The sequence below is a fragment of the Cryptomeria japonica genome, chromosome 10 (genome assembly GCF_030272615.1).
Source record: "Cryptomeria japonica chromosome 10, Sugi_1.0, whole genome shotgun sequence".
Classification (NCBI taxonomy): Eukaryota; Viridiplantae; Streptophyta; class Pinopsida; order Cupressales; family Cupressaceae; genus Cryptomeria; species Cryptomeria japonica.
In genome coordinates, this window is record NC_081414.1 from 758151908 (window position 1) to 758296086 (window position 144179).

Genomic DNA, 144179 nt, shown 5'->3' on the forward strand with positions numbered 1-144179 from the left:
ATGGCTAAAGTAACCTCTCCAAGCACCTCTCTCTCTCTCAAGCTTTCTATTCTTTTCCATTTCTTCCTTAAGTTTATCTTTAAGTGCCTCAAATGAATCGGTCGCCTCATCCATTGCCTGCTCGGTGGTGAGTGGACCAAGCTCAAAGGTTTCTACATCATATTCTTCTGCAAGGATTTCACCTTCATACTTATCCACTGCTGGTGTAGCTATCTGCAACTTTCTGGACCCTGTCTCATCTCTGATCATCTTGGACATCTTGGTGGCCTTCTTCTTTTCTGTTACTTCTTGAGAATTTCCCACAAGGCTCTCTAAGTCAATTACATTATCTTCATCCTCAATCACAATTACCCTTGTTAGTCTCTCCTTCAACCAATCTGGAATGGCGGACCTTGTCTCTCTAACTTGTATCTCTTTAGGTAATGACTCTTCTTTCCGGAGAGGAGATGTCACTTCATCATTATTCTCATCTTCATGTAGCTCGTTGACTTGGAGAGATTGACTTGATGAACGTTGAGATGCCTGCCTTTCTTCGTGTTTATCATTCCGAACCATTGATTCCATAGATTCCTCCACTTCAAGTGTCCTTTTCTCTTGTCGAGAAGATGTGCCGGATGAGCGATCTCGATTGGCCTCTTGCTTCTTCTTGGATGGTTCCCTCTTCTCAGGTCTTTCTTTCCTCTTCGCACCTCTAGGATGAGGATTGCCTTCACTTACACTTCTGGGATGAGGATTGCCCTCGCTTGTGCTTCTAGGATGAGGATGGCCTTCACTTACGCTTGCTCCTCCTTCTCCTGGCCTTTCCTCCAAAGTAAAAGTCATTGGTATGTTCTGTTCTCTCAACTTTTGATGTTGCACATCAACCCATCTGCGGGTACAGGACAAAACTGGAGCCATCAAAGCCTTCAAGTCCACAACCTCAGGTTCGTTCCAATCTATCTTCACTGCCTTGTCTTCTCTATCATAGGATGACTGGAGATGCCTGCCACTGTCCTAAGCTTGATCGGCCACTCTGTAAACTTTGCATCTCCTGATGAAATCTAAAGGCAATCTGGAATGTATCTTTCTTTTCACTTCTAAATCATCTGAGAGATTCATCCAAAAGTCTTCTACCTGACATTCATGCTTGTACTTTCTACCAACTGTCTCCTCTATATACCCATAAGGATCAAAATTCTCCCTCAAGGAAAAGAATGAAAATGAATATAAGGCCAACTCTCTTTCTGCATCGTCTAAAGTTGGAGCATTAGGACATACCTCAACTGAATTCCCTAGTATGATAGGTACAGGAATTCCATTTCCATGCCTGTGCCTGAATGCCTTCGCATAAGCCGCCAACTGCCTAGTCACCTCAAGTAGTACTATCCTATCTGTCGGATATCTCGGCAACATATAGGGAGGTGAAGGACACCCATGAACTCTAATATATGTAAACTTCTGGAATTGGATAAACCAAGCACCATACCTCTTTACAAGCTCTTGTGCCTCTTGAGATAGCCGATTGTGAATCCCTCCTTGCAGTGTCCTGGTGATGTTCATCGTGAAGGTATCATTGACTAACTTGTAGTTACTTCCTGGTGGATGATGCAAATGAACATAAGAGTCACAAACTCTGACTTCCCCTGGTCCTCTTCCGATCACACCTCTGTGAGGTAGTCCTGCATATTCAAAACTCCTGATCAAGGCATATATGATGTATGAGCTCATGTGGAAGGACTTGGTAGCCTTCAGTCTTCTTAACTGCACGTCCAAGCAATGGCTAATAATTCTAGCCCAATGAATTGTTCCTTTTCCTTGAACTATTATTTGGATGAAATAGAACATCCATTTCTCAAAGTAGAAGGCCTGAGGAGCCCCTGTAACTCGATTGAGCAAAGTTATCATATCTCTGTACTCTTCCTGGAAGTCGATCCTATGTGGTGTGTTGGGAATCTTGCTCAGGCGCGGACGACTTTTGAGTAACCAATTCTTATTAATGATGCTCAAGCAAGTGTCTGGATCATCTTCGTACATGGACCTGGCTCCTTCTAAGCTTTTGTAAATCATATCTCTATGTTCTGGAAGATGAAGAGCCTCACTTATAGCCTCCTCCGAAAGGTAAGCCAAAGTGTTTCCTTCCTTGGACACGATCGATCTTGACTGTGGGTCATAATGGCGGGCACACTCGATCATCAGCTCATGGCACTGGATTGCTGGAGGGAAACCGGCCGCCTTGATGATGCCACTTTCAATTATTCTCTTTGCGACAGGTGATGGTTTTCCAATGTAAGGGACCTCTCGAAACTTCTTCACACTGAAGTTTCCCAAGTTGGTATCTCCAATGTTGCTCCACTTTGACACGATCTTGGTCTCCAATTCTTCATTCCTTTGATCTTCCTTCATGAGAGCTGGACAACTAGTGGATGCTCCTGCCTTTGGGGTCGCCATCTTGACACCTACACAACATTTCATAATAAGTAATATATTTTGCAATTTAAACATTTAGGAAACTTCATGATAAATTGTTGAATTATCATTTCCTAAATTTAACTACGCAATTTTGAAATTCAAAATTTCAACATTTGAACAAGGGAGACCTCGCCATACCTCTTCTTGAGAACTAATTCTAAGAAATGATGCAAAAATTAGGAAAATTCGCTAGGCAAAATGAAGATTGAAGATTCCTTCTAGCAAAAATGCGCTTCCTTTTTAGTCCTCACGTGCATCAACTCCACCACCTTTGGTCTTCAACGCCTTGAGGAAAATTCGCTAGGGAAAAGGTAGATTGAAGTCTTCAAAATGCGCTTCCTTTATCAACTCCACCACTTCTAGCCTTCAACAAAATTCGCTCCAATTTTACTAGATTTCGCACTCCTTCTTTGCTTCTCCAAATCGCACTTGAGTGAATGATTGAATGATGGATTAAAATCGCTCAACACACCTCTCTTATATAGGCGCTCACCATTTCATTATCCATAGGCCGACTTGGTGAAAATAGGCCAAAATAAACAAAATTTAATAAAAGAATAAGGCCGACTTAATTAAAATATTAAAATAATACCCCAAAGCGCTCACCATTTCGAATTTTAATTAATAAAAAATTAATCTTGAATGCCTTTATAATTGAAAATTTTGGTTTTTTATAGCTCAAAATTAATTATTAAATGCTATGCGCTTTTATTAAATGCCCATTTAATTTTTCAAAATATTTCAAGATTTTAGCGAAATTGGCATTTAATGTGATTTGGAGGATGTTGGCGCCTAGGCATGGTAAAAGTATGAATTTGTTAACAACCTCGCTCTGGTCCCTGGGAGAGGGACAGGAGCGCCCTTTCATTTTGGCCTTGTATTTCTTATTTTTACGTTCAAAACCTTACCTTTAGCGTCCAAAATGGCATTTTTGTTTGGAATTTTGAGTTCAATTCATGTGATCTTTGGAAGGAGCTTGCCTTAGAGCATTTTCGCCCTGGTCCCTTAGAGAGGGACAGGAGCAATTTTTGTCTTTGTCCTTGATCCTTGTCTTTCAAATCGCCAATTCAAGTTTGGAGGTAAACAATGATCTTCATTCGTCCCTTCGGTGTATGTTCAACTTGCTTTCTTAAGACAAAATGAGCTCTTCCAAGGATTTTCGCCCTGGTCCTCCAGTGAAGGACAGGAGCGATTTTTACATTTGTGCTTAGGATCGTTGATTCTTGGAGGCGTTTCCTCGTTCATCATCTTTTGAAAGACATTTCTCACCTTGTATCGCCTTGTCTTGGCGTGGCTTTGAAGGAGAATTGTTGGTTTTATGAAAATCGCCCTGGTCCTCCAGTGAAGGACAGGAGCGATTTTTAGTTCATAGCACAAATTCTTAACCACATCAATATCTAATTACCTTCAAGGCATAAAACATCATTCCTTTTTCCATCTTGAGTCTTGGAAACGAAAGTAGCATTCTAAAATATTAGGCTATTAGGCAAATTTGAAGATTCCGCTCTGGTCCCTTGGTGAGGGACAGGAGCGCCCTAGCCATTTTTCATCGAATTTCGTGGTCTTTGCAACTTCATTCTTCCTTGAAGCACTTTAAATATCATTCCAATCTTGTGCCTTGGCCTGGATTCGTCCAAATTCGGAGGGTGAGGCTAGATGATGTGTTTTTCGCCCTGGTCCCTTGGTGAGGGACAGGAGCGCCTTGGCAATTATGAGCACCCTTATGCTTTGCTAACTTCAAAATTATCTTCAATGAATTGATTATGCCTTCCTTGATTCATCTCAAACTTGAAACTCGCTTTTCCCTTGCCAGAAGTTTGTCTTGTGAGAAAATCGCTCTGGTCCCTTGGAGAGGGACAGGAGCATCCTTTGAAAATCGCTCTGGCTCCTTGAGGAGGGATAGGAGCGCCTTTTAGTACCTAGGTTGATTTTCTTCTTTGTGGCCTACTCAAGTTATATTCAACGGACAGAACACACTCTCCTTGACCTCTTCAAATCGTAAAGTCACCCAAATCTTGCAAGGATAATGCAATTTTGGAATTCAAGCTCCGGTCCTTCAGTGAGGGACAAGAGCGCCTTTTGTTCTTAAGGCCAAATCATTACAATTTTTATCTCAAATTTCCTTTGCTGGGGAAGATATCATCCATCATTGTATCCTTGGCGCTTCGACTTGATCAACCAAGGCCAAGAATGACCTAAGTAAACCATTTCGCCTTGGTCCTTCAGTAGAGGACAGGAGCGAATTCACCTTAAACCTTCAAAATTTATCATTTTCGAGTCTTCAAAATCTTCAATTTATGTCCAATTATATCCCCTAGAGACCCTGCACAAAACAATTAAAGGAAGTTAATAACCAATATGCACCAAATAACATTTTCGCCTTGGTCCTTGGGAGAGGGACAGGAGTGATTTCACGTTTACAAGCCAAAATAACCACAATTTAGGTCTTCAATCACTTCACCGAGCAGGGTCAGGTCATCTTCAAGGCCAGGAACCAGTTACCAAGCCTTCAAAAATTTAATCAAAACTTTACCTAGGCAAGAATGTACAATTCCATCAATAAAATGCCTACATTTAGACATAACTTGAATTTGCCCTCAAAATCCTGACTGGACCCATCCTGAGACATACCTGACTTCCTGACAGACTCATCCTATTTCAAAAAAATGCAATCTTCGGGAGGATGCTTAATAATCTTCAAAATTTGACTGGACTCGGCTTGAAAATATCCAAAAGAAACCCCTAGCCCAGACAGACAACTCACTCACTCAAAATCCTAGAAGCAGAGAAAAGAACAGGCAAAACAGAAGCAAAAAGAGGAGGTCCCCATTTTAATGGGGCGATGTGTGAAATGGTCACAACAGGTACCAAGTCTAATTATCTACCAGTTTCTAGATCAGAAAACTTATGATACATTCAGAGGCCAAAGCCCAAAGGGCAAAAACAATCAAATAGCAAAAACCAATGATGTAAATTGACTCAAATACCTTGTATTTATCATCTACTGGAAACAAGAACCTGCTGTTTACTAGTATTCCTACAGTTTTGGATGGTAATCCTTTTATTAAGGTCAAAATGGTCATGCAGTTAATCTGCACACTAAATGCATACCAAAATCAGAACTTCAAAAATTTAAGCACAATGACAATAAAGGTTCAACAACGATAAGTGGTCTGGGATTTTATTCCACCAAGCAACCAGAAAATTGATGCTAAAGGGGAGCTGTATGGATAAACATTTGATTGTTAGCAGAACGCCATAATTGGATCTACGTAGAGTTTCTAAAAATCCAACATAAAGAATTGCCTTGAGCACCGAGCCATTCGAGATTCAAGGAGAATCTTGAACTCTACCAGACACTACTAAAATGTCTCATTTACTATTTCAGAATTCTTGAAAGAAGCATGCATACCAATCCCATGGCCACTTACATGGGGACAAGTAACTATTAACAGTGTTTATTCATAAAAAGAGGACCATTCGATGCAGTTGATCTTACTACTGTTATGAAAGGTCTAAACTTCTGGTACACAGATGTTAGGGATTGTACAGAACAGCTAAGACAAAATATTAATGCAGGCTCACAAAAGCACATCCTACCAACTATATAACAAGGTATACAAACACATTAGATCTTTATACTTGGAAGCAATGGCTAGTTCAACTTCATACCATTCTCTATTTTCACTAAACTCAGAAGCATTATTTCCATCTTTTTATTCATGACAGAATTATCATCCATAATTGGAGCAAGAAGACTTACTTCCTTGCAAAGAGCTTGAACAAAGTTGCATATTCTATTTGCTGTCTCCACCTCTCCACCTGACTAATGGCTAACCTCATGAGCTCTCCTATCAAATCTCCAATCTAAAAAAGCACAATAAATACTAGAGTAAGTCTTCCAACATATATATGAATCCATATACAAGAAGGAAGATGTCTTATACTTACCACCAAAAGATAATCCAGAATGTTGTTCTTGAATTGGTTAGTAGATTAATCACCAAGCATTGAAATCTCATTACTGAGATCTGCAAGGGTCAAAAGTTTCCCACTCTTACAAAATTCAAGTACGGTCACTACTGCATACTCTTGAATCTTTGAAAATTCAACACCACCCAACTAAAAGAACATAAATGGATTGATAAATAAAAAATTTAGAAGATCCCGACATGATGTCTCAAATAGTAACAGTTAACAAAGCCCAGACAAAAAAGATCTTCTAAGCTTCCATGCATCACTGACATTGCCTTGCAAGTTGGCAAGTCGTTAGCAACCCAGTACTACCTACTAACCCCATTCAGATCCTTTTCTGCCTGTTTCAAAACTGTTTCCTTGCCATTGTTACCAATCCTACAAAATTAGCACAGCAATTTGAGAATGTAAAAATTTATATGGTCACAAATGACTATGCCATTTACAGCAGTGGGTTATAATACCAAAGACTGCTACTTCCAGGAATATAATCACATGCCATGAGCATAATAATACTACAGAATATGAGAGAACAACAGCTTTATAGTATGAGGTAGTGTACAGTTAAAATCTTAGTAGAGGGAGGAACTGTAACATTAATGCCCCTAACCCAACATTCATCTAGCTATTTATGAGTTCGTTGACCAAGCAGTTTTTAGTTATGACATAACTATTTAGTAAACTGTACATAACAAAAAAAATTAGTACGCTACCTAAGACAAAAATAAAATAATCACGAACCTGAGTCCACATTTCTTAATGTCAATAAGAACATGATTATCTAATTTTGTCCCTCTAAACAAGTTGGGGTCCTCTACAACATGAAGTTACAGTTGATATTGCTGATTGTGGACATGAAAAGGCCGTTCCACTTGATTTCAACTGCTTCACTTCAACTCTAAGCACGTACAACTCCTCAATGCATTCACTTCACCCTGTGAACAGCCTCTTGCAAACTTCCTTCAATTGATATCTTCTACTCTCCACCATGTTATGCTTGGCACTGAGCCTTCAACAGTGTCAATTATTAATCATAGTCAACAATCTTATTAGCTTGGTTTATAAATGGAGCCTCAACGACCTTTGGAAGGCAAATCACAAATAAAGTAATCCACTGCGATGGATAGTACTGAAATAGACACCCAAATAACACTGAATCACCCTCAACGGCCTCCTAATTACCACATTAGCCTACGGGGACCACTGATAATAGGCTAACCTCTGAAAATAACTAATGCTTATTAAGTTGCAAAAATGGGAACATTACATGTTTCTTCTTCTACATCTTCATATTCAAAAATGACTATCTTTGACATTTCTCTTTTGATAGGTACCTGCATTCTTTTGGTTGATAATCTTGCCATCTTGCTTAAGTCAAATGAATTGTTCAAGTGTGTCCATCTAAAGGTAGATTTCCAAGCTAGGTTATGTTAATTTTGTATCAGACTGTAGCAAAATAATCAGAAGTAACAGAACCAAATCAATGCGCACAATAAACACCAATATACTTTGGGAAAACCTCCCTCTTGGAGGTGAAAAACCCAGCAACTAATCTCAGATCTTCATTAAGCAATAACCAAATGTATCTTTACAATGAGCTTCAACACTTGAAGCAATCAGTAAACTATGCACAGTAATATCTGTTGCCGGGAATAATCATTATCGACGGGTGGTCGCACCCCTTCAGGACGACTAACTAATTGACCACCGTAACTCGTTATTACCGACGACAACATAAACATAATATGACAACATAACATAATGATTATTCCCGGCAACAATATCTTCAACCTAGGGCAAACTGCAATGATGAACTTATCTGCAATACAGATATTGCTGCCAGAAAGATGAAGTTTGCTGATCTTAGGATGATGTTTGCAGCCTTCAAGGATAGTTCGCTGACCTTCAAATGATGACTACTGTCTTTAAGGACAGTTGCTGCACCTAGGGTGAAGTTCGCTGCCCTCAATGGATGATTCACTATCCTTCAAATGGTGTTCGCTGACCTTCCAAAGGTGTTCGCTGTGCTTCCAATAATGTTCTTTGTGCTTCCAATAATGTTCGTTGTGCTTCCAATGATGTTTGCTGTCTTTTGTATATGATTTGCTGATCACAGAGGTAATTCATTGAAGGATACCGAATAGGGATGTAATTGCTGAATGTGTGTCATTACAATGAGGTTGACATTACATATATATGAGACTCTAGCCTTCCAATTTAACTTAGGTCAGCTTTACAATTTAGGCAAATTAATTACAATGCAAAACTGAAATAGCCCCACACGTTATACAAGCAAGATAGGACATGACTAATCCAAACGTGATAGGTGTGCTAGGTCGGTCCTAGAAGGTTTCCGACCTAGCTACATACATCAGCACTCCCTCTTAGCTAGGGAGGAGACCTTCTCAAGATCCGAGATATATGGCTGCTCCCATGAGAAAATGCAAATGAATACAACCACCATGGCTACTCCCATGGAAGATGTTCACCATAGCTACTCCTAGAGGGTAAACAACCACAAGTGCTAAATCATTCACCATGCCTACTCACAGAGGGTGGGTCCACCATACCTACTCACAAAGGGTGGGAAAACACAAGTACATCATGGAATTTCTTCCATGACATCCACCATGCCTACTCGTAGAGGGTGGATCCACCGTGCCTACTCGCAGAGGGTGGAAGATACATCTCAATGTATCACTGATGTTGAGACTCCCTCTCAGGAAGGGCTTCATTCTCCATGACTCTAATCTTGTCCCGAAAATGCATAAACTTCACTTTGGCAAGGGGCTTGGTGAGAATGTCAACCGTCTGCTCCTCAGTGCAGACATATCTCAGCTGAATAGCATTCCTCTGTACCATATCCCTGATGTAGTGGTATTGAATCTCAACATGTTTTGATATGTCATGGAATACTGGATTAACCGAAACTTCACACAACTTTGGTTATCACAATGAATGATAGAAGGCTCCAACGATTGACTGAACAATCCTGCAAGGAGCTTCTAAAGCCACACTGCTTCACGAGATGCCACACAAGCTACAATGTATTCTTCTTCTACAGTACTCAATGCTACTGAAGATTGTTTCCTTCTACACCAGGAAATCATGATGGATCCCAAACTGAAGCAAACTCCAGAAGTGCTCTTGCGATTAGTGACACTTCCTACCCAATCAGAATCTGAGTAACCCTCCAAGTTCGGAGCGATGTTGGAGGAGTACTTTAGTCCATAACCAATTGTGCCACGCAAGTACCCCAAGATATGCTTGGTTGCAACTAGATGTATCTATCTCGGTTCACTCATGAACTGGCTAAGTGCACTCACTGCATAGAAAATATCCGGTCTAGTGTTAACTAGATACATCAAGGATGCAATCAACTACCTATACATGGTAGGATCCACAAGATCTGAACTAGCTGTAGCTTCCCTCAATTTCTTCAAGTTAGTTTCCATCGGAGTAGGCATGGGCTTGCAGTCTAACAATCCAAACCTCTTCAAGATGTCAATGGTGTATTTGCCTTGACTTAGGATGATCTCATTAGGCCTCTGCCATACTTCTAACCCTAGAAAGAAGTGCATGAGTCCTAAGTACATCTCAAATTTTGAAGTCAACTCCTTGCACCTATGAATGAGATGATCTTCCCCTGTGACAAATAGGTCATCAACATATAATACCAGAATCAACATTTCACCATTAAATACCTTGAAGTAGAGGTTTGGATCAGCATCATTCTTGTAGAAGCCCAAACTTGTTAAGTATCTATCAATCCTCTCATACCATGCACGAGGAGCCTGTTTAAGGCCATATAAAGCTTTCTTCAGCTTGCATACATGACATTCCTTCCCATGAATCACAAAACCCTCAGGTTGCTCAATGTAGACCTCTTCCTCAATCACACCATTGAGAAAGGTTGTCTTCACATCCATCTGATGTAGCTTCCATCCCTTAGTTGTTGCAATCGCAATAATGGTCCTGATGGAAGTATATCGAGCAACTGGAGCGAAAGTTTCATCAGAATCTATCCCTTCTTTCTGAGAGAAACCACGAGCCACGACTCTAGCCTTGTATTTCTCAATGCTACCATCAGCTGCATGCTTGATCTTGAATAGCCACTTGGAAGATACAACTAACTTGCCCTTATGTCTCGGCACAATTTCCCAAATATCACTCTTAAGGATGGATTGATATTCTCCATCCATGGCATCTTTCCATACTTGCTGATTTGCGGCTTCCTCAATACTGATAAGCTCACTCTCAATGAGATTACACGTCGAAGCAACAGAACAAGAGAATTTTTGAGGTCTCTTACTTTCTCAAAATGTACCTCTAGGAGCCGTGAACTGTTCTGCCTCCTGCATAGTGTTCCTTGCCCAAAAAGGTCTCTTCCGAGTTATAACAATCTATAGGCCCATCAGTAGGATCCATAGGCTCAATTGGATCATTGTGCATCTTAGGTTCTAAAGGCTCCCTCTAGATCTCAGGATCTAAAGGCTCCCTCTAAATCTCAGGATCATGACCAATATTCATGTCTTGAGGATGAGCTTCATCTTCCACGCATGAACCCTTGGATTTCTTGAATGCAACGTCTTCCTCAAATGTAACATCTTTGTTGACCTTAATGTACCTCTACCCTGGAATGTAGAATCTATAGGCCTTGGAAGATTCGTTGTAGCTCACAAATATTCCTCTCCTGCCAGAAGGTTCCAACTTGGTCCTCTTGTCTTTAGGCACGTGTACATATACTGGACATCCAAAGATCCTCAAGTAATTGATATCAAGCTTGATCCCTGAAAAGGCTTCTTCTGGAGTCATATTCTGCAATATCTAATGAGGGCATTTGTTATGAATGTATATAGCTGTTCTAGAAGCTTCTGCCCATAGAAAAGTTTGAAGATCCTGATCAAGAATCATAGCTTTTGTAGCTTCAACTATAGATCTGTTCTTTTTTTTTGCAACCCCGTTTTGTTGAGGGTTGTAGGGAACACAAAACTCCCTCTTGATCCCTACCTCAATACAAAAATCATGATAGCTACCCGAGGTGTATTCACCTACATTGTCAGACCTTAACACTTTAATTCTTTTCCCAGATAAGTTTTCTACTAAGGCCTTGAACTTTTTGAATCTTCCTAGGACTTCATCAGACTCTTTAAACTTTAAGAAATAAATCCAACTCTTCCTAGAGTAGTCATCTATGAAGGTTACATAATACAAAATCCACTAGGAGATGCTACTGACAAGGTCTGCATAAATCAAAATGCACAAGAGCTAATATTTCTTTTGACCTACTCTCACTACTATCAAATGGACTCTTAGTGTTTTTATCCATAGCACAATCTTTACAAGTATCATTATGAACATGGCTGAGTTTAGGCATACCTTTAACCATCTTCTCTAAAGTTGGAAGAGCCCGGAAGTGAAGATGTCCAAGTCTTCTATGTCACAGCTTGCGTGAACTGGAGGAGTCATGAAGGAGAACCTGGACTGGACGAGTGGAAAGCTTGTACAAGCCCTCATACTGGTTCCCAATCACACGAGCAGATTTGATGCTAGATTTCTTTGGCCATGCGAGAACTCTTCCTTCTGAGAATGCCACTTGATAACCTTTATCCTCCAAGGCTTTGATGGAGATAAGGTTTTGTTGACGTGGCTAAAGTCAACGCAGAATGGAATGTTGAGTATCCTATCCTCTCTTGAAATAAGGAAATCCCTAATGTTGTTTGGTTTGATAATGTGGGCGTGACCTCAATATTTTGGTTGTCAGGTCTTGACTGCAAGATAGCTCAACGGTCGATGTGTTTTGCTGGGAGCACAAGGGGCCTTACATTTTGCAACAAGTTGGTCTGTATCTGATTCTCAAACTAGGAAATAAAAGCAAAAGAGAACGGTTTAGGGATCCTAAGGACAGCAATAAGAATGACTAGTGTAGCGGGTAGACAGATTTCCATAAACAAATTCTTGTTTTTGCCAGACACACCCTCACAACTAGACAAGAATAGTGCAATCTCCAAGGGATGAAGGATTTTCAGATCGGAGACATTCATTTAGGCACCCAATTCTGATGCAGCCTAAGATGAACACCTGTAGTGTCATGCCCAAACTTTTGGGCAAAAACGAAACAACAATTTTTTTTAAAAACATCCTAATAAAACTAAATACGCTATAATAAAGATGCAACAATTAAGTTTTGTCTTAACTATAGTTTAACTCAGGAAATAAAAGAGTTGTTTACTAAAGTTAATTTAATTAACTTAACCATGCATGCGATAATAATTTAATGCGGAAATAATTCTCCTAAAATGTCATTACTACTTTATTAATTTAAACAAATAATCCTTAACTTATTAGCCAAGAGATATTAATAATCTCAAATATTATTCAATTGCTCCTAAGAATAATTAAAATAATGTTAACACTAAGATTATTAAAATCAAATAATCGTTTGAGCAAATGAAATTAATGCGATTAGATTTCTCTATTAAGGTTAACTAAAACAATAATAACAATTCCCCTAAATAATTTATTTCTCGAAATGCCAAGTTTGATGTTTGACTAAAATAATCCCCTATAGCCTAAATATTACAATAGTTTTTTATTAATTCTTATTAATAAAATTTCCCAAAAGAAATTTAACTTATATATATATATATATATATATATATATATATATATATATATATATATATATATATATATATATATATATATATATATATATATATATATATATATATATATATAAACATATAAATAATTGATTTAAAATAAAAGATACATTAAGACTATAAACCCCTTAAAAAAATAATCAAATACCCACATAACTAGAATATACATGTGGTTTACCCTTTTCAAATTTGAAAAGGGTTTCCCCCCATATTTTTTATTTATTATTAAAACTCTTATTTGAAAACCTAACGAAAAATATTATAAGACCTAAACCAATCCATATTTTATTTTCTTAACAAAGCTAACATCTATGCTTCTACATTTAATTTATTTCCTTTCATTTTTTTTACAATATGCTATAAAAAAATAAATAACTATAAAACCTTTTAAAAAATAATCAAATACCCACATAACTAGAATATACATGGGGTTTACCCTTTTCAAATTTGAAAAGGGTTTCCTCCCATATTTTTTATTTATTATTAAAATTCTTATTTGAAAACCTAACTAAAAATATTATAAGACCTAAACCAATCCATACTTTATTTTCTTAACAAAGCTAACATCTATGCTTCTACATTTAATTTATTTCCTTTATTTTTTTTACAATATGCTATAAAGAAATAAATAACTTTCATTTCAAGAAGTAAATACAAATAAATAAAATCTCAAAAAATATAGAAACATACTTCAAATTTTATTTTATTTCTTTCTTGCAAGATCAAAAATCTAACAAAAGATTATATCTTATTTCATGATAAAACATAGTTTAAAGAATACATTTATTTTATCAAGGTAAACTTTACAAATAGGTAGATACCCAACTTAGCCTCTCATTTCTACTAAATGAGGGCTACCAAAATAAATACATTTGTTTTATTACAACTAAATACGAATAACAATAAGATCAACTCCTAGCTTTTCTTTCCTTCCTTTTTCAAGCAAACCTGCAATAAAAGCTTTTAGGTTGTGACCATGGAGGCTCACCTCCCAACCTAGGCTTACTAGAAGCCACCCTTGAGCTTGGAGAACCAAGACCTAAACAGGATACACACAAACAATACACAAAATGAAGGCAAACTACACAATATTCACATTCTCATCCCAAGGCTAAACATCATCACAAATGTGACTTTTAAATGGGGTGAACGTGGACTAAGTACCTTGAGGATTAAACTGCAATAGGAGAAACACGTTGCCATTACAAGGCAACCAAGAACACATCCACAAGTTCCAACTTGTCCCAACCATTCCTTATGATCCCCAAGGCATACAAGACAACAAATCTTCCATAATGACCCTCAATGCATAAACAATCACTATGCAACAAGGGTCACAAAAATTCCTTGAGAATCACTCTCTTCCAAAAAGAGTCTCTCACTCTAAGGCTGTCAAACAACCCTTCACCCCAAGGCTACTCTACCCTCCCAAGGGTGAGTTGGCCCTTGAAAACTCCAAAACATAAATATAACAACTCAACCAAAAACAAAGGGAAGAACACAACATCTTCCTACACAAATAAAAACAATGGGAGAAAAAAAAATGCAAACATACAATCTTTCAAAATTTACAACATACATAGATAGTGATTCAACCAACCTTAAATCTGTCAAAGGGATGCAAAGGATATTTTGTAGTAGAGCTGCCCAAATCCACAACTTCTTCCTTCTCAAGACTTAACCAGAATTTCCTATAGTAAACTTTCAAAAATCTTCAAGATTCTAAGTCTCCAAAGATGGAGAGTGGGTGATTACCATCCTAAGTCTCAAACTCTTCCCTAAGAAGGCTCCTGTCACTCTTTCCAACCTCTTGGATAGAGTGTGAGCTCACATTGGTTGGTCTTCCCAACCTCTTACAGGTTACTAAAACTGGAAATCTTGAAAAAGGGGAAGAGAAAATGGAGAAGAGGGAACTGACACAAGAAGGAAATCCTCCAAGTTGGATTTTCGCTCATCTTGAAAAAACCAATTTTTGAGGTGTCAAATCAGTCACATTGGAGTGGTTACATGTTTAAAAATGCCCCTAACTCATAGATATACCATATGGACCCTTGAAAAAGCCCTAAACTAACCCTAAGAGTCCATTTGACCCCTTAGAAACCCATCTGAAGTTAACCTACGGGTCAAACTTAAGTTGACCCGAGTTAACCTATGGATCAAGCTCTGGTCAAACTCTGGTCAAACTACGGGTCAAACTTGAGTTAACCTAGGAGGAATCTTCCAAGTTGGATTTTCGCTCATCTTGAAAAAACCAATTTTTCAGGTGTCAAATCAATCACATTGGAGTGGTTACATGTTTAAAAATGCCCCTAACTCATAGATATACCATATGGACCTTTGAAAAAGCCCTAAACTAACCCTAGGAGTCCATTTGACCCCTTAGAAACCCATTTGAAGTTAACCTACGAGTCAAACTTAAGTTGACCCGAGTTAACCTATGGATCAAGCTCTGGTCAAACTCTGGTCAAACTACGAGTCAAACTTGAGTTGACCCGAGTTGATCAAGCTCTAGTCAAACTTGAGTTGACTTGAGTTAACCTATGGATCAAGCTCTGGTTAACTTAGTTTGACCCGTAGGTTACCTTCAGGTGGGTTTCTAAGGGGTCAAATGGACTCCTAGGGTTAGTTTAGGGGCTTTTCCTAAGATCCATATGGTATACCTATGAGTTAGAGGCATTTTTAAGCATGTAACCACTCCAATGTGACTGATTTGACACCTCAAGAATTGGTTTTCCCAAGATGAGCGAAAATCCAACTTGGAGAATTCCTCGTAGGTTAGATAACCTTCCCTTCTTGTGTTAGTTCCCTCTTCCCCATTTTCTCTTCCCCTTTTTCAAGATTTCCAGTATTAGTAACCTGTAAGAGGTTGAGAAAACCAACCAATGTGAGCTCACACTCTATCCAAGAGGTTGGAAAGAGTGACAGGAGCCTTCTTAGGGAAGGGTTTGAGACTTAGGATGGTAATCACCCACTCTCCATCTTTGGAGACTTAGAATCTTGAATTTTTTTTGAAAGTTTAGTATAGGAAATTTTGGTTAAGTCTTGAGAAGGAAGAAGTTGTGGATTTGGACAACTCTACTACAAACTATCCTTTGCATCCCTTTGGCAGATTCAAAGTTGGTTGAATCACTATCTATGTATGTTGTAAATTTTGAAAGATTGTATGTTTGCATTTGTTTTCTCCCATTGTTGTTTTTATTTGTGTAGGAAGATGTTGTGTTTTTCCCTTTGTTTTTGGTTGAGTTGTTATATTTATGTTTGGGGAGTTTTCAAGGCCAAACTCACCCTTGGGAGGGTAGAGTGGCCTTGGGGTGAAGGGTTGTTTGACAGCCTTAGAGTGAGAGGCTCTTTTTGGAAGAGAGTGATTCTCAAGGTATTTTTGTGACCCTTGCTGCATAGTGATTGTTTATGCATTGGGGGTCATAAGGGGAGATTTGTTGGCTTGTATGTCTTGGGGGTCATAAGGAATGGTTGAGACAAGTTTGGAACTTGTGGATGTGTTCTTGGTTGCCTTGTAATGGCAATGTATTTCTCCTATTGCAATTTTCTCTTCAAGGTACTTAGTCCACCTTCACCCCATTTAAAAGTCACATTTGTGATGATGTATAGCCTTCGGATGGGAATGTGAATGTTCTGTAGTTTGTCTTGCTTTTGTACATAGCTTGTGTGTATCCCCTTTAGGTTTTGGTTCTCCAAGCTCGGGGGTGGCTTCTAGTCAGCCTAGGTTGGGAGGTGAGTCTCCATGGTTACAACCTAAAAGCTTTTATTGCAGGTTTGCTTGGAAAAAGAAGGAAAGAAAAGCTAGGAGTTGATCCTATTGTTATTTGTATTTAGTTGTAATAAGAAAAATATATTTATTTTGGTAGCCCTCATTTAGTAGAAATGAGAGGCTAAGTTGGGTATCTACCTATTTGTATGTATTCTTTAAACTATGTTTTATCATGAAATAAGATATAATCTTTTGTTAGATTTTTGATCTTGCAAGAAAGAAATAAAATAAAATTTGAAGTATGTTTCTATATTTTTTGAGATTTATTTATTTGTATTTACTTCTTGAAATGAAAGTTATTTATTTTTTTATAGCATATTGTAAAAAAAAGAAAAGAAATAAATTAAATGTAGAAGCATAGATGTTAGTTTTGTTAAGAAAATAAAGTATGGATTGGTTTAGGTCTTACAATATTTTTAGTTAGGTTTTCAAATAAGAGTTTTAATAATAAATAAAAAAATATGGGAGGAAACCCTTTTCAAATTTGAAAAGGGTAAACCCCATATATATTTTAGTTATGTGGATATTTGATTATTTTTTTAAGGGGTTTATAGTCCTAATGTATCTTTTATTTTAAATCAATTATTTATATGTTTATATATATTTATATATGCAAATAAACATATATGTTCAAGTTAAATTCCTTTTGGAAATTTTATTCATAAGAATTAATAAAAGACTATTGTAATATTTAACCTATAGGGGATTATTTTAGTCAAACATCAAACTTGGCATTTCGGAAAATAAATTATTTAGGGGAATTGTTATTATTGTTTTAATTAACCTTAATAGAAAAATCTAATTGCATTAATTTCATTTGCTCAAACGATTATTTGAATTTAATAATCTTAATGTTAACATTATTTTAGTTATTCCTAGGAGCAATCAAATAATATTTGAGATTATTAATATCTCTTGGCTAATAAGTGAAGGATTATTTGTTTAAATTAATAAAGTAGTAATGACATTTTTGCAGAATTATTTCCGCATTAAATTATTATCGCATGCATGGTTAAGTTAATTAAATTAACTTTAGTAAACAACTCTTTTATTTCGTGAGTTAAACTATAGTTAAGACAAAACTTAATTGTTACATCTTTATTATAGCATATTTAGTTTTATTAGGATGTTTTAAAAAAAAATTGTTGTTCTGTTTTTGCCCAAAAGTTTGAGCATGACATTTTGGTGCAACCTAAGACGAACACCTGTAGTTGAACTAAGCACAGTAAGGTTCAAACTAACCAAGCACAGTGGCCTACAACCAACAAACCACCAATGATATGAACTAGAAATGCATCAAGTACCCCCCTATATTTTGCCATTAAAATCGCGGAACTCTAATTCTAACTAGTTGAAGGAAACCATACAAATAGAAGAAAACAAAGACAATAAACACCATATTTCAATGTTCATATATTTGCTTTAGCTGTCATTGCAACAATTTCTATAGCATCTCTATGCTATTCCTAAAAGCTAACTTTCTACAAAACTTTAACCTATTCTAACTGCCTAAAAATCTAACCCTTCATAAAAGAAAGGCCTCTGCCTTTTATAGATCTTACCAACTAAATCAGAGGTCAAGATGGGTTGCATCCAATAGCTGCAATCTGTCTTCTAGAACCTTGGCAGCCTTTACCCATGCCTACTCAATTCTTAGTTATCCCCCCAACCACCTTTTCAACTACCTATCACTATTTAGCATTAATTTGGTCAATTTGGTAGTTGGAGATAACTGACCTGTGTCCGAATAACCAAGCACAGTGGCCTACAACCAACAAACCACCAATGATATGAACTAGAAATGAATCAAGTACCACCATATATTTTGCCATTAAAATCACGAAACTCTAATTCTAACTAGTTGAAGGAAACCATGCAAACACAAGAAAACAAAGACAATAAACACCATATTTCAATGTTCATATATTTGCTTTAGCTACCATTGCAACTATTTCTACAGCATCTCTATGCTATTCCTAAAATCTAACTTTCTCCAAAACTCTAACCTATTATAACTGCCTAAAAATCTAACCCTTTATAAAAGAAAGGCCTCTGCCTTTTATAGATCTTACCAACTGAATCAGAGGCCAAGATGGGCTGCATCCAACAGCTGCAATCTGTCTTCTAGAACCTTGGCAGCCTTTACCCATGCCTACTCAATTCTCAGTTATCCCCCCAACCACCTTTTCAACTACCTATCACTATTTGGCATTAATTCAGTCAATTTGGTAGTTGGAGATAACTGGCCTGTGTCCCCTCACTTTGAATTCATTAGACGGGGCCCACAGGTAGCTCTCTTTTTACAATAAACAATTTCAATTTTTTAAACTGAATTTCTGGAATTAAATCCAGTTGTGTATTTTTTTGAGAATGCACATTTTGTAGCACTCTGTGTTCTTTGTCTTCAATCTCGTTTTCCAGTGGTCTAGTGATGGCGCGCTTCCCCGTGCTTTGTCTTGCGCTCTACAATGCGCTCTTGCATCTTTGCTTGGGATTGTCGCTTTGATACTGCGGTTCAGGTTGACGCCTTAGCTCGTTGATTCTGCAAGCACTAAATTTCGATTTGAATTAATCATCTCGCGAAATAAAAATGATTTCAACAAATATTAAATTTAAATTTTAAATGTCCTTTGTTGAAGAAAACCTTGCATCTTAATTTAAAATGTCCTAGCAAAATTCAGCCTTTGAAGGCACTTTGAAAACTGGGCTTCTCACGAAATGCACACCAAAATTTATTATATTTTGATGCCCCCCTAGCCTGACAAAATTCGCAACCTAGAGGAAAATGGGCAATTTAATGATTTGAATGTCTCCCTCTTTGGTTGGTAGATTCAGCCCTTTTAGCTTTGGATTTTTGGCTTACTAAGGCAAATTGCACGACTTTAGTCTTTTATTTTCGGCCTTTTGAAGAAGACGCGCGATTTTCAGGTTCTTGAGGTCGAAATGCGAGCTAATGACTTACCTATGATTCTCGGCTCAATGCGACCTAGACTTTTTCGGCTAAATGAGGGGCTTTTCGCGATTTAGAGCTCTTACTCCATTTTTGGCCTAAATGTTGTTTCTGCGCAAATTTGGTTTTTGAAGACTTTCAGTCAAATGAGGGAATGTGCGATTTTGAACTTAGATGCCCTCCCTCTCTTTTTCGGCTTATGAAGCAACATGAACTTGGGAGAACTTTGCATTTCAGCATTTTAAGCCGATTTTTAGTGGTTTAAGTGTTTTTTGGCCTTAGAGGTCGAATCTGCAAATTTGGGCTTTGCTATGGTTTTCGGCTCATAGAGCCTGTTACCCATTTTTCACTTCTAGTTGAAAAATAGTTTGAGATATGCTTGTTTTTACAAAATGAAACAAGTACGTATTACTTCTGCTATATTGCATTCCAACTGCACTGGAAAAAATGAACTAAAGATTACATTTCAATACTTCTAGTTCATAACAACAAAAGAGAGTGACATCTCATCTTAAAAAAAGGAAATATTTTTATTGAAATTCAAACATGTGTCCCACACAAAGAGCTGTGAGACTAGCTACATACATCAAGTGCAGGAAGGAAATAAATAGACATGTATACATGAGTACAAAAGTAAAGAGAACATGTTGAGAATGGAACCAGTCATTGCCTGAATGACTGGAACGGTTGGAGTAGTCTTAATGTTGCCTTCGTCTTGCTGCTTCGTCCTTGTCTGCATCTGCCTTCCTTCCGATATCTGCAAAGGGGTTAGATATGCAATGAGTTAGAACATTTTGTTCTAAGCAATGGCTGATTACATTCCTAACATGTATACTAACACATGCATGTATATATAGTCGCTACATGCATCAGGTGCATATAATCAGCATCACGGAAGATCTCAAGAAAAGCAAATATCAGATCAAAAGAAATCAAATGCATCTTATTTCTAACTTGTTTGCTTCATGTGTAGGAACAAGAAAAGATAGCGTGTTGTTTGTAAACTTCACAAATAGGTGGGGGTAAATGAGGCTCCCACAAGGGTTGAGCCCAGCTCATATAAAAGCAACAACAATGTCTCATACAATCAAGTTATATCAGAAACTGATGACAGATGAAGAGCAGCAAATACAAGTATACAATCACACAATCAGCCAATAAGCATAATGATAGCCTTCCTCACTCAAAAGATGTATGCAAGGATGTATTTATGCTAAATTTATCTCCATTATACAGTAAATGAGCAGGTTGCTATTATTTTCAAACTAAAGGTAGCAGCAATAATCATGTATGAAGAGTGTGGTTCAACACAAACCTTACAATAAAGATGTAGTCACAATAACATGTATAATGCGATCATAGGTGTAGTTCTAAAGCATTAAGGTGGCATGTTCATTCAAAGGTGTGTTGGGACTTTTCAATCACACTCGAATCTCAATGCAGTCAAGATTGCAATAAGGCAAACCCCAGCCTATGCCATGATAAGATTATCAATCATGAGAAGGTTGCAGAGCAGTCACAAGAGTCCCCAGCGAATCAGATTCAAAGCAGTAAACAAAAAGAACAGCTTTAATGGATAGAGCAATACAACAATTGTAAATTTAAGTTGCAGCAGCTTTCATCAATGAAAAATGCAGTCACACAGCAGTGATAAAGTTGTAATGATCTACCAAACATCAACAAGAGAATGTTGTTACTTACTGCTGCACACAACAGGGCATGTCCACAAGAGATGCAAGGGTTATAAGAGCTTTTCATAAAGACCTTAATGCAACATTCAACATTTTAGACTCAAAGGACAGTAATGGTAATATACAGTCCAAATAGTTTTCATACAAAACAATCAGGGACATTTTCAAAGTCACAAACTCCTATTTGCACCATACACACAAGAAATTCGATGTATCTGTCAAGCATTATCAGGTTAAAGCATCATCAGAGGGTCTTTTAACAGCATGAAGAGGACATGATGGGTGGTTGTTCTAGTTTTAGCCTAGGTTTTAAGAAAAAGAAGGCAGATTTACCATTTATACAAAATTCATTGAGCAACTACAGCCACAACGTGAAAATACATATTATAATACATAGCAATATGCATTTTTTTTAAAAAGAAAAAACCCCACAACCTGCAGAAGGTGTACAATGGCAATATACATCAATGTAAACGTAGTTACAAACTCAAGCACAGGTTCATATCTAGGAGCATTTCGTGCAGATTGAGCAAAGAATCAAAACGTGAGAAATTTGCAATTTTTTTTCCACTTTTCAGTCATTATAATTGTTCCAAGTCAGATTGCTATGCGCGGAGTAGGAAAATATTACCTGTGGCGGTAGGTAACAGCAGCTTTATGTCAAATATATGCCTTCCATAAGGTCCTTGAATCAGAAGAAATGTGAGATGTGTTTGCTATTTGGCACTTTATTTTCCAGAAAATCAAAAGAAACCCCTGCGAAAACCATCCAAAGTGCCTCCAAACCTAAAGCTGGCAGATTTCGCTCAGAAATCAAATATCCGCCCAGCACCGCAGAATCAACAAGAAGGGTGGCCCCCAAAAAGCAGTCAAAGCCGCGAAGGTGAAGCCCAGTTTCGACTTTCACTAAAAATAGAAGTCAATTTTGTCAGATTCAAGGCATGAAGGCAGCCTCAACGCATATCATGAAGAAAATCAGTCATGGCAGCGCCCAAGTCAACTAACAAGAACCTGCTCAGTGTTATCAAGAAGCTGCTAGAAAGAAGTCCGAGAGAATGGCATACCCAACTGAGATTCGCCTTATGGGCAGACAGAATCAGGACCAAGAACGCATTAGGGATTTCGCCTTATTTTCTGGTTTATGGCCAAGACCCAGTCTTCCCCATGCAACTCAGGATCTCGACCCTGAAATTTATTCAGGAATACATGGAAGATACTAATGCTATTCAAGCCCGATTAACACAGTTAATGAATCTAGAAGAGAAGAGAGATCAAGCATTGGAGAAATTCGCAAAACACCAAGGAGTGGTAAAGAGATGGTTCGATCGGCAAGCTAGAGTCAAGGCATTCCAGATCTCAGACCTTGTCTTGTACTGGGATAAAGCACACGAGAAAAGGGGAGAACATGACAAGTTTGATAAGCTTTGGAAGGGCCCTTATCAAATTTCAGAGATTTTGGGAGAAAATGCATTTAGGTTAAAGACTTTAACTGGAGAAGACATCCCATTGCCTGTCAATGGGAGGTATCTCAAACATTATTTCCAGTCCTAGGATGCCCAAGGCCTTCCCTTGTACATAGCTAGTTTAGTTTGCTTTCGTTGTTTCTCGTTTGTTTGCTTTTCTTTCGTTTTGGTTTGCCTTTCGCTTTGTTTTCGGTCTTAGTTTAGGTGTTTTGTCTTAGGTTAGTTGTTTGTCCTGAGGGGTATCCATTTGAAATTGGGTGATGTTGTTATGTAACACTCTGACTTCTCGCTAGGTTGTTGGTTGCATTTGGACAATCATGAGGTCTTTTGGAATTTCAAAGGGGGTTTCTTTTTATAAAGCCTTGAGTCAGGACGTATTTGCAATGAAGCAAGATTAGATTATTGAACTCACGTATTTTTGTCCTCTAGTTATTATATCTTTTCACACTTATAATCTCCGAGTCGTTATGGTTTCCAGGCAAAACTGTGATCGGTGAAAAATCTAAAATCTGACTTCAGCGCCACCGCAATCCTCAAACCCTGGTGAGCTTCACTGCTCACAAGCCAAAAGAATTGACGGAACTGAAAAGCAGTATCAAAAGGAAAAAATGAGAAAATAAAAATGAGAAAAAAGTCAAAAGAAAAGAAAAATGAGCTGACAAAGAGATATCAAATTGGCTAAAAGGGAATTTACGGATAACTCCATCGGGGCTATAGACGCCTGGCTGGCAATGGAGCAATGTTCGTGAGCTTGCGGCGATAACCTAACTGGCAGCGAGGCTCTATCCAGGATGCTTTTGGAGTCCAGATAAACTACGTAGCTTATCGCAGGGGAACTTGGAGAATCATGATTGTCTTGTCAAGGGGAATTAATTCATTTGCACACACATGGGTAACTGTGGACTTGATACTTTGTCTCAATATGATGGTCTCTTCTTGTAAGTATTTCTTAACTCCTGGTTTTGTTAAGGGAGGTTTTCTAAGTTTTCTTCAAGAAAGATTGATTCCCAAATGTTTTCCAACATTTCTCAGTGGTGTCGCCAGATGTTGTGACCATTTCACACATCGCCCCATTGAAATGGGGGCCCCCTCTTTTTTGCTCGGTTTTGCCTGTTTCTCTCTCTGCTTTTAGGGTTTTGAGTAAGTGAGTGAGTCGTCTGGATTAGGGCTAAGCCTTAGGGTTTCCTTTTTGATATTTTCAAGCCGAAATCCAGTCAAATTTTGGAAGATTATTGAGCATCCTCGTGTGAATTGCAATTTTGAAATAGGACGAGTCTGTCAGGATGTCAGGTGTGTCTGTCTAGGTCCAGTCGGAATTTTGGAAAGCAAGTTCAAATTTTGCCTAAGTGTTAGTGATGGAATTGTGCAATTTTGTCCGAGTGAATTTGGACCAAATTTTGGAAAGTTTGATAATTGACCCCTGGCCTTGGAGATGACCTAATAATGCCTTGTGAAGTGACTGAAAGCTTAAATTCTTGATATTTTGACTTTAAGGCCAAATCGCTCCTGTCCCTCTCCCAGGGACCAGGGCGAAATAGCTTACTTGGGGCATTTTTTGGCCTTAATTGATCGAATTGAAGCATCAAGGATGCAATAAGGGATGAAATCAACATAATGGAGCACCCAGACTTAGTCGTTTGCAATGAAAAGTTGAGTTTTGACCTTAAGGACAAAAATCGCTCCTATCCCTCACTGAAGGACCGGAGCTTGTTTCTCAAAGTTGCACTGTCCTTGCAGGGTCAAGACAATTTTTTGACTAGAAGAGATCAAGGAGGACACGTTTTGTCTATTGAATATAATTTGAAGTAATTTGCAAGCAAGGAAATATGCTAAAATGACAAAATCGCTCCTGTCCCTCACTGAAGGACCGGAGCTTGAACACCAAGTTTGCCTTATTCTTGCAGGATTAAATGATTTCGCGATTTGGAAGAGATCAAGGAAGGTACGTTTTGCCTATTGAATATAACTTGAATGGACCCCGAAAGAGAAAATCTACCCAAGAATTCAAGTTCGCTCCTGTCCCTCTGTCAAGGACCAAGGCGAATTTTAAAGATAGCTCCTGTCCCTCTCCAAGGGACCAGAGCGATTTTCTCAAAGGACAAGTTTTGGACCAAGGAAAAGTGAATTTCAAGTTTGAGATGAAAGAAAGGCGACCCAACCAATCCATTGAAGATAATCTTGAAGGTTGGCAATACACAAATGAGCTTACAAATGAAAGTTCGCTCCTGTCCCTCTCCAAGGGACCAGGGCGAAATCTTGGTTATCTAGCCTCTCCCTCCGAATTTGAATGGATCCAAGTCAAGACACGAAGTCAAAATGATGTTTGGAATGCTTTTAAGGAGAACGAAGTTGCAAAAGACCACAGAACTTGCTCAAATTGCCTAAGGCAATTTCAGCAAGGAAAAGTGAATTTCAAGTTTGAGATGAAAGAAAGGCGACCCAACCAATCCATTGAAGATAATCTTGAAGGTTGGCAATACACAAATGAGCTTACAAATGAAAGTTTGCTCCTGTCCCTCTCCAAGGGACCAAGGCGAAATCTTGGTTATCTAGCCTCTCCCTCCGAATTTGAATGGATCCAAGTCAAGACACGAAGTCAAAATGATGTTTGGAATGCTTTTAAGGAGAACGAAGTTGCAAAAGACCACAAAACTTGCTCAAATTGCCTAAGGCGCTCCTGTCCCTCTCCCAGAGACCAGAGCGAACTCTTCAAGTTTGCCTAATTTTAGAGTATTACTATCGTTTGCAAGACTTAAGAAGGAATAAGAAACAACGTTTTTCGCTTTGAAGACAATTTGAAGTTGATATGATCAAGGGTTCGCACAAAGAACAAAATGGCGCTCCTGTCCTTCAGTCAAGGACCAGAGCGATTTCTATGAAATCAAACATCTCCCTCCAGAATCACGCCAAGGCAAGAATTGTGCAAAGTTAGGAGTGCCTTTCAAAGATGATGAACAAGGAATTGACCCCAAGGCTCGGCAAATTTTGACTAAAATGTAAAGTTCGCTCCTGTCCCTCAGTCAGGGACCAGGGCGAAAATCTCCAAAAATCAAGTTTGCTTTGCAAAGGACAAGATTGGCATGCGTAGAACAAACAAGGATGATCATTGCCTACCTCGCAAGTTGATTTGGCGGTTCAAAAGACAAAGACCAAGGAGTAAAAGCAAAAATCGCCCCTGTCCCTCAGTCAGGGACCAGGGCGAAAATGGTCTAAGAGGCATTCATTTCAAAAATTGAATAGATCAAACTCCAAGTTACGAATGAAGATCCCAGTTTGGACGTAAAGGAAGCGACTTTGAACGTGAAAATCAATCCAAGTTGGCTAAGGCGCTCCTGTCCCTCTCCCAGGGACCAGAGCGATGTGGTTAGTATCCCTTATATCTCTCATGTTTTGGCGCCAATGAAATTTTGAAATACATTAAATGCTAAAATTCGATAAACTTTGAAATATTTAATTAAAATGGCATTTAAAAAATAGCGCATAAGGCATTTAATAATTAATTTGGCCTTTTAAAAAATCGAAATTATTAATTACAAAGGTATTTAAATTAATTAATTATTAAATTAAATAAAAGGGAGAGCGCTTGGGGTTATATTTCCATATTTTTATAAAAGTCGGCCTACATTTTATTTAAATTTTATTTATTAATTGCCTTATTTCCAAAAGTCGGCCTACGTGCAATTAAGGAGGTGAGAGCCTATATAAGAGGGGTACTTTCAAGCATTTTAAACCATCATTCAATCATTGTTGCATGCGAATTTCGAAGAGCAATAGAGCGAGCGAATTTTGATCCAAGGAGAGGAGCGAAATTTCCATCCAAGGTGGAGTGCGAACTTTGTTTGTGGTTAGAGTTGGAGCGAATTTTCCCTTAAGACGTTGAAGACCCCAAGGTGGTGAAGTTGATAAAGGAGGCGCGTTGGCTAGGAGAAGCTCACGTTGAAGACTCCAATCTCCATTTTTGCCTAGGCGAATTTCCTAATTTTGCATCTTTTTAGAGTTAGTTCTCAAGAAAGGTATGGCAAGATCTCCATTGTCCAAATTTTGAATTTTGAATCGTCCTAGCCTCAATTTTGAATTTTGAATTTTGAATCTTGAATTCCAAAATTGCATCGTTATATTTAGGAAATGATAATTCAAAGATTTATCATGAGGTTTCCTAAATTCAATCTTTAATCTAGTCTATATTTCTATATTGCAAAATCTATTACTCATTATGAAATGTTGTGTAGGTGTCACGATGGCGACCCCGAAGGCAGGAGCATCTACCAGTCGTCCAGCCCTCATGAAGGAAGATCAAAAGAACGAAGAATTGGAGACCAAGATCGTGTCTAAATGGAGCAACATTGGAGATACTAACTTGGGAAACTTCAGTGTGAAGAAGTTTCGAGAGGTCCCTTACATTGGCAAACCATCACCTGTCGCAAGGAGAATAATTGAAAGTGGCATTATCAAGGCGGTCGGCTTCCCTCCAGCAATCCAGTGCCATGAGTTGATGATCGAGTGTGCTCGCCATTATGATCCACACTCCAGATCGATCGTGTCCAAGGAAGGAAACATTTTGGCTTATCTTTCAGAGGAGGCTATCAGTGAAGCTCTTCACCTGCCAGAACATAAAGATATGATTTATAAAAGCTTAGAAGGAGCCAGGTCCATGTACGAAGATGATCCAGACACTTGCTTGAGCATCATCAACAAGAATTGGTTACTCAAGAGTCGTCCTCGCCTGAGCAAGATTCCGAACACACCACATAGGATCGACTTCCAGGAGGAGTATAGAGATTTGATAACATTACTCAACCGAGTTACAGGGGCTCCTCAAGCCTTCTATTTTGAGAAATGGATGTTCTACTTCATCCAAGTGATAGTTCAAGGAAAAGGAACAATTCATTGGGCTAGAATGATTAGCCATTGCTTGGACGTGCAGTTAAGAAGACTGAAGGCTACCAAGTCTTTCTACATGAGTTCATACATCATATATGCCTTGATCAGGAGTTTTGAATATGCAGGACTGCCTCACAGAGGAGTGATCGGAAGAGGACCCGGGGAAGTCAGAGTTTGTGATTCCTATGTTCATTTGCATCATCCTCCAGGAAGTGACTACAAGTTAGTCAATGATACCTTCACGATGAACATCACCAGGACATTGCAAGGCAGGATTCACAATCGGCTATCTCAAGATGCACAAGAGCTTGTAAAGAGGTACGGTGCTTGGTTCATCCAATTTCAGAAGTTTACATATATTAGAGTTCATGGATGTCCTTCACCTCCCTATTTGTTGCCGAGATATCCGACAGATAGAATAGTGTTACTTGAGGTAACTAGACAGTTGGCAGCTTATGCGAAGGCATTCAGACACAGGCATGTAAATGGAGTTCCTGTTCCTATCATACTAGGAAATTCAGTTGAGGTATGTCCTAATGCTCTAGCCATGGATGATGCAGAAAAGGAGTTAGCTTTATATTCATTTTCATTCTTTGCCATGAGAGAGAGTTTCGATCCTTATGGGTATATAGAAGAGACAGTCGGAAGGAAATACAGACATGAACCTCAGATAGAGGATTTTGTGATGAATCTCTCAGATGATCTTGAAGTGAAAAGAAAGATGCATTCCAGATTGCCTTTAGACTTCATCAGGAAATGCAAAATTTATAGAGCGGCCGACCAAGCTCAGGACAGTGGCAGACATCTCCAATCATCTTATGACCGAGAAAGCAAAGCAGTGAGGCTAGATTGGAATGAACCTGAAATTTTGGATCTAGATACCTTGATGGCTCCAGTTTTGTCTTGTACTCGCAGATGGGTTGATGTGCAACATCAAAAGTTGAGAGAGTAGGGCATATCTATGACTTTTACTTTGGAGGAAAGGCCAGGCGAAGGAGGAGCAAGTGTGAGTGAAGGTAATCCTAATCCCAGAAACGCAAGCGAAGGCAACCTTCGAAGCGTAAGTGAAGGCAATCCTCATCCTAGAGGATCGAAGAGAAAGGAGAGACCTGAGAAAAGAGAATCCTCCAAGAAGAAGCAAGAAGCCAATAGAGATCGTTCATTCGGCATATCTTCTCGACAAGAGAAGAGGACACTTGAAATGGAGGAATCTATGGAATCAATTGTACAGAACGATAAGCATGAAGAAGGACAGGCACCTCAACGTTCATCAAGCCAAATCAATGAGCTACATGGAGACAAGAACGATGACGAAGTGACATCTCCTCTCAGAGAAGAAGAAACATTGCCTAAGGAGATACAGGTTAGAGAAACAAGATCTGCCATTTCAGATTGGTTAAAGGAGAGACTGACAAGGGTGATTATGATCGAGGACGAAGATAATGTGATTGATTTAGAGAGCCTTGTTGGAAATTCTCAGGAAGTGACAGAAAAGAGGAAAGCCACTAAGATGTCCAAGATGATTAGAGATGAGACAGGATCCAGGAAATTACAGATAGTTACACCAGCAGTGGACAAGTATGAAGGTGAAATCCTTGCAGAAGAATATGATGTAGAGACATTTGAGCTTGGTCCACTCACAGCCGAGCAGACGTTAGATGATGCCACTGATTCATTTGAGGCACTTAAGGACAAGCTTAGAGAAGAAATGGAAAAGAATAGAAAGCTTGAGCGAGAGGTCAGTGCTTGGAGAGGCTACTTTAGCCATCTCAATCAACCTTTGAGGCGTCAGGATCCAGCAGTATCTCCTGCGCAGGCACTTCCCTTTGAATCAATTGGTGAGGCAGAGAGAGCCAGGAGTTTGGTCCAGCTTATGAGCTCTTGGATTGAGAAATCCCATACAGTTGCTATTGAATTTGCAACAAGAATGATGCAGACTATTCATCGGGCTATTCAGGTTCTTGAGATCATCCACAACCTAGTGATAACTGTAGCTGCTTTTGCTCATACTAAGGATGTTATCATTCCTGTCTTGCAAGTAATCAGACAAACATCAAGGAAGGTCCTAGCACAAGAAAAGATAATGGATGGAGGACCTCATAGTTTACTCCAATGGTCAACTTTACTCCAGATGAAGGAAGTCCTTTTTGAGGACATCAGTAACAAATGCAATCAAGTTGAAGAGATTATCCATCCGATCCAGGACAAAGTGTTTGAAGTATTATGTACTATTCTTGGCAGGAGGATTGCAATTGAGACAGATGTGGATTTGCAAGAATTAGAAGATAGAGTCAAGGTCATCTTTTGCAAAGATGAGAATGTTATTACAGATGAGCAACGGGATCAGATGTTTGCTACCATGCTCTTGATTGAGAAAATCAAGGAACTTGAATCTGGATGGGACGCTACTCTTCTCAAGGCTTTTGATCAGGTCATCCACTTGGAAGAACGAATGAGGAATCTTCTCGAGATTCCAATTGCTGAGATCGAAGGAATCGTGTCTAGATTCATTGCATATGCTAAGAAAGAGCATTGGAAAGGGAATAAGATCCTAGAAGAAAGGTTGTTATAGATGATGTGGCACCTTAATTATCATTGGTCTATATCTCCTAGGTTTTTGTGCCAAATTTAATATTTGGCTATTTGTAATAAACCCTAATTAGGGTTTAGGTGTCATAATCTTGGCCATTGATCTTCTTTTGATCTGGACCGTTCATTGTAATTGAGGATGCTATTTATACCCTCATTCATTTTCATTTTGATATATAGATAGATAGATATAGAATTCAGAGAGAGCAATAAGAAATAGTTAGAGTTTTTGAGAAGCAAGTTATTTTGTAGCAAGATTGAGCTTTGAAGAAGGAATTTCAAACAATTGTTGTTTATGATGGCTTTGAGATCAATAAAATATTGAAGTTATGGTGTTTTATTGCAATTCTTGTGGTTATCTTCATGGTTGTTTACTTTCTTGAATCATTCTCAGTCAAAATAGTATTTAAGTTTGAAGGACTAAGTGTTGGGCTTGATCTTTGGTGAGATTCACATTCCAAACCACTAGCTACTTACTGATTGTAGAACGCCTTGTGTGGTCAACTGGATAGACTTGAATAACTTAAACCTTCAATCGTCATTGAACTTTGGATATGTGCCTTTGTGGTAGTGTTCATGATCCTTGATGAATTGAAAGATCATTTGTTACCTTAGAAGATCGCATCAATTTCAGTTGAGTTGTTATTTCATGGCAATATTGAAGTTGGTAGAATCTTACCAAGTCCTACCCGCATTGGGTCATTCTTAGGATTAGATTAGAGTTTACCTCTTGCAAACCCTACTCTTTTGATCTTTTTTGGAATTCATTAGTATTAGGAAAATCTTGTTCCTGCAATTCGGATACGTAAGTCCCCTTGATGACACAGCAATCACAACGACCACTAGTGCTTATCCACACGTAGAGACCCTACATAAAAGAACATTGGAGTCACCCTGATTGATCCTTTTTTTGCGACATCTTCAGCAATCAGAGACTTTATTCAAGAGAGGATAAGGTACCCTTGGGTATTTTATTCTGTGTATGATTGTGTACAAAATACACGTCAACAAGTCCTAATGCAGTTTCAAGTGATGTCTTTTATCCTTGTGATTGTGTTGTTGTTAGCACCTTTATGCAGGAATTTCTTTCTAATCAGTTGCAGGTCATAGGTTGTGCCAGTTGTAAGAGTAACCTCAGTTTGTGAGAAAACATCTTTTCTCCTGCTGAGATTATAATTTTTACAGCCTTCCTATGAAGTGTTAATGCAGAGGTTAGGAACTTTCTGATTTGTGCAAGGTTTCCTTTTATTATTGGTTATTTTGTGTGTTAATCTGTTTGTCCAGGTTTTTGGCATCCATTTTGGTGTATCACCTGTTAGTTAGTAGTTTCATTTTATGTTCTCCTTCTCTTTTCTCAACAAAATCGTTAGGTTTAGGTGAATGTCAGTTAGGAAGAACCAGCTTGCTCTGGAGGTCCACTTCAGCTTTAGGTTACCCACAGCCTTGAAGTGTTCCCATGTTTCAATAGGCAGCTGAAATTCACAGGTGTTCCCATGTTTCAATAGGCAGCTGAAGTTCACAGCTTTAGCAAGGGTGCAGGCTTGATTGATAACAAAGCCATTTTGCAAACTTCGAGCTCTAAGACCAAATGGGCGACATTTTTCCTTTTCGGATTCTTAAACTATTTTGCAAGAAATTTTCGTTTTTCAACTTTGGCGTCCAATTTATGTTCTTTTCGACTTACAAGGCTATTGTGTAAATTTTAGTGATTTGGAGGTTTTGTTATTTTCGGCTTAGAGGCCGATTTTGGAGAACTTCGTCCAACTTGTATTTCGGCCTTACAGGCCAATTTGAGAGTCTTATCATTTTCGATTCAGGAAGCCTATTTGCACGATTCTCATTTTTTGTGATTTTTCGAGCAAATGAGAGGATTTTGCGATGTATACTTCGGGATCACATCAGCACTGGAGATGGCTCGAGAGACTCAGGCATTTAGGAGAAAATATCTGATTCCTTGCTTGCTCTCATCGAGGTTTTTGCTCAGCGATTTGAAGACATCTGAGAGCAATCACGTCATGCTATTTTGTGAGTTTTAGTGATTTGGAGGTTTTGTTCTTTTCGGCTTAGTGGTCAATTTTGGAGAATTTCGTCCAACTTGTATTTCGGCCTTACAAGCCGATTTGAGTCTTTTATCATTTTCGGTTCAGGAAGCCTATTTGCGCGATTCTCATTTTTTGTGATTTTTTGAGCAAATGAGAGGATTTTGCGAAGTATACTTCAAGATCACATCATCACTAGAAATGGCTCGGGAGACTCAGGCATTTAGGAGAAAATACGTGATTCCTTGCTTGCTCTCATTAGGGTTTTTGCTCAGCGATTTGAAGATGTCTGAGAGCAATCACGTCATGCTCCTTTCGAGATTTTCTCCGTATGTTCGTAGAAATGGTATCAAATGGTAAACCCCTTGCGCTAGTCAATGTCGTGGTTAAATTCAAGGCTCTGTTGATTTTGGCTTCACATCGCACTTTCTTCTCCGGGCAAACATAAGAAAAGGGGTCCCCTGTCCGGGATAGGCATGTGTGTGCGACACACACAACAGGTTCCTTCTGATTCCTGGCACGAACAAGACATCGTTGAGATGAAGAGAGATTCTCGAATCAAGGTTGAAGGAAGTAGCGCCGAACCCTTTCACAGAATAGCAAGCATCATCTCCAATGATGACTTGGAGATTAGACTCCCTCTCAACCAAATCTGAAAGATGCTCCCAATAGTTGGTGATGTGTCTAGAAGCTCCACTGTCAATCAGCCAGGTATCACTATCTGTGGGAACGTTGCTTGACAAGGCTGAAATGAAGAGGAATTTATTGGAGTTGTCTTCCGCTTCATCTGATTTTAAACTTCATTAATGTTGACCCCTTGTTGCATTGATCTTGACTAGCAGTCTCTTGCATAGTGACCAAACTTGTCACATCTGAAGCACTGAATGCAGGAAAGATCTTTCTTCTTCTTCTTAGAATCAGGTGCAAATGCCGACCCTTGATCTTTGTTTCTCTTGAAGTTGCCTTTCTTCCAATTCCCTCCTTTCTTCTTGACAGATTGGGTAGCAAGAACATGAGAGTCTTCACCATGTGAGTTCTTGATGATACCTCTTGCAGTCAGCCTGGATTCCTCTTGAATGCAATCAACACAGAGGCGGTCAAACTTGGGAAATTTGGATCTCCCAGTTAAGCCTTGGATAAATGGCTCCCACAAGTGAGGAAGACCATTCAAGGCAAGCATGACTAGGTCCTTGTCCACAACTTCATCTCCAATGGCGCTGAGTTGATCTCTCAATTCTGAAATCCATATGACGTAAGTGATGACTGAATCTCCCTTTGCCATCTTGACTTGATGAAGTTGTTGACGCAATGCAAGTGCTCTACTTGTGTTGTTGATCTCAAACATCCCCTCCAATGTCTTGAACATGTCTCTGGCTAAAGACATCTTGGAGATGATGGAACAAGATTATCTTTCATGGAGTCAATAAGGATCTTCTTGGCTTTGACTGCATTCTTCTTGAACTGAAGCTTCTCATCTTGATCTTCAGGTTCAAATTGCTCCTTTCCTTGCACGAACTCCAAAAGATCATTTTCCTCTAGGGTGACAAGGATTCTAAATTTCTACGAGGTGAAATTCGATGCTCCTTCAAGTTTGTCCTCAACTTTCAAACCATACACCATCTTGAATGCTGGAAATGGTGTGAAGAATGTGAAGTAGGAGCATTGCTACAAGGTCTAATCACAACTAAGACAACCTGAGCTCTAATACCATGCTAATTTTGTATCAGACTGTAGCAAAATAATCAGAAATAACATAACCAAATCAATGTGCACAATAAACACCAATATACCCTGGGAAAACCTCCCTCTTAGAGGTGAAAAACCCAGCAACTAATCTCAAATCTTTATTAAGCAATAACCAAATGTATCTTTACAATGAGCTTCAACACTTGAAGAAATCAGTAAACTATGCACAGTAATATCTTCAACCTAGGGCAAACTGCAATGATGAACTTATCTACAATACAGATATTGCTGCCACAAAGATGAAGTTCGCTGATCTTAGGATGATGTTTGCAGCCTTCAAGGATAGTTCCCTGACCTTCAAATGATGACTACTGTCAGAAAGAACAGTTGTTGCATCTAGGGTGAAGTTCGCTGCCCTCAATGGATGGTTCACTGTCCTTCAAATGGTGTTCGCTGACCTTCCAAAGGTGTTCGTTGTGCTTCCAATAATGTTCATTGTGCTTCCATTAATGTCTGTTGTCTTTTGTATATGATTTGCTGATCACAGAGGTATTTCGCTGAAGGATAACGAATAGGGATGTAATTCCTGAATGTATGTCATTACAATGAGGTTGGCATTGTTGAAAATATATATATTGCTTCGGTCGGATAATCATTTAATTATGCAAATGTGTACATGGCCTTTGCCCTTAGACATTTGTATAATTAACTATTATCTCTATCCATTATTGTTCTTACACTACAGATCAGTAAATTCGATTTTCTAATCATTGTACAAATTAATATTGTATTATATAAACATTGAATCGTTTAATTAAGTATTACTGATTCTATGCATAATTAATAATAACATTTTCATTGTTAATTAATTATGCATAGAATCATATACTACTAATACCAATTGGTGAATATTTTACCAATTGATTTATATTGTTATGCGGATCGCTGTTTATATTTACTAATCGTATCCCATAGGGTTATGACCATATGCGGAACCATGTTGGTTCCACATAGGGTCGCAACCCTATGCGATCGACTAAGCATATATATCGTGCCACATAGACATTGTGGTTGGTAACAAAAATAAGATATCCACTGCATAACATATATATAGGCAATCACAATCACAGCATGATAACTTCAGCATATGGTGTGGAGATATTATTTGATCTGCAAGGAGTCAACAGTGCTTTGATAAGGATCAGACATTTTTGTTTTATTGTACCTGCCATATTTGAACTTGGAGAGTTTGAATTGCATCTGCAGTCATCGTATTTTATATATATATATATATATATATATATATATATATATATATATATATATATATATATATATATATATACGGTGTAATCAGCATTAAAGGAAATTCTGATACATATATATTAATTTGATAACTGAACATTACATTGCAATCTGAAAAATTAATCAAGAGTGTTTTAAAATATACCATATATAAGATCTGATCTAACTTTAACATGGTATCAAAGCCAGGTTAAGAAAAGATCAAGATCAGATTTATATAGTCAAAACTATTCTCTATATTCTTCAACTTCCTTCTATCCGTCAAAATGGTGAATGGTGTTAGAATTGAGGATTGACTTGAAGGAGATTCCAACTTTGTATCTTGGAAGTTTAGGATCATGCTTGCATTAAGAGAAAACAAATAAGATGAGTTCGTAAAGAAAGCTACACCGGACCTAGAAGAAGAAGATGAAAAACTTCAATGGATGAGAAAGAACAATAAAGCCATGAAGATGTTAGTTGACTCAGTGGAACATCATATTGTGCCAATTATCTACAAGATGGAGACTGCCTATGGCATGTTCAAATCATTAGAAAACATGTATGAGATAAACAACACAAGCCGAGCTCTTTCTCTAAACCAACAACTCCATCATGTTAAAATGACAAAAGGCGAATTCATCACCCCATACTGTTGGCATTGTGTTGTCATTGATGTCAACCGGTATGGGATGACTATCGGTATGAGAGATGTATGTGCAACACTGTCCTGGAGGAGTACAGGATGAGATATCTTTGATATCACCTTGTGTTGCAGAACACCGGTAAGGTAAGGAAGAGAATGTCATTCAAAGGAATGATCATTGGAGTTACTGGTACACAAGTTAGTGCCTGACTTGTGTGGATGAAAGGGTAAGGTTACCGGTACAGTGTATCACCAGTAAGGAGAATATGTCAACTGATAAGTGTTGTGTTGATAGTGTGTAGTTGCCAACTGGCAAGCTCATGACCAATGTACAAGCAGGATGGGCAAGGTGTTTGAGTTGTTGTTTGTGATGAAGAGGCAGAATGTTACCTAAATCACATCAAACACCGAAGGAGAAGAATGAACAGGTCACCGGCATGCTGTGAGTTTGCAGAGCAGCAGGACTTCCGCCAGATGAAGATGCAGTCACCATGTGAAGAGATGACTGACAACGAATGTTCCCACACTGGATCACATGTGCCTGTTCAAAGTTGTGCTGCACAAACAGGGAAGTCACATGAGTGCATTGCAGGATGCAGATGACAAGGTATCATTCCACCGATAAGTGGAGCTTATCTCCTATTATGCATAATGTGCATTATAGTTCTGTAAGATAAGGAAGAAGAGGTAAAGGCAAGTGTTTGAAGGCTCACACTGGATCTACCAGTGAAACAAAGAAATGCCTTGAGTGCATGAAATCAGGGTTATGCACTGAACTGACAAAGAAGGCATGTAGAGATGCTTATGCAGATGAAGAGTGATGGGTTTGTCATCTTGATAAACCGGCTGAGATGATATTCAGTCTGATGATGAAGAAGGCAAAGTGGAGCAGCTAAAAATAGAGAATGAAACCGGCATGCAGATGCCTTAGATGGAAAAAACTAAAGGTTGATGACATGATGTCATCAGGATGGCTACCGGTAAGCATGAGAATCAATAAGGAAGCGAAGAGGTTAAGAGTTGTGACTCTACCTGATGAGAATGAACATGCCATGGATAGACATATCTGGTGACCAGTTAAGGACTTCCACTGGCAGTTCAGCAAAGAGCAAACGTGAGGAGTTAACCGGTAAAGTGTGAGATACCGACAAGGTTTGTAAACCGGCAGAAAAGAAGAACCGGTTGAGTGTTTGGTCGGTGATCCTCTCTGAACTGACATCAATCCAAGCTAGCAGTTGGTCGACATGGATGCCACGTGGTGTCAAGGTGGCGGACTTGCATGCAGTAGTAGATGGAATGTGCAACGATGAGGTAGTTGTAGAGTTGGTCGACATTAATGGTAGATCTCGTAAATCATGGGATGTGTTACAGAGTCGTTGCAAAGGTTTGCGACTCGAGGTCTGGAGGACAACAGAGAGCCAGCTTAGAGTGATTGAGGAGATCGAGGTAAAAGAAGGAAACCGCAAGACCAATCTTGGTGATTGACCAAGAAATCAACTGATAGGGTAAAAAGAAGATTGCCAAAGATAGAAGACGTGATCAAGAAGGCATGACAATGGCAGTGATGAGCAAACAATTGTCTGGGCGATCAGATCAGATAAGATCTGATTGGATTTGGTTTGCCTCAAGGTTGATGAGGAAACCCTAACCACCCATGTTTTTAAAATTGGCTTTTGGCAAGAAAACCAAGTTATAAATAAGGAAGCCAAAATCATTGAAGGTTGCTGCTGAATAGAAAAAGATAGATATGCTGCGAAGCGATTTAATGCTCCATGAGAGAGTTAGATCAGTCAGAGGAAAAATAGCAGAAAAGAATAGTGACTAAGTGAGTGAAGGTTAAACCGGTGATAGGGTTTAACAGAGGGTTAACCGGTATGATCTGAGCAACCGATATAGCAGCTAGAGTGCATCTGAGGAGATAACTAGTAGGTGCTTGTACCGGTAGGAAGATAGTTGAGAGGACTGAAGAGCAGAGCAGTGAGGAGGAGATCTAGCAGAACAGAAGAAGAGTCGAGGTGAACCAATAGAGTTTACCGGCAATGCAGTAGCAGATGAGAGCAGCAGAAGATTGAACCGGTCTAGTAGAGAAGGTGTCTCACCGGCAGAGTGAGGTCTATGAAATGGTTACAAGATTCACTTGTAACAATATGATTAATTTTGTATTTGAAGTTATCATTGAGATCACTGAGTTGTAGCTCGGTGCAGGGGTTGTAGCTCCTTTGGGTTGTAGCCCATAAATCAATTAGGGTTGGTGCTCCTTGGGTTGTGTTGTGACCATTTCACACATCGCCCCATTAGAATGGGGACCCCCTCTTTTTCTTAGGGTTTTGCTTTCCCTTAGTTAGTTTTTCTCTCTGCTGTCTGGGTTTTGAGTGAGTGAGTGGTTGCCTGGGCTAGCTAGATTAGGGTTTATCTTTGAAAGCTCATATTAGGGTTTCTTTCAAGCTGAGTCTAGCCTAGTTTTGGGAGGTCGTTAGTTGTGAATCAAGATGGTTAGATCGAGGAAGAGGGTGAATAGGTTTCAGGTCAGGATAGGTCTGGATTGATGGTTTTCTTGTCGAAGTCCTGTTTGCTTCTAGGTCTGAGTTGATTGAGCAGAGTTAGTGATCAGAAGGAGATCGAAATGGTGATTTCAGAAATTGATGTGCAAATGCACCTGATGATGATTGAAAGAGTTTTGGAAGACTATGACCAAGATTGTTGACTTTTGAGGCATAATTGATAAAGTTGATACATTTTTGCCTTGAAGGAGAGTTTTTAGGTTTTGAAATGATTAAAGCTAGTCTAGGAGGAGATTTTTGCTCCTGACCCTTCCAAAGGGTCCAGAGCGAAATCTCCCTTTCCTACCTTCCTTTGGCACTAAAAAACCAGTTCAACCTCACCTAGACCAAATTGGATGGAGATTTGTCTTGATTGTGAAGCGAGGGAGTTGATTTGATCAAATTTGATGAAGAATGAAGTGAAACAAGGTAAAGAACTAGCCAGGAACAAGATTTTCGCTCCTGACCCTTCCAAAGGGTCCAGAGCAAAATTCTTGAAAGCTCTTATTTTTCCTTGGCTAAAGTCAGGATCTTGATGGGGATGCGTGAAGAGGGGTCTTTGTTTGCCTCTCAAAGAAAATTGGAGTTCAAAAGGTCAAGAATCAAACTCAAATCTTGATTTTCGCTCCTGACCCTTCCAAAGGGTCCAGAGCGAAAATCTTTGTAGCTCTCATTTCCTTTCAAGTTTTGACTAAGTTTTGTTTTCTAAGGCATGTTTGAGGACGAATTGATATGTTCTTGCCTGGAGATGGAGTTGATTGATTTTGAAGAGCAAGATTTTGGCCTAAAGGAGAATTTCGCTCCTGACCCTTCCAAAGGGTCCAGAGCGAAATTCATCATGAACCTTATTTGTTGCCTTGAATGGACTAGAAACCTTGTTCCTAACTTGGAAAATGATCTAAGTTTGCTTCTTGAAGTGGTTTGAAGTTTGAAAGGTGAGCAATCTAGCCTAGAATAGGATTTTCGCTCTTGACCCTTCCAAAGGGTCCAGAGCGAAAATCTTCTTAAAGCTCATTTCCTCCTAAGTTTGGCTAATTTTTGATTTGCAGGGTATCTTGGAAGGAAGGTTAGACATCCTTGTTGCCTTTGAATGTTTGAAAGCATCTGAAAATGAAGGATTTTGGACCAAAAAGGAAATTTCGCTCCTGACCCTTCCAAAGGGTCCAGAGTGAAATTCCTAAAGCTCTTATTTTTGCAATGAAGATCAAGTTTTGATTTGTTATGACGTGGATGGAAGAGAAATAACTTGTCTTTGCCTCTTGAGTTCGTTTTGAAAGGGAGAAATGAAGAATCTAGCCCAAGTCAAGATTTTCGCTCCTGACCCTTCCAAAGGGTCCAGAGCGAAAATCTCTCTAAGAGACATTTCTTGCCTTATTTGGCCAAATTATGGTGTCCAAGGCATGATGAGAAGGAGAATGAACATGTTGAAATCTTTGGGAATGTTTAGAAGTTGTGAAAATGAAGGATTCTAGCCAGGAAAGGAAATTTCGCTCCTGACCCTTCCAAAGGGTCCAGAGCGAAATTCCTTATAAACCTACCTTTTGACCTTTCTTGGAAATGAAACACTGTTTCTAGGGCAATGAAAGATGAAATCCTACCTTGCAAAGAAGTTCCAAGTTGCAAAAATGATGATTTTTGGTCAAGAATGAGAATTTCGCTCCTGACCCTTTCAAAGGGTCCAGAGCGAATTTTCTCAAAACCTCCTTTTTCTATCAAGTTTTTGCTAGATCAAGTGTGGGATAAGGTAAAATCAAGATGAAGTTGCCCCTAAGACTGACTTTGAATTGCTATAAACCATGAAAGATGAAGGAATTGAGCCTAGAAGTGATTTTCGCTCCTGACCCTTCCAAAGGGTCCAGAGCGAAAATCCTTAAAATCATTTTTTCTTCCAAATTTTGAGCAAAGCCAAGCTTGGACAAGGGTGTGAGAAGGCATTTGGATTGCCTTAGAGTGGATTTTGGTTGCCAAGAATGCAAATTTTGAAACCTAATGAAAATTTCGCTCCTGACCCTTCCAAAGGCTCCAGAGCGAAATTTCTAAGATTCACCTTTTTCCTTACGATTCAAGACAAGATTTTGGTTTTTATACCCTGGAGAGGAGTGAGACAAGATGTCCTATGCCTTGGAGGTGATTTGAAGTTGAAAGGATGGCAAAATTGCCCTAAAGCAAGGTTTTCGCTCCTGACCCTTCCAAAGGGTGCAGAGCGAAAATCCTAAAACCTACTTATTCCTTTCAAATTTATGCTAAGACAAGACTAAACAAGGTAAAAAAATGGCCTTGAGACTACCTTTGAGTTGATGTTTGTTTCCAAAAGTGATGATTTTAGGCCAAAGGAGGAAATTCGCTCCTGACCCTTCCAAAGGGTCCAAGGCGAAAATCCTAAAAACTCCTATTTTACCTTGCAAAGTCAAATCAAACTTGGGTTGGGTGAAAGAAGAGAACTATTTCCTAGCCTTGTGAGGTGCATTGAAGTTGGAATGATGAAAAATAAGCTACAAACAAAGAAATTCGCTCCTGACCCTTCCAAAGGGTCCAGAGTGAAAAACTCTAAAGTCACCTTTTCCTTCAAGATTTGAGTTAAACCAGGCCTAAACAAAGGTGAAAGAGACTATTTAGAATGCCTTGAAGAAATTATGACCTTCAAATAATATGAATTTTGAGCTCAAATGAGAATTTCGCTCCTGACCCTTCCAAAGGGTCTAGAGCGAAATTCTGGATAGGTCCTGTCCCCGGCTAGGTTGTTGAGCAAAATTGACCTTTTTCGCCTTGTGAGGATTAAACCAATGCTAGCAAGTTGAGAAGTGGATTCAAATTGAAGGAATTTTGATGAATTGAAGTGAAAGAGATTGGAAAATTGGCCTAAAGAGTGAATTTCGCTCCTGACCCTTCCAAAGGGTCCAGAGCGAAATTCCCAAAATGCAGTATTTCCTTCAAAATATTGTTGAGCCAAGTTAGTGGTTGAGATGAATGGACCCTGGAGATTGCCTTGGAGAAGGTCGATGATCAAGCAAAGGTGAATTTTGACCTAAAAGGTGAATTTTGCTCCTGACCCTTCCAAAGGGTCCAAAGCGAAATTCCCATTTGCACCTAATTTACCCATGTGAAAGGCTAAAAAATTGGAATCCTAGGCTTTGTTAGACCAAAACAAGCATATGCTCGCCTTCCGGAGGATTTAGAAATAGAGAAAATGAGGTATTCAAGGCCTAATCAAGAAAATCGCTCCTGACCCTTCCAAAGGGTCCAGGGCAAAATTCTAAAGGACACCTATTATTCACCTTGTTTAGGTTAAGTTGAAGGCAAATTGCTAAATTGTGATGGCAAACCTAGGTTGAGAAGATTTTGATTCATGAAGCAAACAAGCCTAGATGAGAGGTTCAAATAAGCCTTGAAATAATTTAAGCCTCCATCACTTTCAATATTTTAATGCTCAAGGAAAATGAAGATTCATCAAGCCTTAATCAAGCTTTAACATTCCCTAAACTAGCCTATAGTCTTTCACTAAATTTGCCTATTACAAGACATTTGAAAGACTAAAACAAGTTCGCATAAATTAAGGCATTAATAATTTGATTAATTAATTTCTAAGCCTTGAAATAAATGAAAAATCCACCTTTAAGCTTTGGAATTAATTAAAAATAAATAAAAATTATGCTTGAGCACTCAATATTTCATTATTTTGCCTTTACAAGCAAGTTGGCCATCCTTTAAGAGGGGTTTTATTTTATTTTATTCCCTATTTGCCAAGTCAGCCTTGAGGGAAATCAAGGTGAGCGCCCTATATAAGGGAGGTGTATTTTGACAAATTCTAAATCATTCATTCATTTTCCCTTGTGCGAATTTGAGGAGCAGACCTAGTGGTGCGAAATTGAGCAGATTCAAGGCAAATTTCCAGATCTTGAAGGTTGATTGAAAGCGAATTTTTTAAAGAGTTGGTTGAAGGTTAATTTCCAGATTTTTGGAGGAAGCTTGAAGGTCAATTGAAGATTGAAGCCATCAAAAAGAGGACCAGAAATTCAGATCAAACGTCCTTGTCCAGCAAATTATCATCTCCCTCCATTCATTTTTCAAGGTTGATAGCTAAAATTCAAGGAAGAGGTATGAAGAATCAGATTTTTGAAATTTTTATTCAAGATTTAGTTTGATTTTCCATAGTAATCCTTTGAAAAATCTAAGTCTTGTACAATCTGATTTTAATTTAATTTGAAAATTCATAATTCTTAGATTTATCATTATTTTCAAATTAATATTTAGTTATTTCCTTGAAAGATCTCAAATCTCTTATAATGAAGATACTATGCTCAAAACCCTAACTTTAAGCTTGTGTGTAGGTATCAAATGACGACCCCCAAAGCCGGTGGATCTACTACTCGACAGGCTCTCATCAAGGAGGATCAGAGGAATGACGAATTGGAGAACAGGATCGTGTCCAAGTGGAGCAATATCGGAGACACCAACTTAGGAAACTTCAATGTGAGGAACTTTTGAGAGGCGCCCTATATCGGCAAGTCGTCACCTGTTGCAAAAAGGATAATTGAGAGTGGCATCGTCAAGGCTGCAAGTTTCCCTCCCGCAGTCAAGTGTCATGAGTTGATGATCGAGTGTGCTCGGCACTCTGATTCACACTCAAGGATGATCGTAACCGAGGACGGAACTATTTTAGCCTACCTTTCAGAGGAAGCTATAAGCGAAGCTTTTCATCTCCTGGAGCATAAAGACATGATCTACAAGAGCTTGGAAGAAGCTAGGTCTATCTACGAAGATGATCCTGAGTCCTGCCTGAACTTCATCAACAAGAATTGGTTGCTCAAAAGTCGACCTCGCCTGAACAAGATTCCCAATACACCGCACAGAATTGACTTACAGGAAGAATTCAAGGACTTGATAACCTTGCTCAATCGGGTTACAGGTGCTTCTCAAGCTTTCTTCTTCGTCAAATGGATGTTCTTCTTCATACAAGTGATTGTCCAAGGAAAGGGAATACTTCATTGGGCTAGAATCATTAGCAACAGCCTGGACGTGCAGTTGAGAAGACTAAAGCCCACCAAGTCATTCCACATGAGCTCATATGTCATATATGCCTTGATCAGAGGTCTTGAATATGCAGGACTACCTCACAGAGGAGTTGTTGGAAGAGGACCCGGAGAAATAAGAGTTTGTGACTCTTATGTTCAACTGCATCATCCGCCAAGAAGCGACTACAAGTTAGTCAATGACACCTTCACGATGTATATCACCAGGACATTGCAAGGAGGGATTCATAATCGACTGTCTCTGGATGCTCAGGAGCTCGTGAAGAAGCATGGTGCATGGTTCATTCAGTTTCCGAAGTTCACATACACCAGAGTTCATGGATGTCCTTCACCTCCCTACATGTTGCCGAGATATCCTACAGACAAGATAGTACTACTTGAGGTGACTAGGCAGTTGGCAGCTTATGCGAAGGCATCAAGACACAAGCATGGAAATGGAATTCCCATACCCATCCTACTAGGGAACTCAGTTGAAGTGTGTCCTAATACTCAGGCCGCGGAAGATGCAGAGAAAGAACTATCTCTATATTCATTCACATCCTTTGCCTCGAGAGAATTTTGATCCTCATGGTTATATAGAAGAGACAGTCAGGAAGAAGTACAAACATGAGTTTCAAGTGGAAGACTTTTGGATGAATGTCCAAGATGATGTAGAGGTCAAAAGAAAGATGCATTCCAGGTTACCCTTGGATTTCATCAGGAAATGCAAAATTTACAAAGTAGCCGATCAAGCCCAGGACAGTGGTAGATGCCTCCAATCATCCTATGAGAAGGAAGATAAAGAAGTGAAGATAGATTGGAATGAGCCAGAGGTTTCGGACCTAAGAGCATTGATGGCTCCTATGTTAGGTTGTACTCGTAGATGGGTAGACGTACAACATCAAAAGTTGAATGAGCAGAATGTATCCATGACATTCACCTCGGAAACAAGACCAGAAGAAGGAGAGGCAAGTGTGAGTGAGAATACTTCTCATTCAAAAGGTTCGAAGAGGAAAGAAAGACCTGAGAAGAGAGAGCCTTCCAAGAAGAGGCAGATAGTGTATGAAATCAATGAGTCTATGGAATCCATGGTACAGAATGATAAACAAGGAAAAGGACAGACACCTCAGCATTCATCAAGTCAATCTCCCCAAGTTGATGCTAATGAGCAACAAGAAGAAAAGAATGATGATGAAGCAACATCTCCTTTCAAGGAAGATGGACCTTTGCTTAAAGAAATACAAGTGAGGGAAAGGAGATCCACCATTCCGGATTGGCTAAAAGAGAGGTTGACAAGGGTAGTTGTGGTTGAAGAGGAACAACATGTATTTGACTTGGAAAGCCTTATAGGAAATTCTCATGAAGTAATAGAAAAGAAGAAGGCCACAAAGATGTCAAAGGTAATTAGCGATGAGACGGGATCCAGAAAAGTGCAGATAGCTACACCAATGGTGGACAAGTATGAAGATGAGATTCTTGCAGATGAATACGATCTGGAAACATTTGATCTTGGTCCACTTACCACTGTGCAAGCCATGGAAGAAGCAACTGATTCACTGAAAGCACTTAATGACAAACTCAAAGAAGAAATGGGAAAGAATAAGAAACTAGATAGGGAGGTCAGTGCTTGGAGGAATTATTTTAGCCATCTTAATCAACCTTTGAGACGACAGGATCCAGCAATATCTCCTGTGCATGCACTTCCTCTTGAATCAATAAGTGAGGCAGAGAGGGTGAAGAGCCTAGTCCAACTCATGAGTTCTTGGATTGATGAATCTTACAAGGTAGCTATAAAATTTGCAACAAGGATGATGAAGACGTTCCATGGAGCTATCCAGGTCCTTGAGATAATCCATAATCTAATGATAATTGTAGATGCATTCACTCACACAAGAGATGTTATCATCCCAGTTTTGCAAGTAATAAGAGGGACACCAAGACGGGTTCTAGCACAAGAAAAGATAATGGATGGAGTAACCCATAGCCTCCTGTAGTGGTCAGCTCTGCTCCAGATGAAGGAAGTTCTTTTCGAAGATGTCAACACCAGATGCAGCCGAGTTGAAGGCGCCATCCATCCAGTTCAAGACAAGGTGTTTGAAGTGTTGCGTACTATCCTTGGCAAACGGATTGAGATCAAGATGGATGTGGACCTTCAAGAATTGGAAGGCGCCATCCATCCAGTTAAGGACAAGGTGTTTGAAGTGTTGCATCATCTTTTGCAAAGAAGAGAATATCATCACAGAAAGGCAACGAGATCAGATGTATGCTATTATGTTCCTAATTGAGAAGACCAAAGAACTTGAGCCTGGGTGCGAGACGACTCTTCTCACTGCTTTTGATCAAGTCCTTCACTTGGAAGAATGAATGAAGAATCTTCTTGAGATTCCCATTGCTGAAATTGAGGGAATTGTGTCCAAATTCATTGAATATGCTAGAAAAGAGCATAGGAAAGGGAACAAAGTTCTAGATGAGAACTTGTTATAAAATGATGTGGCAGCTTAATTCCTATTGCTTTATGTCTCTGTTGTGACCTTTTTCACACATCGCCCCATTGCAAATGGCGACTCTCTAATTTTCCTGCTTTCTAGGGTTTTGTTAGTGTCCTGTGACCTTTTGCTACAGTTTCACCAAGCCTTGTCCAGTTCAGAGCATTTCAGGCCCTGACGATTGAAAGTTAGTTTTTGCAAGCCATCTGATCCCAGAGTATGAACACCACCAGAGTGCTTAGAAAGGCCAAAGGATGAAGATCGCAGTCGATTTCGCCGAATTTGGACAACTTTCTATTTTTAGAAAGTTTGCTTGTTTGCTTTTTCCTATTTTTTAGGAAGTTTTGTTTTTCGCATTTTCAGCCCAATCCCCGGTATGGCTATTTTTAGAAAGTTTTTCCTATTTTTTAGGGATGTCTGCTCTTTTTGCTTTTTCGGGATGCAGACCTAGGGTTTACACTTGCACTACTGACCAGCTTCGACTGGAACTCAAAAATTCCAAGTTCTGACCTAGAAAAGCTAAATCCCTAGATTTTAGGCTTTTTTGCTTTTTCGGGATGTGAACCTAGGGTTTACACTTGCACTACTGAACAGCTTCGACCGAAACTCAAAAATTCCAAGTTCTGACATAGAAAAGCTAAATCCCTTAGATTTTAGGCTTTTTGCTTTTTCAAGATGCAGACCTAGGGTTTACACTTGCACTACTGACCAACTTCGACCGGAACTCAAAAATTCCAAGTTCTGACCTAGAAAAGCTAAATCCCTAGATTTTAGGCTTTTTGCTTTTTCGGGATGCGGACATAGGGTTTACACTTGCACCACTGACCAGCTTCGACCGGAACTCAAAATTTCAAAGTTTTGACCTAAAAAGCTAAATCCCTAGATTTTAGGCTTTTTAATGCCTCAGATGATCCACCTAGGCATGGATTTCAAATTTCAAGTTAATCCAATTAAATTTGATTAAGCTGTGAAATTTTGAAATTTTTCTAAAGAATCCTCTAAGTCTGGCTAACAAAGGTTAAGAGGCCATGAAGGAGCACTCTCCAAAGTCTGCCATGCATTTGGAGGCCATGAAGGAGCACTCTCCAAAGTCCGCCCAAGGTAAGGGGGCTATCATGGAGCCAAGTCTAAAGTCCGCCATGCCTTTGGAGGCCATGAAGGAGCACTCTCCAAAGTCCGCCCAAGGTAAGGGGGCTATCATGGAGCCAAGTCTAAAGTCCGCCACACCTTAGGAGGTCATGTGGGAGCTAACAACAAAGTCCGCCCAAGCTTGCCAAGTGTTGGGGATGTCTTAGAAGTCCGCCTAGGGGATGTGTTCCAAAGCCCGCCCCATGCCTTAGCCAAATTTTGGCCTTGAAGAGAGCTATGACGGGAGCCTTCCAAAGTCCGCCCAAGGTGCAGAGCCTTCCAAAGTCCGCCCAAGATCGTTAAAGAGGTGGGAGAGGTGCTTGAAGTCCACCCAAGAGGAGGGATGCCCAAAGTCCGCCCTATGAAGGAGATGCTCCAAAGTCCGCCATAAACATGGGAAGGCCCTCTAAACTCGGCCATACCTTGGAGAGGTAGGCAAATTCCGCCAGAACCTGGAGAAAACTGGAGATAAAATTCAAAAAAAAAAAATCCACCCAAAATCAACAAGATGTCAGTGATGTCACAAAATCCACTAAGGTTTCAAAATTAAATCCAAAATGGAAAGTTTTTTTTGGAAAAAGAGAATATTGAAAGAATATTGGAAGTTTATTGAGATATTAATTCAAAATGGAAAGTTTTTTTTGGAAAAAGAGAATATTGAAAGAATATTGGAAGTTTATTGAGATATTAATTCAAAATAGAAAGTCTTTTTTAAAAGGGAATATTGGAGAATTGATGAATATCTTTAAACTTAAATCAAAATGGAAAGTTTTTTTTTTTTAAATTAGAAGTGTGAGTTGGATGATATTAGGTTTTTACTTGAACAGTTAAGCTTGTCTACAAATACTTCATTATCAACTTCACTATTTCACAAATAAATTCTGAGTTACTAAGGAGAGCTTAGTAAAGAATGTCAGTTTGAAGATCATCTGGGGAAAATTCTAGATATTGCTGGAAGTTGGATAATATTTTTTGGCAAAAGGTTTACAGATTTCTAGAGAAAGGCAACTAGTATGAGGAAGAATCATCCAAACTTTTCTGGATATCCTGAATATTTTGGAGAAAATTCTTGCCTTACTTCTATGCAAGTCAGAGGTGAAATTAAAATTGTGAATTTTCTGAATATTTTCCAGAATTTTATAAATGATTTTTTTCGAAAATTTTGGAGGAAGAAAATCATTTTTTTTGGCTAAGTATGAAATTTTTGTTGAAAGTTTTGACCCTTGGTGGTAACCAAAACCAGCCTTAAGACTGAGGTTTTTAAGGTGAAAATTCGATTTTTATGGCTAAGTATGAGAATAAAAAATGGAAAATTTTCCAACACAACCATTTCATAGTCTCGTAATTTTCAAAATTTTGCAAATCATTTTCTAACTTTAAAATTTCATTGTTTGCCTGCAGGCCCTAGACATTATGAAATTCCAGGTAGACAAAGATGCTCCGCCAGAGTCAAGGATGACTTCAAAGTTGAAGAACATCAGCGGCACCAACCTCGGACACATCAATCTGAGGGAGTTTAAGAAGCAAATGTTTGGTCTGGACAACCTTGTGCCTACCACCATTGCGCGAAAGATGATGAAGAGTGGTATTGTACATGCCGTCGGTTTCCTCCCCACCATGCAGTGTAATGAGCTAGTAGTCGAATGTGCAAAGCATTACAACCCCATCAGTAAAGACATTGTTGCACCTAATGGAAGAGTGTTGGCGAATGTCAACGATGAGGCCATCAAAGAGGCCTTCAGGATCCCGGAGTACCATAATACAATGTATATGATGAAAGATGAAGCTGACGGCCTATACCAGGACCACCTAGAAGAATATGATGCCATAGTTAACCATTCTTGGCTGGACAAGCCGACGAAGGGTGCCTCCAAACTCCAGAGGAAGAGCCTAGTACGAACATACTTCAAGGAGGACATTGGGGACATGATTGTCCTGCTCAACAGAATAATGGGAAATCCTCAGGGAGCTCCATTTGAGCCTTGGATGTATTATTTCATTAATGAGATAATCAATGGAGTAAGGATGATAGATAGGGCCCGGATGATCAGTGACAACCTAGACAGCCAGCTAAGGAACCTAGAAACGAATAGGACTTTCTTCATGAGTTCTTACTTGTTTTATTCGTTGGCCAAGACCTACAGGTATAGAGGTCTTACTTGTAGAGGAGAAGTTGGGAACAAGGAGAACCAGTTTCCGGTATACGATTGCTATCCGCAACTCCACATGGAAGAGAAATTCCATTTTAAAAGAGTGAATGATGCCTTCCTGATGCACATTACTCGGACACTTCAAGGTGGCCTGCACCAGAGGCTCTCTCGAGAGTCTATGGAATTCATTGGTCGGGTCGGGTGTTGGTACATCCAATATCCAAAATTCACTTATCTCAGAATTCAAGGATTCTCTGGGCCTCCATACAAGCTTCCAGCTTACCCTACAAACCGAGTGGTGTTGCTCGAGGTTGTAAGGCAATTGGAGGAATATATAGATATTCAAAGGGATAAACAGAAGAAGGCAGGAACGTCCTCACTCACAATTGGAAATGGGCTGGAAACATGTCCATCATCACAAGCTGTTGCTACCCCTGAGAAGGAACTAAGCTGGTATCCCTTCTATCAATACAAGGCCGGAAGGAATTTCGATCCACTCCATAGGATAAAGAATATCGAAGGAACATCATTTGAGCACAGGCCTGACCTAGAAGACTACTGGGCTAATGCAGCCGACAGCTTCGAGATCAGGAAGAGATTCTGGTCAAGAATTCCTTTGAGTATGGTGAGAGCGACAGAGGTATTCAAGGTTGCTGATCAAGTAGAAGAAAGTTCAGAACTTCAGCAGCTGGGCTTTGAAAAGATGAAAGATGAACCCCTAGTCTTAATAGATTGGACAAAAGGAGAGAAATCAGATCTAGCAGACCTCATGAGGTCGGTGGTTGAGTATTCAAAGTGGTGGGCGTTCGAAAAGACAAAGTAGTTAAAGGCCAAAGGTATGACCTTGACTTATGAATTAATGGGAGTAGATAATACTTTGTCCATCAATCCTTGTACCTCCGTCGGAGATGTTCGAAATCCAGGAAGTGTTGAGTCTCGAAAGAGGAAGGAGTTGATTGGAAGCTCCACAGAGGTCGCAGGGAAAAGGGTTGTAGGTGAGAGAAGAGAATCCAGCGAAGGCCACTCTATCCTAAGTGTTGCTTCCATTGCGCCTAATTAGAGGACAACTGGGGAATAGGAGATGAACATCTGTGTGATTGATGATGAGGTAAGATTGCCTTCCCAGCCAGTTAAGGCAGTGGTAGAAGAGGTCTTTCAAAACCCAGAAAGAGACCAAGTTGAAGCACCTATAGTCTTCCTGGATGGCATACCAGCGAACCTAGGAGAAGCAGATGATGAGTTTGACCGGAACACTGTAGAGCAATCAACCATTCCGGATTGGTTGAGAGAAAGGATAAAGGCCAAGGTTCCCAAAGAGACCCGCTCCAAGGGGTTCACCGCAGCATTCTTGGAGAAGGTGAATGAACCCACTATAGTTAAAGCACCCAAGCCTGCCAAGAAGTTTTCCCTCATTCAGAGAGACAGTGCAGGATTCAGGACTGTCCAGATAGCGGTACCCAAAGAGGGGAAGACTAGAGATGATGTCACCGCGGATGATTACAAGGTTACCACCATAGAGTTGGGCAAACCTACCCACGACCAAGAGGTCCAATATTTTGATGACTCTTGCAATCTTCTAAAGACGAGGCTAACTTATGAACGGGAAAGGAGAAAGAAGGTTGAGGAAGAGAACCAACAATGGAAGAAATATGTTCTCCACCTTACTAGCCTACTCAACCGTGAAATCTCGGCTACTCCGCCGCAGCCTCTTCAGCATGGATCAATGAAAGACTATGATGATATGAAGAGCTCGTACACTTAGGCAAAGGAATGGATCGCAGACGCTTCAGTACGTGCTGACACACTGGTAGAGAACTTGGTATCAGCACATGAGTTAGCTTCTTTATTAATCGATCGCATCCAGGATCTAGCTTCCGATTGGGAAGAGGTGGATGAAGTTCAGAACGAAATACTCCCTCACCTGAAGGTTATTCGAGGCATGTCAAAGAGGAGCTTGGTGGATGCAGGCATCATACAAGCAGGAGACAGGTATGACTTCAGCACGTGGTTCTATACTCTGGTCACTCGGATTAAAGTTCTAAAGAAATCCGAGACCAAGTGCTTCGAGACAGAGGCAAGTGCCAGAGAGATCCGAAACAAGGTATTCCGTGTAGCATCAAAGATCTGGAAGAAGGAAAGCTTAAGGGAGAAGCACTTGCAAGCAGAGAACCTGAGAGCCAGGATTCAGGCAAGTTTCTTCAGGGATTCAGGGATGATTGACAAAAGCGATCTCTCAAAGATTGCAAACTTCGTATCCATCGATGAGAACTTCCTCACCCAAGCAGTTGAGTGGGAAAGCGTCCTTGCCACATGTACCGATGATGTGGACATCATCGACTTCCAGATTGGCAGTTTGCCAAGTGTCACCATGGAGGAGGTCAAGCTCATTGTGTCCAGATACGTTGAATCTCTGAAAGAAGAAAGTGGACACTCACTTCAGTAAGATTAGTAGCTATGCCACATGTCACTTTCTTATTCACTCAAACTGGTGGTGTTTTAGGAAACCCTAATTAGGGTTTAGGACTTTCAATCTCGGCCCTTGATCACTGTTTGATCTCGATCGTTCATTTATCTTTGAAAACTATATAAGGCTACCTCCTCTCATTTGGAGAGTGTGAGGTTTTTGATGTATTGTTGCTTAAGGTCATTTCCAGATAGTATATTGCATGTGCATTGCTTTGTAATCTCTATTATTTGAATGATTTGCATGGTTTCAATTTCCTCAACACTTAGTTAGAATTAATCTAGATTTACTTTCATTCTTGTTAATTTGAATGAAGGATTTGATAAGTGTCAATTGATGGTGTATCTCCACTCATACTTTTGGTAAATGGATGATTTCCATCTTACAGTGCAAAGTTAGTCTGAGCCCATCCCCTGTGCATCCCAACATCTCGATCATAAGCACAACCCATTGAAGATTGCACCAGCCTTGTGTAATTGTCCCAAGTGTGGCGAAGCAAGGTTTGGTTTCTCGAGAACATCCAGTTGATACCGTCTCTAGAGTTCGTAGGATTAGATTAGCCTTCTTAACCCTATCCTTTTTCCCTTTCTTTTGAAAGTCTAAATCCCAGAAAATTTCCAAAAAAAAACAAGAAGAAGAGCCTTAAATTGCTAAATCCATCTAAGTCCAGCAGTTCAAGATACTTGTTAAACATAAGTCCCCCTTGAAATTTCAGCATACACTACCCAAGAAGCTATTCCACTAAAGTCGCTTGCTCGCACATATAGACCTTGGAATCAGTAGTGATTTTTCAGGAGAGGATAGAATACCTTCGGGTATCGTATTCTAATGTTTGGTAGATGATAAAACAGACACCAACATAAAATGGCGCTAGAAGGAAGGCTGAACAATTGACATCTAGATTCTATCAATTTATGCTTGAGGGAGTAATTTTAAGGACTTTTTAACCCTCCTCTCAAGCGCAACATAAAATGGCGCTAGAAGGAGGGCTTGATCATCATCAAGTTTTGACCAGCTAAAGTAACCTATTCTGGAAAGTAGATATGATGCAGCATGGTATTGCCACATGAATTCCCATTCAATCTGCCTCTTGAACAACCTGAACAAGGACTGAAACAGTCCTACATTGTAGAACAATTGCAAGTGCTCGCTTGGAAATCAAAAGTAAGCTATTCTCAGTTCAGGCAAGTGAGTAGTCACTTTATTGCTAAAGAAGAAGAAAAAAGTAGACAATTAGAGACTGTGATTAAGGAAAATCTAGAGAGACAAAGGATTTCTGCCCTTCATAAGCAAGTTCTTAAAGAAATCCGACAATTTTCTTCCCAGTCCACCAACATGGTAAGAGATGGGTCTGCCCATCACTCCTCCTGAACCAAGACGAGACCCCGAACCAGTGATACAACCAGATTTGAGCTTCAACGACGAACAAGAAAACATCATCAAAGAGTTATATAGCTTGGCCTAGTTTGTGAAAAGAAATTATACTGACTGGTGTCGAATGTGCTTCATCCTTGAGGAAGAAGAAGAGATTGCTAACCGCATCAACGCACAAAATCAGAGAGAACAAGAGGAAGCTAATCCAGCCCCTGAACCTGCTCCTGCATTGCCTCAGCAAGAATAAATGCTACGCTGGATCGCATAAGTTCTTTCTCCCCAGATAAATTTCAAAGGATCCTCAAATCAGCACAAAGTGTATCTAAAGAATTCGTGGAATTGGAGCGACCCACAAGATCTAGACAAAAAAGAGAAGTTTCACCATAGAAAGGAGAGAATAAAGCAGAAGAGGATAGACCTGAGGTGGAAGACATTTCCAAATCATTCCAAACCCCCTCTCAAGTCCCAAGCACTTTGCCATTAGTGTCCTCCACACCAATTATCCAACAAGTTCAGCCAGTAATTTCCCAAGCAAACATCTCAATGGCGTGGCGCCCGGCCAATGCATCCCCTATGGTGTTCGCAGCCTATAATGCGATGCCAAAGAGTCTCGAGCATTTCTATTCTAGGTTTCATAGTTGTGACCTAAGTCACTCAGCTGATGAACATATCAAGATTTTCGAAGATCTCCTGCACAACAGAGATATCCAGCATGAAGACGTGGCTTGTAGGTTGTTTCCTTACACCTTTGATGAAGAAGCCTCTCACTGGTATATCCACCTGCCAGCTGACTCCATTCATAATTGGCAAGAGATGAAAGATATCTTCTTAGAAAAATTCAGATCGCCAATCTCTCCATCTGAATTATATCGACAGTTTGTGGAAATAAGAAGACAAGAACATGAGCCTATTAGTACTTTCAACAATAGGTTTCACAAGGCATATATGAGGCTGAGAGATCCCTACAATTTGAACAACGCTGCTGCACTGCCTGTTTACTATGCAGCGTTGGATTGCCTCACTTCCATGTTTGTAAAAACAAAAGGCACCCACCCCCCCAACCAATTTAAAAGAAGCCTACGCTTCAGCTATTTCAGTTAGCAATGATTTGGAAGTAGGTGCCGCCACAGGACCCTTGAACTATATAGGAAATCCCGCTGCACAAGGACAAGTCCAAAATATCAATAGAGCATTATCTCAGAATACTCCGGTGATGAACCCAATTCCCATAGCTAGTAACCAGTTGGTTCTTCATCCTGGAAACCCTGTCTCGCAAGTACCTCCACCTCAACCAATATATCTCCAAAATGCGACAACTTCAAGTCGGACCTCAGAGGAGAAGGAAGAAATGAGGGAACTGATTGACCAAGTAAAGAAATTGTCGGCAGAGGTGACCTATTTAAAAGGACAGAACAACCAAATGCAAAGGAATTATCAGGGGAATCATCAAGGACAAGGTTCTTCTGGGTATACAAGAGACAGCCAAAATTTCCAAAGGGACAATCAAAACTACCAAAATTTCCGAAACAATAATCAGGTTCCCCAGAAGAGAACATGGAATACTGGGCCCAACAACGGTACTGTACCATCCCCCTTGGATAGCCAACCTGCTGCAGACAGTCGACCTGCAAACAAAGTATTCCTAGCAGAAGCTGCACTGTCGGGATGGTGTAGGTTGCATAGTACTGACCAACATTCTGAGTTACAATGCCATGAATTCCGAGTAGCGGCAGACATTTTTCAAAGCGAGAGAAGGAATTCAGGAGTAGAGGAAGCTCCGCCAACTGGGTATGAGATTGTTCTTGTAACAAGATATGATCAGGCTCTAGTCATAGAAAATGTCAGATCCCCATTCCAGAACGGTTCATCATGTCAGCCTAACCAATTAGTATCAAACCAGCCAACCACAATCAATGGCTATAACTTCCCCCCATTATATGATAGCGTTTTGGTAGAAGGCACCAGGGAAGTGCAAGCATTCCAACAAACGTCTGGAAATCAACCCCGGGTATACCAGAGGAATCCCAGATACAATGAGCCTTTAACTACTTCTATTCCTCCTAATAACTTTCAAACCCCACCAAACCCCAATGCCACCAATGCACCAACACCTCCTAGGGATTCCCCTGAATACCATCAGCCAAACACCCAACCCAATGGATCAAAACTTGTCAGTTCCCCCCAAGTTGACCAAAGGCGACCAACGGTCCCCTCGCTAGAGCCAGTTCACACTCAAACAAAAGATAGCCATAAGGAGGAACTAAAGAGGCTAAGTTCATTTGTATTAGAAGAATTCAAAAGGATAAAAGTTAGTCTGCCCTTGATCGAATTGATGAAAATCCACGGAATTAGAGAAACGATCTTTGGTAGTATTACCGAAGTTGCGGTGCCAAGAATCCCTCAGCCGAATACGGTGAACAAAGGAAGGGTCAATGCTCCCGCTAATACCAATGTCATATCATCTGATGTCCCACAACAACCTCCAAATTTTGTGGGCATGATACATACATCAGTGGGAAACCAAGGAAACATTACGCCCGAGGAGGTCCTCATGGACACAAACATATTCCAAGAAGAGTTTTCGGCAAAGGAATTATCACAAAATAGAGATTCTCCCTTCAAAGAGCAAGAAGAGGAACCAGGAAAGAACCAAGTAGTTTTCTACCAAGGGAAAGATGAACCTACTCCATTCCTGTTGTCAGTAAGAATATTCGGTAAAATGCTGCACAATTGCCTAGTAGACTCTGGTGCCTCTAGCAATGTAATGCCACTTGCCGTTTGTCAGAGATTAGGACTGGTTCCGGCAAGGACGAATAAGAAAGTTACACAGCTAGACAAGACTGAGGTACCCGTGATGGGAGAGCTCAACAATATTCACATGTAGTTGGCAGCCGATCCAAGAGTGCAAAGTTGTATTGATATCTCTGTCGTAGACATCCCAGATGGATATGGTATGTTGCTAAGTAGGGATTGGTCCAGAAGACTAAATGGATACATTTCCACTGACTTCTCTCACATGTGGTTGCCATGTAAAGGGGTTCCTAATCAAATCACAATTGATAGTACTCCAAGGCTCAGGCTGATGATCACGAAATATGGAGAAAATAATGAGATATTATTCCTTGAAACGGACTTAGGGTCCTATACACCTAGGATAAATGAAGTTTTAACACTACAAGCCTCCTCCATAGGGGAAGCAAATGGAAACGGAGGTGACTTCACAATAATTGACGACCCAAGGAAAGAGAAAAGATTGTTCGAGAGTTTCAAGGAATTCATATGGACGAATGTATGTCAAAGGGCAGAAATGAGGAGCAAAATTCATGAGCTGCTGCTAACCAATTGGTGTCGAATTCACGACACATCACATTCAGAATTTACTTGTAAAGAATGCCACAAGGCAATCGCAGGGATTCGTCGGATGCTGCAGTAGTTTGCAGATCCTAGAAGTGACACCGAGAGTAGACAAATTCAAAGGCATGAGTCTCAGCAAAATATAGAGGTAAATATGGAAGAAGATCAATTGCAAGATCATCGGAGGCGTAACTTTGAAATACAAACTTCACCATCCTATCGTACAATCAAACAAGAGGTTGAAGGTGAGATTAGCCAAATATTAGAAGAAATTAACGAAAATACCATGGAAATCCAAACTCCACCACTCCTACAGGAGGAAGGGGAAGAGCAAGTTTCAGCATGGTCTCAATATGAAGAGCTGGCATGGATCCTAAGATTTGACGGATCCTATTCCAAGAAAGGGGCAGGAATTAGTTTCAAGTTAACCAGTCTGGATGGAGAAATGTTTCTTATAGCTCGTCGACTCCAATTCCCATGCACGAACAATGTAGCTGAGTATGAGTCACTAGTTCATGGATTATTGTTCGCCATAAGTAAGGGGGCTAAAATTGTACAAGCCTATGGTGATTCAGAGATAGTAGCCAAGCAAGTAAGGAAGCAATATGTTTGCCATGATAAGAGGTTGTCCCATTACCGTAACAGAGTCTGGGACCTTCTGGAAAGCTTCGATGCCTTCAACATCCGGTCAATAGGGCGGGCAGATAACCAGATTGCAAACACGTTAGCTCAAGCAGCCAATTCACTGGAACCTCTAACCATAGGAAACATGGATCATTTGTCCATAGAATTGTCACTGAATCCCTCAATTCCGGATAACATCACGAATTTTCAAGTGTTTGAAGACGATGGTCAAATCCAAGAATTCCTAACAAGCTCAGACATATTTACAGCCCAAATGATTGATGATGAGGAAATGGAAGAAGCAGAATTGGATGATGACGGCATTTGGAACTTGAAAACAAATTTTATCCCGAAAGGAATGATACAGTTGGAAAGAATGTATGATCAAGACCAAATCAACGAGATAAAAGGCCAAAAGACCAATGGAGACCAATTCGAGAAAGTCAATATGGGGACTGAGGACAATGCCAAAAATGTGTACATAGGTAAAATCTGTACACCAGAAGAAAGGGTTGGAATAATTCAAGCTTTAAAAGAATACTCCGATATCATAGCTTGGAGCTATGAGGACATAAGGACCTATGATACTTCTATCATTACCCATACAATCCCTCTCAAACAGGACAGTAAACCTTTCCGGCAACGCCAGAGGCTAGTCAACCCGTTACTGGAACCTCTTATACACCAAGAAGTTAAAAAGTTGTTGACAGCAGGGATCATATTTCCAATACACCATTCGACATGGGTTGCCAACTTGGTCCCAGTCAGGAAGAAGAGTGGGGAAATTAGGCAGTGCGTGGATTTCCGAAATTTGAATAAAGACTCTGAAAAAGACAATTACCCCCTGCCATCCCTCGACGAAGTCTTACAAATTGTGAACGGTTCACAGATGATGTCCTTTCTGGACGGATACTCAGGTTATAATCAGGTACTTGTGGAATATGAAGATAGGTTGAAAACCGCATTCACCACAAAATGGGGGACATTTGCTTACAAAAGAATGCCTTTTGGGCTAATCAACGCTGGAGCTACATTTCAGAGAGCTATCGATATCGCCTTCAAGGAGCTGATTGGGAGAAGTATAATCATCTACATGGATGATCTTACTGTATTCTCAAAGGAAAGAGAAAGTCACGTAAAAGACCTAAGGAAGATATTCCAGAGATGCCGAAGGTATGGGATTTCCTTAAATCCAAAGAAATGCATATTTGGGGTCACCGAAGGCAAGTTGTTAGGACACCTGATCACAGAGAAGGGTATATTGATTGACCCTGAGCGTATTGATGCTATTTCAAGGATCAATTTACCATCCAGCCAAAAGGAGCTGAGGTCTTTCTTCGGCAAGATTAATTTCGTCAGAAAATTTATCACCGGTTTTGCCGAGATAGTAAAACTTTTAAATGAGATGTTGAAAAAAGGTGCAAAGATGGAATGGACGCTGTCATCAAAGAAAGCATTTGAAGACATCAAGTTGGCTATAGCCGACGCACTAGTTTTGGTCAGTCCAGATTATACTAAGCCATTCTACCTGTACTCCTTTGCATCTGAACATTTGTGTGCCGTAATACTCACGCAGCGGACAGAGGAAAAGGAAGAGCATCCTATAGCCTTTATGAGCTCACCTCTCAAAGATGCAGAATTAAGATATCCAAGTGTTGAAAAGAAGGCTTATGCTTTAGTAAAGGCTGTCAAGAAATTTAGACACTATATTTTGCAGAGTAAGATCTTCGCCATCGTGCCCGATATCACGGTAAAGACTCTCCTGATGCAAAACGAACTAGGGGAAAGGCGAGGAAAGTGGGTCGCCACCATCCAAGAATATGATGTAGAGTTACAACCAATGAAATTAGTCTGGGGACAAGCTCTAGCACAGGCTATGGCAGTCGAAGGACCTGGACTAATACAACAAACATATGTCTTGACTGATGTCTCTCAAAAAGAATGGTACTATGATATCATGTCCTATTTAACGGATCATAGATACCCCGCCCCCATCAATTCTGCACAGAAACGAGCCTTCAGACTCAAGTGCCAGCGATATATGCTCCAAGGATCAGTGCTCTACAGAAAAAATCATGAAGGTATATACCTTCGATGTGTTGGATACGACGAAGCTAAGAGAATAATAGAGCATTTCCACTCTAGGTTTGGAACAGGCCATGGAGGGAGCCAACCCACTGCCTTTCAAATCTTAAGAGCAGGATATTATTGGCCTACTGTTTTTAAGGATGCCTATGAACACGTGAAGACATGCCACATTTGTCAGGTTGCCGCTAGTAGAGAAAAGAACCCTACAATGCCATTACAACCAATCACAGAGGTAAGACCATTCGCCATGTGGGGGTTAGACTTTATTGGAGCAATAAACCCACCATCATTAACAGAACACAAATACATCTTGACAGCAACCGATTACTGCACCCGGTGGTCTGAAGCCCAAGCATTAAAAACCTGTACAACAGATACAGTAATCAAATTCCTTGAGGAGAACATTATCACCAGATTTGGATGCCCTCACGCTCTAATGTGCGATAATGGCTCCGCCTTCACTTCTCTGAAGCTTTCCAACTGGGCATTCGATTATGGCATCACGTTGAAATTTTCTTCGAATTACTACCCCTAGGGTAATGGACTGGTAGAGTCAACCAACAAAAAATTGCTTAATGTGATTAAGAAGTTGCTTGATAAGAACCCAAAAGATTGGCATACACAATTGAGGTTCGCCCTACGGGCAGACAGAACAAGAGCTAAGAAATCTTTAGGTACTTCCCCATACCATCTGGTCTATGGACAGGACCCGATTTTCCCTATCCAACTAAGGATCCCGACCCTGAAGTTCATGCAAGAATTTTTAGATCCAGAAGAGCGAGTCCAAATTCGTCTCTCCCAACTACTTTTTCTAGAAGAACAGAGAGATCAAGCCCTGGAGAAGTTTGCCAAGTACCAAGGGACAGTCAAAAGATGGTTTGATAGACGAGCCACTAGAAAGCTTTCAGAATCTCGGATTTGGTGCTGTATTGGGATAAACCCCATGAACGAAAAGGAGATCATAACAAGTTCGATTGCTTATGGAAGGGACCATACCAAATTGCCAAGATACTAGGAGAGAACGCTTTCAGGTTAAAAACCTTGACAGGTGATGACATTCCTTTGCCTGTTAATGGGCAATTCTTGAAACATTATTTCATGACTTGAGTTCCATGGTGGAATTCATTTGTACATAACTAGGGTAGTTTTGCTTTGGGTGTGTGCTTAGTTTAGTCGTTTTTATAGAATAGTTTGCTTTTGTTAGCTTAGTTGTTTTGCTTTCGCTTGCTTCCGCGTGCTTTAGTTTAGTAATAAAGGAGGATTCCCATTGGCAAGAAGGTGATGTTGCTTAACATGCACACATTGGTTTGACCCCGCTAAGCTATGTTTGGGGTATGCCTTTGATGGATATTCGTGAAGAGGTTTTAAATTTTAGATTAATTATTTCTAAAGTATCTCGAAGTCAGGGCGAGCATTTGACTAGAAAGGGAATCATCAGTTGTATCTCGATACTGAGTCTTTTGGTCATTACATCTTGTACACTTTAAAGAATCCTCTAAGTCAGTTTGGTCTCCTGCAGTGAAGTTATGGCAAGAAAACATAAAGAAATTTGTCAAAAGTCTTACTTCAGTGCCACTATAATGCTCAAACCCATGGTAAGCTTCATTGCTTACAAGCCAAAGTGTGGAAGTATGTGAAAAGAAAAGAAAAGAATATCAAGAAAGAGTAAAAGAAAGAAAAGAAGAAAATCAAAACACTTGGCCTTTGGGTGTGCGGAAATCTCTATAGGTGTATCCCTCAAATCAAAGTATAAATCGCCGGAAGTAGAGCAATCTCCGTGAGATTATAGAGATAACCTCGCCGGGGCTATGGACGCTCACTGGCAGCGAGGCTCTATCCAAGGATGCTTTTGGAGTTCAGGCAAAGCACTTAAAATTATGCGACTTGCCATGATGGAACCAAAGAGTCATAATGATCTTAAGAGACGGGAATGAATGCATTTTGCACACACTTATAATTGAAGGATGAAAGATCTTGATACAACTTAGGATTCGTCTTTCTCTTTTGAATGCCCTTCCAAGCCAACAGGTAAGTTAGTTATAATTAATTTTGGATTCAAAATGTTCAAAATGGGTTTCATCCTAGGAATATCCAGGAACATTCCTCTCGTAGAGTTGCCAGATGTTGTGACCTTTTTCACACATCGCCCCATTGCAAAAGGGGACCCTCTGATTTTCCTGCTTTCTAGGGTTTTGTTAGTGTCCTATGACCTTTTGTTGCAGTTTCACCAAGCCTTGTCCAGTTCAGAGCATTTCAGGCCCTGATGATTGAAAGTTAGTTTTTGCAAGCCATGTGATCCCAGAGTATGAACACCACTAGAGTGCTTAGAAAGGCCAAAGGATGAAGATCGCAATCAATTTGGACAAATTTGGACAATTTTCTATTTTTAGAAAGTTTGCTTGTTTGCTTTTTCCTATTTTTTAGGAAGTTTTGTTTTTGGCATTTTCAGCCCGATCCCCGGTATGGCTATTTCTAGAAAGTTTTTCCTATTTTTTAGGGATGTCTGCTCTTTTTGCTTTTTCGGGATGCAGACCTAGGGTTTACACTTGCACTACTGACCAGCTTCGACCGGAACTCAAATATTCCAAGTTCTGACCTAGAAAAGCTAAATCCCTAGATTTTAGGCTTTTTTGCTTTTTCGGGATGTGGACCTAGGGTTTACACTTGCACTACTGACAAGCTTCGACCGAAACTCAAAAATTCCAAGTTCTGACATAGAAAAGCTAAATCCCTTAGATTTTAGGCTTTTTGCTTTTTCAGGATGCAGACCTAGGGTTTACACTTGCACTACTGACCAGCTTCGACCGGAACTCAAAAATTCCAAGTTTTGTCCTAGAAAAGCTAAATCCCTAGATTTTAGGCTTTTTGCTTTTTCGGGATGCGGACATAGGGTTTACACTTGCACCACTGACTAGCTTCGACCGGAACTCAAAATTTCAAAGTTTTGACCTAAAAAGCTAAATCCCTAGATTTTAGGCTTTTTAATGCCTCAGATGATCCACCTAGGCATGGATTTCAAATTTCAAGTTAATCCAGTTAAATTTGATTAAGCTGTGAAAATTTGAAATTTTTCTAAAGAATCCTCTAAGTCTGGCTAACAAAGGTTAAGAGGCCATGAAGGAGCACTCTCCAAAGTCCGCCCAAGGTAAGGGGGCTATCATGGAGCCAAGTCTAAAGTCCGCCATGCCTTTGGAGGCCATGAAGGAGCACTCTCCAAAGTCCGCCCAAGGTAAGGGGGCTATCATGGAGCCAAGTCTAAAGTCCGCCACACCTTAGGAGGTCATGTGGGAGCTAACAACAAAGTCCGCCCAAGCTTGCCAAGTGTTGGGGATGTCTTAGAAGTCCGCCTAGGGGATGTGTTCCAAAGCCCGCCCCATGCCTTAGCCAAATTTTCACCTTGAAGAGAGCTATGACGGGAGCCTTCCAAAGTCCGCCCAAGGTGGAGAGCCTTCCAAAGTCCGCCCAAGATCTTCAAAGAGGTGGGAGAGGTGCTTGAAGTCCGCCAAAGAGGAGGGATGCCCAAAGTCCGCCCTATGAAGGAGATGCTCCAAAGTTCACCGTAAACATGGGAAGGCCCTCTAAACTCCGCCATACCTTGGAGAGGTAGGCAAAGTCCGCCAGAACCTGGAGAAAAATGGAGATAAAATTAAAAAAAAAAAAAAATCCACCCAAAATCAACAAGATGTCAGTGATGTCACAAAATCCACTGAGGTTTCAAAATTAAATCCAAAATGGAAAGTTTTTTTTGGAAAAAGAGAATATTGAAAGAATATTGGAAGTTTATTGATATATTAATTCAAAATGGAAAGTTTTTTTGGAAAAAGAGAATATTGAAAGAATATTGGAAGTTTATTGAGATATTAATTCAAAATGGAAACTCTTTTTTAAAAGAGAATATTGGAGAATTGATGAATATCTTTAAACTTAAATCAAAATGGAAAGTTTTTTTCTTTTAAATTAGAAGTGCGAGTTGGATGATTTTAGGTTTTTACTTGAAGAGTTAAGCTTTGTCTACAAATACTTCATTACAAACTTCACTATTTCACAAACAAATTCTGAGTTACTAAGGAGAGCTTAGTAAAGAATGTCAGTTTGAAGATCATCTGGGGAAAATTCTAAATATTACTGGAAGTTGGATAATATTTTTTGGCAAAAGGTTTACAGATTTCTGGAGAAAGGCAACTAGTATGAGGAAGAATCATCCAAACTTTTCTGGATTTCCTGAATATTTTGGAGAAAATTCTTGCCTTACTTCTATGCAAGTCAGAGGTGAAATTAAAATTGTGAATTTTCTGAATATTTTACAGAATTTAATAAATGATTTTTTTCGAAAATTTTGGAGGAAGAAATTCATTTTTTTTGGCTAAGTATGAAATTTTTGTTCAAAGTTTTGACCCTTGGTGGTAACCAAAACCAGCCTTAAGACTGAGGGTTTTAAGGTGAAAATTCGATTTTTATGGCTAAGTATGAGAATAAAAAATGGAAAATTTTCCAACACTTAGCCATTTCGCAGTCTGGTAATTTTCAAAATTTTGCAAATCATTTTCTAACTTTAAAATTTCATTGTTTGCCTGCAGGCCCTAGACACTATGAAATTCCAGGTAGACAAAGATGCTCCGCCAGAGTCAAGGATGACTTCCAAGTGGAAGAACATCAGCGACACCAACCTCGGACACATCAATCTGAGGGAGTTTAAGAAGCGAATGTTTGGTCTGGACAACCTTGTGCCTACCACCATTGCGCGAAAGATGATGAAGAGTGGTATTGTACATGCCGCCGGTTTCCTCCCCACCATGCAGTGTAATGAGCTAGTAGTCGAATGTGCCAAGCACTACAACCCCATCAGTAAAGACATTGTTGCACCTGATGGAAAAGTGCTGGCGAATGTCAACGATGACGCCATCAAAGAGGCCTTCAGGATCCCGAAGTACCATAATACAATGTATATGACGAAAGATGAAGCTGACGGCCTATACCAGGACCACCTAGAAGAATATGATGCCATAGTTAACCATTCTTGGCTGGACAAGCCGAGGAAGGGTGCCTCCAAACTCCAGAGGAGGAGCCTAGTATGAGCATACATCAAGGAGGACATTGGGGACATGATTGTCCTACTCAACAGAATAATGGGAAATCCTCAGGGAGCTCCATTTGAGCCTTGGATGTATTATTTCATTAATGAGATAATCAATGGAGTAACGATGATAGATTGGGCCTAGATGATCAGCGACAACCTAGACAGCCAGCTGAGGAACCTAGAAATGAATAGGACTTTCTTCATGAGTTCTTACTTGTTTTATTCGTTGGCCAAGACCTACATGTACAGAGGTCTTACTTGTAGAGGAGAAGTTGGGAACAAGGAGAACCAGTTTCCAGTATACAATTGCTATCCCCAACTCCACATGGAAGAGAAATTCCATTTTAAAAGAATGAATGATGCCTTCCTAATGCACATTACTCGGACACTTCAAGGTGGCCTACACTAGAGGCTCTCTCGAGAGTCTATGGAATTCATTGGTCGGTTCGGGTGTTGGTACATCCAATATCCAAAATTCACTTATCTCAGAATACAGGGATTCTCTGGGCCTCCATACAAGCTTCCAGCTTACCCTACAAACCGAGTGGTGTTGCTCGAGGTTGTAAGGCAATTGGAGGAATATATAGAGATTCAAAGGGATAACCAGAAGAAGGCAGGAACGTCCTCACTCACAATTGGAAATGGGCTGGAAACATGTCCATCATCACAAGCTGTTGCTACCGCTAAGAAGGAACTAAGCTGGTATCCCTTCTATCAATACAAGGCCAGAAGGAATTTCGATCCACTCCATAGGATAAAGAATATCGAAGGAACATCATTTGAGCACAGGCTAGACCTAGAAGACTACTGGGCTAATGCAGCCGACAGCTTCGAGATCAAGAAGAGATTCTGGTCAAGAATTCCTTTGAGTATGGTGAGAGCGACAGAGGTATTAAGGGTTGCTGATCAAGTAGAAGAAAGTTCAAAACTTCAACAGCTGGGCTTTGAAAAGATGAAAGATGAACCCCTAGTCTTAATAGATTGGACAGAAGATGAGAAATCAGATCTAGCAGACCTCATGAGGTCGGTGGTTGAGTATTCAAAGTGGTGGGAGTCTGAAAAGACAAAGCAGTTAAAGGCCAAAGGTATGACCTTGACTTACGAATTAATGGGAGTAAATAATACTTTGTCCATCAATCCTTGTACCTCTGTCGGCGATGTTCGAAATCCAGGAAGCGTGGAATCTCGAAAGAGGAAGGAGTTGATTGGAAGCTCCACAGAGGTCGCAGGGAAAAGGGTTGTAGGTGAGAGAAGAGAATCCGGCGAAGGCCACTCTATCCTAAGTGTTGCTTCCATTGCGCCTAATCAGAGGACAACTGGGGAACAGGAGATGAACATCTGTGTGATTGATGATGAGGTAAGATTGCCTTCCCAGCCAGTTAAGGCAGTGGTAGAAGAGGTCTTTCAAAACCCAGACAGAGACCAAGTTGAAGCACCTATAGTCTTCCTGGATGGCATACCAGCGAACCTAGGAGAAGCAGATGATGAGTTTTACCGGAACACTGTAGAGCAATCAACCATTCCGGATTGGTTGAGAGAAAGGATAAAGGCCAAGGTTCCCAAAGAGACCCGCTCCAAGGGGTTCACCGCAGCATTCTTGGAGAAGGTGAATGAACCCACTATAGTTAAAACACCCAAGCCTGCCAAGAAGTTTTCCCTCATTCAGAGAGACAGTGCAGGATTCAGGACCGTCGAGATAGCGGTACCCAAAGAGGGGAAGACTAGAGATGATGTCACCGCGGATGATTACAAGGTTATCACCATAGAGCTGGGCAAACCTACCCACGACCAAGAGGTCCAATATTTTGATGACTCTTGCAATGTTCTAAAGACGAGGCTAGCTTATGAACGGGAAAGGAGAAAGAAGGTTGAGGAAGAGAACCAACAATGGAAGAAATATGTTCTCCACCTTACTAGCCCACTCAACCGTGAAATCCCGGCTACTCCGCCGTAGCCTCTTCAGCATGGATCAATGAAAGACTATGATGATATGAAGAGCTCGTACACTCAGGCAAAGTAATGGATCGCAAACGCTTCAGTACGTGCTGACACACTGGTAGAGAACTTGGTATCAGCACATGAGTCAGCTTCTTTATTAATCGATCGCATCCAGGATCTAGCTTCCAATTGGGAAGAGGTGGATGAAGTTCAGAACGAAATACTCCCTCACCTGAAGGTTATTCGAGGCATGTCAAAGAGGAGCTTGGTGGATGCAGGCATCATACAGGCAGGAGACAGGTATGACTTCAGCACGTGGTTCTATACTCTGGTCATTAGATGCAAGAGACTGAAGTTGATTACAATACTTGTGCGGCAAACTAGCCCCTTCCGCTTATACAGCAGGATATTGAAAACAATGCAATCACTTGGCAAATAAACCAGCCAAGGAACTGAAGAATGCAATCACCCAACTGCTTGTGCAGCACGGGGACTAGAAATGGAAATTAATAACAACACCACCGATTATTCAGCGAGAGGACAACATTACAATCAACTGAATTGCTTATGCAGCGGGAGGACAGTATTACAATTTCAAGATAGGCGGCTAAGCCAGCTTCTTCCACTTATGCAGTGGGAACAAATGAGAAATCTGAGAGGATAGTTGTTAGTACTACTAACTAGCTTTACAATTCATTACAGGCATTTCAAAACTTAAGAAATATTGCTAATCTAAGGGAGGCGGCTAAGCTAACCTCTTCCAGTTATGCACTGGGACAGCATAAAGCCAAAATGTTGATGTTAGTACTACTACCCAGCATTAAAATAAATATAGAATTTGACAACCAAGTGCTGATTAAGAATTGACAACTGCAACAAGAACTCCAAACATCCTCTAACAAGCCAAACAATTTACTCTCAAAAACTCACTCAAAATCCAACTTTTGAAAATCTAATTTATAAGACAAGAGGCTCGAAATGCATAACCAGCAACACCAATCCACACCAAAATGCTCCTGACTCACTCAAAACTCACTTAAATCACCCCACAACACACCCAAACTGACAATTTGCATTAAGCGACCAAGTACAAATTGGAATACAGCATCAACATGACCCAAAACAAACAGCATGCATCCCAATGCACTCCCTAAAAAGTACAACTAGGTTGAAAAGGTACGATTTGCATTTAAAAATTAAGACTCAAAACTAGAGGCTGAAAACTTACAAATTCCATCGCCCAGTGCATAGAAATAATCAAAGCCAATACCCAAAATCAGCAAGAGCCTGCACGGAGACTTAGGAGTGAAAATATGCTTCAGCCATGATGCCATCCAGCAACTAGAAAACACACATAAATCAGAAAACCAACCGATGCAATCCATTCTCATTATGATCTGTCTATTCCTTTGAATGAGAAATAGTCTCTCCACGGCTAGGTGTTATATCTCGAGCATGAAACTGATACAGGCTAGGAAGCTTGCAAATTCGAAGCACAAGTCTGGCACGATTCCGGCAGCACTTTGTTATACATATTTCATGGATGGAAAATGAGAGCCCAAGTCACTTATTTATAACTTTTGCCCAGCCAAATTCAAATGCAAATGCTCACCAAATACGCCCAAATCACATGTCATTTCATCCCACTCACATTTGGCAATATATTTCATTTGATCTTTTTTTTTCAAGTATATGGCGCCCAAGATGGAAGTCCCCTTCCTAGGCTCCAAGTTCGAACTTTTTCCTTGGTCCACAATTTGCCACATAAAAAACATTATAACTTAAACACTTTTCATCCATATCGCCTGACTTAGGAGAATTAATATTTTTTTTGAATAAAAAAGTACTTTCCCTTTCCTAAGTTATCCACCAATAATAATTAAATATTAAACTTTAGAAAATAACTTGCAAATCAAATACTGATCAATACCAAATTGAACTATGAATTGAAGTGTTAAAAACCATCAAACTGAACTATGTTGGAGTTCTGCACTGAACTGCTAAAAATAGAACTACCTTAAATGACACTTACTAAAAGTAGTAAGTCCTGAAAACAACTCCAAAAAGACTGTTCTTTGAACCCTGTAGCTCAACACAGGAAACCCAGAAAAACCCAATAATCATGAAACTGACATCAACTTACTAAAAATAGTAAAGTTATGCAAACTCCCCTAAACTGATTACATGTCATACCACTACGAAGCTTACAGAAAACCCAAAAGGAAACCTCGATTTATTCTGCCAAACTTCAACCAAAACATCCCTGAAAACTACGAGGAGTCCTCCTAGAAAATAAGAAACCCTAATTTTTGTTTCCAATTAGCCTACAAGTCTCCGGAATAGGCTAATGGCTCACTGAACTACTCCTCACTAAGAAGGGGACATTACAACATTGTAACCTAGTTATCATATAGTAAGATAGTTCTCACTGTAGTTTTTCCCACTTTGGGTTTTGCACGTAAAAATCTTGGTGTTCATGTGTGATTGCTTTTGTGTTTTCAGCTCTTTACTTTTGTGCATTGGTAAATAGAATAAAAGCTAAGTGAGTAGTTAAATCTGATTAAGTTTTGATATATGCTGATTAACCCCTCCCCCCCACCCCCCACTCTCTGCATTGGCATTTATTTGCACTTTATTATTAACTATTTCTACAATTTCGTTGTTTCATATTTTGATGTAATCTAAATAATTAATAAAGACATATATAACTGAAAAGTTGATATAAACAAAACAAACACAATCTTCTTTTGAAACTCTATAGCTTCATTTGCACTAATGCTTGTGAAAGGTGAAGAGCTGGATGGAAATCATGAACCCTAATAAATACAAATTTAAACAATAAAACTAACATGTATAAACAGCAATGACAATAAAACTAACATGTATAAATAATAGTGACAATAAAACTAACATGTATAAACAATAGTGACAGTAAAACTAACATATATAAACAACAGTAAGAGTAAAACTAACATGTATAAACAATAGTGACAATAAAACTAACATGTCTAAACAAAAGTGACAATAAAATTGACATGTATAAACAACAATGAGAGTAAAACTACCATGTATAAACAGCAGTGACATATAAAACATTATAAAATCGCATGACTATCATAATAAAATGCAATGAAAACAAAATACCTGGATGGAGAATATTGTGTGGAAACAAAATATCTAGGTGGATAATATTGTATGTAGTCAGATGTTCTAAGCAAAAAGTCTATTCTGTGCAGTCAGATATTCTCTGCAACAAGAAGTAATTTATGAAAACTGCAAGAATGTTTTGTTGCATTAATTGTTTGATTTAAACCGAATGGTGTGCCTCACAACTGCTATATCTATGATGCAGGTACTCAAAGTTTGGTGGTTGAAGTTTGAAATTTGAACATTTAAAATTCAAAAGTTATGAGAGATGGGATCAATGATATAAATAAAAGTTTTTTATGTATGCCTATTACAGGATAAGAAGTTGAGCTATTGTAAATTAGTTATTAATTTGGAAGCAACTAGTGATTTGACTGTTTTGCCCATTTGTTTGGACAAATTTCCTACAAAATTGCACAAATTTGAATATAATATTTTGCAGCTATTTTGTTAAATTAGTTCAAAAGTAATTTGAGTTATTAAGAATGTTATTTTATTTTGTTAAATATGAAAATGCAATGAATGAGCCTTGTTTAGTAGTTGCATGAAAATTAGCAAATCAATGATATATACAATGTAAATTCAAAATGATTTATTGCATTGTAAGTATTAATATACTGTTATCACTTGAACCTGCACCCCTGTTTGCTAAGCTATCAACTCAGCAGGCTTGTGACACATGGGAACCCTCCTAGGCCTGTGGGTTGCCTAAAAAATGGAGTGAACCTCCAGAGTAAGCTGGTTCTTTTCAGATTCTGCACCTAAACTAACAATTTCTTCAGGGAAAAGAGTAAGGAGGAGAAAATGTAAAACTAAAATTTGAATCTAAGGTGATTGCACCAGATGGTATTTTTGAAATCTAACTAAGCAAAGGACACACAGTACAACAGTGATAATAAACCCTTTTTTACACTAACCAACAACCCATGACCCTTGCATCAATGCTTCATAAGCAGGCTGGATAATCACAGTCCTAAGAGGGAAAAATCCTTTTCACAACCTAAGACTATTAATCATTAAAACACAGCTTATGACCTGCAAGTAGTATATATGTTTCTGCATAAGGCATCAAAAGGAAATGTAAATTTTAAGGGGGGCAAAAGCCAACCACCAAAGAACTGACTAACCCTGAAGATGCAGTAACAGAGAAAGATGAGAAGTATAGCAGCAAACCAAGCTATTATCCTTGCCAAACAGGTATCACCAAGCTTTATAACTCCTGAAAATGTGTTACAAAGACATCCCTTCTTGCAGAGAGAACAAAAAAATTACAGTCTGCTCCAAGATGAATGAATCAGAACCCTTACAAAAATGAAGGCTCCCAGTATATATGCCTTTTTCCAAAGTTATCAAGAAGACTCCACCTCCTCATTTTAGGTCGAGCAAACTTAAAAAACCTACTTTTTGGGCCTCAAAAATATCTGAAAAGGGATAAACCTGAGCCAAAAGGTTAAGTCATCCATTCTGCAACCATAAAACCCCACAAATGCAACATAAATGACCCTGAAATGTCTCTGACAGGCCTGCAAGCCCTCATAAATGCAAAAAATATCCCTCCCTGATCTCCAAACAAAATATCTAATAAAGTGATTTTTTTTAAAAAATTTATTATTATCTGGTCAGACATTTGTTTGACTTTATTTTCATTTATATTTAAAGGTCTTAATAATATAAAAATAATAGAATCGTTTTATTTAAAGTGACAAATAAATAAATCACTTAAATAAGACAATTTTATTATTTTTATTTATTAAATAATAAAATGTAATAAAAAAATATATATTTAATAAAAGTGTTGATTCACACTTTAATAAATAAAATCTTTTTATTATATTTTATTAATTTTTAAATATAAAAATAAAAATAAAATCAAACCTATGTTTGATCAAATAATAATAAAAAAAAATTTTAAAGAAAAACTTTAAAAAACAACATTTGTTTACATCTCTTTGAGGGCGTATTTTTTGAGTTTTAAAAGTTATCTTGCTAAGAAATTGCAAGGGGGGGGCACTAAGTGATATAAGATCACTTAGGAAGCAAAAGATTTTACAAAATTTAAAAGTGATCAAAATCACTTAGGAGACATGGCGAACTCTACCATGTGGCCTCCATGCATAATGCGTGGCATGGAAAAGAAGGGAATAGAAATGATTTTGTATGAAGACATTTTAAGGGAAACATAACCCTAAAATCTCCATTTGCCTCTTCACTTTTGTTGTTCGATAATTCTGGAAACTTCGCTCTGCATCCTTCTGGGCGCCGCTAGGGTTCAAACTGGGGACGAAGGGGAAAACATTCTTCAGTTTTGGGCGCCGAAATGAGTGCTGGGCCTCCTTTTTTGCTTACGGCCTGCTCTTTGTCTGCGTTTTTGCTAGTTTCGGGTCCATTTTAGGGATCCGCCATGGAAATCTCTTGCGTTTCTGAGCATTCGAGGTGACTCCTTCCTTGCTGGGCGCGATCCTTTCACCTTGCATCTGTTATTCTGCGCAGGTTCGCTATCCCTTACCGATTCTGGAAGGAAAAATGCTTTTCTATGAAATATGCATGGCTTTTCTCTCTGTGTTTTTCTGAAATATTTCATGGCATTCGAACTTGCTCGGCATTTGCTTCTATTTGTAAAAAATCCATTTATGTGATTTGTTGCACTTTCTGTAAGCTACTATCCTTGGTACTGCAGGATTATCCTTCCCCTCTTTATCATAATTATGAGAATAATACTTCGAACTGTTGCGTTTTTCCATTTTACCTGAATATTTCGAAAAAGTTGAAGAAATAGATAAACATAAAAAAAATATATGTTTGAAACCCCTCCTTCTATCCCTTGATTTTTTTTGCATTTTCTGTTCTGGTTCTGATTTCATGCAGTATTTGTTGCCTCATCCAAAAGTAAAATTTTCGGACTCTTCAGCATTTCTCTAGCAATAGCTACTCGTTGCTTCTGCCCTCCAGAAAGTTGTGCTCCTCTCTCACCCACCTGGGTATTGTGGCCATTGGGTAGATTTTCTATAAAGGAGTGAACATTAGCAGCCTTTGCAGCCTCTTTAATCTCCTCCATGCTTGCATTGTCCTTACCATACAAAATATTTTCAATTATACTAGTTGCAAAAAATATTGGTTCCTGACTGACCAATCCAATCCTTTGTTACTACTATGAATAGATAAATTTAGAAGTGCAGTCACGGCATGCCCCTGAAACTTCGCATCAGTTGATGATAACAACTTCACCAAGTGTGGAATAGCTCCCGCCTCCGCAATTAAAATCCTGTTATTTGAATTTCTCTTTGCAAGTAATCGAATTTCCTCTACAGCAGCTCTTTGCACATCTATCTCTCTACAAGAAAGTTGCTGAACCAAAATATCTATACCAACTTCAATCCAAAGCAACAGGTTCATTTTCACGTGGTCCATGTATTCTTGTCTTGTACCAGGTCATAGGTTGATTAGAAGGGGGTTGTGATGTGAATGACCAATTCACATTCCTTTGAACCACTTTCAGTATAAAGTTCCAATTTTTCTCCACCTAAGCCAACCTGATAAGTCCATAGTTCTTTTGACAAATCTCGGGCACCATCTCGGAAGCCTTGAATTGTAACTTCTGTGATCCCTGCAACCTTCCGCTCATAAAGTGGCCCAGAATTCGGCAATCCAACAGTCATGCTTAATAGAGCGATATCATTTTTCTCCGGGTGCAAGCAGACAGGCTGCTCAAGCTTAAACCTTGGTGTTGTTACATTTCCACGAGCCCTTTCAGCAAGAATGTTGTTGATGAATTACAGCACAGCATAACCTTGAGATACAATGCCAAGAATAGGAAGTTTATCACTCTTAAAAAAAATGGCTCATCTTTGTCAACATTTATGCTGATTGTGTACCAGAGACAATCTGTCATGTCCTTGGTTGTACTAATATGTTCTAAGAGGCCTGATGCCTTAAAAGAATTTTCCTGTAGAACTCCAATATGCTCCTCAAATGTTTGCCACTGTTCAAAACCATCAACATTCTCAATAAAAGGAAAACCAACTTTGTTTATCTCAGCTCTTTCAACTGCTTGATTGATATTATCTGACAAAATTTTCCAAAAATCAAACTTCTGAGCTCATACTGCTATCAGTCAGTTTCATTGCTCCTTTATTACCAGGACTACTTTTCCCTTTAGAAGATTCATTTTGATCTGAAAACCCTGCATCTCCAACTGATTGCAAGAAAGTGTCGCCTGTTTCTATTTCATATTCATTATGTATCTCAGCCTTGCCATTAAGGAATGATTCAGTTGACATGCTTTCAAAGGACTGCGTGTTCTGCAAGTTCCCCTCTAAATTTGGACTCTTTTCAAATTTACCAATGTCAAGAAGTGGTTCCATTTTTCCAAAAGAAGACAGTACAGAATCACGAACCTTAACATTTTCAGTTCCAAAAACTGTTTTCAAAGCAGATTCTAAGCCTTTAGCCAATTGAATATCTGAAAGAAAAGGTATTTTCCATCCACTCTTTTGCTGCATTTATTTTTTTTCAAAATCTTTATAGTTGATCTTTAAATAGATCAGACCTCCACCGCCTATTCCTTCCAGTTCCACCTGAATCTCGTGCTTGTTTCCATTACACAGTGGTTCCAACTTTATGCCTACATTTCCCATGCGTTTGTGTGGGGGGACAAGATTTGCATCCCAAACTGCAATCTGCAAATATTTTGTGGATGGATCTTTCACAGCTCTTTTGTCGCCCATACAGTTTTGCTCTTCACAACACAATCACCAATTTGCATGACCACATAGGGATCGCTTGTTCCAGCTGATTCAAGCACATCCTTGTCTGAAACATGACCACTGTGTACTCCTTTGATAACTTTACTGCTGTGTGCATCTTTGAATGACTGTTTGGACTGAAAATGGTAAAAAACAAACACTAGAAACCATCCTTTTGTCATCTGCCATTCAATGCTGTGCATTAAAAAAAATAGATATTTTATGAAAACTGTAGCTGCCATTTAAACCTTATTCTCTTAAAATCTGAATATTATTTCCAAGGACACAGCTGACTTGAATTTGTTGAAATGTCTGATCAATCACGCCTTTTCCAGCTTATCATAAAAAATCTTTTAGGCTTGATGCAGAAAATGTCGTCTTGTTGATCATTTGTAGATATTTGCACATCTTATTCACGTTAAAAAAAAAAAGAAGAAAGAAGTCTCATCATGCATATTGGCTGATAATGTGATTGCATACTTGCGTTTTTGTTACTCTTCTTCCTTTTATCACCAGCCCTGACATGATTTGATTGTATAAAACCTTGCCATTCCTCACATGAGCTGGGCTCAACCCTTGTGGGAGCCGCATTCATCTCCACTCATCTCAGTGAACTTTATGACCAGCAAGCTGTCCTTTTTCCTTTTCCTGCACATGAAACAAACCTGTTAACAAAAAATGCATATGTATGGTGACTTTCCTTTGATCTGATTTTTTTTTTTTTTTTCGAGATTCCTTTGTGATGCGAGTTATATGCATTTGATGCATGTAGGGATCATATATATATATATGCGTGCATTAGTACATATGTCAGAAATGCAGCCAGCTATTGCTTAGAACAAAATGTTCTAACACATTGTTTGTTTCAACTTTTTGCAGATATCAGAAGGAAAGCATCAACGGACCAGGGTGGAGCAGCAAGACAAAGGCGACGACGAGCGTACCTCAGCTGTTCCAGTCATTCAGGCAATGACTGGTTCCATTCTTGACATGCCTTTCCTCATTTTTTCCTTTGTACTTGTGCATACATATATGTATATTTCCTTTCTGCACTGGATGCACGTAGCTAGTCCCACGGCTCTTTGTGTGGGACGCATGTTTGAATATGAATAAAATACTTCTCTTTTGCAATGAGATGTTTCTCTCTTTGTTGTTACAGACTAGAAGTACTTAGAAACACCATCTTTAAACACAAAAAAAAAAAAGAGGATTAGTAAACACTAGCTTTCCTTTGTTCATGCTAGCATCTCTCAACCTATTTTTCAGCCAGGAGCGAAAAATAGGTAACATATACAAACACATAAAAATTGGTATTTTATTGTTCAATCAATAGGCTACTGTTATGTTGCAAACATACACACTCCATTGCAAATGGGGACCCCCACTTTTTCACTTTCTAGCTTAGTGGTTTTTTTTCTTAGTTTTAGTTTTGGCAATTATTTCGTAGTTTTAGCCATTTGTTTGTGAGAAGAGTTTTTCTTATCAGGCTGAGAAGGAAGTATGTCGATCCATCCTTGAGGTGACTTAGAGTGCAAAGGTTCGTCCTTGGGGTGTCATCAAGTTAATAATCCATGTTTCGAGTCCCGAATCTATGATCAACTGTCAAGACTAAGAATTGTTGTCAATGTTGCAAATTTGTCCAAAAAGTTGGTCAAGGAGATTGAGGTTTGAAAAATGATGTGTTGAAAACTGAGGAAAATTTCAAAAACGTGATTTTCCGACAAGAGAAATTCCTTGTCAAGGTCGGACAGGATAATGGGGGAGATTTTGTGAAATTCCTTGGATAAAATGCAAAAGACAAGGGTAATCCTTGTTGAAATATGGAATTCAAAGCTCAAACAAGGATTTTTCACTCTCAAATCAGATGTTTCCTTAGGTGTTTTGCTGAAGTCCTTGACATCTCCTCCTTAGTGCTTATGTTTGTCCTTGATCAATTCACCCAAGAACTTCGCATTTTGCCCTTCTTTGGCAGGTATTTGCGCCCTCCTTTGTCCTTGATCAAAGTATAAGTGCGCCCTTCTAGTCCTTGTTCATCATGGATTTCCGCCTTCCTAGTCTTTTCGTCCTTGGACACCTTGCATTTGCGCCCAGAATTTTGTTCTTGCATTTCTTAGATCATAGCCTATGTTTGTCCTTAATTATCTTTCCTTAAAACTCTTGAAATTGTTCTTAAGACAAGTCCGTGAATGAGTGAGAATCCCACCTTATTTTGTCCATGGATCACATCAAAAAGTGCTGATTCATTTCTCCTTATGCAACTTGAAATCCCACTCAGCTCTTTTGTCCTTGACAACATCTCAAGGCCCCCTAGCACTTGTCCTTGTGCACCTAGAAAGCGTGCCCTTCTCTTAGTCCTTACACATCATGGAATGGCGCCTTCATCTAGTCCCTAACTACACTTAAGCCCACCTTGCATTGTTGTTCCTATCCTCACCTCAAACGCGCCTTTGCATAGTCCCTATCCCCATCTCAAAACCGCCCTTCGCTTGACTACATCCTTGCTGGCTAGTGTCCTTACCTACCTTCAAATCCCGCCTTGGCTTGTCCAAGACCACTCCCCAAATGCGCCTTTCATTAGTGCTTCCTCATCTCAAATATGCACTCAAGGACTAGTCCTTATGCACCATGAAAGTGCACCCATCATAATTCTTACATACCATACAAAACTGCTCATCGTTTGTCCCACTACACCCCTAAAATCTGCCCATCCTCTTGTCTTATCCTTAACAACCCCTAAAATGCGCCTAGGGCTCTCATTGGAAACATGGGAAATCCACCCTTTTTAGTTCCTACACCCCTTGAAAACCCACTCAAAGTTGTCCTTACGAACATCAAAATCCCACCTAGGAAGAGATGAGATCAGCTCAACAAGAAGGAATTTGAGTTTGAAATGCAAATCCCTTGTTTAAGTAGGGTGGGATAATAAGTGAAGCATGTAGGAGATGAGGTCGGTCTTCATTAAATATTTACAGTTCCTTATATGGAGTGCTATATTTCATTTTCAGCTCATTTAAAGGCAAAATCAGAAGCAGATAAGGACAGAAATTTGTATTAATAAGCAGGGCAGAGCAGAGTTAAATCAATGTAAGTGTGAATTGGATGATTGAAAGATGGAGCACTTGACTTCATAATTATACCTTTTCAAGGAAGGTAAAATGTATATGGAAAGAGGGCCAACCTGGTGGAAGGAAATATTTAAATTCCCTCTGAAAATGAGTGAAAGGAGATGAAGTTAGAGTAATGAAGGCCGACTTGAAACAAGATGTCATGTAATTTGGAGGAAAATTAAAGAAGAAGATTGAATTAGGCCTACCTTAGATAGGTGTGTGATGGAGCATACAAAAGGGAGACGAGGAAGAGCTTATCACATCAAACACAAAACAATTCCAATCAGATTTCAAGTGAATTTCAGAGCAGAGCAGACGTGTGGATTCCAGCAAAGATAGGGCAAATTCAAAGTGCAGACCTAAAGATGGTGCGAACTACAACAGATTCAAAGTGATTTCAATCAAAGAAAATAATTAACCAGACCTAAACAACATGCAAATTTGATCAGATTTCAAGAAAATCATGGAGAGGAGTGCAGAATTTAAGAGCACAAATCATCAACAGCAAGCAGAGATAAAGCACTCAAGAGCAGAAATCAAATGCAAATTTAGGAGCATAAATAAAATTTAGGAGCAGACCTAAACACTAGATTTCCAAATCTAAAGTCCTATTTCATACTTGAGGGTTTTAAGATGTATGACTTGTTAAGCATTCTTTTTCATTTCATAATATTATCTATTTGTTTTGCAGGTCTAATGCAAGAGGAGAAACAAGAAGATGTACAAGATAAAAGGACAATAACCGGACTTAGCACACTTCAAGGCTCAAAGGAATGCATTACTCTAAGAGAAAGGATTTTGCTATGACCTTGGAAATCAAAGACCAAACTGGATAACACCAAGGAAAGACAAGCTCAAGACATGACGAAGATGCAAGTGCAAAAGACAATACAAGGTCAAAGAATGGAACAAAAAAGGAAAACTTACAACACCAAAATCTACACTTCATCAAGACATTCGAGAAGGTCAAGACATACAAGGATCAGGTCATGTGAAGGAGTGAGTGGGATTGTTCTACAAGCTAGTCCAAGATCAAAGGAAGGATCCACATTCCACGATACAACATGTGGGATTGCTCTACAACAATGTCAAGGATAGTGAACACAAAGGATTCCACCACATGTAGTCAAGATCTACATTCCAAGGAAAGACATGATTCACACTCCATCAAGATGATCAAGGCATGAAGAAGGAAAATTCGCAAACATGAGAATGAAATGCAAAACACCACAAGAAGGATTCCAAAACATGAAAGTGAAATATGATCAAAGAGGAAAGATAGAAATTTGATCATCAAGATGATGCAATTTGGGAATATAAACCATCACATCAAGCAATTCAAAGATGTTGTGTATCAAGAGATGTTAATAGGGATGTGTACAAGCTAAGGTGGTGCTCGATCATCATCAATCAATTCAGTGATGCCAAGTCAGCATGTCTAGGTGCATTGAACCTAACTCATCAAAAGAGGAATGAATCAAAGGAGGAACGAATGACATGTGGCACTACATCAAATATTATTCAATGTACCTAACCTCATTTCTCATCGGTCCGCATTCAAAGGAAATGTGTCCAAAATGTTGTAATTTTCGCATTGGTCAATGAGGTGTTAGTTACAACTAAACCTATTTAGCATTTGTCTTGGAGTATCTTGGCCATTGATATGTAATCAATCCTAGCTATTCATAGTAATCCATGACCTCTATATACAGATTTGCCTTCTCATTTGTAAAGAATTAATAGTTAATGTCTAGAAAGTAGAAGTAGCAGTAGGAGGAGACAAGAAATTGTTGCCAAGACTATGGTGGAATTAATACATGATTTTCATTGAAGATTTGGTTGATCTTTAAGTGTTGTTTCAACATTTTGCATGGTTTCTACTTCTGGAATTTTAGTTGAAGTTCATTGATTCTAATGGAGAAATGTGATGATATTCGATGGAATTCCAAATCATACCATTTGTAGTTTGTTGATTGTAAATTGCAATGCATCGTCTGATTCTAATTTAGCACCAGTTCAATTGCAGGTGTTCATTTGGATTACACCAATATTGTGTATTTGACGAATGTTTACAATATAAAAATCCTTCCTTATCTTTGGAGATTGCATCAATTTTGGCTAGTTGTTTCCTCATGGCGAAGCAAAGCTTGACTGTGGAATCCATCTATCTAAGCACCATCTATCATCATCATTGGCCTTAGGTTTAGATTAGATTTCTAACCTTATCTCTTTTGTCTTTTATTTTTCCCAATGAGTTTAGTGCATTTTAGCAAAGCGTAAGTCCCTTTTGTGTTACCAACAAATCACATCATATACATTGAATCTATCCACAATATAAAGTTGATTGTTCGCATTGTAAACCTTGGGGTAGCTTTACTTTATCACATTATTTAGCATAAAAGGTTTCCTTGTTCAAGAGAGGATAGAAAACTTAATATTTTATTTTGTGCTCGAGGTGTCGTAAAAACACATCAACAACTACATCGGTACTATTATTGGATCAAAAAATATCAACCACCCTCACCAAAAGTGATACATGCTCAAGTACTAGGTCCTCTCCCCTATGATACATCTTGCTAGCTTCTAATAGAGTTAGACCAATAAAATCAACTACCCATCTTTCCTATGTTATGGGTTGACATCCTAGACCTGCCCATTCAAGTTCGATTTGGCCTAGGCCTAGATTCAATTTTGGTTCGACAAGAGGTGTGCATAAAGTTCAAATTTCTTCCTACTGGTTTGTCTAGGATGATGTTGGGCAAATCAGCAACAAATTAAAAATGTTTTTTCTTACAACCAAAGCGAATTTCGACCTTTTTTGCTATAGTCCCGATGAATTTCACCCTTATTTCCTACAACCACAATGAATTTCAGCATTTTTTCCTACAAAATGCTCGCATTTTTGTAAATCATCTTGGGTTTGTTTCACATCAAGGCAAATGAATTAAAAATTATGTAAGTATATAATAATTTATAATGTTTCAATTAATTAAAAAAATAGTTATAATTTTTAAAATTAATAATATATTAAAATTGGGGCAAGGGCTTGGCTCAATTGGCTAAAGCATCTTGTTGTAAGGCAAGAAGTTGTGAAGTCCACTCTCCTCCCATCCTTTTGGTATTGGAGGGCGTGTCCAACTGCATCATCAGTAACACAAAAAATGTTTACCAAGTGCATTGCAATTTATATGGGGGGATCCGTATAGTATTAAAAAAACTATATTTCTATACATGTGTGTGTATGTGTGTATGTATATGTATGTATATGAATGTATATGTATGTATGTATGTATATATGTATGTATGTGTGTATGTATAATTTTATTATTATATCATAACATTATATTAATTTTTTCAATGCTATATTATATATTAACTTTATTACTCATTAATATTAACTTTCTTTTATAACATATATATTATAATATATTAGCTCTATAATATATACTAATATTAGCAATATGTATTTACATGTTATCTTTATTTATAAATAATAGTATATTAATATTAATATATTAACTTTCATATTTAATAAATATATATAAACTTTAATATTGAATATATTAAGTTTATTACTTATTAATATTGAATATGTATTACATATGATTTTCTTATATTCTTTATTTTAGGTTATATATATGATTTTTATATGTTTAATTTTTTAGGTCAAATCTACGAACAAAAGCAGTGAACCCAAACCTAAACCAATACCAAGATCAATAACTTAGCATCTTTCAGATAGTTCTTGAGGCTAGGCTAGCCAAGGGAGCATAATGTATCTTTTGTTGAACACAATGGAACATTGAGAGGTGGCTGAATCAGTGATTTAGATCTTTTTCTTTTCAACAAGAAGATACTGATAAATGAAACAAACTGAATGTTAACCGGCAGCATAAATAGTGCAACCAAGGTGTGTGAAAGGATTTGCTAAACTACTAAAATATCACATAAGCAAAGATGCAACACACAACACCAGATATATATGAGGAAAACCCAAAGTGGGAAAAACCTTAGTGAGAATAGTTGTTGGAGATCTTTTGCTCCAATCCATCCTCACAATGAAACTCTAATTACAAAAATTTAGGGCACCAACCCCTGCATAGTTTATAGGCTACTACCTAAAGGAGCTACAACCCCTGCTCTAAGCTACAACTTAGTGAGAAACAATATAAGACTCAGATACACAAATGAAATCACTGTTGCAAATGAAGTTTTGCAACATTACAATATCCTGCTCTACTAGTTTCAGTCTTACCGGTTTGTTTCCTCTTTTCCTACTCAGCAACTTGATTTTGCTAGTTACCTTTCTCAATCCTTGCTCACATTTTCTTCCTCCTTCTTAACTCGCCCTCAATCACTCTTTGTCAGGCACTACTTATGCCGATTTCTAACCTCTGTATTCAATGCACTCTTCACTGGTTGTTCCTTATACTGGTTTTCTCTGCTTCACCTATAAATTAATACTTTGCTCACAAACACTTTTTAAGTGTTTTTTCTCTTTTTCTCTCGGACATCAAAAATTACCCTTGTCTTCTACAGCAGCAACAACGCTCTATTTCGAGCTCCTTCTTTTCAACCACATGTTTCCCGCCCAAAACGTAATTCAAAATTTGAGCGCTTAGGGTTTTGATTACCCGACACAATCTTCATGAGATCCAATTTGTTGACGTGTTTTTTATGATTGCGTCTAACACAGAATAAAGTCACCAACGGTCACCTTATTCTCTCTTGATCAAGATTAGTCCATGTGCTAGGATTACTTAAAGTTCAAACGGCTAATTCCCAAGGTTCCTTCAGTGCATGGATGTGACTCAGTTGTTTGATGGGTTTGTTGATAACCCAAGGGGCCTTACGTATGTTGAAGAAACTTATGCAAGCTCAAGGATTTTTGTACGGATGATTTGTAATGAAGGCTCTAGTTTTGGATCTTTTGGATTTTGAATTATGCGGAAAATAAATAGGAATAGGGCAGAGGAAAACTAGACTAAAAGTAATCTAATCCTATGAACAAGGAGACGGGATAACTTGCGCAAAATCCAATCACGCTTCGCTTTGCCAGCAACGCACAACTACATGAAGGCAATGCAATCTTCAGGGGGTGTGTTAAAGATTTTCAAATCATCAAGAGAAACCATCAAATTGAACAATTTCTTTTGATAATCGAAGTTAAACATACACATAACAGAGGCTCAAGCTAACTTTGCACGGTATTCAACGATCAGCTGCACACCAAAAGTATGAGCACGAATTTTGCCACAAGCGATCCTATCAAATCCAGCTCGTCTAACAACATGAAAGCAAATCTAATCTATGAAGAGAATGAGACCATGCGAGCTCCAAAAACAACACAAGAACACACCAACAATTGAACAATGTATTAAGTGTTTGCTTCAAAAACTCTTAGCAACAATCTCTGACGATAGTCTCTCCTCCTTTACAAATGAGGGGGTCATCCCCTTATATAGGCCTCAAGCCATGATCACATGCAAAACCCTAATTAGGGTTTGCCCTAAAGATTCCCCACTCAAGGTGCAACAAGGTCGGAATCGGCAATTAATAACCCATTATGCCCATTTACAATTAATTTAAAGAGCCTAAAATAGCACCCACTAACACATTAAATGTGCCCCATGATGTTGATTATGCTTAGAATATAACCGACACCATCATAAATGCCCATCATTCTCCTAGTGATGACGACATGCACGGAGAATCTGTCATAATTCCATAAATCTGACGGCTGCATGCAAAGAGATGCTTCATTAATTCAATGTTTGTTGACTCGACTGCCACTTGGTGGAAAAAACCCTGGAGAGAGAAAACTTCAAGAGGGAGAATCTCTAACTCTGGAAGTATTTTCTTGAAGTTTTTTGAACTTGCCTTGCTCTGGAAAAGATTTTCAATGATTTTTCAACATCTCCTGTTTTTTAGGAATTTTGCACAAATTAGGGTTTCAAGTCCAGGAGAAAGAGAATTCTCCAACGAATCCAAATCTGTAAAATTTTTGAAATTTGGATGTGATTTGATGCCCGAGAATGGATTTTTCAAATTTTTCCCTGGGGGGGAATTTCTTGTTTAGTTCATCCATGATTCCTTCCTTGCCTTAGAAATTTTATCTTCAATTCATCCTTGGGTGTGATTTCTTATTGTGGAGGAATTCTCCTTTGGAAAGAAATTTGTTCCTTACCCTGAGGAAGGAAATTCTTCATACCCTGTTCATTCTGGCACCCTCCACAAGGTCGGGCGGAAATTCCTCCTGAGGAAGGAAATCATTGTTTTGTGAATTGTCCATGTCTTCTTTTCAACATCCCTAATTTTTAGGGATCCTCCTAAAATTTAGGAGCTAGGTTCATTGGATGGAGAATTCTGCCACGATTCTGAATCTATAAAATTTTCCACACTTTGTCGAGATTTGATGTCTAAAAATAGCAAATTCGAAAATTTGCCCGAGGGGAATTTTGCTTTTTATTCCTACTTGACTCCTTGGATTCCATGCCTTAGGCAAAATTTCAACTTTTAGCTTGGGCGGAATTTTCAACATGCCAAGGATTCATGGATTTTTCTTCTGTCCTTGGCTTCTTCATTTTGGCGCGTGACTGCACACTCTGGCGGAATTTTGCTCTAGCCAAGGATTCATGGATTTTTCCTTCTGTCCTTGGCTTCTTCATTTTGGCGCCTGACTGTAGACTTGGGCGCAATTTTGCTCTGGCCAGAGATTCATGGATTTTTCCCTCTGTCCTTGGCTTCTTCATTTTGGCGCCTGACTGCATAGTTGGGCAAAATTTTGCTAGTGTGAAGGATTCATGGATTTTCCTTCTCTCCATGGAAATCCCATTTTGGCGCCCAATTCCACATTTGGGCGGATTTTTGCTTATGCCATGGATTCATGGATTTTCCTTCTCTCCATGGAAATTCCATTTTGGCGCCTGACTCCACATTTGGGCGGATTTTCGCTTATGCCATGGATTCATGGATTTTCCTTCTCTCCCTGGAAATCCCATTTTGGCGCCCAATTCCACATTTGGGCAGATTTTTGCTTATGCCATGGATTCATGGATTTTCCTTCTCTCCATGGAAATTCCATTTTGGCGCCCAATTCCACATTTGGGCAGATTTTTGCTTTGGCCATGGATTCATGGATTTTCCTTCTGTCCCTGGCTTCTCCATCATTTAATCTCTCAGACTTAGAATATTTTGACCTCTTGTGATTTTGAAGTGTTTTCCTGAGCTTTCCATTTTAGGCATGGATTTCCAGCACTTGACCCATTTCTGGCTTTCTTTGTCTGTTGTCTGACTTTCCGGAATTAGAAATGTCTGTGAACACGTGATCCTTGTCACCTTGGTTGACTGACCCTGCCAATACTGAATTTCCAAAAATAGAAACTTTCCAGGTGTCAGCGTTAGATCCCTAGACAGGGTGCAGTAATGACTTACTATAAATAGACATTACTAAAAATAGTAAGTTTGATTTTTGGCAAAATGACGACATTCCGGGACTCGAAAAAATCCCTAAAAAATAGGGACTTTCTAAAAATAGAAAGTTGTTCCATTTGGGCTCAAATTTTACTGGGAGGTCCCTTGAAGGGTCCTAATTCCAGTCGTATGCTTAGTTTTCCCGAAACCCTAACAAGAATCCCTAAAATCTAGGACAAAAGGCAAAACCCTAGAAAAAGGACAAAACTAGCCCTAGACTTCATAGAATTCGCTCGCCAAAGAAGCAAATTAACTCTAACTGACCCCCGAACATCCGCAACGCAGAGAGATTGAAGAGATTGCTACCAACACACAAAAACCAAGATCAAACGACCGAAAGGGCCTAAAAGCTAGGGGGTCCCTATCTGGGATGGGGTGATCTGTGAATAGGTCACAACACGATCCAGCCTGTCTTGGATCGATCACCTATCCTTCAAGGATGCATCTGTACACGGTTTCCATTATCCAATGCATATTTGCTAAAAGTAGCAATCTCGAATAAGATCTCCTGCCTTGAAATATCTCGACACATAAAACACTTCAGCTATTTCCTTTTCGAGGTTTTCCTGAATCGAATTTCCTTTGCCTTGATCCAAGTGTCAACTACTCCCTGATCTTCCTCTGTCATTCTTCCTTCCTCGAGCCGCAACAGTCAGTTACGATCCCGCAATTTGTGGTTGTTTCATTTATATCGACAAACAGTTTCACCAACTGTGTCGATGAAGGTTTTATCAACCTCTACCTGTTTGCCACCTCAGCTCCACATGGCATCACCATGGTTAATCACTTTGCTCACCGACACACGGTCGGTTCAAACTTGAACATTCAACAAACTCATACTGGTACATTCCTTTACTGGTGGGGCCTTCTTCTTCTACTAACCGACAGTGTATACTACACTGGTAACACACCATCACTTCCAGTGGCTTATGATAGCAATAAGATTCTGCCTCTTCATCATAAGCTATACCGATTATCACTTAACATGCTCACCCACACATGCATCTTGTCTCATACTAATGAAGTTATTGATAGTACTTGTCTTTCATCATACCGGTACATTATTTTTCATACCGATAGCTTTGCCTGCAATACCGGTTGACATCAATGACAACTCAATGCCAACAATCCCCCCCTTTTGCATTGATGTCAGCACAACATTCCCTTTTTTCGTTACACTCCCCCTTTGACAACAATGGCAAAGGGAACTTTAGACTGACACCAATAATCTCTCCCTTGACAACTTGTTTAGGTCATTTTCTCCCCCTGTGTCAATGCGTCATGATTCAAGACTCCCCCTGAATCATGCACCCTCTCATGCATTAAGTGCTACCAGATGGTGGGACATCTCCCATTTTCTGTCTCAGGTACTCAAAAGGACACAATGGAAGTGGCTTGGTGAATATGTCAGCAATTTGCTCGCCGGTGGGAACATATTCTACTAGAACCTCCTTGTCTGCTACTTTTTCCCTCAAGAAGTGATACTTGATTGCAATACGTTTTGTTCTTGAGTGCATTACTGGATTCTTGGAGATGTTGATTGCACTTGAATTATCACACCGGATTGGAATAGGTTTCGATATCTCCACTTGTGTGTCTTTCAGTGTCTGCTTCATCCATAAAACCTGTGAACAACATGTAGCAGCTGCTATGTATTCTGCCTCAGCAGTAGATAGTGACACTAAATCTTGCTTCTTACTGTGCCATGATACTAACCAGTGTCCTAAGTAGAAAGAACCTCCACTTGTACTTTTCCGGTCATCAATACTTCCAGACCAATCTGCATCAGTATAAGCCTGCAAAGAGAAGTCTCCTTTCTTTGGATACCACAGACCATAATCGATAGTCCCTTGCAGATACCTAAAAATTCTTCTAACTACATTTAAGTGGGACTGTTTAGGAGCAGCTTGAAATTTTGCCACCATGCAAACAGCTTGTACAATATCCAGTCTAGATGTTGTTAAATACAACAAACTGCCAATCATAGACCTATATAATGTTTGCTCAACTTCCGGTGAGTCATCTAGTTTGCTCAACTTACAACCGAGAACCATGGGAGTGCTCACCAGTTTGCTATCCTCCATTTGAAATATCTTCAACATGTCTTTTGCATACTTGGCTTGGGAGATGAAGATTCCTTTTTCCCTCTGAGAGATCTGCAAGCCAAGAAAATAGGACAACTCACCCAACATGGACATCTCAAATTTTGTCTTCATTTGATCAGCAAATTCTTTGCACATGATGTCCTTGTTCCCACTGAAAATAATATCATCCACATATACAACAACTATAATCATGTGATCTCCATTTACCTTGACATACAAGTTTTTGTCTGCATTCCCTTTCTGGAATCCTTGCTCCTTCAAGTATTTATCTAACTGGGAATACAATGCTCTGGGAGCCTACTTCAAGCCATACAGAGCTTTCTTCAATCGGCATACAAAATTCTCATCTTCATGCAACAAGTACCCTTCCGGTTGTTCCATATACACCTCTTCTTCAAGATTGCCATTGAGAAAGGCAGATTTCACATCCATTTGATACACTTTATATCCCTTGTAGGCTGAGAAAGCCAAAAACATTCTTATTGCCTCTAACCTAGCCACCAGTGCAAAGGTTTCTTCAAAGTCAATACCTTCAACTTGAGCATACCCTTTGCAAACTAACCTTGCTTTATGTCGGACTATCTTACCTTCTTCATTCATCTTGTTCCGGTAGACCCATTTGGTACCTATGACATTCTTGTCTGCCGGTCTAGGAACAAGTTCCCAAGTCTGATTTTTCTCAATTTGTCTCAACTCTTCATCCACGACATCTACCCACTTTTCACTTTTGCTAGCATCATCAAAAGTTTTTGGCTCTACTTCAGTCATGAGACAGAAATTTACTTGCTCACCCTCCCAGGCTAATCTCCTTCTGGTCTGTACACCTTCATTCCTATCTCCTATGATCTGCTCTTTCGAATGATTCTTCTAAACATACCGGTTGGGGATTTTATTTGGTGTATCTTCTACTGGTCCATTTTCAGATTGTTCTTCATTTTCCACATCTGACTCATCAATGTATGGTGCAGGTGCAGATTGTCCTTTGTGTGAGTCTTCATCTATTCTCACATGTACACTCTCAACCACTCTTCTCAATCTCTTGTTGTAGCATTTGTAGGCCTTATTGTTGGCTGAGTATCCCAAGAAAATTCCTTCATCACTCCAGGAATCAAAACTTCCCAAACCATCAACATCCTTCTTGATGAAGCATTTACTTCCAAACACTCTGAAGTGTTTGAGTGATAGTTTCCTTTCATTCCATAACTCATAAGGGGTCATTCTATTGTTTACCCTTAACTAAACCCGGTTTAAAGTGTAGACAGCAGTATGAACTTCTTTCTTCCAGTATACATCCGGTATGTTGGCCGCATTCAACATTGTTCTGGCCATCTCCTTCACTATCCTATTTTCCCTTTCTACCACTCCATTTTGCTGAGGTGTCCTTGCAACTAAATACTGTCTTCGAATTCCATGTTTCTCACAGTAGTCAACAAATTCATTTGAAGAAAATTCTCCACCCCGGTCAGATCTTAAGCATTTTAACCGGTGTCCACTTTCATTTTCCACCATATTCTTGAAAATTTTTGAATCTCTCAAATGCTTGTGACTTGTCATGGAGGAAGGTTACCCAAGTCATTCTTGAGTGAACTATGAACAGCATGAAATATCTTTCTCCGGCCAATGCTCTTGTCCTTGTTGGCCCACATAAGTTTGTATGTATCAACTCCAAAGGTCTTGAGGTGTTATATTCTTTTGTTTTAAAGCTGACTTTTGCTTGCTTACCTCTGACACATTCATCACAAAATGTGCTTGCCGGTTTTATGATCTAGGGTATGTTTCTCACATATCGGTTCTTGTTGATCCTCATCAGATTGTCAAAGTTCACATGGCCTAGTCTTTGGTGCTACAACCAACTTTCATCAACCTGTCCCATCATGCACTGGGACTCATAACATTCCTTCAGATTGTAAACATTACCCTTTGTTCTCTTTCTTTCTGTTACCACCTGACCGGTATTCTGCTTCCTTATCTGGCAATCGGTAGAATCAATGAGAACTTGTACCCTCTGTCACACATCTAACTTACACTAAGCAGGTTATGTTTCAAACCCTCCACATAGTACACATCATGAGCCTTGAGCTTTCCATCAATATTCAGTGTACCCCGGCCTTTGATTTTGATGAAGGAGTTGTCTCCAAACCGAATTGAACCACCATTCCAATCATCAAGCTTGATGAACTTTTTCTTATCTCCGGTTATGTGATTTGAGCAACCATTGTTAGCTACCCATAAATTCCTCCTTTCGGCATGTAGAGCGGTCTGCACAATCAGGCTAGATTTTGCCTTGATTTTCTCCTTTTCTACCCAAACCGGTTTCTCTTCTTTCTTTTCCTCTTCTGTCACTTTGTGTTCCGGTTTTGATTCCAACTTTTCATCTGGTATAACTCTCTTTTGCTTGTCAATTCTCATCTTACAGTGTCTTGCTATGTGACCAAAATTTTGACACTTATAGCATTTCACATTAGCATCAAAACATGTACTTAAAACATTCTTGTAGGACATTTGCATGTTACTCCTACATTCATAACTCTTGTGACCGGACTTATTGCAATTATAACACGTGATATTTGTACTTTGTAATGCAGCAAATGAGTTTCTACTCTCAAAACTAAGGTTGACATTCAATTTACTAGTCTACCATTCTATGACCAAACTTATTGCACCGATGACAATAACCATGAAATTTGGGTACATACCGGTTAGGTTGTCTTGAACCTACAAACGACTGCCACACGGGGGTGCTTCCTTTCATGCTGCTAACCCTGATGAATCCTTCATGATCAATACTTGCATTCCTTCTTGGGTCTGCATGTTGGTGCATTGAGTATGGTCTCCGGTTCATTGATTTAGCATACTGGTTTGTGTATCGGTTTTTAGCAACATCTGCATATGTCTTTTTGCCGGTATCCTTGCCCACAGTGAAAGTCTTCTTTTCTTCACCTTCCTTTGTAGAAGTGAATTGAATTTCCTTATCAAACGTGTCTTTGCTTTATGAACTTTGACCTTTTAGAAAGCCTAAGCCACCGGTATCTTTTGATTGCTTATGTTTTATCAGCATCTTATCCAAAGCTTCAGTGCTGCCTTCATACTTGCTTCTCACTTTTATTTCTTCCTGACTTTTCTCCAAGTCCTTCCGAAGTTTCACTATTTCTGCTTCTAGATTCTGATGTTCCTTTTCCTTTTCACTCAGACTGGTACTAGTGACTTCACACATCCTCTTGGCCTCTTCCAACTGAAGTTTTAGATCTGCAATAGATTTTTGAGACTCTTCAAGAGATTATTCCAACAGCTCTTGTTCTTCAGCTACAGCCCTTTTTACCTTCTTCAACTCTCTTCTTGTTTTCTTTAGCTCATCTAAGGCACTAATGAGTTCTTCTTCAAGATCTACTTCACCTTCTTGCTCTTCCTCTTCTGCTTCTTCAGGTACCGGTACCTCTTGAGCCATAAAAAGATTTGCTCTTACTTCATCATCACTGTAGCAGTCATCTGAGGCACTTTCCTCAACTGTGGTATCATCTTCATGTGTGAACAGACTGCTCTACTTCCACTAGCCTTTCCTACCATGCCAGTAGACATTTTTCTTCCTATCCTTACTAAATGATCTGCTACCTTTTGATTCATCATCTTCATTCTTGTCACCATAAGGACATTTAGCAGCAAAATGTCCAATCTTTCCACAGTTGAAACATTTTAAAGGAAGCTTGCCTTTATATTTGCCTGAACATGTCTTGAGTCTTCTGACAAAGTTTGCCATGATGTCATCAAAGTCTTCACCAGTTGCATCATGGGCAGATTCTTCTTTTCCTTTTCTTGATGTCTTGAATGCAGCTTCTTTCTTCACAGAATCAGTCCTTGCAGTCCTCATCTCATAAGTAGTTAGGGAGCCATACAACTCATCCATTGTGAAGACTTTCAAATCTTTTGCTTCTTCTATTGCTAAGACCTTTGTATCATACTTAGATGTAAGGGATCTAAGTGCTTTCTTTACTACAACCTCATCTTTATTTCTTCTCCAAGCCCTTTGATGGTGTTTGTTGTTTCATCAACCCTTTTGAGATAGTCAACAATCTTCTCTTCATCTCTCATCTTCAAGCCCTCAAGTTGTGCTCTCAAAGTCTGCAACTTGGCTTCCTTGACTTTAGCATCGCCTTCCAAAATCTTTTGCAGCTTATCCTAGGTCTCCTCGGCAGAAGAACAGTGCATGACTTTAACAAACTCATTATCGGACAACCCACCAAGAATGGCATTCTTGGCTTTAGCGTTGTTCTCATATTCCTTCTTAGCATCTGGATCAGTAGGAGGATTATTAGGAACTGTATAACCATTTACAACCGACATCCATACATCACAACCTAGAGAGGACAAATAGGAGCTTTTGAGGAGGCTAATTCATTTCTTGCCATTGTGACCACTTGACAGGATCTACCCAAGCTAGAGAACGCTTTTGATAAAACAAGGTAACTTGGCTCTGATACCAATTGTTGAACACAATGGATCACTGAGGGGGGTGAATTAGTGATTTAGATCTTTTTCTTTTCAACAAGAAGATACCGATAAATGAAACAAACTGAATGTTAACCGACAGCATAAATAGTGCAACCAAGGTGTGTGAAAGGATTTGCTAAACTACTAAAATATCACATAAGCAAAGATGCAGCACACAACACTAGATATATACAAGGAAAACCCAAAGTGGGAAAAACCTCGATGAGAATAGTTGTTGGAGATCTTCTGCTCCAATCCAGCCTCACAATGAAACTCTGATTACAAAAATTTAAGGCACCAACCTGTTGATGTGTCTTTTGTACACGACCAAACACAGAATAAAATACCCAGAGATATCTTATCCTCTCTTGAATAAAGTTCCTGAATGCTGAAGATATCGCAGAAGGATCAATCAGAGAAACTTCAAGGTTCTGTTATGTAGGTTCTCTACTCATGGATAAGCTCTTTGCGATACGATGTGATTTTGCTGGAATCACAAGGGGACTTACTTTCGACGACCTGAACGTCTGATTTGCTTTGGATATTATTGGAATTGGAATTTCACCGGCCCTTGATTCTGAAAAAAGGAAAAAGGATAAGGGTTGGAACGGGATCTATTTCTAATGCTAAGAACACAAGAGCAATGAATGACCTTTGATGAAATTCTAACTAAGTCTTGCTTTGACATGCTAGGATCATCTCCACAAGGTTAGTGCGATCTTCTAAGGAAAGCTTTATGATGTTCAGATCACCGCTACAAGCATAGACACCATCAGGTTGATGCATATCAATGAAGAAGCGATAATCAAAGTTAAGCTTAAGCTGAATGATTCCAGTTGACTACGCAAGGCAAGTCTGCAATCAACAAACCGCTAGTAGTATGGATATACGAATTTCACCGTTGATCATACAAATTTCTTCCATTCACCTAATAACATGAAATCAATTGAGAAGTATAGAGACCATGCAAATTGTTGAATCGACCCATAGCATTCACCATTTCTTCAATGAAGTTTACAAGTCTTTTGCAACAATATCTTGGCAACAATCTTTGCCTTCTCTTTCTACTCTACTCTAACTATTTCCTACTCTCTGACTATTCGATATTAGCTAACTATTAACTATCCACTATTAACCTTTACAAATGAGGAGCCAGGGCTGTATATAGGGAGCCCTTTACAAACAAACGGCTCTGATTGATTTAGAATCAATGGCTAGGATTACAAGATAAAAACCCTAATTAGGGTTTGTTACAACAAACTTCCTCTAGCCAATGAGAAAATTACATTCCAAGAGTGAGGACCAATAGGAAGTATGGGTAGGTACACCGAAGTTTGTGCCGCCTCCAATAGATTAGATACATTGAATCTGGTCCTGTTGAGGTGGACCAATCCGACTGGAGGAGTTGTGATTGGGATGCCACCTTGTCTGACGCCTTGTCTTGGTTGATCCTCCTCTATCCTTGATGTGATGAATGATATACCTCCTTGACTCTCATGTGCTTGATGAGGCTTCCTTACTGTCAAGTCTTCTTTCTCCCGTAGCATACCTCGCCTTGAAGTGTTGGTAAGGTCATTCTTCTTTGTCATCCTGTGGTCTTTATGTGGTAGAATGGAGTCCTTGAGGATAGCTTAGAACTCATTGAACACTTGAAGTCTTCCTCCATGCATTTGGAGTGTCCTTGATGATGATGGACTAGAATAGGTCGTCCTTGTCCTGGTCTAATTTTCTTTCATCTGCAAAACAAACCATAAGATGATCAAGGACACATAATAAATTCATTCTAACATAGCTTTTTCTACCTTAAATCATCAACAAGAAGACATCAAAATGAAGTTTACTCAAGATTCTCCCCGAGGGCAGACCCTATAAGAATTTCGCTCTGGACCCTTTGGAAGGGTCAGGAGAGAAATTTGCATTCCTGGCCAATTTAGAACTCATTTCATCATTTCATAATCTTAGGCCTAGCCTTCAAACCTCTTTTGATCATAATCTCACAACTAGCCCTTTGCCTAGCTCAAACAGGGTGAAAAATAGGAGATTCAAAGGATTTCGCCCTGGACCCTCTAGAAGGGTCAGGAGTGAAATTTGCATAATTAGGTCTCAATTGCCTCACTCTTTCACTCTGAATATCTCTTAAAGGTAATCCTATGCTAGTTTTAGTTCAACAAAGCCTAGGGATTCAATTTTTTAGCTTCCACCATGGGTGAATTAGGTGATCATGAGAATTTCGCTTTGGACCCTTTGGAAGGGTCAGGAGCGAAATTCAAGTCTTAGGCTTGACATCCCCTTCACTTCAATTCATCTTGCAGGGCAAAGTAACATCATTCCAACCTCAACCATGCCCTAGGAATCAAAGTCCTAACTTCACACAAGGAGGAAATAGGTAGTTTGAAGAATTTCGCTCTGGACCCTTTGGAAGGGTCAGGAGCGAAATTCGTGTTTTGCTTACCTTCTTCTACCTAGCTTCATTCTTTTTCACTTTGTTTCCCCTTGACTCCCTCATTTGAATCCATTTCTCAACTTGACAACACTTACTTGGCCTCAAAAATGGCTAATAAGGAGAATTTCGCTCAAAATCATAGCCAGGGACAGGACCTATTTAGGATTTCGCCCAAAGCGAAATCCTTGTCCAAGCTTAAAATCGTCATTTCTGGAGGCGACAATCCATTCAAGGGCAATCCTAGGGGCATCTCCCAACTTCTCCCACCTTGGTCTAGGCTTAGCCTGGCATAAAAATGAAAGGAAAAGGTAGTTTTAAGGAATTTTGCTTTGGACCCTTTAGAAGGGTCAGGAGCGAAATTCATATTTTGAGCTTATTCTTTCATTCCTCTCACTTCCATCCACCTTCAAAGGCAAGGTTATGCCACTTCACACCCATCCAATCCATAAAAAACCAAGGATTTGACTTGCATTGAAGGGAAAATAGATGATTTTAGGAATTTCGCTCTGGACCCTTTGGAAGGGTCAGGAGCGAAATTCATGATTTGGCTCAATTCCTTCAAATTTGATAATCACTAGAAAGTCAAAGTCACACCTAAGGACACTTCCAATCCTAATGCACCTTGAACCACCCTAGACTTGGCATAAAATTGAGGGAAAAGAGTGGTTTTGTGAAATTTCGCTCTGGACCCTTTGGAAGGGTCAGGAGCGAATTTCTCATTCTAGAATTGACTCTTCATCTTTTCAATCCCAATCTTATTTGCTGATAATCACTAGCAAGTCAAAGTCACACCTAAGGACACTTCCAATCCTAATTCACCTTGAACCACCCTAGACTTGGCATAAAATTGAGGGAAAAGAGTGGTTTTGTGAAATTTCGCTCTGGACCCTTTGGAAGGGTCAGGAGCGAATTTCTCATTCTAGACTTGACTCTTCATCTTTTCAATCCCAATCTTATTTGCTGGTAAAATTCCATCACTCTTCACCCAAGGAACACGGTTTGAAGCCCAAGCATGGAAGCAAATGAGGTTAATAAAGAATTTCACTCTGGACCCTTTGGAAGGGTCAGGAGCGAAATTCATGTTTTAGGCAAAATCTTCATCTTTCAAAGCATCCAACTACCTCTCAAGGCAAGAACATACCCATCCACCCTCCAACATGCCAACGCCTAGCCAAAACAAGGAAGAAAATAAGAGCTATAAGGATTTTTGCTCTGGACCCTTTGGAAGGGCCAGGACCGAAATCCTCTTTCCAGGTTGATTTTGCACTTCATTCATCCAATTCTTCCTCAAACGCAATCAATTCATCTTCCTTTCATCCTAATCAAGGCAATTCGCTATCAAACTAGCTCCAGACAAGGTCACTCTAGGGCCTAAGGCAAAAAGAAGGTAAAATGGAGGATTTCGCTCTGGACCCTTTGGAAGGGTCAGGAGCGAAGTTCTCCTTCCAAGTTGATTTCCATCATTTCATCGCCTCAAACCTCCTCTCCAAGGTAAATATGTATCCAAGTCTTCCAAACCATGCCTTAGAAGCTCCAAACTTGGTCAAGTTAAAGAGAAAACTAGAGGAAATATGAATTTCTCTCTGGACCCTTTGGAAGGGTCGGGAGCGAAATTCTCCTTCTAGGCTCATTTTCACTTTTTTCCTCCCTTCGTTGGCTTGGATATAACTCACTAGGCTTCTCCTGATCATCCTCCAGTCCAAGTTAGCATTCACTTCAAGGCTTTGTGAAGAAAAAAGGGGCTCATATGAATTTCACTCTAGACCCTTTGGAAGGGTCAGGAGCGAAATTCTTGTCTTGGTCAAAAATCCTTCACTCCTTCACATTCTATCACTTGGAAAGGCAAAGACACGTCATTTCCCTTCCAAATATGCCCAAGGAACAAGGTTGGTAGTCTAAGCAAGGAGGAAAAAGGTGTCTTCTAAGAATTTCGCTCTGGACCCTTTGGAAGGGTCAGGAGCGAAATTTCTTTTAGGCTCAAATCTTGACTTCATCTCTCACATTTCTTCACTCCAAATAAGTGTTTTTCCTTCACAAATGCATGGGAATGAACTAGTTCATGGCTTTGGGCAATGTAGAGTGTCTTATAGAGGAATTCGCCCTAGACCCTTTGGAAGGGTCAAGAGCGAAATTTCTATTCTAGTCTTGATTCACTTTGGAATGCACTTGACTTTGGCCTAGACTCGCACCTTGATGCATATCCTTCCATATCCTTGCCCATTCGCCCAACCACTCTTTGACTTAGGTGAGATCCTGAGTCCTTGGTGAATTTTCGCTCTGGACCCTTTGGAAGGGTCAGGAGCGAAATTTGACATTTTAGCCTCTTTGTCAGGATTCATTTATGGAATATAACATTTAAGTATAAGTGACATTTCCTTATATCTTTCTTCTTTCTTATACTTTAAGTTATATTCCATATATACTGTCAGGATGTTTGAGAGTGGTTTCGGACCTCCGAGAGTTATAATGCAAAATCTAGTTTTTGGAGGATTCTTCAATTTTCCAGACAGTCAAATTTCAGGATCAGGATGACATTCCAGACTTAGCCAAATTTCAGGACATTTGAAGATCAGGATGACATTCCATACTTCATCACTCACCAATTTGACTTAACTCAGACCTTCAAGGATGATATTCACTCACCAAACCTCATTGACCTCCTCAAACAAGACACAATTAGCAACAAGAGCAAAACCAGGCCCTAAGGAAATAAAACCTAATTTTGGGGCGAACTCACCCTGGCTCAAGCAAAGCCTGCTATCTTAGTGATCCCTCTGGCAACACTCAACATGCAAAGGCTAATAGACAAAACCCTAAAAGACCTAGAAAAACAAACCCAAAAAGCAAAAAGAGTAGGGGTCGCCATTTGCAATGGGGTGATGTGTGAATATGTCACAACACAACCCAAGGAGCACCAACCCTTGATTTATGAGTACCGACTCAAAGGAGCACCAACCCCTGTACAGTTTATAGGCCACTACCTAAAGGAACTACAACCCCTTCTCTAAGCTACAATTTAGTGAGAAACAATAGAAGACTCAGATACACAAATGAAATCACTGTTGCAAATGAAGTTTTGTAACCTTATAATATCTTGCTCTTCCAGTTTCAGTCTTACCGGTCTGTTTCCTCTTTTCCTACTCAGCAACTTGATTTTGCTAGTCACCTTTCTCAATCCTTGCTCACATTGTCTTCCTCCTTCTTAACTCACCCTCAATCACTCTTTGTCAGGCACTGCTTCTGTCGGTTTATAACCTCTATATTCAATGCACTCTTCACTGGTTGTTACTTATACTGGTTTACTCTACTTCACCTGTAAATTAATACTTTGCTCACAAACACTTTAAGTGTTTTTCTCTTTTTCTCTCAGACATCAAAAATTACTCTTGTCTTCTGCAGCAGCAACAACACTCTGTCTCAAGCTCCTTTTCAACCACACGTTTCCCGCCAAAACGTAATTCAAAATTTGAGCGCTTAGGGTTTCCATTACCCAACACAATCTTCATGAGATCCAATCCAACCTGTCTTGGATCAATCACCTGTCCTTCAAGGATGCATCTGTACATGGTTTCCATTATCCAACGCATATTTGCTAAAAGTAGCAATCTCGAATAAGATCTCCTGCCTTGAAATCTCTCGACATATAAAACGCTTCAGCTGTTTCCTTTTCGAGGTTTTCCTGAATCGAATTTCCTTTGCCTTGATCTAGGTGCCAACTACTCCCTGATCTTCCTCTATCATTCTTCCTTCCTCGAGCCGCAACAGTCAGTTACAATCCCATGATTTGTGGCTGTTTCATTTATATCGATAGACAGTTTCACCAACCGTGTTGATGAAGGTTTTATCAACCTCTGCTTGTTTGCCACCTCAACTCCACATGGCATCACCGTGGTTAATCACTCTGCTCACCGACACACAGTCGGTTCAAACTTGAATATTCAGCAAACTCATACTGGTACATTCCTTTACCGGTGGGGCCTTCTACTTCTGCTAACCGGCAGTGTATACTACACCAGTAACACACCATCACTTCCAGTGGCTTATGATAGCAATAACATTCTGCCTCTTCATCATAAGCAAGCAGCCAAGTTTCAGACAGGTATAAGCTATACCGGTTATCACTTAACATGCTCACCCACACATGCATCTTGTCTGATACTAATGAAGTTACTAATAGTACTTGTCTTTCATCATACCGGTACATTATTTTTCATACCGGTAGCTTTGCCTGCAATACCGATTGACATCAATGACAACTCAATGCCAACATCTTTTTAATGGCTTCCCAATCTTCTAACAAGGGTCATGCCCCATGCCATGCCTTCCACCACATTATTTGTGTTTACACCTAGACCACCAGCATAACCAGCCACAAAAGCTCCTGAAGGGGATCACAGGATACCACCCCACTAGCAAAGCTCGAGTTTCCCTTGGTCATGCCACCAAAGTTGAGTTTGAACCAGCCAAGGGGGGCATCCATTTAGTTCTCAAATGAGCCAGCTTCTTAGTGTTATCAACTTTAGATAAGTTTGAAGGTGAACCCACTAAGAGGCAATATTGATCTCTATTGGGCGAAGAGGGCTATTTGGAATTATCCATGAGCTGACAATAATATTATCAAGAAGAAGCTTAGAGTAAGCAATGAACACATCATCTGAGCTTCTTTTGATAACTATAAGATCCGATTATTTCTTTCCTTTTTTATAAGACCCAATTCTCAAAGAAAGTTGACAAGTCAACATTCATAAGCAACTAATCCCAAGCTTTTGTAGCATGAGCTCCCAAATATCTCTTGAAAAAAGACAATGTAAAAGAAGATAGGGAATAGTTTCCTCCCCATTTCAACAAAGAACTCACCTATTTGGCATCTGGAATTCACGCTTTATAAGGTTGTCTTGAGTGAGAATTTCGTTATGAGTTGCCACGAGCAAAAGAAATTGATTTTGAGAATGAGTTGGTTGTTCCAGAATCTTTGCCAGAATTCAATGTAGTTGGTGTTGTCTAACAACAGATTGTAGGCAGATTTGATAGAGAAATTCCAGTTAGTATCTTTGGACCAAAAGAAACAATCCAACTTGGGAAAAAGGGGGAAACCAATCCTAGTTCTGGTTGAAAAGCTTAAGATTTTTCCATTTCTTATCGTTCATGTAATCTAAGATAGTGCAGCCAAAGAAAGCCCAAACCGGACCATAAAGTTCCCTAAAACTAGGATGATAAAAATGAGTTGATTAGTGAGCCAAGCATTACCATTCCCAATCTTCCATTTGAGACCCAAAAGAAGTAGGCTGCAGGTTTTAAGTATATTGTTCCGTATTCAAGAACCACTAGGGATTCCTTGATTAAAAAGAACTTTGTGGAACTTAGACTAATTGAGGTATTTGGCATTCATTACTCCAATGTTTTTGTTAAAAGTGAGCTCCCAACCAATCTTAGATAAAAGATCATTGTTTAAGAGGTGAATTTTTTATATGCCAAGACCTTCATGGCCTTTAGGGAGATAGACTTTATCCCAATTAATCAAAGCCATTCTTTTTCTTTACTTAGTATCGGACTGTAGAAAATTCCTTTGATTTTTTTCAAAAATTTCAGCAATGTATTTAGGAATTTTGAAGAGTGACAGGAACTAAACACTAATACCTTGTAGAGAGGCAGCAAGGAGTTGAAGTTAACCTGCATGGCCCAGGAGCTTTCCTTTCCAACCAGCCAGTTTTTTCAAAAGATGATGATCAAGGAATGACTTCCCGAAAGGGAGAGAGATTTTTTTAACAATGAGAGGGTGGCCCAAATAGATACCAGGAAGGTCAACACATTGGCAGCCAAGAATCGTCTAAATTTTCCTCTACACATCCAAGTTGGTATTGAAGAAGTAAATGTTGCTTTTGTCATAGTTAATACATTGGCCAAAGACATCAGCATAATTATTCAAGCACATTTTCCATCTGGCTTCCACTAAAGAAGCAACTCCAAAGAGGATGGTATCATCCACAAACTGTTGGATAGCAGAAGGTTGAAGGGAGGAGGCAACTTTAATTCCTTTAAGAGATTCCAAGGACCTTAGCCAGCAGAATAAAGAGGTAAGGGGATAAAGGGTCTGTTAGCCTCAAATTTGTCATTGATGTCTATAGTATTCTTCTCTGTTGCTGTTGTTTCATCCCTGTTTCAAAAAGAACATACTCAGATTTTATTGAAGTCGCATTCGATGATTATGACAGTCAAAATATACAAATAAACAGTGGTTGCTTTTACCTTTGACCTGGTTCTATTTGTTTCTGCACAATACTGTGAGATGGATGTCACAGAAGTATAATCTTATGCTCAGTTTTTGTGGTGATGGAAGATTGAATGAATTCATATAGTTGAAGGGCTGATTGTATGCAGAAGTAAAGTCTATGAGTTATTATGATTTGTTGAAGTCTATGATTTTGCAACCCCCTGGTAGTTGTAACTGTGTTACAACTAATACTTGTCTTAGTGATGTGTCAAATCAGATTTTAAAAAAAAAGACAACTAGAACAAGTAATAACATCATCGAACTCTTTCTTTATAAAGAATAAGAGTTACTTTATAAAACAAACTGCTCTTTAACTAATGTCAGTTGTAATCGGTTGACAAACTATCTGTTGGTTTTAAACTGAGTTGATAGTTATAACTTCTTCACCGATATAACTATTCAATACTGGCAAGTTATATATATAAAATGTTGTAAAGCGATGTGTTGTTGAAAAAGATAGAGATAAGAAAAGAAATTAATACATATTGTCTATATAGAAAAACTCTTTCAATGACAGTTCGATGAAGATTTTTCTGAGCATATTTAATGAGTGAGGTAGTGGATCAGATTAAAGAGAGTAACAGAAAGTTCTGAGAGAATATTCAGACGAAGGGATTGGTGTGTTTTACGGCATCATCAATACAGTGTTTCTTTGGACTGTAATCTGCAGCAGTTAGGTTGTGATTATCAGGAGAAAGGTATACAGCATCTGTGTATTTGTCTTACCTATCATTTACATACAGTTGATTCAAGTATATAATTAATCTATCTTTCCAGTACACAGTTGATTCTTCGAGTTTGTTCTTCATACTTGCAGTCTTTAGACAAGTTACGGATTATCTCTGAAATGTGATCATACCAAGAACAGGAGAGGCTTGTTGGAATGCAGATCCTGCCGAAGATGCACACAGATTACTTCAATTTGCCATTGTGTTTTGTGTACTTTCAGTTTGCACAAAGATAAATATTAAATTTTCAGATTGATAGTTTGCAGAAGTCTGTATGAAATATTTCTGAAAAGATCATAAGCTTTCTTTCATACATCTTTATTTATAGATGCTATTCTGTAATTGTTACTGAGTTGGTGCTCAGATCAGTATGTTGTAACAGCAGATGAGTTGGTGCTCATAAGGGTTTTGGTGACTCTATTGGGTTGGTGCCCAAAGAATTGTAATCATTTCAACTGTGAGGCCAGATTAGGACAGTAGATCCTAGTGGCATTTCTCATCGTGGCTTTCCCACGTTGGATTTCCACATAAAATCTTGTGCCTTCTGATCTTGTTGCTGTTTCTTTTCTAGTTTCAGTTGTTACATGCTTGCATCTTTCAATTTCAGATTAACAGATTTAAAATTTTATAAAATATCAAGAGATTTAGAAATATTAAGTACTACCGATTCGCCACCCCCTCCTCTCAGTAGTACATCTGTGTTCTACAAGGTCCCCCTATCTAATTCCCCTCCCAGTGTCAAAGAACCCCCTAGGGATCCCATTCATAAGAACAGAGTACTTGATAGTGGTCACACATTTCTTATAAGGCTTACACATTATTCCAGGAAGCCCAATTTTCTTCAAACTTTAAACAAGTCCTAGGTAACCCTGTCATGGGCTTTTGAAATATCCAATTTAAGAACCATACCGGAAAGGAGGCTCACTCCTGCTCATAGAGTGCATAACTTCATGGATAGATACTGCAACATCCAAGATTTGTCGCCCAGGAACAATGCCTTTTTGATTCATATTGATCATTTTTTCAAGAAAGGGTTTGATCCTATTCACGAAAATTTTTAAAAAGATTTTATAAAAAATATTACATAAACTTGTTGGTCTAAAATCTGACATTCTTATAGGGTCCAAGGCTTTGGGCACCAGAGCAGTGAAAATGTTGTTGAGCTTTATCAATAGTTTACCAATTTGGAAGAAGTCTTTGGCCACCATAGTGATATCATATCCTACAATATCCCATAATTCTTTGAAGAAGGCTAGGGGGAATCCATCAAGCCCTGGCACTTTATAGGCACCCATAGAGAAGGTAGCAATTCTGATTTCTTCATTAGAGACTAGAGAGTGGAGACAAGCATTATTTGCAATAGAAAGAGTCGAGGGGATGTTGTTTAACAATTTCTCTTCCAAAATAGAGTCGCTGACAAGAGTCTGTTGAAAGAAAGCCCAAAGGAAGTACTCAGAGGCTATCTTCCCTATACGATCATCCTTTGAAGCCTAAAGGCCATTTTCATCCGTGAGACGAGAGATAGGGTTCCTTTTCCTGTGTCTAACAGAAAACTTGTGTAAAAAATTAGAGTTTATGTCTCTCTCCTTCAACCATTGGATTCTGGATTTTGTTTCCATAATATTTCTTTTTTTTAAATCTCCTTCCAATGCAACCCTAGAGACTCCTCGAAAAGATGGGTTTCCTCAATAGTGTCCCCATGAGCTATTTTGAGTTGGATGTTGGTTAGCTTAAAGGCCAGCTCCTTTTTTTTCCAAAATACTACCAAAGCTAAATTTATTCCATCCCTTCACTTTATACTTGACCAAGTTAAGTTTTTGAGCAACTCTATACATAGTCGTATCTTGGATATGTTGGTGTACATGTTTATTCCATGCAAATCTACTTTAGTTTCACTTAGGTAAAAACATTTATTATTTAGGTGCATTTAATTTTTTGTTTGTTGGTCATCCCTGCTTTATATACAGGGTTCTTTGTACATTTGTATAATATATCAATCACATCAATGCAATTAATTCAATGGCTGGTGAAATAGCTTCTTGCATTGCTTCTCGTTGTTCTTGTGGACATTTGTTTTGGTCTGTAGGTTAGGCTCCTAGGTGTGCAACATGGTATCAAAACCTGTGACCTTGCAACCCCTTCTTGGTAACTGAGTTTTCATCAACTGTCTGAGGTTAGCTTGAATTTACGGAGCAATTTATTGGAGGCACATCTAAATATTTTTCGCCAAGCCCAATCTCCATTTTGTGAGGCATTTTGTATTGTTTGTGGCATGGTCCATATTACAATTCTCGGCTCATAGTTTTTGTCTTCCACCTTTTATCTTTGTGTGGCAACTCAAATTGTTGTTTGGCACCCACGACCACTTGTTTCAGGAGAGGGGCGATTCCTCTCACAACGGCCCTTCTTTTTCATTCGCCAACACATCACTTTGGTTTGTCCTCAAATACATATCTTGCTACTCGGGCTTTTTCTTGTTACCTATTTTTTCATTTTTAGGTGAAAAATAGCCTAACACTAAGTTTCATGGTCTTATGTAAAACTATTGAGGGGTTTAAATAATCAAAAGAGCTTAAAAATGCTATTTCAAAGTGTTTTAAAAGTTATATCATTTTAATAAATAAAGCATTCATAATGTTTTATTTATTTAAAAAAAGAGGAAGATCTCAAAAAGGCCTTATTTCATGTAGACGTCAAAGAAACTTTTGGGTAAAAGGAGGGAAGTAGCAGTTTAAGAAGAGAACATAGGAAAATATCCACGTTGCATATCAAAAAAATGGATTATGTTATGCTTACATTTGAAAGATTTTCACTCTAAGTTTTACCCCAAGGTGCGGTTTGCATACGGGATATGGAGACTAGGGTTTGTCATCCCAAGAGTTTCTCCAAGGACTGCGAGTTTCAACAAGACTCAAAAGGCAGTTGAACAGCTACAGGTGTACGGGGAGCGTTGCATGGAGTTTAGCAGCTCGATATCATTCTTTTTGCATGCCATGACTCGAGGAAAAGAAAAGCCTCTGTTATAACAGTATGTCATTACTTTGTCTCCACTTGTTGCATGCTCACAATCTTCATTGTATACCTAAAAGCATATTCAAATCTCATAAGCAAAGATCTTAAATCTTGCAATGATTCATAAGAATATTCCAGATGAGGTGATTAAGTGTTTTTTTTTTTAGTTATACTGTGGAAATAAAGGATTAACAGTTCAAAGCTTAAATCACGGTATAATAGACCAGCCAGTATTACAGCAAGCTATTCAAGCTTTTATAGCAGTCATGGTAGAAAAGATTGAGATTATATTATTATCATACTTACAAATCTTCTCTCTAAAATCCTTATCGGGTTGGCTTCCCTAAGGGTTTGCATTCAAAAGACATCTCACAAACAGAGCATCATAGATCAAAAAATACTGTCAAACATTCATGCAGAGATAAGATGTTCTTGTGTACAGGTCATAGCCAACACAGGGTTAAGCCATTCAAAGGCACTCACAAGCAATGAGGTTGCAACAGTGAAGGTCAAAACCCATTCATCAAAGACTAGTTTGCAGTAATCCTTCACAAAGGAAAGGTACAGATCTGGTCCCAGAGCAGCCTTCATAGAGGGACAACCATAGCAAATCAAGAAAAGAGACGTGAAATGTATTAATGTGGCAGTTCAAGAACATTGTCCAATAAGTTCAACAGAGATATAAAGAAATCTTGGGACGGAGAGAGAAAGAAATGTATTATTGCAGCTTCAAAAGACAATAACTAAAGACTTTATGACAGTGCAAAGGACAGATATGTAGCAGCAAGCTCTGACAATAAAGACACAGGGACTTCATGTCCCAGCAGTCATCAAAGAGCAATTTCGACAGTGAACAGCATTTCAAAGCTTAATGTGAAATATCCCCTGCAGTAGTTTGACTGAATATGCAAGGAATATTCACTGATAACCTGACTTTTCGGTCTGCGTGTTATGCGGTTTGGTGTTTGCGTGTTATGCTGACAGAGTGTCTCAGAAATTTTCAGATTGATATAGAGTTCAACAAACATATATTTATCATGAAAGACCAATTATAAATGACCCCCAATTGCTAAATCAATCCCCAAAGATACTTATGACACTAGTTATAGAGTTCAACACCCATTAGACACACAAACATGCATATATAGCTTGCTGTCATTACGTCAAACAGTTGGCATGAAGACTTCAGACAAATATGGAATCTGAATTCAGTCCTATTCGTCCTTTATTGCCATATATAATAATCAAGCAACTCATACAAAATATCTTCACCAATTAACTAGGCAATTGTTATCTACTACTCAGAATTTTCTGAGGACAATGGACAGCTTTGGAGAATTACAACTATTGGAAAAGAATGTACAAAATGTTGCCAAAAGGAACCTGGAATAATTCGCCCATCTTGATGCGTGAAGAAGCAAGCAATATCACACAAAATGTTGCTTTCAATCTACCTAATCAACCTGATCCAAAAATCGCCCCTGCTGCCATATAGGAGGTCTGATCATGAATGAGGAACAGCTGCTAGTCCTCAATCTCCTCTCCAAATATGTTCGCCTGCATCCCTCAAGTGAGGCGCTACCTTATTTGATAAGGTTCGATGTCAATATAGGAAACTATGAGCACATTAGCAAAGAATGGGGTCTGAGACGGTTTATCTTCAGACCTGATTTGCCAGTTCTTTAAATACTCCTTCAAGTTACCTTCAAATGCATCGCCCTTCCTCACCAAAACTAGCGCTGACCTCTAATGTGTGATTTAATGCTTCAATGATGAAGAATGAACCAAATCGTGGATCTTGAAGGGGCTGGGCAGAGTTAACTCAGACCTGCTATATAACCCACAACCTCCACAATTCACCTTAAATCTGCTCCAAATGGAATCGCCTTATGACTCCAATCATAGTGCTGCCAACAAAGGGATAGTTCATTGCATAAACCAAAGGTTAACAAAATCATGGCATATAGCAGTCCTGGTTCGATTTTGCTTCAGACTTGATATGTGATCTGAAACCACCTTAAATCACTTACAAAATGCTTCTAGGTAAGTCGCCTTGCCCTCCTTGTGATATTGATGCACATAGAAGTCAAGAGTCATGAGCTGAAGCTCTCTCTATTGTGTCTACCATTATTCTGTCATGAAATTCCAATAAGCACAAATATGAAGAACTGAAATATCCTTCACTCTCAGCTGCAACCCCTCGGAAGGTCTTTCACTCCCTCAGTTATGCTATCTATGAAAATTTTCGTTCCCAAAGACAAAGATCTGCAGAAACCCTTGGCTCCACAAAACCAATCAATACAAATATCAAACAACCGATACCCAACAATGAGGCTGCCTCCTCTATTTATTAAATTTCTCACATAGGTCGGCCTCCTTCTAGAAGATCCCTTTATCATAAAATAATATTTAATTGATTCTTTCTAGAAGATTCCTCTTGAATAATAATAATATTATTTAAGTGACTTTATTTTTTAATTGCACTTTAGATAATTAAAATATTAAAGTGCAACACACATGACACCATATGTGAGAACACATTATCTCACTGAAAATCTAAGTCACCAGGTTCGGTCGAATTTCTTCCTTGAAGTTCGAAATTCGCCGAACTTTAAAACAAAGTATAAAATTCATTTAAATTCGTTCAAATTCGTACATTGAAAAAAGTTAATATTTTTTAATCGCGATTTTAGGGTTTTTTCGGTTTTTTTTAATAAATGAGCACCAAAAACCCATAGTCTTCAATCCATTGTGAGTCGTCACTAGAGAAGTGTGGAAGCCGAAGTGGAAGCCGAAGGAAGTCACGGTAGTCTGTGGTAGTTTGCGGTAGTGTTTGAAGAAGCTCGTGTTCGACGCAGTGAGTTCGCCTCTGTCGTTGTGTTCGACGCAGTTAGTTTGCTTCTGCCGACGTGTTCGACGCCCTGCCAATTCGCCTCTACCGCTGTGTTCAACGCCCTGCCAGTTCACCTTTGTCGTCGTGTTCGACGCCCTGCCAATTCACCTCTGTCATGTTCGACACCTGTAGTCTCCTTGCCCAGGTAGGTTTCGCTGAAATTTTTAGGTTAGATTTTTTTTTTATTGGATAAAACTAATATTTTTAGGTTATTCAAACAAAATATTTTGTTTATTTACATTACAATATACAAAATAGGCAAAATATTTTGTCTATTGTTTATTGTTTATAATATTATATTATTTAAACAAAATATTATATTGTTTAATGTTTAGTTTTTATTAAGACATGATATATAGTTTAATATTATTGTATTAAATTATTAATTGTTTTTACATATGTTGTTATTTATATTATTTGATTTTTAATTTTTATTTGTTTTATAAAGTTAAAATAAAATATTAATAATTTTTATAGTGTTGTTTAAAACAATTTAGTGTGCTATTATTTTATTTTGTGATAAATTTAGTAAACAAAAATAAAAATTAGTATCAATTTATTTTTTATTAAAACATTTAGAATATATTAATAAATATTTTATTAAAATTTAGTATTTCTATTTTGAAAGGTTGAAATAAATATAGTGTTTATTTTGTTTTTTTAATTTTTCTTTCCAAACATGCAGATTTTCATTTAATGGCTCCTCCCAAATCAACTTCTGAGGCATGGAAGCATGTGACCCGAAATGGAACTCACATCAAATGTAACCTATGTCAGGGAACTATTGTTGGAACTTTAACAAGGCTTAGGGACCACTTCCTTGCTACTACAGGGGGTCCAAGTGGAGGTGTTCAAGCATGTAAAGGCGCAACTCCAGAACTTAAAGCTAGATTCTAGAGAAAGAATTGGTTGCTTCAATGGTAGGCAAAGTGAAGAAGGCACAAAAGAAACAGAGAATTGAAGAAGATATATCTAGATTCACATCTATCATGTCTTCCTCTTCTACGCAATCCAACCTGGTGAGGGTATCAAAAGAGAGTGGAACACTGAACAACTTTTGGAAACCAGTAGAGAAACAACAAGTGGATGATGCAGTTGCTGATTTGTTTTACACAAGTGCTATTCCATTCAATGTTGAGAGAATTCCACATTTTCGTAATGCAGTTCACAAAATTGCAGAGTTTGGCAAAGGGTACACACCCCCAGGTTCAGAGGCTATCAGGACAACTCTTTTGCAAAGGTCAAAAGATAGAGTGACTGAGAAATTAGCTGATGTCAAAGCCACTTGGAAGGAAACAGGTTGCACTATATTGAGTGATGGATGGTCAGATATGTGTCAAAGGCCATTGATTAATGATTTGGTGTCTTGTCCTAATGGTGTTGTGTTTTTGAAATTCATTGACACAATGAACCACAAGAAAACTTCAGAATATATTTTTCAAATATTAGAGAAGCCATTTTTGAAGTAGGGGTGGAAAATGTGGTTCAAGTGGTAACTGATAGTGCAGCAAATTGTGTGGGAACTAGGAGGCTGATTGTAGAGAAGTACCTACAGATATATTGGATCCCATGTGCAGCCCATTGTCTCGATTTGTTGCTTCATGACTTGGCTAAATTCCCATGGGTAAATGAAGCTATTCATAGAGGGAGAGCAATTGCAAATTTCATACAGAATCATCGTCTCACATTGAGTATTTATAGGCAGCATGCATCAAAGGAATTGTTGAGGCCTTGTGAAACAAGATTTGCTTCATTTTGTATCACTTTGAAAAGAGCGGTTGAAGAAAAAGCAGCTTTGAGATCTGTTATTTGTTCCAATTAGTGGAAAAGTTCAATGCTTTCTAAAGGCCCTAAGGGGAAGAACATAGAGCAAATCATCCTAAACAACAATTTATGGGAAAGTGCAGCAAAAGTTTTGCTTATAAGTTATATGTGAACCAATTGTTGAAGTGCTTCGTATGGTTGATGGTGACACTTCTTGCCTTGGCATGCTTTATGAAGGCATGGACCGGTGTAAGAAATCTATTCAAAAAGCACTAAATAATGAAGAAGCAAATATGGGAGACAATTGATTGCAGATGGAAAATGATGCACACCTCTTTACATGCAGCAACTTGCTTTTTGGAGCCTAAGTTGTTTGCTATTGATAGAAGGGGTGATAATGAAATCATGGCAGCGCTTTACCAAGCCATTAGCAGGTATGTACTAGATCCAGAAATTGCAGCACTAATTAGAGAGCAAAGTTAGCAATACAAGAGAAGAGAAGGGATTTTTGGAGGGGCAGAAGCCAAATATGACTCGCCACGTATGCCTAGATATAGATAGTGGATCGCTTATGGATCATCAACTCCTAAACTACAAGAGTTTGCTATTCGAATTTTGAGTTAGGGAGCAAGTTCATCATCTTGTGAGAGGAACTGGAGTTGCTTTGACCACATCCATTCCAAAAAGAGGAACAAATTGTTGACTGAAAGTTGGGAGATCTTGTCTATGTTCGCAGTAATTTGAAATTGCTGATGAACAAATCAGCAAAGAACACTTCTTTAGAACAAACTCTTGAAGGCATGGCAATGCCAAATGCAAATGAGCCTAACTTTGTAGATGATGAACTGAGTAGTGATACAGATGATGATGATTTGACATCCCAGCCAAGTGCTCTTGAGAGTGATTTTAAAGTTTTGAAGTCTTTGATTGTTATTGTACCTTTTTGACAAAAGAACATCTTTGCAATCATGAAAGCATATGTTTCCTATGGTTTATATTTTATATATGTGTCATCTTTTTGTAATGATTTCAAATCTATTTATCAATGTTAAACTATTTAGGCAATTTTATAGATATATTACATATATTTATTAAAAATTTAAAAAAATTACATATGGCAAATTTAATTCGAATTTTATACATTTTGAATTTTTTCCTTGTCGAACTTCATTCGAATTTCAAAGCTGTCGAACTTCAAATTCGAATTCGAACCTGGTGACTTAGCTGAAAATCATATTAAAATGGAATGTGAAGCCGCAAGCAACTGCCTAGTCGAACCTCTCATCAACCTTTTGGCCTACGAGGATCAAGTAAACTTCTCTGCCGACTGATCCTCATGAAAATGGAGACATTACATAATGACAGTAATCATATGTTGAAATATCAGCAGCCCTCACGAACTCTTCAAAGGAGTATGGACAGTACAAGATGCAAAGACAGAAACAGAGAGGGTGTGTATGAAAACAAGTGCATGATGCATAGCACTATAGCAGTCATAATACTTTACATTCACTGTCAAAAGTTGAGGTTTGATGCAGATCAACAAGCACACAAAAACAGTCTTTTCTCCAAAAGTGCAGCCTGGAGATAGTCATTATTAAGTGCAGCCTGAAGATAGTTGTTATTAAGAGCAGCCTAGAACAGTCATAGAGCTAATCTCATTCAATGCAAGAGGTAGCCATGACAGTAAAGGCAGATTTCAAGGATGCATTACTGTCAAAGATCAATCCATTGAAATATGTGCAGTCTCAAGGAGAAAATGATAGCAGCTACACCATGAAGCTTCCAATCACAGCAAAGAGGAGGAATCACTGTCAAAGACAGTGAAGAACAGAGCTTGGAGCAATCATGGCATAATCAGTGATGAGCTTCCACAGGTCAACACATCAAAGACCCTGCCAAGAGAGGAGCAGTCACAACTTGAGACATTGAACCTTTGTCAGTAGCAGAATTTGAACAATGGTAAATATTGACTATTAGGGTGTAGATCAATGAATAGCAGTGATATCTCATAAGAAAAGATCAAAGGTTTAGAGCAGCCAGCTGGTGACAAGGAAGTCATTCAAGAAACAGTGACATAGTAGAATACATCCTTAGCATGAAGAATCAAAAAGCAGTGGTAAATCATTGAGATGTGGGCTATAACAGTGATATGTTCGCTGCTCACAATGAATATCCAAACATGGAACAGCCCTAGCCAAAGAAGGTTGCAAAGGTAAAAGAATTCAAGCTAAAGAGCAGACCTAGAATATGAGGAAGCCATTAAGACCTCTTGACAGTTAAAGAATAAGACCTGAGATAAGAACAGTGATCCCCAGCCATGCACCAAGAGGCTTAGAGCAGTCACAAGGTATTAAAGTAGCATCAGATACAAATCTTCTAAAGGCTTCAAATACTGTGCCAGTGTATCTTTGAAGAAAGAACAATGCTCTCAGTAGCAAAATACAAGACATAGTATGTTGGAAATGGCTGTCATATCAATCATGTCAAGCTAATGAACAGATTAAAAGAGCAGAAATCAGAGATCTGGGCAGAGAATTTGTTGATTTATCAGTGAAAATGGGCAGAGATGAAGTAAAAGTAATACAAAAGGGACATATTCATCAAAAACCTACCATAACAGTAAACAATGCGCTGGGGTAGCCACAGTAAATGCAGTCTATAATGATACGACAGACCAAAAGGAAGAAAGTAGTGGTGCAAAACTTGATACATAAAGGTAGCATTCACCCCAATGAACACACATTTGTTGCAGTGAACTAGACATTCACCCTGACTACCTTAGCAAAATATATTCTATTAAAGTGGAAAGCTCAATCTGATACAGGGCAGAGGCTGGAATTTAGAGTTTTTGAAGTTGAAGCAGTTCAATTGGATGTCTTATGGCTTTCCAATGGCCATGGGAGGCAGAGAGGGATCTATATGAAGCTGTTTCAAGATTGAACAAGGGTTGGCTCTTTGAACAAACATCGAGTTGTGCTCTTGGAATGGGTTTGTTGGGGGATTGGCAGGATTTTCTCATTGTTAAAGGCAGAGTAAATTTAAGGAATACATGGACGTGTTTGTATGTTCCAATGTACCTTGTAAGGTGATGTAACACTTGTATAAATCTCAGATATCGTGGCATTTTTGCCAAGGCAACGAAAATATTGGAGAGAGCATATGCATTCGACTTTAAAAAAATGTGGACAAGATCTGGCTGGAATTACATGCTGTTGTTGCAAAGGCATACATGAGTCTCACGTGAAAAGCCTCCAGCTTCTCTAACTCGATGACTATTCAAACAGGAGCAGATCCAAGCATTAAGAAATAAGCAAGGCTCAGTTTACTCCCGACGTTCGTTTGTCATGAAATTTACAAAAGTTCGGCAATATATATTAGGTGAAGTGCAAACGTCCTCCTGTTTATTAAAGGCAGTCTCATATGCCCAATGGGTGAACTGATTAAGCTGGAACCCATAAATCTCATAACTGTTGGTGAAATGGTGAGATCATAGAATAATGATTATGGGTTAATCCAACATGTCCATGTTTTCAAATATTAAGAATTCTGGACAAGCTCAACCTCGCACCATCTTAAAACACGGAATATAACCTCACCCAACATTTACTAGAGAGACACATATTCAACCTCAATATTATACTGCAACTTCAATAAAATAATAATAATAATTAAATGGAAAAGTAAATATAGTATCTGGGAAACCCAAAATGCCGAAAACCTTAAGAAACATTTAAATCAAAAAAAGATCCTGTGTAAATCCAGCTAAACGCTTTTAAGATTTCAATTTCTTGTCAGTGACAAAGTAACAAATCCCTTAGACATTATAACCCATCCCACACAAACACAATTTAAATTCCCATATTCAGAATTAACATTTGTCCCATTATTTATGTACAATATGTACCTGTGAACCTGAAAAACAACCTTCTTGCCGTTCTGCGTAACATCACAGCTTGCCTTCACAAGTCTCTCTCTCTTATCATTCTACATAGCATGCCAAAATCCCCAGAAAAGAACGAAATAAATAGGGCTAACCATGGAAATATCTCTCAAACTAAAACAAAAAGCAATACACAATTCAGATTCAAGAACAAAAAAGACAAAAACTGAAAGGTATAAGTCAGGAAAATTGAAAGTGTACCAACTGGTTGAGATGCTCGCAATACTCTTCAAATTCATTGCCAGAATGGGTTTAGATTTTCAGAAGCCATTGCTGTTTTAAGGCGTTTAGCAGAGGGCTCTGTAATCATATCAGAAAAGAAAACACATGCAACCAAATCCAATGTTTAACTACACATTTGAAAGATGAGATTTAAAGTGGGCATTTCAAAATAGTATCCGTTAGGGGCTTCTAACACGCATGCGTCCGCTAATCTCAACAGTTGCGTTAAAAATCCATCGCCGGTGGGCTTCTCAACAACATTTACAACTTTTATTAAAAATCTGTCCCAGGGGCTTTTTTAAGTCACTTTTCAGTTCTTTTTCTTTTTAAAACGTCTTTAAATCTTTTCCTTTTTATTTAAGGAAATAGAAATCCTCTTACATAAATTCTTTTTATCTAAGGAAATAACAATCCTTTACATAATTGTAATTCCTCTTGTAGCGACCGTTGTGTCCGCTCCTACAGTGGCTATTTTGAGTGTGTCTACTCCCGCAGCATTTTCTACTCCCCTAATGATTTCTAGCTTGTTTGGCTCTAGGCCTGCGGTTGGGGTTGGGTCTGGGTCGAAGTCTTTGTCTCCTGTGATTTTGGTGGATGGTGATGCTACACTTGCTGCTACAAATGGTGGTCATGCCAGGGCTTCTGATGATGGTGGTCTTGCGGGTGTTGGGGTCCCTCCTAGACCTTTTTCTACTACTAGTGGGCAGAGCTTTGCTCCTGTTGCCAGATCCATTGTTGCTCATCCCCCCATGGGGAGATTTCGCCCTCTTCCTTGTTCTAAGACCTCCCCTACTGTGGTTTGTGGCCAAGATGTGGTTGAAAATGTTGAAATCTACCAATGTTGTGGGTTGGTCTATAGATTTGTTAGGTTTTGAGCTTCTCTCCCTGATCTACATCGTTGGGTGAATGCTTCTTGGTAGCCTTTGGTTGTTGGTAACATTGAGCTTTTCCCTTGTGCTAAGGGTTTTTCAATGCTTCCTTTGCTTCTTCTGATGATTATGACTTGGTGTTGGGCAAATTGTGGCCCTAGGGAGTTAACTCTCTTTCAGTCAAAGTCTGGTCAGCTTCTTTTAACCCTCTCACTGAACCACTCAATGTGTGTCTGATGTGGGTTCGTCTTCCCAATCTTACTCTTCATTCTAGGGAACATTCTTGTTACAAGGCCATTGGGAACTCTATCGGCTGATTCTAGAAGGTTGATGATTCCATGTCCTTCATGGGTCATTCTATTTTTGCTCGCATTTTAATCGACATTGACATCTATGTGCCTCTTCATGGGGATGTGGTTCTTATGGTTCAGGATAAGCCATGGACTCAATCATTGGAAATTATGAGGGCCTCCCCTTTCGCTATCGTCGTTGCTTCTCAACTAGTCACTTAGTTTCAAATTGTTCTCTCTCATGCCATAAAGGTGTTGCTACTTGGTGGAAAGACGCTAGTGCTAATCATATGAATGTCAAGGCTCCTAATTCTGATGACTCTTCACAAGCTAATGATGGCTCCTCCCAGGATGAGGTTGTGCCTTTTAATGTTGTTGTGGCCTTTATTGCCCCTAGATCCTGTTGGTGTGGCCTCCTTAGGCCTTGAGGTTTTTACTCATATTTCTTTTGTTTTATAGCAATAGTCTACTCACGATGAGTCTACTCCGGGTGCTCTTCTGCAACAATAGTCTGCTCCAAGTGCTAACAAACACTAAGAGGGGATTTCCTTGCTTGATACGACTTGCAATGGTGTTCCTAATAATAATATTGTTTGGATTGTTGTTTGTCGTAGGCATAAAATTAAGCCCCCCCCCCCAAACCGAACTCTTATGTGTCAAGTTTTGGGTGAGTCTCTCCACTCTTGAGGTGGGTTCCTAGCTTTCTGCTACTGAGTTGTTGTTGGTTTGGTTGGCCTTTTAACAATGGTCTTCTAACTTGTTGTTATTGGTCTGTCTGATTTGAGCTTGTACAGGGTCAACACCCTTGTTTTGTTGCCTTTCTTTTATGTTGCCTACGAGTTGTTTGTATATAGGTTCAACACCCTTGTGTTGTTGCTTTTAATAATAAAAAGCAATCATTTACATAAATTTAGGTTAATTAAAAAATTGGAAATAGTAATCACAAAATTAATTAAATTTAACTTTAGGATTTCGGAGTTGATAATTGAACAATAAATTTATTTAACTTTCACATTAATGAATGAATATAAATTGTGAAGTTGTATCAAATTAGTTTTCTAACATCTCAAACTAATCATTTTGAAGTATGTGATAGATCGTAGAATCTTTTATGAGTTGATCTTGAGTGGCTCGGGGTTTTAATTCTCAACAATACAAAAATAATCTCTAAGGCAAGGTTTTAATTCTCAACAATACAAAAACAATCTCTAAGGCAAGGATGTGACTAGCATATGATGAACTCATGTGACTTAGTTTGTGTGAAAATAAAGCCGAGAAAATTAGGAAGAAAAACTAGTATTGTGAGTCAACCAAATACTCAAGAGTGTAGATTAAATTGGCATATTGAACAATAAATTTATTTAACTTTCACATTAATGTATGAATATAAATTGTGAAGTTGTATCAAATTTATTTTCTAATATCTAAAACTAATCATTTTGAAGTATGTGACAAATCTTAGAATCTTTTGTGAGTTGATCTTGAGTGGCCCGAGGTTTTAATTCTCAACAATACAAAAATAATCTCTAAGGCAAGTTTTAATTCTCAACAATACAAAAACAATCTCTAAGGCAAGGATGTGACTAGCATATGATGAGCTCATGTGACTTAGTTTGTGTGAAAATAAAGCCGGGAAAATTAGGAAGAAAAACTAGTATTGTGAGTCAACCAAATACTCAAGAGTGTAGATTAAATTGACGAGTATATATAGGATTTGAAAAATAACTACATCTCTAACCAGCTCACCACCTAAGCAAGATTAACCTACATAAAGTAAAATAAAACTCATAAATGAAGGTGAAACAAAAACTTTACACCAACACCTCCCCCTAAGCATGGCTTAGATGGGGACAAAAGATTAGGCCCTAACAACTAGGTTTGCTAAGCTATACAAGTACAATGCAACCTCATAAAGAAGGGGAGAAAACCTTGTGAGAAAAAGCTCCCCCCAAGTGATGATAAAGAAATATATGCTCTCTAAAAGATGAGAAGGAAGAAACCAAATGTGATGGAAATGTCCCATCACTAAGAGAGAAGAAGAAGAAGAAGGTCAAGTCAGTGAAAAATGTGCCAAAGGCAACTGTGCCTATTGATATTTCAACTTACAAGCCTGAGACCCACTTTGAAAGAACGATGAAAACATTAGGGAGAAAAAGATTTGACAATGTCAAAGAACATTTTGATTCTTTTACTGTAGAAGAAAATGAGCAAATCATTCAATAGCTAATCGATCTTTTGTGCCATTACAGTAGATTTCCACATGATCTTGAAAAAGACATCTCTAATTCCTTGTATATTATTCTTTTGAATAAATGGGAGGAAGTTGTAAAGGCCGAAAAAGAAATTGTAAATGAGATACTTGTGCAATATTTTCCTAAGTTATCCAAGGATGAAATAAGTGCTTTAGTTGATCAGTACAACACTCAATTTGCTTTCAAAGCAAGAAGATTGAAGCTACTTAATGGGAAGAGGAAAACTATTGAGACTAAAACTCATCAGATAGCCTGTAGCATCCAACGGATGGGAAAACTCCTACATTCTTCTCAGGATGAACATGATGATGATATACTTCAATTGGATAAAGATGTGCAAGACAATATTGTCTATCCTATCAAGGACAAGGATGACACTACTATCCATGATATTTATGATAAGCAGGACACAATTGATCTATCTGAAGACATCATTGCATCTGATATGAAGTCACCTGTGATCACTATCTTACATGTTACTTCAGTTGAGGAATCGACAACTCAACAAGGAGTGGATATTCTACCAGCAAAAGATCAACCTGAGAAACCCCAATCCCCACCGGTTTCACAGGATATTCAGAAGGAATCTGATGCAAACATTGGCACTTAGTCAGGTGAGCAAGAAACATAGAAAGAACAAGAAAAAGCAATTGTTAAGGTAACATCTTCTGAACAAGCAAAGTCATTAGTCTTACAACAGAATGATGAAGATGAAGATGACTCATTAGGCATTTCAAGGCCCATAAATGTTGATAATATGAGTGCATCTGAAATAATGAAGATTTAAAATGTCATGCAATCTAGAGCACACAAGAAAAGACTTAACGAATAAAGGATAGAAGCAGAAACCATTCAAAAAGCAATAGATATACTGACCAACCTGCTACCGAAAACTGCTACAAGGCACCTGACAACACCCATTAACAAACTTGGTCAATTAGTGGCTAATGTATCTGACCAAATTACATCACTTGAAGAAGAAGAAGGCCCCTCCTAATGTAGAATTTTCTTATAGTGATGGTAGCTGCCCGATAATAGATGTTGAAGATGATCCAAGATCATCAAATAATGTTCCTCCCCTTTAGAAGAAATAAAACCACAGAAGTATGCAAGTCGTGCTCTTATTCCTGAAAAGAATATGAGAGAAGAAAACTCTATTAGATTTTGCGAGAAGTGTGAATCGATCCAAGGCACATCACATGCAACTCCAATCAATAGATGATTGAAGATCAAAATAGAAAAATGGAGAGAGAATTTGAAAGAGAAAAAAATAAAGATAATACAAGAGAATTTTGAGAATACTCTTGTCACTCTCATTGAACGAGTTACCATTTGACTAACATAGGTGAGAAGGGAGTGTTGTAGATATAGTAAAATACAAACATATATATCTAAGAGGTGAATTATCTCCAACTACCCATAAATTGTGGTAGGTTTTACCTACTTGATAAATATCAAAACATGTGGCATAACCATCAATAATCTTTTACCTATTTCACTCATCAATTGTGCTAGCTTGACAATAACATGATGAAAGTTGCCTAGGCCCAAGCACCCATGAAAGTTTAATGCTCTAAGATTTGGTAACTTTTTGACTGTGCAAGGAAGTCTTTGTAAACGTGAACAATGATAGAAGTTCAACTTCTTGAGTTGTTATAGGTCACCAATTGTGTTGGGAAGAATCCTTAGACCTCTACATTTGTACAAGTTCCACAATCGTAGTTGAGCCAAATTACCTAAAGTGTTGGGAAGGCTTTTTAGATTTGCATAGCCACCCAGACACAACACTTAGCCACACCAAGTGGATTGTTTATAGTTGCACCATTTTATTAACTTGAGTTGTGACAAGTTACCAACTATGCTTGGAAGTGTTGTGAGAGCTTTACAATCTTGTATATACAGCATTGAAGGTTCACCAATATATCAAGCATGTTTGGTATTTTCGTGAGACTTGTACACTCCTCTAGCGTTAAGATCTTGACTTGCGATCAACTACCATCCAACTAGAGTTTGTTTCTTGACATCATCAATACATGTGTATCACATACAATTTCACAATTTCTAATTTTTATCCATATCAAATTTGGAGCTAGCTTTCCAAGGTTGACAACTACTTTTTGTATTTTGCAGAAATAGGTAGCGCAAAGAAGGTATGTTATACAAGCTAATAAGTTATCTTCCACTCTCTCCTATATAAACAAACCTGCTCACTCGCTCTTTTAGTAATCACGTTATAAAAATATGTCCCATAGGTTTTTTTAAATCATTGTTTCTTATTCTTTTTTTTTAACGTCTTTAAATCATTTCATTTTTATTTAGGAAAATAAGAATCTTTTACATAAATTGTTTTTATTTAAGGAAATAAGCAATCCTTTACATAAATTTAGGTAAATAAAAAAATTGCAAATAGTAATCATAAAATTAATTTAGATTTAAATTTAGGAGTTAAAACTTGATAATTGAACAATAAACTTATTTAACTTTCACATTAATGAATGAATATAAATTTTGAAGGTGTGTCAAATTAGTTTTCTAATATCCACAATAATCATTTTAAAGTATACACAATATCTTGTAATATTTTGCAAGTTGATCTTGAGTGGCTCAGGGTCAATTCTCAAAAATACAAAAACAATATCTAAGGCAAGGATGTGACTAGCATATGATGAACTCATGAGACCTTGTTTATGTCAAAACAAAGCCAAGAAAAATAGGAAGAAATATAGTATTGCGAATCAACCAAATACTCAAGAGTGTAGGTCAAAATGATTTATTGCATTAATCAAGTGATGAGTGTATATAGGGTTTGAAAGATAATTACCTCTCTAACCAACTCACCACCTAAGCAATATTAACCTACACAAAGTAAAATAAAACTCATAAATGAAAGTGAAACAAAAAATTTACACCACCTCCCCTTAAGAATAACTTAGACTGGAACAAAAGACTAGGTCTAGACAACTAAGTCTGCTAGGGTATCCAAGTACTATGCAACCAAGGGTAAAGAAGAGGAGAAAACCTTGTGATAAAAATCCCCCCCAAGTGAGGGAAAGGAAATATATTCTCTAAAAGATGAGAAGGACAAAACCACATGTGAGGGAAAAGTCCCCTCAATAAGAGAGATGAAAAAGAAGAACTATGAAACTCCCTCTTAATGTAGAATCTCTTGTATTGATGGTAGATGTCTAACAATTGATTTTGAAGATGATCCAAGATCATCAAACAATGTTTCTCCCTTAATAAGAAATAAAATAACAGAAGCATGCAATTTTTGTCTTTATTATTAAAAGGAATATGACAAAAGAAAATTATGTTAGAATTTTGCGAGAAGGGAGAATCAAGCTAGGACATAATATTGGTTATACTTCACATGCAACGCCAAACAATAGATGATCAAAGATCAAAATACAAAAAAGAAGAGAGAATCTAAAAGACAAAACTTAAAAACAAAACAAGAGAATTTTGAGAATACTCTTGTCACTCTCATCAAATGAATTGTCATTTGACTAAGGCATGTGAGAAGAGAGTGTTGTATATATAGTAAGACGTGCAGTATCTTCAAATACCCATAAACATTGATAGGTTTTGTCTACTTGGTAAATGGAAAATCATGTGGCATAACCTCCTCAAGTAAAGACATACTAGTGGTTATGAGAGGTGACACAAAAATCCAAAAGAGGGTGTGTAACTCAACTACCCATGTGTGACCCCTTAGAACACAATGTAGTCCTAAAGGCCCATCACACATGCGTTCAACCCCTTAGGACCATGTACATGTATGACCCCATAGGATTGTGCATAGTGTCCTAAGGGGTCATGTATATGGTCCTAAGGGATCACACATGTACATTAGAATGTGCATGCGTGACCCCTTAGGACCACATACATGACCCCTTTGGACACTATGCCTAATCCTATGGGGTCATATGTGGTCGTAAGGGGTTGAACACATGTGTTAGAACACATGTGTACATGACCCTTTAGGACCACATATTCAATGACCCCTTGGGATACTAGGATGTTAAAAGGGGTCATATGTGGTGGACTAAGGGGTCACACATGTGTTAAAACACATGTGTGACCCCTTACGACCCAATATGACCCCTTAGGACGTGATGTGATCCTATGTGGTCATAGGGGGAATGTTGTATACACTAGATGTTAAAAGGGGTCATATGTGGTCCTAAGGGGTCACGTGCATACATGTTAAAAAACACATGCATGACCCCTTAGGACAAAATATGAACCCTTAGGACATGATTTAATCCTATGGGATCATATGTGGTCCTAAGCGGTCACCAATGTGTTAGAACACATGTGTGACCCCTTAGGACTACATATGATCCCTTACGGTCCATTGTGCTCCTATATGGTCATATATTAGGTCATATGGGTCAAATGGTCATGTATGTGATCCTATAAGTTTTGGTTTTTCAACATTTTCATTTTATTTTAAAGAAAGGTTTTTCTTTTGCTTTTTCTATGTTTTAGTTAAATTTCTATGTTTTGGTTTTCATTTTGGTAAATTTAAACAATGTTTTAGTTTCATTTTTGTTGTAATTTTTTGGTTTTGATCTTGTATTAAATGTTTTGGTTTTGATTTTTTTGGGGGTTTTGGTTTCGTTTCAAGGTTTTCAACATTTTTATTAGATTTATTCATTTAAAAAAACCTAATCTAATCAATTCATAAAAAAAATTCATTATCAATAATTAAAAAAATTAATTTCCATAGACACCTAAAATTGTCATGTCTAATTAAATAAATATCTTTATTTAGTTAGTTATTTTAGCCCAATTCTTCTATTAATTAAATAAATCTTTATTTATTTAATTAATTCATTTATCCTTTTCTAGCCTTATTTCTCATCTAAATAAATAATTTTATTTATTTAAATATCTCTTTTCTTAAATTAAATAAATATCTTATTTATTTAATTGATCCCATTTCTTCTATTAATTAAATAATCTTTATTTATTTAATTAATTCATAAGCCTTTTCTACCTATGACACGTGTCATTCATCTCTTAATTACTACACTACCTACCCTCTTATTATTTTCTTATTTCCTCTGCCTACCCTCTAATCCTAGCCGACCATTTATCTTTTACACCTATCAATCTTATCCCTCCATTTCTTACAATGTCTTCTATATAAGGAGATGCTTCCTTCATTATCAACCCTAATCGATCTTTGAAACCAACTACGCTTTCGAACTTTCATATGCGATCAAGCCTACTTACAACTACATTTCCGTTCTTTATTGAGATCTTGTGCACACATAAAATCTGAGAGCAAATATATCAAGCAAGATCAATGGAGATAGGAAGAATGGAGATCAAAAACCTATTGGACTTGTGATGGTATAATCTTTGTGATTTCATTTGATTTGCATTGTCTTAGGTAATCTTCATATGTTATGGTGGATCTTTGTTGTTGTTAGGCTAGGGTTTTGTGGTTGAATTCATTTAGTCTTTCAATGTTGTTGTTTCCATTTTTACCATAAATAATTTCAAACTAAATTTAACTAATTTTTAAACTAAAAAAATACTTTTCTAATGAAAAAATAATTATTAAACTAAAAATATATTTTTTTTAACAAAAAAATAATTTTTTAAACTAAAAATCTATTTTTTTAACTAAAAAATTAATTTAAATATGAATTATTGAAAAAAATGGGTGTTGGGCATACTTGGAAGACTTGCCGGCAGCTTGCTGGCACTTTCTGGGGAGGGCTCCACTCCTTCAATCAGGATCCCATATGGCAAAAATAAACCCCACTCCGTTTTAAAAAAAATATTCGAAATGGGATCTCATGTTGAAATGAAACGGGATCTCGTTTCATTTCAACATGGGATCCCATTTCATTTTAACACAAGATCCTGTTTCATTTTAATACAGGATCTCGTTTGGGGTTCTAGGCTCGGGATCTCGGGTTGCACCAGATCCCATTTGTTTTTCGACTTGGGATCCCGTGCGTAGACGAGATCCCAATTCATCTCCTATTGACTCCGCCTGATTTCTAATTTTTTACTAAGTCTAAAACTTCCACATTAAGTGGACACAACTTCTTGCACTTACCTTAAATATAATGCAAATTCTATTTATTGATTTTAACAAGAGTTATAAACCTATTTGTTCAGGTAATTTATAGGTAAGAATAATCATATTTGACTTAGTAAAATTAAGTGATTCGTAGTAGAACTTTGTAGGACTTTTTATGTCTCGACTTTGTAGTTAGAAGAGAAGCCACATAGTCTTAGTGGTGGCAATGGGAGAAAGAGTGGTGGCAGTTCAAAGAACTTAATTATAGCATTAAGTCTCTTAAACTTGTGTATAAATAGAGGATCTCTCTTGGAGCATAGATCATCTCATCACATCTGATCTTTTTGTCTCTATAATATCTTTTCATTTTGCTTAATTATCTTGGTGTTCATTGTTCTTCATTGAGAGAAAGAGAATAGTTCAAGAATTGTCAGGAAGTAGGCTAGTTGTTATCATTGAGAGCTTGAGAATTTCTATGTTAATGGATAAATTATGAAGATAGCATGATTGTGAGAAGGAATTGGTATGGCGTGGAATCTATAATATAGGCATGAGGATTCTTCCTTTCTTTTATATTGAGATATAGTATATGATGTTGTGTGAGCTTAATTAAAGAAATGTTTAAAATTATGTTACTTGTAGCATATGCAATCTTGTGTTGATAGAAACTTGTTAATAGTTAAGAATATAATTATATATCTGATAGCTAAGTTAGTTCTATGCTATGACATGCTTCTTAGTAAATAGGAATGATTAATTTTACTAATCCTGGGGTTAAGATCAATCCGTGGATGGGAATAACCTAGACAATCATTCTATTATTAACTTATGGAAATGGTATAGGTATATAATAAATGGTCAGTTTACCAAATAGAGTAATGAAGTGGGTGGAAATATGATTCTCACTCGAATTGCTGGGTGATGAATTCTTTGGCCAAAGTAGTGTAGGTTGCCACTATCTATACCGTCAGTTCACTTTAATCCAGGTTTAGATACTAGACAAGGAATGTCATACATGTAGGTTGTAGCTAATGTATGGTAGCTCTAGTTATCTAGGACACAACACTATTATCATATGGCTATTAGTATGAGGTCGCCAAACCAAACTCTTCATCGAAGGGTCGAGTCACTTCTAGTAGAAGACGCACAAGTGATTGTAAAGTATTGGTTGGGTGGAAAAGCGCTTGAGTGATGCTCTTTCTAATGCAGTTGGCGGCCAATATTTGAGGATGTATGCCAACAAGGACATTTGGACTATTTTTATTACTTAAGTTTTCTTAAGCTCATAGAAGTTTTATATATATTCTTATAAAGTAAATGGAGATTTGAAGATGGGAAATGTAAATACTTTCATATGTTTATGAATATGATATTGTACACACTTTATGATACAATGGAAAAGTTGAAATGAGTTTTATTTCAAATGTGTGCCTTGTTTATTGAAATGGAAATAGGAAAATTTTTACTACTAGTTTATTGGAAATTTATTTCTTTCACTTGTGGGTTAAGCTTAATGCATTCAATGGAAAGAATAATAGGCATGTTGCACATGGTATCAGAGCCAGGTTCAGCTCTAGAACCTATGTGCTTGCTATACTTTCCCACCAGCATTAAAAGAATCTAATGTTGGAATTATTGTGTTAGGATGGTGCATCTCAAGATGATTGCTAGGAAGTTAGTAATTGGAAATGAGTGCTACCTCAAGGTCGAAAAGAAAAAATAAGCTATTGTCAAAATCATAGAGGAAACCACTCATGATAAAGCCATCTTCCTGAGTGACACCAAGACTTGTAGTCATGCCTTATCTCATGTCCATCAAGAGAAAAAGAGGAAGAAAGAAGCAATTAACTTTGTACATCATGTCTCCCCTACCCAGTCAAACTCCTTACCACTTTGCACTTGGAAATACCTACAAAATGGAGTATTGTTCTTGACATGATATGTAGGGACCCTCGTATACCCACATTGTCGGAAATAATTATAATTTCTTATAGTAATGAATCGGTGGGATATGTTCCCCATAGTTATGTATGTGAAGATGAATCTATAGGTAATATACCCTTCGATCATGAATATGAACAAAAATCATAGAGATATGTTCCTTGTGATTATGTATCCGAAAGTGAATCTTAGGGGTACTCTTCCATTGACTATCAGAATAGTCATTCTATGTAAATGATAAGATATTTGAAATCCTTATTATATAAAGAAAACTTTGGATTGACGAAAGATGTGCATAAGTTTTTTTATAACTTACATGCTTGAATGAATGATGTTTTTTCTTTTTAGAATATCTATAACCTTCCCAAGATATAAAACAAATGAAACCTCCAAGTGAACCAAATTTGTGAAAAATGGTTAGGACAAGAACCAACCAGGAGGGTAGCCAAGAAGAAGGCCAAGATATGGAAAACACTAAGGCAAAATTGGACCGTATTTTAGCTATGATGAATGAAAGTAGAGAGAGAATTAAGAACCTAGAGAAAAAGGTCAAGGAAATAAAAAGTCAAGAGGAAAAAGTTGCCAATGATGAGGAAAGACAAAATGATCACTTTAATGCCCCTCTAACTCAATATGAATGATGAGGTATGATGGTACTCAAACTTTAGTGTTGTTGGAATCGAGTAAGTATATTTAATACCTTATTTTACCTTAATAATAGGTATAATGTAAGATGTTTGAATTAGATTTTAAATTAGTTATGTTGTGTAGAAATTTGAACATATAAAATTTCATTTTTGAGAAATTATTATTAAATAATGAATTGTTTCCTTTCCATCGTAGGATACTTACTATGTCATATTGAGGAGATATGAGGAAAACTAGAAATTCTGAACTAACAAATTCCTAAATGAAAACTAGAAACTATGAAAGAAATTAGAAACTGTAGAGAACAGTCTAATTCGAGCAATGACACATCACTTTCTAATAGTTATAGCCGCAGTCTTCACCACCAACAATTTGGAAATGAAATCTATTCATTGAGAACAAGATTATGTCAAAAGTAGGTTGCTATGCCATAAGATGAGCATCCCAGACAAGTCTTGGAAAATCGCACAAGTTTAGTGTGCAAATTATATTTAACTGATTTAATATATATATATATATATATATATATATATATATATATATATATATATATATATATATATACGTCTGAGCAATTTTTGTTTAGGATGTGTTAGAAATCTTTAATTATTCAATCTAGATCATAATACTATTTTATCTTGATTATTTTATGAATGGTATCAAGCATGAAAGTCCTTGCAAGATAAGTAATATTAGCACAATACCTCCTTTATCTTTATGTATAGAGGTATAGAAGTGAAAGGGAATAATTGTGAGTCCGTACCTATTTCACCTCAGTGGGTGGCAGTTAATGAGAGAATTGTTTGGGGTATGAGGCCCTAGAAAGAGTTGCGTATCCACTTTTATAAATTTATATGATTTTAAAGTCAAACTATGAAGTCTTTACGCATTCACGTAGGAAAGGCCATTTGTGATGAGCCCCCAAGACTATAGGTCTGGCCCTTAGGTCTAGCTCTTCTTAGTTTGGTTTGCTCTAGCCTTTCTAATGTTATGTGTTTGTACTTGTGATTTTTCTGGTAGAAGTCTTTACGATTGATCTAGTTAAAGCAATAATATAATTCAACTTGTCGATCATGTATCGAACATTTGATAGATCGGACATTTTGCATCTAGTGGTGTAGACTTGTATGTAGGTACATGCGCTAGGTCAAGCCAAGTACTGTATGGGGAAGAGAATCTTAGGTACATGAAGTGACAAGTTTGTTATTTGAGTGTTGTTTAAATTAGAATCATTATGTATGTTATGATTTTTAATCTCTTTTAATAATTATGTGATATGTTGTTGTTTGAAAAAAAAATTGTTGCTACTCTACAATGATGTTCACTTGAGTAAAAAGTGGGCCTTACAATCATGACCAATCACAAGAAAGTGATCATGATAATAATAAATCACAAACTAGGATGAAAATGAGTACAAGAAAAAGTCTTGCAAGTAAATTATACTATGACATGAAGAAAGTTGTTCCTCTGAAGTTTGAAGGAACCACTAGTGGGGATGCAGCTGAAGCATGGCTCACTGAAATGGAAAAATATTTTAAGATTAAGAATTACTTTGAGATTACTAAAACTATTTGGGGAATTTATTAGTTGGGCGGTGAATCATTAAATTGGTGGATGAACAAGAAAATGGAATTTGGGTTGACTTCTTTAAGCCTTACTTGGAGTGAGTTTGTGGAAATGTTTTGAAAGTGGTGGTTACCACAACTATTATATGATCAAAATTTGATTAATTTAAAGAACCCGTGACAAGGAGACTCCACGATGATTGAGTACTAGGAGAAATTCACCCGTCTTCTAAGTATGTAACCATGTACCAAAAAGATGAGTGGTTTTTCTTAAGGAAGGTTATCATGGATCTTAATGCTTAGATCAGAGGAGAGGTAGACATACATGGTCCCGCCAGCATGGACTTAGTGTATGAAAAAGCTATCAAGAAAGAGAAAAGGCTTAAGTATATCTCAAACTACCAGGAAGGGAGTTGGAAGAAGTTCAAGTGGTAACAAGATAATTAGTTTTCCAAGAAGCTAAGTGGTGGTTAATATTTTCTAAGGAAAGGAGACAAAGGATATCACAAAAAAAGGAATGAACCTAGGAAGGACCACAAGGCAAAGAACAACTTAGGAGTAATGAAGAATACAATTAAAAGTTTGTACCAAGGAATGGGCCATTAAGAAGATGTTTTACATGTGGAGGAGATCACTATGTAAATCAATGTCCCAACAAACCACCAGGACACAACCCATGGAAATCCTCTACCATCTCAACGAGAAGCATTTGAATAGAAGATCCATGTTGCTCTAGACAATTGACAGGTAGAGTATAAAATCACTCCCATAGAAGTTCTAGGTACTTTGTTTGACCCATCTCAATTTTAATTGATACTGGAGCTACGACAAATGTGCCTAGAACAACTAGTAAATTTTCTAGAAATGATAGTTATATGGCAAAATATTAAATTGTTGAATATGCAAACCAGACAAGAGCTAAGGTGGAACAATGTGTATTTGAAGCCAAGGTAGAACTTCCAAGTTTTCCTATTGAAGTGAACTTGTATGTAGCCCCCCTAGGTTCTTATGATGTTAATTTAGGGATGAATTGGCTATGGAAACATAGACCCAAAGTGGATTGTCATGCCAAATCTATAGAGTGTCTAGATGATCTGGGAAATTGGGTATCTGTTCATGGAACTCATAGAGAAGTTAAGTTGCAACAGTTCTCTATCATATAAATTCATAGGGCTGAGAAGAAAAGATGTCAACTTTTCATTGTCAAAATGGAAAAAACTTGTGAAATTGTAAAAGCACAAACTTGTGTCACACTTTTATAAAGGAGCCAACCAACACAACTAAAACTGTTTAACTTTGATTGGATAAAAGTGACATTTCTAAATTGAATTTTGAAATGATGTAAACTGATCAAATGTAGAAATATTAATGAAATTTTGGTTTGTTATTTTTTAATTTTTTTTGAAAAAAAATTGATATTTTTCTATAAATTCAAGGATAGATTTTTCATTGCTGAAAAATGCTAAAAATTAGGGGTTCTAGTCGGCGTCACCAAAAAAATGAAAACAAACTTTTAAATTTTTTTTTTTTTTGAACAAATAGAGAATATATATATGCAGTGTTGAAAAAAATTAAATTTAGTTTTGATGTATATTTTTCTTCTTATAATATTTTGAAGTCCAACATAGCTAAATTTGACAGTTTTCATCTGGTGTCACCTTTTGACTACTAAATTTATCATTAACCAAAAAAAAAACCCTTTTGAGAAGATTCTCTCATCTAGTGAAAAAAAAAATTTAATTTTTTTTAAATATATATTTTTAAAATTCTAATTAGCCTCTTTTTTAACTTTAAAAATCTACTTGCAATGTTTAATTAATATAAATATTAAAATTAATCAAAATACTAAAAAAAATATGTCTAGATTTGTGACTTTGAGCTCTACAAAAGGGTATTTTTTAATTTTTGTAAAAAATATTCTACTTGAAGAAAAAATGAGCAGAAGTGAAATGTCTCAAAAATACAAAGTTTTTCACCTTTTTTGTGGCACATCACATGACACATAGGCTAGTTCGGTCGAACTCAATTCAACCGGACTAACCTTAGTTATAACAATAAAAAAAAAATGATTTTTTTTTTGAATGAAAGCATTTGAACTAAGGGAGTCTGGTTGAACTGAGTTTGGCTGAACTGAGTCCGGCTGAACTCAGCCAGTGCCATGTAGGTGCCACGTGGCTTGGGATAGTCCAATTAGACTACCCTCATTTAGCCCAAAGTGTGAAACAACTCCATGCTTTTGCCTGAAAAGAAATGAGTTCATTACTCAAGATGATGTAATGTATTATGAACCTCAAAACTATCAAGAAGTTGAGGATGGTGAGATAAGGGAATTAGGAAAGTCAAACATGGAAAAGTAACCAATAATTAAGGAATATGTGGATGTATTTCCACAAGAATTAATTAGATTACCTCCCAAGAGAGAATTTGATTTCTCCATTGACATCATTCCAAGATCAGAACCTATTTCAAAAATTCCATATACAATGACCACAATGGAGTTAATGGAGTTGAAAACTCAACTAGAGGAACTAATGTCTAAAGGATTGATCATACCTAGTGTTTCATCCTAGGAAGCACTGGTGATCTTTATGAAGAAGAAAGATGGTACGTTGTGCTTATACATTGATTATCAATTGCTCAATAAAGAAATGATAAAGGACAAGTACCCGTTGGCATGTATTGATGATCTATTTGATCGCGAGGAGCGGAAGTGTTCTCCAAATTTGATTTACGATCAGGATATCATTAGTTAAGGATCAACGATGAGGATATTTTCAAAACAACTTTTAGAACTATGTATGGTCATTATGAGTTCATGGTCCTACCCTTTGGACCCTTTGGACATGAATGCACCTACAACATTCATGAACTTTATGTATAATATTTTTAGAGATTGCTTGGATAAACTTGTGTTGGTTTTCTTGGATTATATTCTTATATATTCCAAGAATGCCATGGAGCATCTCCAACATATGGAGAGATTATCATACAACGGTTAAGAGAGCATGAGTTGTATGGGAAAATCTCTAAATGTACATTCTTCCATACGAAAGTATAATATTTGGGTTATGTGATTTCAGCTAAGGGAATTGCAGTTCATCCTATAAAGATAAAAGCAGTACTTGAATGAACAGTACAAAGGAATGTATCAGAAGTTAGAATTTTTATGGGTCTAGATGGGTATTATTGTAAACTTATAGCAAACATTTTCAGGGTAGTTTTTCCTATTACTCCATTACAAAGGAGAGGGAAGAAATTCGAATGGTTGGAAAAATGTCAAGTAGCACTTGACCAACTTAAGGAGAAGTTGACTATAGCTCTTGTATTAGAAAGGCCTAATCTAGATGGTAATTTTGTAGTCATCATAGATGCATTAGGATAAGGGTTGGGTGGAGCGTTGATGCAAAAAGGGCGAGTCATAGCCTATGAGGCAACGAAGTTGAAGCCATATGAACAAAACTATTCTTTACATGATTTTGAGCTAGTTGCAGTTGTCCATGCATTACAAATGTGGAGACACTGTCTTTTGGGAAAATAACTTGAATTGAAAACTGATCATCATGGTTTTCAAAGTATTTATTAACCCAACCAAATTTGAATGCTTGAGAAAGAAGATGGTTGGAATTGATATCAAATTATGATTTCAATATCAATTACATCAAGCGAAAGGAGAATCGATTTGTAGATGCCCTTATTACAAGGAGGCATATTTTCTTAATGATATCAATCCAAACTAATTTCAAGGGTCAAGTGTTTCATAAATCCAAGGGTGATGAGTATTATGAGCAAGTTAGAAAGGCACTCTCGGATAATCAATAGGAACCAAGGTATGAAGGATTTCATTTTGAACCCAACAAATTATTGAGGTTTAAGGGAAAAATCTATGTACCCAACTCCAAGGAAATAAGAGATTTGGTATAGAAAGAAGATCATACAACACCATATCCTGGACATCATGGAGTAACAATATTGTTGGTTGATGTTAAGCCATTGCATTTCTAGGATGGGATGCTGCAAGATTTGTAGAAAGCTGCTTAGAATGTCAGAGGGTAAAAGCAGGACATTGTCATCCTATAGGATTGTTGTATCCTCATGAAGTTCCTGAAAGGAAATGGCAAGTCATTAGTATGGATTTTGTTAAAGGTTTCCCTATTTCAAGGAATAAGCATAATGCCATTCTAGTAGTAGTGGACAAGCTTACCAAGGCAACACATTTTATTTAAGGGAATTTAACTAAAGGAGCTATTGTTTATTCAATAGGTATTTAGGTTACATGGAATCCCTAAAAATATTATTTATGATAGGGATGGTCGTGTGACATCTAGGTTTTGGAAAGCCTTATTTTGTTCGCTTGGGACTATCACAAACCCTATTTTTCCATAATTATTTAATTAGGAAAATAATATTTATTTTTCGCAAATGAAATTGAAATGAAATGGAAATGGAACTGTTAATGAAATAAGATAGGAGATTGAATGCACTGAAATAATTTATATACATTTGAATGATCAGTAATAATTTTTATTCAAAAAATTGGGATCGTCATTGCTAATGAGCAACTGAGTGCAAGTGAATGCAGGAACAGGTGAACGCAGATGAAGGTGAGAAAAGGGTTCAGGTAGAGTTGTCTTAGCTCCTGGATTTCGTTAGAATAGATGGAATCTCTCACACACCACAGTAGAAAAGTTATGTTTGTGCAATTGTGATTTCATTGATGCATGATTTTGAATTAATGAAATGTTATGAGTAAATGGTAATCGTTACATTTATTTCATCTATAAAGGTGAAAATTAGTTTGATATTTTGAAAAAAAGTTATGTAATTTAATGACTTAACGTTCTTTACAAAAGATGATTTAATGTTCTTAGTATAAGAAGATGTAATTTCATTAATGATTGTTGTGTTTACAATTATATGAATGTCTTATGCATGTCAATTAGATAATTGTGACTTGATCCTATGTATATATATATATTGCTTAAGTGATTAAATTATCATTAGATAATATTGGCAATTCGAAATATTATGTTTTTGAATATGCATGTATATAATTTAGAATTATATATATATATATATATATATATACTTTTTACATTAGATCTAATAAATCGAATGTATAATATGTAAAATTCATTTATTATATATATCCTATTTTATTAGGTTTTTCTTAAATATAACATATATTATAAAGTCATGTATATTATTATTTATAATATTTGAAAAGGTGGTGGGTTATAAGTTTGATAGTTATTGAACTGGTGGTTGAGCCGATAGAGAAGCTGATGTAACTAGTCGACTTGTCACCCCACGACCCACGATAAGCGACAAAGTCGACTTGGCATATACCCCCTCGATCCATGGTGAATGACAAAGAAGTCGGTTTAACTAGTCGACCTGGCATCCTATGACTGTAGTGAACAACAAGTCAATGGTCTATGGTCTGGGAGAGACGTGGCAACAAAGGAATTTAACCCCACAAGGTAGGTAGATCTGCAGTTATATCGTGCTCTGCTACTAATTTAAAACTCTAGCTAAGTCAAGAAAGATAGGTAAACGTGGAAAGGAGGTAAACAGTCTTGTCAGATGTTTAAAACTATAAAAGCAAGCCTAGTCGACATGTATGCAAATCATTAGAGTTCTAAGTCATTTAGAACTATAAGAACCTTAAATGATTATTAGTGGTGTCGATGATATGGCTAAATTAAAGCCAAGATTATAGCAACCAATTTAGATGGAGAACAATATAAATAATAGTGAAGGCTCGAGGGAGAACATAACAAGAACAACAAGAGAAGAGCATAAAGAATAGAGAGGAAAGTTTAGGAAGAAAAGAAGGATAGGGAAGACATGGATGCAATAAAGGAATAGACAATGGAAGGTCGAAGAGAATAGGAATTCAATATTTAGGAGAATGACAACTAGATGTAAAGGTTTGGTTATGATCATCTCTGATTTAGCGTTGAATTTAAGAGTTAGGCTCTTGAACAAGCATTAGTTTGTTATTATTAGAGAATAGAAGGGAGAGAAGATGACATTGTGAAAAAGAGAGAAATTTTGCAGAATATAGAAAAGATAAGACCTAAGAATGGTGAATGGAAAAATAAGTAGTAAGAAGAGTAGAGAGAGCTCATGAGATAGAATAGCGCATAGGAGAAAAGCATTGGAATCGAGAGGAATTGCAAACAGTATAAAGTCATCAGTGACCATAACAGACTTGGGTCGCATTTCCTGAGGTAGGCTCTTTTCTAGTATGTTTTGTTGTAGAAATCTAAAAGATAAAAGGATGTTCTATTTTTAGATATTCTAATGAAGGAATTAGAATCATGATATAAAACCATTTTTAATTGCTTTAAATTACGTTCATGTAAATATAGATGCAATAATGAAATATTTTTAAAAGTTTGTTGATAAACATAGTGAAACTCTTAGAAATTTAGATCACCAAACTCTCTAGAAAAAAAGTAAGAGGATAGAGAGAGAAACTTTGATTTTGAACCACAAAGAAGATGAAATACTAGGATAACAAATTATTAAATATTGAAGCTTATTTTGAATTCGTGAAGAAAAGACTCACTTCCAAATTTGATCCTTGAATGAAAAGTAGAGATGATTATTAGGTGTCTCATTTGAAAAGCCATATAGATATGTGCTTCATGAATTTTCATCATGTTAGATTGCTGTTATGGAAAATTAGTAAAATCAGTTATTTGAGTTCTTAAATAATGAAAGTCACATATTAGTATTAAACTAAATATGTTATTCGAGAAAAGAGGTAGACGAACCAAAACACATGGAAAGATATAGAGCTTAGACGCTATAAACATGGGAATTATAAACCATAAGAAATGGAATGCAAGTTAATGATTACACTTTTAAAATGTTTTGATAATTGAATAAAAGAATGTGTACTCATTTTATTTAATTTTTATGTAAAGATACATACATGTGTTACACCTTCTTAATATTTAATTCTTGTCTTTAAATTGTTTGAAAGATAGAAGCAAAAGATTGTTTCTTTTCAAATGTATATTTGTTTTTCCATGAAAGATTTCTTCCTAGTAGATAGGATTGGTTGTAACAAAAGATTGATTCTTTCTATTTCTATTCAACAAAAGATTGTCTTCTTTATCATTGTGTTTTTATCTTGCAAGAAATAGGAAGCTAGAATTGAAAGGCGAAAGATTGTCTTATGTATATATTTATTCTATATTTATGTGAACAAAACTAGATAGGCTTATGTTTGTGGAAAGTTACCTTCTAGGACGGGTGCCGAATGTGGAATTATAGAGAGAATAGTTTGCTTTTTCCAAACTATCTTTTATTGCTATGCATGGCATTATACTCGACCCAGTAACTTATTGACCATTGAAACATATGGATTTATTTATGCTCTCTACCACATCCTTGATTGGTCTTTCTTGTTTCTTAATGGAATTAGAAAAATGAAAATGCATGTATCATCTAGGCACGCACCATATTCCATCTTATCTTTCAAATTCTTTTGCTAAGCAATTCATGCAGGGTCGGGTATTCTTCATTGACTAAGAATTCCGGGGAAGCATAAGCTTCAAGGTTGGGCAGAAAAAGCACATGAATCTTGTTCTCGTCTTCATGCTAAAGATTGCATTGAAGATAACTTGGGTTGTAGATCAAAGGATGCATCTCACCCTTTATTTTGTATTATTTTGGTATTGAACTTATGGCAACTTGAAATGCCTAAGTATTGTATGATTGAGATACTACTTATATCAATTTATTGAATGAAGAATCTTTATCTTCTATAGAAATTTTGTGTTTATTACGATATAAATGGAATGATCAAATGAAGTTATGGAAGTAAAAGTGGAATGAAATAGACTTATTAAAGGAATTACAAGTTTATTTAAGAATAAAGAGTATTTCAGCTATTATTGAAGTTAGCACCGATTTGCGTCTTTATAGGGACTCGGTTGAATATAAGTTCACCATACCATCCATAAATCGATGGTCAGACTGAGACGGTAAACCGTATTGGAAGATTTACTAAGAATGTATTACATTGATAAAAAATACAAGTGGGAATATTACTTACCCTTAGTAGAATTTGCATATAACAACTCTTATCACTCTGCAATTAAGATGGCTCCAATTGAAGCATTGTATGGAAGGAAGTTTCCAACTCCTATAAGTTGGGATAAGCTTGTGGATAGAGTAAATCTTGGACCTTACATGCTAGTGGAAATAGAGAAGCAATTTGGTATAATTAAGCATAGACTAGCAAAACATAATGATAGACATAAGAGATGCAAATTCCAAGTGGGTACATAGACATTTTTTAGTGGGGGAAAAAGTTATGTTTAGAGTTAAACCTCATAAGAGTTCCCCAAAGTTTGGAAAGTCGTCCAAACTAGATCCATGTTTTGTAGGTCTTGTTGAGGTCCTCGAAGAATTTAACCCTATTGCTTATTGAATAGTGTTGTCACTAGCTCTTGTCAGGATGCACAATGTCTTTCATGTATCATACCTTAAGAGGTACAGACCAGGGGATAATAATGTGATTGATTGGAATGCCTTGTAGGTATAGGATCCAAGAGTGACAACAATTGAACCTCTCAAGGTACTCAAGACACCCAAGCTCCACTTATGTAACAGAGAGGTTCTGCAATGCAAGGTCTAGTGGGATCAGTATGCAAAAGATTCTGCTACTTGGGAGGATTATGCTGAAATGAAGTAAAAATTTCTTTATGTTTTTCTTCAGTTTGAAAGTTCATAAAAACAATGCTTTTATGTTTTTAGTTTATGCTTTATGTAATAGTTGATACTTAAAATCATCAAGGGTGATGATTCATAAGAGGGAGAATATATTACACCCCATTGTGATATTATTATTTACTATTACTTGTTTAGGTAATTTGTAGGTATGACTAATCATATTTGACTTAGTAAACTTAAGTGATTCGTAGTAGAACTTTGTAGGATGGTTTATGTCTCGAATTTGTAGTTAGAAGAGAAGCCACATAGTCTTAGTGATGGCAATGGGAGAAAGAGTGGTGACGATTCATAGAACTTAATTATAGCATTAAGTCTCTCAAACTTATGCATAAATAGAGGATCTCTCTTGGAGAATAGATCATCTAATCAAATCTCATCACATCTCATGTTTTCGTCTCCATAATCTCTTTTCATTTTTCTTATTGATATTTGTGTTCATTGTTCTTCATTGAGAGAATGAGAATAGTTCAATAATTGTAAGGAAGTACGCTAGTTGTTATCGTTGAGAGCTTGGAAATTTCTATGTTAGTGGATAAGTTATGAAGCTAGCATGATTGTGTGAAGGAATCAATATTGTGTGGAATCTATAATACATGCATGATGATTCTTTCTTTCTTAGTGAATAAGAATGATTGAATTGGTTAATCCTGGGGTTAGGTCAATCTATGGATGGGAATAACCTAGGCACTCATTCTATTATTAACTTACGGGAATGGTATGGGTAGAAAATAAAAGATCAGTTTACCAAATAGAGAAATGAAATGGGTGGACATACAACTCTCTCTCAAAGTACTAGGTGATGAATTATTTGGCCAAAGTAGTGTAGGTTGTGACTATCTACACTATGGGTTCACTGTGATCCTTCTTTACATTCTAGATAGGGAACACCATATATGTAGGTTATAGCCAATGTATGGTAGCTCTAGTTATGTAGGACACAACACTATGCTCATAACACTATTATTATGAGGTCACCAAAACAAACTTTTTGTCAAAGGGTTGGGTCGCTTCTATTAGAAGAGGCACGAGGGACTGTAAAGTCTTGGTTGGGTAGAAAAACGCTTGAGTGATGCTCTTGCTCATGCAATTGGTAGCCAATATTTGAGGATGTATGCCAACAAGGATATATGGACTATTTGTATTACTTATGTTTCATTAAGCTCATAGAAGCTTTGTATATATTCAAATATTCCTAAAGTAAATGGAAATTTGAAGATGGAAAATGTAAATACTTTCATATGTTTATGAATATGATATTGTGCATAATTTATGATGCAGTGGAAATTTGAAATGAGTTTTATTTCAAATATGCCCCTTGTTTATTGAAATGGAAATAGGAAAACTTTTATTGTTGGTTTATTGTAAATTCAATGGGTAGAATAGTGAGCATTTATACCTTCATCTCCACTTCTTGAGCTGTAAATATTTGCACTCTAAAAAAAGTATTAAGCCTTGCAAGATCAGACTTTTGACCTTGCCCTTAGTTGTGCACCCATTTTCATCAATCTATAAAATCTCAAGACTTCTCTTTGATCTATTTAACTTATTAGAGTCAAATTTTTGGTATGGACCTTAATTGTGTATACATTTCCACCAACCTCCAAAAGCCTAAAAATTTGAAATTATTTTATATAACTTATTAGATTTGGACTTTGGGTCATTTATTTGACTTGGTACCTGGTTAAGTCACATCTCAAATCCCTATTACCAAAATCTCAATGAATTATTCCTTTTAGATCTCTCTTTTCAACCATTACCAACGTCACATCTCCTATAATATGACTTCCTTGTAACCCTTGATTCAACGTGTGCTCTAATTCTTAGAATGGATGTATATTACCCCAATCCCTAATAGTTTGAAACTCCCACATTTTCCATTTTGATTTGAAGTTACTCCCAAGATGACTCAATACCATTAATGAATCTAATATCTTTTAATTACCATATTTGATATGTTAGCATCCATATACAAATTTTCATCATAAATGCATTGATCTAAACACATATATGACAATGAAGATGATGATCATGATATTTTAATGTTATAATGGACTAAACTTGAGTTCTTGCAAAGGTATATATGTCTTTCTTGAGAACCAGTATCCTACATTACACAAGGATGAATTGGTAATTCTATCAACTACTTTGACTTATCCTTTTTACAACTACTCAAAACTAGGAAAGAAATATAGAATATTTAATTACAATTTAATATATAACTAAAAATAATTAGTAAAAATATTTGTCCACACTTTGAAAATTACAAACTGATTTACACGAAGACTGGGGAAATTTTTGGAAGCCTCAACCACATACACTAGCATGTAGTATGGATGTCCTCACAATGCGTTATGATCCAATGCAAATGGGAAACAAAAAGTATAGAAATGCCAAACACCTATTCCCACATATATAAAATAAATATGACAAGCTCATTTTGTACAAAAAGTATCTAAAATAATTAAAAGATGAAAACTTAACTATAATTCCTAAGGCTATAAAAAAAAGAAAAAAAAGAAAAAAAAGAAAGAATAGATATCACCAAATATTATGTTTTCTTTTTATTCAAAACATGAATGTAAGAAGAGAGAGAAAATATTGTTGATTTGACTATTTAGGGACTTTCCTTAGTCAAACCCTTGTTTTGGTGTTCTCACCCCTACAACAACCAAGATTTTTAAAATGTTAATATAGTTACTTCAAATTAACATGTAATAATAATTATATAAAATGATCGAATTGCACTATTCTAACACCAATTATATTTAAATGCTAGCACATAATAAAAGACAGAGTAAGAAGGAGCCAACAAAATAAAATAAAATCACCTAAAAGATGTGAAAGAACTCCAAGGAAAATGTTGTTTCTTTTATAATATAATTATTCACAACTTAATTAAAGAAAATGACACATGGAAAGGTAAAAAGATTACCATGTGTACAAATTAAAATAGCTTCAAATTTTGCAAAGCATAATGTATAAGAGCAAAAGATAGCATGAGAAATCAACTTTTCTTTTCAAAATGGAAAGTCAGTTGATTCTGTTCAATACCATTGCATGTAGAGGTGTTACTTTTAAAATATTCATGGTAAGGTAAAGCTCAAATAGTAACTAAAATAATGATTTTTCATTGGATGTTAACATGTCATACAAATTTTCTCATAAAACACATATGAAAAAATTAAACTAAAAAAGTCAAGAACAACATCAAATCAATAGAAAAACGAGATTTTGGTGTTATAGAAAATATGATATCATAGGCTCAAGGGAGAGTATTATGTAGTATGGAATTAGAATGGTATATAATTTATGACACTACACTTTTCCACCACTTTAGTAGGCATATAGAGTACAATGGATATGCATGCTACATTAAAAAGTTAAAATAACACATATTGCCCACGAATATTGTACAAGAAGGATAATCTTCAATGGTTGGTTTTGAAAATATATTTTGGTTTTCATGGATTCTTATGTCATTCACAACTAATTTTATGGATCTTGGCTTAAGGAACATGTTGCATTGATTACATATATTCATGAGTCATATTATCGCTCATATTTGATGACCAAAAAATAGGTTTATAAATATAGGCTCATTTGGTATATCATAGATTGGTAGCTACTTTTTTGGTCTAGTATAATTTCCACATTGTTCTAGAGCTTCAAAAATAATAAAATTGAACATCTAATTTATATAAAAAGATACATTTGATAAATATGAGTGTTGCAACACACATTTCTAGGAAATAGTATGTCTCCATGATTGAAGCTTGTATTGATTTAATAAAATATGTGATCATAATTATGTGTTTTCCCTTGCTATATTTATTAGAATGAATATAATGAGGGCTTGTTAGTGTGTGATAACACCTAATATAATGAATAGGCTTTGTGATAATCACTCATTTTCTCCATGTGAATCATTGTAGTTTTTATTATAGATAAGTATGTGTATTGGATGGATGTTATCTTTGATTTTCATTAAATTTAGGATCTGGTTCTATTGATGTTTTATTTTGTTGCATTTTTTTTTCTCTTTTTTATTCTATGATTTTTTTACCAATGGAGTAGGCACCAATCCATAATGGTGTTCACATCCAATCACCCAACATTTTAATCCCCTTTTATTTACTAGCGTGGGATTAGGAGTTGTTATGTACATTCATGACCCCTTACTATAATTAGGGACATATCTTAAGTAAAACTTGAATGAAATCATCTAATGTAATATTCTTACACATGTGAATCAAATATATAGAGGCTATTACTACTAGTCTTATTTTACCTAGTGGTAGCTTTTGGGGTGAAGTATGCAATCATATTTGGTTGTTGTAATTTTAGTTGCTTATTTTGTTTGATGCAAATACTTGTTAATGTATAATTATACGAACACCTTCTTGACTCTAAACTAATATCAAAGAGAGAGAGAAACTATATCTTGTAGAGCTGATCTTCAACTCTCCATGGTTTTTCGATGAGTGGGTTTTACTTTCATGATGACAAACTTGGTCTTGAAAGTGGAAAATACTATATGAAGTGAAGATGTACTTCTGGGACCCAATATAAGGTATATATAAAAACAACCACTCTCTTAACAAATCTCTAGGGGTGTAGATTAGATGCTTGATCCTTTCAAAAACATGGATAATGTTCATAAGGTCAAAATTGAATTTGTTCACTTGTATTTAAGTCAGGGGCATCACATATGACCTAGAGTTATAGGGTGCTCACCTTGTGGTGGTTAGATTCAGTTGTCAACCTCATTTTGGGATTTGGTTACTGGTTATTCTAGTTAAAAAATAAAAACAAATAGTTAAAGAAAACATATATAATCTTATATAAAATTAAAATTAAAATTAGTTAACTAAGCAAGCATGAATAATAATCAATTTGAGGAAAAATACTTGGGAATTAATAATGATGTTGATATAAATGTTACAAATTTTAAGGACCTCCATATAATCATATATTAAGGCCATGCGATCACATTTACAAGAATAGAGACACGACAATCTAGATTTTGACATAATGTCTAGGCACATAACCCCAAAGATTAGACAAAACATTAGGAAACTAGTACCTTTACAAGAGACCATAAAATAAAATACAATGAGTACATAAAATGCATAGCTGATGATAATCCTAATAGGAGTTCCCGACATCTATCTCCCTTGAGCACACCATGAACGAGAACATTGTCAGAGCACTTTTCCACCCAATTGCATAGCACTATGCTTCCCCAAAATTCATCTAAATATAAAAAATACTCAAGCTTTCACAAGGATGCTTGGAAATCTAATAATAGGAGGAGGAATGAAATCCGGTACAACATGACATATCTACATTCTAAGATGCTATTGTAATGATATCATGATATGGGAGAGTGTGGAACATAACGATTCAAATAGAAAACATATACTAAGATATCAAATAAACTTTGGCCAAAACATCATTTTGAGCTATTACTCGTTTGATCTCACATAAAACAACCAATAAATCTACAAGAATGCATTTGTAATTGACGATTTACTGATACACATGAAAATCAGTTCACTCACATCATTCCACATATAATTATTAAGTACATTAAATTATTAAATGAGAACACATAGCTACTAACTTCAAAACACTATCTTCCACATATCTTTTAAATCAATGATATAGAAGCTCACAAAAATCACACATAAGCATACAATGCATACATAAACATATGACAACTTCATTTTTACTGCAAACTGAAATTCTACCAACATCAAGTAAACAAAATAACTCATGGAAATTTGATTGTTTCAATGTAATCAATATCTTCTTAATGTTCTCTTAGAGATTTGAAATCCAATTTGATCACATTTATTTTAAATATATTCAAGACTAAAATTCATGAGTCAAAATGTCCTATAAGAAGGTAAAGTAAATCATCAACTTATCAAAATCTTAAAGTATTTAGACTAAAATAAAATTCATTTTACCAATTTTTAAACATAACACAATATATTCTTAATAAATTCATTTTCCTTAATTAGTGAGCACCTAACTTACTCGTTTTGTTTATGTTGTAGGTCCATTTTTGCAACAAACTCAACTTGTTTTTGTTGCTGGTCAGCTTTATTATAAATTGGACCTTGTATAAGTGTTCATATAGTTGTTCTTGTTGTTTGTATAAATGTTCATATAGTTGTTCTTATTGTTGTTTGAGCATTAGATAGTTTTTTCTTGTTGTTTTGTTTGATAATTGTAATTGCTATTAATGCCAATATCTTTACTACCATCTTTTATTAATTATACTGCCCACTTTTTAAATAAATAATTAATAATTAAGCGACATGATAAGTAGACTCAAGATCTACAAAAGAAGGCTTATAGTATTCACCAATTTATGGTTGAGAGTTGATTCCTGCGCTAATGGAGAAGTAAGGTTATGTAAATAAAATTCTCAACGGACTTACGCTTCTGGCAAAACAAATTTTAAACATGGAGAATATATAAAGAAAACACCAACAAATCGTAGATAATGCAGGATAAAGGCACGAGTTTTTAGTAATATAATGTCTTGGTAAATCATTGAAATTTTTTATTCCAAAGTAAAAAAAATATTCTAGACTCTATGGCGTCTATTCCAAAGGTAGAAAGGATCGAAGGATCTGTAATATTCATGAAAACATATCAAACTGAGAAACACATTGTAATGGTATAGATTAAATCCTGTTCACCCAGATTTAATTAAAAATCATTTGTACTTAGCATTTAGTGTAATATTAGGAGTGTGGTAGGAAATTATTTAAAAATAAATTGTATTTAGTTTTTAAGTGTAATATTGAATTAAATTTTTTAGTTTTTTAGTGTAATATTTGGATTATAGTGTAATATTTGGATTATAGTGTAATATTTTGATCATGACAGAAAATTAATTAAAAAAAATTGTAGATCTTTTAGTGTAATGGTGAATTGAATTTTGTAGATATTTTTAACTAATTAACCTTTGCACTAAATTTTAAGGCTTTGTAAATCAATTAAAAATGTTAATGTTTGATTGGTCATGTAACTTTGGTGATTATAAAATCATCTTGCATTAAAATGCATAATGTGTTTATAGATCTAAATTAATGTGTGGACATATATGTATACTTTTTTAAATTTTAGGTCTAAAACCTAGTCACCTAAATTTCTATAATTTGGATAAAAATGATAATATTGATAAAGTATTTTGTTCAATAACAAGATCATGTTATAAAAATCATAATTCACTCATATTATAATGTGATAGACATTATGGACCTAGTCATCTAAATTTTTATAATTTGCATAAAAATGATAATATTGATAAAATAGTTTGTTCTATCCCAAGCTCAAAGCTTGGTCATGCAAGGCCTAAATGCAAGTGGCCTATATTTTTATATCATAGTTGTAATTTTTTTCTTATAAAAGAAAAATGAGACCACAACCCATTATTATTAAATTATAATAATAGAAAATCTTATTTACAAGTCCATTATTAAGATCCTATTCAATGTTTTATTAAAAAAAAATTATATATATCCCCATCTTCATGTGAAAATAGAAAGCCATAAAGAAACAACACAGTTATTTTATTTTTGCCACATATTAAAATGGGCAATAATGGATTGATAAAAGAAATGTTGCCTACAAATTCATGTCCAAAATGAAATGTGTTTCTAAATAGAAAACTACATTATATATGTGAAAAGATAAATATCAATTTGCTTTCCCAAAATGAAATGTGTTTCTAAATAGAAAACTACAATATAATATCAAAAAAAAATATCAATTTACCTATGAAAGGTAAAGTAGACAGTCAAATTCAAGTTGTATGTATAATGTTCATTAGTTGACCCCCCAAAAAAATACATTAACTATGATAGTAAAAAGAAACACTTGAAATATTACTCATCAAACAAAATTAAACCTACCTGTGCTTCGTGCACAAGTCTTACATCAAGTATAGCATGATGAGAGAAAACAAAATAGATGAGGACATTTCCTTAAAAACTGCATTTATAGCTGATTTTCTCCTTTGGAAATAGAGATGATACTATATGGCAATACAAAAAGCAAGTTATGATTTCAAACCTTATAGCTTTCACTGGTTTGTAGATTAGTAAATTTGTGGCCCAATAGTCATTTGTACACAATACGACTAACTAAATAAACTCTATTCACACATAGCACAAACGTATAACACTAAATATCTGATATACCATGGTCGGACAGAGATGAAACAAAGCAGATTAGGACCTCTCATCCCAAACTGTAGTCCCAGCTCATTTAGCTTCATTTTCCAAGTTAAGTTTTGGTAGGCATTGAGTAAGTGTGCAGACCAATAGAGCTCAAATATCTATCACAAGCTCGGCCATAAAAACCAATCACATGCCTTGATCTCAAATCAAACTCGAAAGGAAGCCAATCCAATACACCAAATGGACCGTATTTTGCAAGGTTAGTTTCAAACGACAAACCTTTAATGACTGTCCACGTATTTTCTACAAGTCCACAATATCCACTTATCTTTTGAAGCTTTTCATTTGGGTACTTAAATCTCTGCACATCATACCATGTTTGAAACAAAGGAAGGCAATGGTTATGTATGAAACAGCATACAATGTTTGCAAGAAACAGCACTCGTATAAGGCATATTATTTAATTAATTAATTAATTACCGTAGAGATTGCCTCCCCTGCTCCTCCGTGTCGAGCTCCGAAATGAGTGGTATTCTTTCCAGTAGCATAACTAACTTGAATGGAAAGCAAACATACTGAACTCGTGGTTACAGTAATTGCATTTATTCCTTCAAAATTTCCATCGTTCCAGTATGTCCCCCCTGCTCCACCAAATGGCCCCAAATTATGAAAGCTAATTTCACTGCATTTTAGACTACTTCCTTCGCTCCTACTTAACGATGCTTCAACATAAATCGGGTTGCGTTTCTGTGTTAATGTCTCCGAATAACCAACTTCATCTAGTATAACGATAACATCACCATCTTCGTCTGTATATCTTAAATTAAGTTCATCGGCAACTCCCTTCAACTTGAAAAGATCAAAAATCTTGGATTTCAGATGATGCAAATAATTAAATGGTCCATAACTGGACACCCTAATCCGTGTCATCATGTCTTCATATTTCACCTGAAAAAAAATCACTATCAC

General features: G+C 37.6%; 1 protein-coding gene and 1 long non-coding RNA gene across 2 annotated transcripts in view; both read right to left on the bottom strand.

Annotated features, from left to right (window-relative positions):
* Positions 1-20398: 20398 nt before the first annotated feature.
* Positions 20399-112903, bottom strand: LOC131859502 (uncharacterized). Its single transcript, XR_009359199.1, has 3 exons — positions 112633-112903; positions 112396-112475; positions 20399-20564 (listed from the first exon to the last, which is right to left on the bottom strand). It is a non-coding gene; the product is annotated as an uncharacterized LOC131859502 (long non-coding RNA).
* Positions 112904-143066: 30163 nt separating this feature from the next.
* The window catches only part of LOC131030733 (jacalin-related lectin 19-like), a 1313-nt gene continuing 200 nt past the window's right edge, over positions 143067-144179 (bottom strand). Inside the window, exons 2-3 of the mRNA XM_059213636.1 lie at positions 143691-144158; positions 143067-143571 (exon numbers count right to left, since the gene is read on the bottom strand). Coding sequence (XP_059069619.1) covers positions 143317-143571; positions 143691-144158 — 723 coding nt within the window. The 3' untranslated portion in view covers positions 143067-143316. The remainder of the gene's footprint in view (positions 143572-143690; positions 144159-144179) is intronic.